The sequence below is a fragment of the Strongylocentrotus purpuratus genome, unplaced genomic scaffold (assembly GCF_000002235.5).
Source record: "Strongylocentrotus purpuratus isolate Spur 01 unplaced genomic scaffold, Spur_5.0 spur5_scaffold_18, whole genome shotgun sequence".
Classification (NCBI taxonomy): Eukaryota; Metazoa; Echinodermata; class Echinoidea; order Camarodonta; family Strongylocentrotidae; genus Strongylocentrotus; species Strongylocentrotus purpuratus.
In genome coordinates, this window is record NW_022145603.1 from 4,177,727 (window position 1) to 4,299,622 (window position 121,896).

The 121,896-nt window shown below is 35.1% G+C and overlaps 2 protein-coding genes across 2 annotated transcripts; both read left to right on the forward strand.

The window, feature by feature from the left end:
• The first annotated feature begins 27,022 nt into the window (after window positions 1-27,022).
• LOC105440309 lies at window positions 27,023-114,955 on the forward strand. Its single transcript, XM_030989397.1, has 70 exons — window positions 27,023-27,038; window positions 28,108-28,244; window positions 28,960-29,136; window positions 29,664-29,828; window positions 30,299-30,523; window positions 31,116-31,365; window positions 31,951-32,139; window positions 33,126-33,242; window positions 35,390-35,595; window positions 36,137-36,221; window positions 37,797-38,003; window positions 45,537-45,650; window positions 46,758-47,006; window positions 48,569-48,760; window positions 49,058-49,242; window positions 49,816-49,999; window positions 50,497-50,622; window positions 53,375-53,470; window positions 54,002-54,130; window positions 56,734-56,862; window positions 57,646-57,758; window positions 58,223-58,442; window positions 59,725-59,847; window positions 62,909-63,028; window positions 67,063-67,176; window positions 68,381-68,494; window positions 69,935-70,048; window positions 75,819-75,878; window positions 76,808-76,867; window positions 77,510-77,569; window positions 78,211-78,270; window positions 78,917-78,976; window positions 79,625-79,684; window positions 80,327-80,386; window positions 81,318-81,377; window positions 82,017-82,076; window positions 82,716-82,775; window positions 83,415-83,474; window positions 84,114-84,173; window positions 84,815-84,874; window positions 85,514-85,573; window positions 86,213-86,272; window positions 86,911-86,970; window positions 87,610-87,669; window positions 88,309-88,368; window positions 89,008-89,067; window positions 89,709-89,768; window positions 90,408-90,467; window positions 91,107-91,166; window positions 91,805-91,864; window positions 92,504-92,563; window positions 93,203-93,262; window positions 93,902-93,961; window positions 94,601-94,660; window positions 95,299-95,358; window positions 95,998-96,057; window positions 96,697-96,756; window positions 97,396-97,455; window positions 98,095-98,154; window positions 99,498-99,557; window positions 100,487-100,546; window positions 101,187-101,246; window positions 102,149-102,265; window positions 106,177-106,322; window positions 107,057-107,285; window positions 108,138-108,239; window positions 108,548-108,686; window positions 109,503-109,650; window positions 111,205-111,258; window positions 112,661-114,955. Exons 1-70 carry the CDS (start codon window positions 27,023-27,025, stop codon window positions 112,694-112,696), a joined length of 7,167 nt encoding a protein of 2,388 aa, XP_030845257.1. The 3' UTR covers window positions 112,697-114,955.
• Window positions 102,727-104,926, forward strand: LOC115925376. The gene is made up of 2 exons (XM_030989072.1): window positions 102,727-103,639; window positions 103,971-104,926. Exons 1-2 carry the CDS (start codon window positions 103,580-103,582, stop codon window positions 104,211-104,213), a joined length of 303 nt encoding a protein of 100 aa, XP_030844932.1. The 5' UTR covers window positions 102,727-103,579; the 3' UTR covers window positions 104,214-104,926.
• Window positions 114,956-121,896: the final 6,941 nt, after the last annotated feature.

Below are 121,896 nucleotides of genomic sequence, written 5' to 3' on the forward strand. Positions count from 1 at the left end.
ACCATGTACATGTACTCTTGCATCCATTATCACATTGGTTTCAGCAGAAATTGAAAAATCACTTGCTTTCTGATCTTTTTCATCGGTCAGGTGCCCATTAATATTGATGAGTTAATGATATTTTTCAAGAAATTAGTTTCTTTCATAGGCCACGATTTTGGAAAAGATTCAAACATTACAAGAGTTTTTCAGTCCCTTTTACTTTGATAGATTTATTTATCAATAGTTTTACAAATGAAGTAACTCTATCCTTCATTGTCATTAATCTAATTTAAGTTACCAGTTTTGACTAGATCGACCTGTTATCTGTGAAATAAATATAAATATGTCAACATGGAGATTAGTTTTATCATCGTTTTAATACGACTCCTTGTCTTTTGAACTCGATTTGCACAGATATCGACGATTGTACTACCACTTCTTGCGCGAGTACAGGAACTTGTATTGATGGAGTTGACACCTTTACGTGCCAATGTGATGCTGGCTACGAAGGGACTACCTGTGAAACAAGTAAGCTTTAAATTCTAAACAGATTACATACCTACATATATGCACTGATGATGTAAAACAAAATCCAATGAAATTCTTACTCGTTGCTCATCGAGAATATTTAGGTACAGAGCAAACAAGGAAACATAAAGAAAGAAATTTCTAGTGACTGTTAAGGAAAATGTTGATGTTTCTCTTACTTGAGAGTCACCAGACGTGAAAGTACAGAGATCTCTATTAATAAAGAACTGTTTTAGGATACGTTTAGACTGACATATTTCATTGAGATCATAGCGAATCCACTCTTGGCGCCAAGGTGTATTGAGACGCATACCATGTACATGTACTCTTGCATCCATTATCACATTGGTTTCAGCAGAAATTGAAAAATCACTTGCTTTCTGATCTTTTTCATCGGTCAGGTGCCCATTAATATTGATGAGTTAATGATATTTTTCAAGAAATTAGTTTCTTTCATAGGCCACGATTTTGGAAAAGATTCAAACATTACAAGAGTTTTTCAGTCCCTTTTACTTTGATAGATTTATTTATCAATAGTTTTACAAATGAAGTAACTCTATCCTTCATTGTCATTAATCTAATTTAAGTTACCAGTTTTGACTAGATCGACCTGTTATCTGTGAAATAAATATAAATATGTCAACATGGAGATTAGTTTTATCATCGTTTTAATACGACTCCTTGTCTTTTGAACTCGATTTGCACAGATATCGACGATTGTACTACCACTTCTTGCGCGAGTACAGGAACTTGTATTGATGGAGTTGACACCTTTACGTGCCAATGTGATGCTGGCTACGAAGGGACTACCTGTGAAACAAGTAAGCTTTAAATTACAGATTACCTACATATATGCACTGATGATGTAAAACAAAATCCAATGAAATTCTTACTCGTTGCTCATCGAGAATATTTAGGTACAGAGCAAACAAGGAAACATAAAGAAAGAAATTTCTAGTGACTGTTAAGGAAAATGTTGATGTTTCTCTTACTTGAGAGTCACCAGACGTGAAAGTACAGAGATATCTATTAATAAAGAACTGTTTTAGGATACGTTTAGACTGACATATTTCATTGAGATCATAGCGAATCCACTCTTGGCGCCAAGGTGTATTGAGACGCATACCATGTACATGTACTCTTGCATCCATTATCACATTGGTTTCAGCAGAAATTGAAAAATCACTTGCTTTCTGATCTTTTTCATCGGTCAGGTGCCCATTAATATTGATGAGTTAATGATATTTTTCAAGAAATTAGTTTCTTTCATAGGCCACGATTTTGGAAAAGATTCAAACATTACAAGAGTTTTTCAGTCCCTTTTACTTTGATAGATTTATTTATCAATAGTTTTACAAATGAAGTAACTCTATCCTTCATTGTCATTAATCTAATTTAAGTTACCAGTTTTGACTAGATCGACCTGTTATCTGTGAAATAAATATAAATATGTCAACATGGAGATTAGTTTTATCATCGTTTTAATACGACTCCTTGTCTTTTGAACTCGATTTGCACAGATATCGACGATTGTACTACCACTTCTTGCGCGAGTACAGGAACTTGTATTGATGGAGTTGACACCTTTACGTGCCAATGTGATGCTGGCTACGAAGGGACTACCTGTGAAACAAGTAAGCTTTAAATTCTAAACAGATTACATACCTACATATATGCACTGATGATGTAAAACAAAATCCAATGAAATTCTTACTCGTTGCTCATCGAGAATATTTAGGTACAGAGCAAACAAGGAAACATAAAGAAAGAAATTTCTAGTGACTGTTAAGGAAAATGTTGATGTTTCTCTTACTTGAGAGTCACCAGACGTGAAAGTACAGAGATCTCTATTAATAAAGAACTGTTTTAGGATACGTTTAGACTGACATATTTCATTGAGATCATAGCGAATCCACTCTTGGCGCCAAGGTGTATTGAGACGCATACCATGTACATGTACTCTTGCATCCATTATCACATTGGTTTCAGCAGAAATTGAAAAATCACTTGCTTTCTGATCTTTTTCATCGGTCAGGTGCCCATTAATATTGATGAGTTAATGATATTTTTCAAGAAATTAGTTTCTTTCATAGGCCACGATTTTGGAAAAGATTCAAACATTACAAGAGTTTTTCAGTCCCTTTTACTTTGATAGATTTATTTATCAATAGTTTTACAAATGAAGTAACTCTATCCTTCATTGTCATTAATCTAATTTAAGTTACCAGTTTTGACTAGATCGACCTGTTATCTGTGAAATAAATATAAATATGTCAACATGGAGATTAGTTTTATCATCGTTTTAATACGACTCCTTGTCTTTTGAACTCGATTTGCACAGATATCGACGATTGTACTACCACTTCTTGCGCGAGTACAGGAACTTGTATTGATGGAGTTGACACCTTTACGTGCCAATGTGATGCTGGCTACGAAGGGACTACCTGTGAAACAAGTAAGCTTTAAATTACATACCTACATATATGCACTGATGATGTAAAACAAAATCCAATGAAATTCTTACTCGTTGCTCATCGAGAATATTTAGGTACAGAGCAAACAAGGAAACATAAAGAAAGAAATTTCTAGTGACTGTTAAGGAAAATGTTGATGTTTCTCTTACTTGAGAGTCACCAGACGTGAAAGTACAGAGATCTCTATTAATAAAGAACTGTTTTAAGATACGTTTAGACTGACATATTTCATTGAGATCATAGCGAATCCACTCTTGGCGCCAAGGTGTATTGAGACGCATACCATGTACATGTACTCTTGCATCCATTATCACATTGGTTTCAGCAGAAATTGAAAAATCACTTGCTTTCTGATCTTTTTCATCGGTCAGGTGCCCATTAATATTGATGAGTTAATGATATTTTTCAAGAAATTAGTTTCTTTCATAGGCCACGATTTTGGAAAAGATTCAAACATTACAAGAGTTTTTCAGTCCCTTTTACTTTGATAGATTTATTTATCAATAGTTTTACAAATGAAGTAACTCTATCCTTCATTGTCATTAATCTAATTTAAGTTACCAGTTTTGACTAGATCGACCTGTTATCTGTGAAATAAATATAAATATGTCAACATGGAGATTAGTTTTATCATCGTTTTAATACGACTCCTTGTCTTTTGAACTCGATTTGCACAGATATCGACGATTGTACTACCACTTCTTGCGCGAGTACAGGAACTTGTATTGATGGAGTTGACACCTTTACGTGCCAATGTGATGCTGGCTACGAAGGGACTACCTGTGAAACAAGTAAGCTTTAAATTCTAAACAGATTACATACCTACATATATGCACTGATGATGTAAAACAAAATCCAATGAAATTCTTACTCGTTGCTCATCGAGAATATTTAGGTACAGAGCAAACAAGGAAACATAAAGAAAGAAATTTCTAGTGACTGTTAAGGAAAATGTTGATGTTTCTCTTACTTGAGAGTCACCAGACGTGAAAGTACAGAGATCTCTATTAATAAAGAACTGTTTTAGGATACGTTTAGACTGACATATTTCATTGAGATCATAGCGAATCCACTCTTGGCGCCAAGGTGTATTGAGACGCATACCATGTACATGTACTCTTGCATCCATTATCACATTGGTTTCAGCAGAAATTGAAAAATCACTTGCTTTCTGATCTTTTTCATCGGTCAGGTGCCCATTAATATTGATGAGTTAATGATATTTTTCAAGAAATTAGTTTCTTTCATAGGCCACGATTTTGGAAAAGATTCAAACATTACAAGAGTTTTTCAGTCCCTTTTACTTTGATAGATTTATTTATCAATAGTTTTACAAATGAAGTAACTCTATCCTTCATTGTCATTAATCTAATTTAAGTTTCAAGTTTTGACTAGATCGACCTGTTATCTGTGAAATAAATATAAATATGTCAACATGGAGATTAGTTTTATCATCGTTTTAATACGACTCCTTGTCTTTTGAACTCGATTTGCACAGATATCGACGATTGTACTACCACTTCTTGCGCGAGTACAGGAACTTGTATTGATGGAGTTGACACCTTTACGTGCCAATGTGATGCTGGCTACGAAGGGACTACCTGTGAAACAAGTAAGCTTTAAATTCTAAACAGATTACATACCTACATATATGCACTGATGATGTAAAACAAAATCCAATGAAATTCTTACTCGTTGCTCATCGAGAATATTTAGGTACAGAGCAAACAAGGAAACATAAAGAAAGAAATTTCTAGTGACTGTTAAGGAAAATGTTGATGTTTCTCTTACTTGAGAGTCACCAGACGTGAAAGTACAGAGATCTCTATTAATAAAGAACTGTTTTAGGATACGTTTAGACTGACATATTTCATTGAGATCATAGCGAATCCACTCTTGGCGCCAAGGTGTATTGAGACGCATACCATGTACATGTACTCTTGCATCCATTATCACATTGGTTTCAGCAGAAATTGAAAAATCACTTGCTTTCTGATCTTTTTCATCGGTCAGGTGCCCATTAATATTGATGAGTTAATGATATTTTTCAAGAAATTAGTTTCTTTCATAGGCCACGATTTTGGAAAAGATTCAAACATTACAAGAGTTTTTCAGTCCCTTTTACTTTGATAGATTTATTTATCAATAGTTTTACAAATGAAGTAACTCTATCCTTCATTGTCATTAATCTAATTTAAGTTTCAAGTTTTGACTAGATCGACCTGTTATCTGTGAAATAAATATAAATATGTCAACATGGAGATTAGTTTTATCATCGTTTTAATACGACTCCTTGTCTTTTGAACTCGATTTGCACAGATATCGACGATTGTACTACCACTTCTTGCGCGAGTACAGGAACTTGTATTGATGGAGTTGACACCTTTACGTGCCAATGTGATGCTGGCTACGAAGGGACTACCTGTGAAACAAGTAAGCTTTAAATTCTAAACAGATTACATACCTACATATATGCACTGATGATGTAAAACAAAATCCAATGAAATTCTTACTCGTTGCTCATCGAGAATATTTAGGTACAGAGCAAACAAGGAAACATAAAGAAAGAAATTTCTAGTGACTGTTAAGGAAAATGTTGATGTTTCTCTTACTTGAGAGTCACCAGACGTGAAAGTACAGAGATCTCTATTAATAAAGAACTGTTTTAGGATACGTTTAGACTGACATATTTCATTGAGATCATAGCGAATCCACTCTTGGCGCCAAGGTGTATTGAGACGCATACCATGTACATGTACTCTTGCATCCATTATCACATTGGTTTCAGCAGAAATTGAAAAATCACTTGCTTTCTGATCTTTTTCATCGGTCAGGTGCCCATTAATATTGATGAGTTAATGATATTTTTCAAGAAATTAGTTTCTTTCATAGGCCACGATTTTGGAAAAGATTCAAACATTACAAGAGTTTTTCAGTCCCTTTTACTTTGATAGATTTATTTATCAATAGTTTTACAAATGAAGTAACTCTATCCTTCATTGTCATTAATCTAATTTAAGTTTCAAGTTTTGACTAGATCGACCTGTTATCTGTGAAATAAATATAAATATGTCAACATGGAGATTAGTTTTATCATCGTTTTAATACGACTCCTTGTCTTTTGAACTCGATTTGCACAGATATCGACGATTGTACTACCACTTCTTGCGCGAGTACAGGAACTTGTATTGATGGAGTTGACACCTTTACGTGCCAATGTGATGCTGGCTACGAAGGGACTACCTGTGAAACAAGTAAGCTTTAAATTACATACCTACATATATGCACTGATGATGTAAAACAAAATCCAATGAAATTCTTACTCGTTGCTCATCGAGAATATTTAGGTACAGAGCAAACAAGGAAACATAAAGAAAGAAATTTCTAGTGACTGTTAAGGAAAATGTTGATGTTTCTCTTACTTGAGAGTCACCAGACGTGAAAGTACAGAGATCTCTATTAATAAAGAACTGTTTTAGGATACGTTTAGACTGACATATTTCATTGAGATCATAGCGAATCCACTCTTGGCGCCAAGGTGTATTGAGACGCATACCATGTACATGTACTCTTGCATCCATTATCACATTGGTTTCAGCAGAAATTGAAAAATCACTTGCTTTCTGATCTTTTTCATCGGTCAGGTGCCCATTAATATTGATGAGTTAATGATATTTTTCAAGAAATTAGTTTCTTTCATAGGCCACGATTTTGGAAAAGATTCAAACATTACAAGAGTTTTTCAGTCCCTTTTACTTTGATAGATTTATTTATCAATAGTTTTACAAATGAAGTAACTCTATCCTTCATTGTCATTAATCTAATTTAAGTTACCAGTTTTGACTAGATCGACCTGTTATCTGTGAAATAAATATAAATATGTCAACATGGAGATTAGTTTTATCATCGTTTTAATACGACTCCTTGTCTTTTGAACTCGATTTGCACAGATATCGACGATTGTACTACCACTTCTTGCGCGAGTACAGGAACTTGTATTGATGGAGTTGACACCTTTACGTGCCAATGTGATGCTGGCTACGAAGGGACTACCTGTGAAACAAGTAAGCTTTAAATTCTAAACAGATTACATACCTACATATATGCACTGATGATGTAAAACAAAATCCAATGAAATTCTTACTCGTTGCTCATCGAGAATATTTAGGTACAGAGCAAACAAGGAAACATAAAGAAAGAAATTTCTAGTGACTGTTAAGGAAAATGTTGATGTTTCTCTTACTTGAGAGTCACCAGACGTGAAAGTACAGAGATCTCTATTAATAAAGAACTGTTTTAGGATACGTTTAGACTGACATATTTCATTGAGATCATAGCGAATCCACTCTTGGCGCCAAGGTGTATTGAGACGCATACCATGTACATGTACTCTTGCATCCATTATCACATTGGTTTCAGCAGAAATTGAAAAATCACTTGCTTTCTGATCTTTTTCATCGGTCAGGTGCCCATTAATATTGATGAGTTAATGATATTTTTCAAGAAATTAGTTTCTTTCATAGGCCACGATTTTGGAAAAGATTCAAACATTACAAGAGTTTTTCAGTCCCTTTTACTTTGATAGATTTATTTATCAATAGTTTTACAAATGAAGTAACTCTATCCTTCATTGTCATTAATCTAATTTAAGTTTCAAGTTTTGACTAGATCGACCTGTTATCTGTGAAATAAATATAAATATGTCAACATGGAGATTAGTTTTATCATCGTTTTAATACGACTCCTTGTCTTTTGAACTCGATTTGCACAGATATCGACGATTGTACTACCACTTCTTGCGCGAGTACAGGAACTTGTATTGATGGAGTTGACACCTTTACGTGCCAATGTGATGCTGGCTACGAAGGGACTACCTGTGAAACAAGTAAGCTTTAAATTCTAAACAGATTACATACCTACATATATGCACTGATGATGTAAAACAAAATCCAATGAAATTCTTACTCGTTGCTCATCGAGAATATTTAGGTACAGAGCAAACAAGGAAACATAAAGAAAGAAATTTCTAGTGACTGTTAAGGAAAATGTTGATGTTTCTCTTACTTGAGAGTCACCAGACGTGAAAGTACAGAGATCTCTATTAATAAAGAACTGTTTTAGGATACGTTTAGACTGACATATTTCATTGAGATCATAGCGAATCCACTCTTGGCGCCAAGGTGTATTGAGACGCATACCATGTACATGTACTCTTGCATCCATTATCACATTGGTTTCAGCAGAAATTGAAAAATCACTTGCTTTCTGATCTTTTTCATCGGTCAGGTGCCCATTAATATTGATGAGTTAATGATATTTTTCAAGAAATTAGTTTCTTTCATAGGCCACGATTTTGGAAAAGATTCAAACATTACAAGAGTTTTTCAGTCCCTTTTACTTTGATAGATTTATTTATCAATAGTTTTACAAATGAAGTAACTCTATCCTTCATTGTCATTAATCTAATTTAAGTTACCAGTTTTGACTAGATCGACCTGTTATCTGTGAAATAAATATAAATATGTCAACATGGAGATTAGTTTTATCATCGTTTTAATACGACTCCTTGTCTTTTGAACTCGATTTGCACAGATATCGACGATTGTACTACCACTTCTTGCGCGAGTACAGGAACTTGTATTGATGGAGTTGACACCTTTACGTGCCAATGTGATGCTGGCTACGAAGGGACTACCTGTGAAACAAGTAAGCTTTAAATTCTAAACAGATTACATACCTACATATATGCACTGATGATGTAAAACAAAATCCAATGAAATTCTTACTCGTTGCTCATCGAGAATATTTAGGTACAGAGCAAACAAGGAAACATAAAGAAAGAAATTTCTAGTGACTGTTAAGGAAAATGTTGATGTTTCTCTTACTTGAGAGTCACCAGACGTGAAAGTACAGAGATCTCTATTAATAAAGAACTGTTTTAGGATACGTTTAGACTGACATATTTCATTGAGATCATAGCGAATCCACTCTTGGCGCCAAGGTGTATTGAGACGCATACCATGTACATGTACTCTTGCATCCATTATCACATTGGTTTCAGCAGAAATTGAAAAATCACTTGCTTTCTGATCTTTTTCATCGGTCAGGTGCCCATTAATATTGATGAGTTAATGATATTTTTCAAGAAATTAGTTTCTTTCATAGGCCACGATTTTGGAAAAGATTCAAACATTACAAGAGTTTTTCAGTCCCTTTTACTTTGATAGATTTATTTATCAATAGTTTTACAAATGAAGTAACTCTATCCTTCATTGTCATTAATCTAATTTAAGTTTCAAGTTTTGACTAGATCGACCTGTTATCTGTGAAATAAATATAAATATGTCAACATGGAGATTAGTTTTATCATCGTTTTAATACGACTCCTTGTCTTTTGAACTCGATTTGCACAGATATCGACGATTGTACTACCACTTCTTGCGCGAGTACAGGAACTTGTATTGATGGAGTTGACACCTTTACGTGCCAATGTGATGCTGGCTACGAAGGGACTACCTGTGAAACAAGTAAGCTTTAAATTATAAACAGATTACATACCTACATATATGCACTGATGATGTAAAACAAAATCCAATGAAATTCTTACTCGTTGCTCATCGAGAATATTTAGGTACAGAGCAAACAAGGAAACATAAAGAAAGAAATTTCTAGTGACTGTTAAGGAAAATGTTGATGTTTCTCTTACTTGAGAGTCACCAGACGTGAAAGTACAGAGATCTCTATTAATAAAGAACTGTTTTAGGATACGTTTAGACTGACATATTTCATTGAGATCATAGCGAATCCACTCTTGGCGCCAAGGTGTATTGAGACGCATACCATGTACATGTACTCTTGCATCCATTATCACATTGGTTTCAGCAGAAATTGAAAAATCACTTGCTTTCTGATCTTTTTCATCGGTCAGGTGCCCATTAATATTGATGAGTTAATGATATTTTTCAAGAAATTAGTTTCTTTCATAGGCCACGATTTTGGAAAAGATTCAAACATTACAAGAGTTTTTCAGTCCCTTTTACTTTGATAGATTTATTTATCAATAGTTTTACAAATGAAGTAACTCTATCCTTCATTGTCATTAATCTAATTTAAGTTTCAAGTTTTGACTAGATCGACCTGTTATCTGTGAAATAAATATAAATATGTCAACATGGAGATTAGTTTTATCATCGTTTTAATACGACTCCTTGTCTTTTGAACTCGATTTGCACAGATATCGACGATTGTACTACCACTTCTTGCGCGAGTACAGGAACTTGTATTGATGGAGTTGACACCTTTACGTGCCAATGTGATGCTGGCTACGAAGGGACTACCTGTGAAACAAGTAAGCTTTAAATTCTAAACAGATTACATACCTACATATATGCACTGATGATGTAAAACAAAATCCAATGAAATTCTTACTCGTTGCTCATCGAGAATATTTAGGTACAGAGCAAACAAGGAAACATAAAGAAAGAAATTTCTAGTGACTGTTAAGGAAAATGTTGATGTTTCTCTTACTTGAGAGTCACCAGACGTGAAAGTACAGAGATCTCTATTAATAAAGAACTGTTTTAGGATACGTTTAGACTGACATATTTCATTGAGATCATAGCGAATCCACTCTTGGCGCCAAGGTGTATTGAGACGCATACCATGTACATGTACTCTTGCATCCATTATCACATTGGTTTCAGCAGAAATTGAAAAATCACTTGCTTTCTGATCTTTTTCATCGGTCAGGTGCCCATTAATATTGATGAGTTAATGATATTTTTCAAGAAATTAGTTTCTTTCATAGGCCACGATTTTGGAAAAGATTCAAACATTACAAGAGTTTTTCAGTCCCTTTTACTTTGATAGATTTATTTATCAATAGTTTTACAAATGAAGTAACTCTATCCTTCATTGTCATTAATCTAATTTAAGTTTCAAGTTTTGACTAGATCGACCTGTTATCTGTGAAATAAATATAAATATGTCAACATGGAGATTAGTTTTATCATCGTTTTAATACGACTCCTTGTCTTTTGAACTCGATTTGCACAGATATCGACGATTGTACTACCACTTCTTGCGCGAGTACAGGAACTTGTATTGATGGAGTTGACACCTTTACGTGCCAATGTGATGCTGGCTACGAAGGGACTACCTGTGAAACAAGTAAGCTTTAAATTCTAAACAGATTACATACCTACATATATGCACTGATGATGTAAAACAAAATCCAATGAAATTCTTACTCGTTGCTCATCGAGAATATTTAGGTACAGAGCAAACAAGGAAACATAAAGAAAGAAATTTCTAGTGACTGTTAAGGAAAATGTTGATGTTTCTCTTACTTGAGAGTCACCAGACGTGAAAGTACAGAGATCTCTATTAATAAAGAACTGTTTTAGGATACGTTTAGACTGACATATTTCATTGAGATCATAGCGAATCCACTCTTGGCGCCAAGGTGTATTGAGACGCATACCATGTACATGTACTCTTGCATCCATTATCACATTGGTTTCAGCAGAAATTGAAAAATCACTTGCTTTCTGATCTTTTTCATCGGTCAGGTGCCCATTAATATTGATGAGTTAATGATATTTTTCAAGAAATTAGTTTCTTTCATAGGCCACGATTTTGGAAAAGATTCAAACATTACAAGAGTTTTTCAGTCCCTTTTACTTTGATAGATTTATTTATCAATAGTTTTACAAATGAAGTAACTCTATCCTTCATTGTCATTAATCTAATTTAAGTTTCAAGTTTTGACTAGATCGACCTGTTATCTGTGAAATAAATATAAATATGTCAACATGGAGATTAGTTTTATCATCGTTTTAATACGACTCCTTGTCTTTTGAACTCGATTTGCACAGATATCGACGATTGTACTACCACTTCTTGCGCGAGTACAGGAACTTGTATTGATGGAGTTGACACCTTTACGTGCCAATGTGATGCTGGCTACGAAGGGACTACCTGTGAAACAAGTAAGCTTTAAATTCTAAACAGATTACATACCTACATATATGCACTGATGATGTAAAACAAAATCCAATGAAATTCTTACTCGTTGCTCATCGAGAATATTTAGGTACAGAGCAAACAAGGAAACATAAAGAAAGAAATTTCTAGTGACTGTTAAGGAAAATGTTGATGTTTCTCTTACTTGAGAGTCACCAGACGTGAAAGTACAGAGATCTCTATTATAATAAAGAACTGTTTTAGGATACGTTTAGACTGACATATTTCATTGAGATCATAGCGAATCCACTCTTGGCGCCAAGGTGTATTGAGACGCATACCATGTACATGTACTCTTGCATCCATTATCACATTGGTTTCAGCAGAAATTGAAAAATCACTTGCTTTCTGATCTTTTTCATCGGTCAGGTGCCCATTAATATTGATGAGTTAATGATATTTTTCAAGAAATTAGTTTCTTTCATAGGCCACGATTTTGGAAAAGATTCAAACATTACAAGAGTTTTTCAGTCCCTTTTACTTTGATAGATTTATTTATCAATAGTTTTACAAATGAAGTAACTCTATCCTTCATTGTCATTAATCTAATTTAAGTTTCAAGTTTTGACTAGATCGACCTGTTATCTGTGAAATAAATATAAATATGTCAACATGGAGATTAGTTTTATCATCGTTTTAATACGACTCCTTGTCTTTTGAACTCGATTTGCACAGATATCGACGATTGTACTACCACTTCTTGCGCGAGTACAGGAACTTGTATTGATGGAGTTGACACCTTTACGTGCCAATGTGATGCTGGCTACGAAGGGACTACCTGTGAAACAAGTAAGCTTTAAATTCTAAACAGATTACATACCTACATATATGCACTGATGATGTAAAACAAAATCCAATGAAATTCTTACTCGTTGCTCATCGAGAATATTTAGGTACAGAGCAAACAAGGAAACATAAAGAAAGAAATTTCTAGTGACTGTTAAGGAAAATGTTGATGTTTCTCTTACTTGAGAGTCACCAGACGTGAAAGTACAGAGATCTCTATTAATAAAGAACTGTTTTAGGATACGTTTAGACTGACATATTTCATTGAGATCATAGCGAATCCACTCTTGGCGCCAAGGTGTATTGAGACGCATACCATGTACATGTACTCTTGCATCCATTATCACATTGGTTTCAGCAGAAATTGAAAAATCACTTGCTTTCTGATCTTTTTCATCGGTCAGGTGCCCATTAATATTGATGAGTTAATGATATTTTTCAAGAAATTAGTTTCTTTCATAGGCCACGATTTTGGAAAAGATTCAAACATTACAAGAGTTTTTCAGTCCCTTTTACTTTGATAGATTTATTTATCAATAGTTTTACAAATGAAGTAACTCTATCCTTCATTGTCATTAATCTAATTTAAGTTTCAAGTTTTGACTAGATCGACCTGTTATCTGTGAAATAAATATAAATATGTCAACATGGAGATTAGTTTTATCATCGTTTTAATACGACTCCTTGTCTTTTGAACTCGATTTGCACAGATATCGACGATTGTACTACCACTTCTTGCGCGAGTACAGGAACTTGTATTGATGGAGTTGACACCTTTACGTGCCAATGTGATGCTGGCTACGAAGGGACTACCTGTGAAACAAGTAAGCTTTAAATTCTAAACAGATTACATACCTACATATATGCACTGATGATGTAAAACAAAATCCAATGAAATTCTTACTCGTTGCTCATCGAGAATATTTAGGTACAGAGCAAACAAGGAAACATAAAGAAAGAAATTTCTAGTGACTGTTAAGGAAAATGTTGATGTTTCTCTTACTTGAGAGTCACCAGACGTGAAAGTACAGAGATCTCTATTAATAAAGAACTGTTTTAGGATACGTTTAGACTGACATATTTCATTGAGATCATAGCGAATCCACTCTTGGCGCCAAGGTGTATTGAGACGCATACCATGTACATGTACTCTTGCATCCATTATCACATTGGTTTCAGCAGAAATTGAAAAATCACTTGCTTTCTGATCTTTTTCATCGGTCAGGTGCCCATTAATATTGATGAGTTAATGATATTTTTCAAGAAATTAGTTTCTTTCATAGGCCACGATTTTGGAAAAGATTCAAACATTACAAGAGTTTTTCAGTCCCTTTTACTTTGATAGATTTATTTATCAATAGTTTTACAAATGAAGTAACTCTATCCTTCATTGTCATTAATCTAATTTAAGTTACAGTTTTGACTAGATCGACCTGTTATCTGTGAAATAAATATAAATATGTCAACATGGAGATTAGTTTTATCATCGTTTTAATACGACTCCTTGTCTTTTGAACTCGATTTGCACAGATATCGACGATTGTACTACCACTTCTTGCGCGAGTACAGGAACTTGTATTGATGGAGTTGACACCTTTACGTGCCAATGTGATGCTGGCTACGAAGGGACTACCTGTGAAACAAGTAAGCTTTAAATTCTAAACAGATTACATACCTACATATATGCACTGATGATGTAAAACAAAATCCAATGAAATTCTTACTCGTTGCTCATCGAGAATATTTAGGTACAGAGCAAACAAGGAAACATAAAGAAAGAAATTTCTAGTGACTGTTAAGGAAAATGTTGATGTTTCTCTTACTTGAGAGTCACCAGACGTGAAAGTACAGAGATCTCTATTATATAAAGAACTGTTTTAGGATACGTTTAGACTGACATATTTCATTGAGATCATAGCGAATCCACTCTTGGCGCCAAGGTGTATTGAGACGCATACCATGTACATGTACTCTTGCATCCATTATCACATTGGTTTCAGCAGAAATTGAAAAATCACTTGCTTTCTGATCTTTTTCATCGGTCAGGTGCCCATTAATATTGATGAGTTAATGATATTTTTCAAGAAATTAGTTTCTTTCATAGGCCACGATTTTGGAAAAGATTCAAACATTACAAGAGTTTTTCAGTCCCTTTTACTTTGATAGATTTATTTATCAATAGTTTTACAAATGAAGTAACTCTATCCTTCATTGTCATTAATCTAATTTAAGTTTCAAGTTTTGACTAGATCGACCTGTTATCTGTGAAATAAATATAAATATGTCAACATGGAGATTAGTTTTATCATCGTTTTAATACGACTCCTTGTCTTTTGAACTCGATTTGCACAGATATCGACGATTGTACTACCACTTCTTGCGCGAGTACAGGAACTTGTATTGATGGAGTTGACACCTTTACGTGCCAATGTGATGCTGGCTACGAAGGGACTACCTGTGAAACAAGTAAGCTTTAAATTCTAAACAGATTACATACCTACATATATGCACTGATGATGTAAAACAAAATCCAATGAAATTCTTACTCGTTGCTCATCGAGAATATTTAGGTACAGAGCAAACAAGGAAACATAAAGAAAGAAATTTCTAGTGACTGTTAAGGAAAATGTTGATGTTTCTCTTACTTGAGAGTCACCAGACGTGAAAGTACAGAGATCTCTATTTATAATAAAGAACTGTTTTAGGATACGTTTAGACTGACATATTTCATTGAGATCATAGCGAATCCACTCTTGGCGCCAAGGTGTATTGAGACGCATACCATGTACATGTACTCTTGCATCCATTATCACATTGGTTTCAGCAGAAATTGAAAAATCACTTGCTTTCTGATCTTTTTCATCGGTCAGGTGCCCATTAATATTGATGAGTTAATGATATTTTTCAAGAAATTAGTTTCTTTCATAGGCCACGATTTTGGAAAAGATTCAAACATTACAAGAGTTTTTCAGTCCCTTTTACTTTGATAGATTTATTTATCAATAGTTTTACAAATGAAGTAACTCTATCCTTCATTGTCATTAATCTAATTTAAGTTACCAGTTTTGACTAGATCGACCTGTTATCTGTGAAATAAATATAAATATGTCAACATGGAGATTAGTTTTATCATCGTTTTAATACGACTCCTTGTCTTTTGAACTCGATTTGCACAGATATCGACGATTGTACTACCACTTCTTGCGCGAGTACAGGAACTTGTATTGATGGAGTTGACACCTTTACGTGCCAATGTGATGCTGGCTACGAAGGGACTACCTGTGAAACAAGTAAGCTTTAAATTCTAAACAGATTACATACCTACATATATGCACTGATGATGTAAAACAAAATCCAATGAAATTCTTACTCGTTGCTCATCGAGAATATTTAGGTACAGAGCAAACAAGGAAACATAAAGAAAGAAATTTCTAGTGACTGTTAAGGAAAATGTTGATGTTTCTCTTACTTGAGAGTCACCAGACGTGAAAGTACAGAGATCTCTATTATAATAAAGAACTGTTTTAGGATACGTTTAGACTGACATATTTCATTGAGATCATAGCGAATCCACTCTTGGCGCCAAGGTGTATTGAGACGCATACCATGTACATGTACTCTTGCATCCATTATCACATTGGTTTCAGCAGAAATTGAAAAATCACTTGCTTTCTGATCTTTTTCATCGGTCAGGTGCCCATTAATATTGATGAGTTAATGATATTTTTCAAGAAATTAGTTTCTTTCATAGGCCACGATTTTGGAAAAGATTCAAACATTACAAGAGTTTTTCAGTCCCTTTTACTTTGATAGATTTATTTATCAATAGTTTTACAAATGAAGTAACTCTATCCTTCATTGTCATTAATCTAATTTAAGTTACCAGTTTTGACTAGATCGACCTGTTATCTGTGAAATAAATATAAATATGTCAACATGGAGATTAGTTTTATCATCGTTTTAATACGACTCCTTGTCTTTTGAACTCGATTTGCACAGATATCGACGATTGTACTACCACTTCTTGCGCGAGTACAGGAACTTGTATTGATGGAGTTGACACCTTTACGTGCCAATGTGATGCTGGCTACGAAGGGACTACCTGTGAAACAAGTAAGCTTTAAATTCTAAACAGATTACATACCTACATATATGCACTGATGATGTAAAACAAAATCCAATGAAATTCTTACTCGTTGCTCATCGAGAATATTTAGGTACAGAGCAAACAAGGAAACATAAAGAAAGAAATTTCTAGTGACTGTTAAGGAAAATGTTGATGTTTCTCTTACTTGAGAGTCACCAGACGTGAAAGTACAGAGATCTCTATTTATAATAAAGAACTGTTTTAGGATACGTTTAGACTGACATATTTCATTGAGATCATAGCGAATCCACTCTTGGCGCCAAGGTGTATTGAGACGCATACCATGTACATGTACTCTTGCATCCATTATCACATTGGTTTCAGCAGAAATTGAAAAATCACTTGCTTTCTGATCTTTTTCATCGGTCAGGTGCCCATTAATATTGATGAGTTAATGATATTTTTCAAGAAATTAGTTTCTTTCATAGGCCACGATTTTGGAAAAGATTCAAACATTACAAGAGTTTTTCAGTCCCTTTTACTTTGATAGATTTATTTATCAATAGTTTTACAAATGAAGTAACTCTATCCTTCATTGTCATTAATCTAATTTAAGTTACCAGTTTTGACTAGATCGACCTGTTATCTGTGAAATAAATATAAATATGTCAACATGGAGATTAGTTTTATCATCGTTTTAATACGACTCCTTGTCTTTTGAACTCGATTTGCACAGATATCGACGATTGTACTACCACTTCTTGCGCGAGTACAGGAACTTGTATTGATGGAGTTGACACCTTTACGTGCCAATGTGATGCTGGCTACGAAGGGACTACCTGTGAAACAAGTAAGCTTTAAATTCTAAACAGATTACATACCTACATATATGCACTGATGATGTAAAACAAAATCCAATGAAATTCTTACTCGTTGCTCATCGAGAATATTTAGGTACAGAGCAAACAAGGAAACATAAAGAAAGAAATTTCTAGTGACTGTTAAGGAAAATGTTGATGTTTCTCTTACTTGAGAGTCACCAGACGTGAAAGTACAGAGATCTCTATTATAATAAAGAACTGTTTTAGGATACGTTTAGACTGACATATTTCATTGAGATCATAGCGAATCCACTCTTGGCGCCAAGGTGTATTGAGACGCATACCATGTACATGTACTCTTGCATCCATTATCACATTGGTTTCAGCAGAAATTGAAAAATCACTTGCTTTCTGATCTTTTTCATCGGTCAGGTGCCCATTAATATTGATGAGTTAATGATATTTTTCAAGAAATTAGTTTCTTTCATAGGCCACGATTTTGGAAAAGATTCAAACATTACAAGAGTTTTTCAGTCCCTTTTACTTTGATAGATTTATTTATCAATAGTTTTACAAATGAAGTAACTCTATCCTTCATTGTCATTAATCTAATTTAAGTTACCAGTTTTGACTAGATCGACCTGTTATCTGTGAAATAAATATAAATATGTCAACATGGAGATTAGTTTTATCATCGTTTTAATACGACTCCTTGTCTTTTGAACTCGATTTGCACAGATATCGACGATTGTACTACCACTTCTTGCGCGAGTACAGGAACTTGTATTGATGGAGTTGACACCTTTACGTGCCAATGTGATGCTGGCTACGAAGGGACTACCTGTGAAACAAGTAAGCTTTAAATTCTAAACAGATTACATACCTACATATATGCACTGATGATGTAAAACAAAATCCAATGAAATTCTTACTCGTTGCTCATCGAGAATATTTAGGTACAGAGCAAACAAGGAAACATAAAGAAAGAAATTTCTAGTGACTGTTAAGGAAAATGTTGATGTTTCTCTTACTTGAGAGTCACCAGACGTGAAAGTACAGAGATCTCTATTTATATAAAGAACTGTTTTAGGATACGTTTAGACTGACATATTTCATTGAGATCATAGCGAATCCACTCTTGGCGCCAAGGTGTATTGAGACGCATACCATGTACATGTACTCTTGCATCCATTATCACATTGGTTTCAGCAGAAATTGAAAAATCACTTGCTTTCTGATCTTTTTCATCGGTCAGGTGCCCATTAATATTGATGAGTTAATGATATTTTTCAAGAAATTAGTTTCTTTCATAGGCCACGATTTTGGAAAAGATTCAAACATTACAAGAGTTTTTCAGTCCCTTTTACTTTGATAGATTTATTTATCAATAGTTTTACAAATGAAGTAACTCTATCCTTCATTGTCATTAATCTAATTTAAGTTACCAGTTTTGACTAGATCGACCTGTTATCTGTGAAATAAATATAAATATGTCAACATGGAGATTAGTTTTATCATCGTTTTAATACGACTCCTTGTCTTTTGAACTCGATTTGCACAGATATCGACGATTGTACTACCACTTCTTGCGCGAGTACAGGAACTTGTATTGATGGAGTTGACACCTTTACGTGCCAATGTGATGCTGGCTACGAAGGGACTACCTGTGAAACAAGTAAGCTTTAAATTCTAAACAGATTACATACCTACATATATGCACTGATGATGTAAAACAAAATCCAATGAAATTCTTACTCGTTGCTCATCGAGAATATTTAGGTACAGAGCAAACAAGGAAACATAAAGAAAGAAATTTCTAGTGACTGTTAAGGAAAATGTTGATGTTTCTCTTACTTGAGAGTCACCAGACGTGAAAGTACAGAGATCTCTATTTATAATAAAGAACTGTTTTAGGATACGTTTAGACTGACATATTTCATTGAGATCATAGCGAATCCACTCTTGGCGCCAAGGTGTATTGAGACGCATACCATGTACATGTACTCTTGCATCCATTATCACATTGGTTTCAGCAGAAATTGAAAAATCACTTGCTTTCTGATCTTTTTCATCGGTCAGGTGCCCATTAATATTGATGAGTTAATGATATTTTTCAAGAAATTAGTTTCTTTCATAGGCCACGATTTTGGAAAAGATTCAAACATTACAAGAGTTTTTCAGTCCCTTTTACTTTGATAGATTTATTTATCAATAGTTTTACAAATGAAGTAACTCTATCCTTCATTGTCATTAATCTAATTTAAGTTACCAGTTTTGACTAGATCGACCTGTTATCTGTGAAATAAATATAAATATGTCAACATGGAGATTAGTTTTATCATCGTTTTAATACGACTCCTTGTCTTTTGAACTCGATTTGCACAGATATCGACGATTGTACTACCACTTCTTGCGCGAGTACAGGAACTTGTATTGATGGAGTTGACACCTTTACGTGCCAATGTGATGCTGGCTACGAAGGGACTACCTGTGAAACAAGTAAGCTTTAAATTCTAAACAGATTACATACCTACATATATGCACTGATGATGTAAAACAAAATCCAATGAAATTCTTACTCGTTGCTCATCGAGAATATTTAGGTACAGAGCAAACAAGGAAACATAAAGAAAGAAATTTCTAGTGACTGTTAAGGAAAATGTTGATGTTTCTCTTACTTGAGAGTCACCAGACGTGAAAGTACAGAGATCTCTATTAATAAAGAACTGTTTTAGGATACGTTTAGACTGACATATTTCATTGAGATCATAGCGAATCCACTCTTGGCGCCAAGGTGTATTGAGACGCATACCATGTACATGTACTCTTGCATCCATTATCACATTGGTTTCAGCAGAAATTGAAAAATCACTTGCTTTCTGATCTTTTTCATCGGTCAGGTGCCCATTAATATTGATGAGTTAATGATATTTTTCAAGAAATTAGTTTCTTTCATAGGCCACGATTTTGGAAAAGATTCAAACATTACAAGAGTTTTTCAGTCCCTTTTACTTTGATAGATTTATTTATCAATAGTTTTACAAATGAAGTAACTCTATCCTTCATTGTCATTAATCTAATTTAAGTTTCAAGTTTTGACTAGATCGACCTGTTATCTGTGAAATAAATATAAATATGTCAACATGGAGATTAGTTTTATCATCGTTTTAATACGACTCCTTGTCTTTTGAACTCGATTTGCACAGATATCGACGATTGTACTACCACTTCTTGCGCGAGTACAGGAACTTGTATTGATGGAGTTGACACCTTTACGTGCCAATGTGATGCTGGCTACGAAGGGACTACCTGTGAAACAAGTAAGCTTTAAATTACAGATACATACCTACATATATGCACTGATGATGTAAAACAAAATCCAATGAAATTCTTACTCGTTGCTCATCGAGAATATTTAGGTACAGAGCAAACAAGGAAACATAAAGAAAGAAATTTCTAGTGACTGTTAAGGAAAATTTGATGTTTCTCTTACTTGAGAGTCACCAGACGTGAAAGTACAGAGATCTCTATTAATAAAGAACTGTTTTAGGATACGTTTAGACTGACATATTTCATTGAGATCATAGCGAATCCACTCTTGGCGCCAAGGTGTATTGAGACGCATACCATGTACATGTACTCTTGCATCCATTATCACATTGGTTTCAGCAGAAATTGAAAAATCACTTGCTTTCTGATCTTTTTCATCGGTCAGGTGCCCATTAATATTGATGAGTTAATGATATTTTTCAAGAAATTAGTTTCTTTCATAGGCCACGATTTTGGAAAAGATTCAAACATTACAAGAGTTTTTCAGTCCCTTTTACTTTGATAGATTTATTTATCAATAGTTTTACAAATGAAGTAACTCTATCCTTCATTGTCATTAATCTAATTTAAGTTACCAGTTTTGACTAGATCGACCTGTTATCTGTGAAATAAATATAAATATGTCAACATGGAGATTAGTTTTATCATCGTTTTAATACGACTCCTTGTCTTTTGAACTCGATTTGCACAGATATCGACGATTGTACTACCACTTCTTGCGCGAGTACAGGAACTTGTATTGATGGAGTTGACACCTTTACGTGCCAATGTGATGCTGGCTACGAAGGGACTACCTGTGAAACAAGTAAGCTTTAAATTCTAAACAGATTACATACCTACATATATGCACTGATGATGTAAAACAAAATCCAATGAAATTCTTACTCGTTGCTCATCGAGAATATTTAGGTACAGAGCAAACAAGGAAACATAAAGAAAGAAATTTCTAGTGACTGTTAAGGAAATTGTTGATGTTTCTCTTACTTGAGAGTCACCAGACGTGAAAGTACAGAGATATCTATTAATAAAGAACTGTTTTAAGATACGTTTAGACTGACATATTTCATTGAGATCATAGCGAATCCACTCTTGGCGCCAAGGTGTATTGAGACGCATACCATGTACATGTACTCTTGCATCCATTATCACATTGGTTTCAGCAGAAATTGAAAAATCACTTGCTTTCTGATCTTTTTCATCGGTCAGGTGCCCATTAATATTGATGAGTTAATGATATTTTTCAAGAAATTAGTTTCTTTCATAGGCCACGATTTTGGAAAAGATTCAAACATTACAAGAGTTTTTCAGTCCCTTTTACTTTGATAGATTTATTTATCAATAGTTTTACAAATGAAGTAACTCTATCCTTCATTGTCATTAATCTAATTTAAGTTACCAGTTTTGACTAGATCGACCTGTTATCTGTGAAATAAATATAAATATGTCAACATGGAGATTAGTTTTATCATCGTTTCAATACGACTCCTTGTCTTTTGAACTCGATTTGCACAGATATCGACGATTGTACTACCACTTCTTGCGCGAGTACAGGAACTTGTATTGATGGAGTTGACACCTTTACGTGCCAATGTGATGCTGGCTACGAAGGGACTACCTGTGAAACAAGTAAGCTTTAAATTCTAAACAGATTACATACCTACATATATGCACTGATGATGTAAAACAAAATCCAATGAAATTCTTACTCGTTGCTCATCGAGAATATTTAGGTACAGAGCAAACAAGGAAACATAAAGAAAGAAATTTCTAGTGACTGTTAAGGAAAATGTTGATGTTTCTCTTACTTGAGAGTCACCAGACGTGAAAGTACAGAGATCTCTATTAATAAAGAACTGTTTTAGGATACGTTTAGACTGACATATTTCATTGAGATCATAGCGAATCCACTCTTGGCGCCAAGGTGTATTGAGACGCATACCATGTACATGTACTCTTGCATCCATTATCACATTGGTTTCAGCAGAAATTGAAAAATCACTTGCTTTCTGATCTTTTTCATCGGTCAGGTGCCCATTAATATTGATGAGTTAATGATATTTTTCAAGAAATTAGTTTCTTTCATAGGCCACGATTTTGGAAAAGATTCAAACATTACAAGAGTTTTTCAGTCCCTTTTACTTTGATAGATTTATTTATCAATAGTTTTACAAATGAAGTAACTCTATCCTTCATTGTCATTAATCTAATTTAAGTTACCAGTTTTGACTAGATCGACCTGTTATCTGTGAAATAAATATAAATATGTCAACATGGAGATTAGTTTTATCATCGTTTTAATACGACTCCTTGTCTTTTGAACTCGATTTGCACAGATATCGACGATTGTACTACCACTTCTTGCGCGAGTACAGGAACTTGTATTGATGGAGTTGACACCTTTACGTGCCAATGTGATGCTGGCTACGAAGGGACTACCTGTGAAACAAGTAAGCTTTAAATTCTAAACAGATTACATACCTACATATATGCACTGATGATGTAAAACAAAATCCAATGAAATTCTTACTCGTTGCTCATCGAGAATATTTAGGTACAGAGCAAACAAGGAAACATAAAGAAAGAAATTTCTAGTGACTGTTAAGGAAAATGTTGATGTTTCTCTTACTTGAGAGTCACCAGACGTGAAAGTACAGAGATCTCTATTAATAAAGAACTGTTTTAGGATACGTTTAGACTGACATATTTCATTGAGATCATAGCGAATCCACTCTTGGCGCCAAGGTGTATTGAGACGCATACCATGTACATGTACTCTTGCATCCATTATCACATTGGTTTCAGCAGAAATTGAAAAATCACTTGCTTTCTGATCTTTTTCATCGGTCAGGTGCCCATTAATATTGATGAGTTAATGATATTTTTCAAGAAATTGTTTCTTTCATAGGCCACGATTTTGGAAAAGATTCAAACATTACAAGAGTTTTTCAGTCCCTTTTACTTTGATAGATTTATTTATCAATAGTTTTACAAATGAAGTAACTCTATCCTTCATTGTCATTAATCTAATTTAAGTTTCAAGTTTTGACTAGATCGACCTGTTATCTGTGAAATAAATATAAATATGTCAACATGGAGATTAGTTTTATCATCGTTTTAATACGACTCCTTGTCTTTTGAACTCGATTTGCACAGATATCGACGATTGTACTACCACTTCTTGCGCGAGTACAGGAACTTGTATTGATGGAGTTGACACCTTTACGTGCCAATGTGATGCTGGCTACGAAGGGACTACCTGTGAAACAAGTAAGCTTTAAATTACATACCTACATATTTGCACTGATGATGTAAAACAAAATCCAATGAAATTCTTACTCGTTGCTCATCGAGAATATTTAGGTACAGAGCAAACAAGGAAACATAAAGAAAGACATTTCTAGTGACTGTTAAGGAAATTTTTGATGTTTCTCTTACTTGAGAGTCACCAGACGTGAAAGTACAGAGATATCTATTAATAAAGAACTGTTTTAAGGATACGTTTAGACTGACATATTTCATTGAGATCATAGCGAATCCACTCTTGGCGCCAAGTGTATTGAGACGCATACCATGTACATGTACTCTTGCATCCATTATCACATTGGTTTCAGCAGAAATTGAAAAATCACTTGCTTTCTGATCTTTTTCATCGGTCAGGTGCCCATTAATATTGATGAGTTAATGATATTTTTCAAGAAATTAGTTTCTTTCATAGGCCACGATTTTGGAAAAGATTCAAACATTACAAGAGTTTTTCAGTCCCTTTTACTTTGATAGATTTATTTATCAATAGTTTTACAAATGAAGTAACTCTATCCTTCATTGTCATTAATCTAATTTAAGTTTCAAGTTTTGACTAGATCGACCTGTTATCTGTGAAATAAATATAAATATGTCAACATGGAGACTAGTTTTTCATCTGATTTTAATACCTATCTCAACTTCATTTTAGTTTATTTACTTTATTTAAGTATGTTTTGACAGTTTACAGATATCATTCCTTACTGATTTATTACCACTTCTTGTTCTGCGATAAACCTGTCAAATGGAAATTAATTTCATCCATTGTCTGAAACTCAATTTGCACCAACGAATGTGATCCAGTCTAGTGGAGGTGTACTGATGAAGTGAACAATAGTACTGCCTTTAGATTGCTAAACATTACAAACCTACATATATTTGGCATTAATCAATTGTCAAAGAAATTATAATGAAATTCTTATTCGTTACTCATCGTTTAGGAAACTATTTGAGTTAAATTCAGAGTCAACAAGTAAACAGACAAGAAATGCAATGATGTTTTCATCCTTTTCGGTTAAGAGAAAAAATCTCCTTTTGATTTCGAGTAGAAACGTACTAGAGGGCATGGTACCTCCAAGAGCAGATTTGATATCGTGATTACCACAGAAATCTCCATTAATCATGAATTGTTTTAGGAATGGTAAGACTGTTATAATTCATCCTTACCGTAGCCGTTTAACTTTTAGCGCCAAGATGTCTTGAAATTCAGACGATGTTTAGGCAATCTGTGCGTCCCTTTCGACTTTCATTTCACCTCAAAATGAAAAAATTTGCTTTAATGACCGTTTTGTTGTAGCAGGGGCACAACAATTGTGAGAAATGAATTTGTTCAAGATATATTTTCTTGAAGGTGCTTGTTCTTGGAGAAGAGTGAAACTGATGGAGTTTTTGTATACCTTTACAGGTAATTTATTTATCAATAGATTACAAATCTAGTAACATCTACCTTCAATTGTCGTTTCTCTTTAAGTTTCCATTTTGACTAGATGGACTTGTTATCTGTGAATAAATATAAATCTGTCAACATGAGAGATTAGTTTTTTTTTTTTTTAATTCATTCATTGTCTTTGAATCCATTTGCACAGATATCACGATTGTAATAAATTCATTGGAGAAAAAAGTCCCTGTTTTGATTGAGTTGAAACCTACAAAAAATGTGAATCCATGGTACCAAGAGTACAGATTTGAACATGTATACCTTTAAATTCCAAATCAGATTACAAACCTACATAGGTAAGACACTGATCATTCATCCTTATAGCCAATTAAATTTTAATAAGTAAGTCTATCTTGAAAATTTAGACAGAGTCAACAAGGTCCCAGACAAGACTTTCATTTTTCACCTTTTCGGTTATGAGAAATCTCCTTTTGATTTCGAGTAGAAACGTACAAAAAAAGGAGGGCAGGTACATCCAAGAGCAGATTTGATATCGTGATTACCACAGATCTCCATTAATCATGAATTGTTTTAGGTAATGGTAAGACTGTTATAATTCATCCTTACCGTAGCCGTTTAACTTTTAACACTAAGAGGTCTTGAAATTCAGACGATGTTTAGGCAATTTGTGCGTCCCTTTCGACTTTCATTTCACCTCAAATTAAAAAATTTGCTTTAATGACCGTATTGTTGTAGCAGGGGCACAACAAATTAAGTGAGACGATGAGATTTGTTCAAAAATATTAAGATTCTTGCTTAGTTTAGATTATAAAACTTTGATTGAAACAAATTTTAAGTAGTCGATTGGTTTTTACCTTTTTTCGTTTCAGTGATATTGTAATCAATACAAAGTATACATCTAGATGTAATCTTGTTGCTTTCCATTGTCGATTTATCTAAAATTCCACAATTTCCAGACTAGAATGGAGTTTTTACACCTGACGAATGAACATTAATATTCCTATCTCAACAAAGAAAATGCATTTCATCGATATTTAGTTTATTTACTTTATTTAAGTAATGTTTTGACAGTTTACCAAAGGATGTTTATCATTCCTTAACTGTCATTTATCTAAAATGCCAGTTTTTACTTAATTGTTCTGTTAGGGCGAAAAAATAGATAAACCTGTCAAATGGAGAATTAAGTCCCTTTTGTTCCATTCATTGTCTTTGAAACTCAATTTGCACAGATATCAACGAATGTGAATCCAGTCCGTGTTCTAGTGGAGAAGAGTGTACTGATGGAGTGAACATGTATGCCTGTACAGGTAAGCAAAATGGTCCAATCAGATTACAAACCTACATAGGTACACATTTGACATTAATCAATTGCTCGTTTCTCTTTAAGAAATCATATATAAAGAGCCAAAAAGTAATCATGAATAAGTATACAATCTGTCATTGATGAGAAAACCATTTAGTTTTTTTAATTCAGAGTCAACAAGGGTGTTACTACAGACAAGAGATGCAACAATGTTTTCATCCTTTTCGGTTCATTCATTATGAGAAAAAATTCTCTTTTTGATTTCGAGTATAAACGTACAAAAAAGGAGGGCATGGTACATTCAGACAATTCAGACGATGTATAGGCAATTTTTGCGTCCCTCTCGACTTTCATTTCACCTCCAAATGAAAGGTATTTGCTTTAAGCCATTACAGCATTAAGTTTGAGACGATGAGATTTGTTCAAAAATATTTTGCTTGCTAATTATCTTTTTCATCGGTCAGGGGCCCATTAATATTGATGAGTTAATGATATTTTTCAAGAAATTAGTTTCTTTCATAGGCCACGACTTTGGAAAAGATCCAAACATTAATAGAGATTTTTAGTTCCTTTTACTTTGATAGATTTAATTATCAATAGTTTTACAAATGAAGTAACTCTATCCTTCATTGTCATTTATCTAATTTAAGTTTCCAGTTACAGTGATTGTTGAGGAAACTCTTTGAGTTTTTTGTTACTTGACAGTTAACAGAAGTAAAAGTACAGACATACAGATTTGAACTTTGAAAGAAATATTCAGTCCATGTACTTGGTTTAATTTATTGACTTATAGTTTTACAAATGAGGTAACTCTTTCCCTGACCATTGTTAATCAAATTGAAGATACCACTTTTGACTTAATTTTTCTGTAATTCATCAAGTAAAGATGAATCTGTCAAAATGGGTGTGTTTTTTTTTTCGTTATCTTTATCAAAATCATTGACTTCTGAAATCAATTTTCACATGTTTAGGCGTTTGTATTGCCGATTCATGTATGTTCATCAATTAATCGATGAACAGTTCATATATTTAGATAAATATTCAAATTTGTATTTTTTTAATGCATTGTTTAGAGCGTATCTACATTGACTACGGCTCTTACCCCGACCGGTCACTGAGTTACTTTCAATACAACGTTCTTGCTTGGTACACTATAAGACTTGATACGGGGTTTCCTATCAGCTCCGGCCGGCTATACAACTACATCACTGTAAGTTTTACATTCAGCATTCAATATCGATGTGTCCTGGTATAGTGGTTCATTCACTTGACTCTGAAATCCAAGGGTTGAGGGTTCGAATCCAATCCCGGCACTAGCATCCTCTGGCAAGACATTTAATCATACTTGCAGGGCCCTAATAAATATTAGCATCGATGCTTATGAGGTTTTCATATTTTTATCATCAACCTCTTTCATTATTATTTCAGCTATTCAATGCTGCTTCATTCTTTAATTTTGTATTTCTATGTTCTTAGTAACACTATTATGTAAAGCACTACATTTACATAACCATCTCATTCAAAAAGATAATTGTAGGGTCTTTTTTTTAGAGATTAAGATAGGACATTTAGCCATGGGCTTCCTTTCAGTAAGGCCTTTGTTGCAGAGAGCTTTGATAGTAAAGTGCGGTTAATCCCACAACTCAGTACTCATTCATACCTCAGTCAACAGACCGAACAAAATATTGCATTGCCATTAATGGCCAAAAAACAATCGGTTCGGAGTCGATACGGGATCGGTTTAATGGTGTGACCAAGGTAATATGCATAACCGTTATCATCGAAAGAAAAGAAGTTTTCTTTTTTTCTGAGCATTTTCACCTCCTCTTTGTGTGCATCTTCTTTGATGTAGTTAATAAAGAGCATAATCTTGATGTCACCCACTCTAATATAAGATATATTTTCTCTTTGCCTTACTCGTACAGTTCACATCGACAGGAATGATCCATTTTTCGACCTACTCTCCACGCAGTTATACACTTTCCAAATACATCAACCCGTCTACGTTCAGTTTCTTCGATCAGCTCTATGCAGACCCTGCCATTGCGGTATTTGGTGCCCCGGTTGACCTCTACAGGGGTAACCCTAAGATCTACTACCAGGTGAGCATTCGTATACTTTCGTCCCACCTCCAAACCGACTGTATACCGATTGTTTATTTCCCATTCGAGGTAATGTAATGTCTTGTTCGGACTATAGTCGGCCTGGTGCTGGCCTCCTATAGGTGTGACTAAGGTATTAGCAAGTCCGTAACTACAATCTGCGCATATAGGCAGATAAGGGTAATTTGAACCAACTTTTTAAAACCCATCGAGTACGTTTGTACGCATTCTCTGATACACAGATGTAAATATTATACTCAAGAGGACAAACAAAAATATATTCATGAAGCACATCGATCACTTTCGCAGTGATTATTCTAAAATGCACAAAGTGGGACGTCTCCATGTGTAAAAAATCCAGGATTAATATGAGGTATTAATATTGTTATTAAAGGTTTTTATTATTATTATTAGTATTGTTGTTTTAATTCATTACTATTATCATTGTTATCAAACATACTTCTTGTTATTATTGTTATTATTGTCTGCATCGTCATTATAACTATTATGATGTTTTGTTTTACTAGTATGGAAACTCTGCTGCTCTGCTTGCAGCAGTGAAAGAAAGACTGTATGGAGCTCCGTCACTTCCGGCAGGATTAGAGTCCTCCCAGTTCATCAATGGAATCAACTTCATTCTTAAGGTCACGTGGGTTGATGTGCAGAATCCAGGATCAATCGCAGGACAGGAGGTGAATTTCACATCTAACACGTCGGCGTATCCAACATAGAGGGCAGATTTGAATTACTCCCTCTCCTTTCTGTCTTATAACCCCTACCCCCTCCCTCGTCACCTCCTCCCCCATGTCCTCCTATCTGTGTACTTATTTTATCACGTATCATGATTATACAATACTTGGTGAAGTCACTGCTTTTGTGTTGATGATCCACTACAATCTGTTCCAAGTTTCTTTCCTCTTTGGAGCATCGTGGTATATTAAAATAATTTTAGATTCATACGAGATGTCCCGGGTTCAATAATTGCATAGGTTGCTCTTTTCTTACATCCTCAGATAATTAAGGTGTTTTGAACGCATTTGTATCCTTCTTTCCACTTGTCTTTAATTTTTATCTGACAATGCTGGGGGAATAATAATTGCAGGACCCGCAGGAAGAGCAGTATTAATACTTACAACCTTATGTACACTCTTCCCTCCTTCAGACCAATACCTACCAAGCAATTCTCTTTACTGACGGCAGAAGAAGCGGTGTCTTGACGATGTATGAACAAGGAAGCTTTCAGTGGGATCCGTACTCTAAGGTTATACCTGCTAGGATTGGTTACAACATCAAACATGATAGACTGAATATCTACCAGGGAAACAATCCTGCTATACGGTACACAAGCTATCGCCCTGATCTCAGGATTGGCAACACCGGTCTCATGGTAAGGACTGTTTCCTTGAATATACTTGTAGTTAAGAATATCGTCATGTCAGGACGGCTGTCACGTCCCTTACATACATGTAACAACAGAAATCATGAGTAATTAGACAGTAAAGATTTGTACAATAAGAACAGCCTTGCTTTACGACACGCAATCAATTGTTAAGCAAACTGTAAGGACTATTAACTTGAATAAGTTAGTAATATCGTTATGTTTGGACGGTAATTATGTCTCTTACCTAAAATGATGAGATATGAATAAACAATATTAGGTAGAAAGTAGAATCACTATACTATGCGCTATATACGTCAGCTATTGCTCTGATCTTAGAATTACACTGGTCTCATAGTAAGTAACATTTCCCTGAATATAATTAGGAATGTCGTTATTTTAGGGTAGCTATTACGTCATTCCCCCCCCCCACCTTAAAAGTGAAATAAATCATAACAAATTATTGAAGCTTATTACAAATTACAAGAGCCCTGCTATATTATACAACCAAGATAATAATCATGATAATTATAATGATAATAATAATAATAATTACATGGATCACACCGTAGTTCAAACCATGTTTTGCTCATACGTACAGGGGAGAGACATCTATCGTCTTGACGCAAATCCTGACTGGTACGTCAACCCCCGCCGTTACTGTCAAGATTGGTACCTGGATGATCTCTCAAAGATATCATATGCACGGTGGGCACAGCCATGTCCTTGCACCCGCTGGCAGGCCAGGATCGATCGAAGGTTTACTCGATGCAACTATCCCTCCTACGGATATGGTTACGGATACGGGTTTAATTATGGCTACAGCTATGGGCTGCAGAGTTATAACTACGGTGAGCAGCATTGTTTTAATGTCACTTCATAATAATCATAACGGCCCCTGTAATTATAATTACATCAGCATTGCCAGGTATGTCCATTTACACATGTGCCGAGAGGGACAAATGTCGATAAAAATCCTTGTACACGGATGTAAACACCATACAATGAAGGATCAAAACCCAGGACCGTCTATCCAAAGGACGTTAGTGCCGGGCAAATTTCTGAATGGAAAATGAAATACCTAATTTAAATTTTCATTTCTATTTCAATTCCTTTTCATTCAGATCATTCCAATACCTCAACGTATCATTATGTCAACTACACAATCAAACTTTTCAATTGTTTCCTTCATACAGTTTCTTTCCTAATTTAGTCACATGACCAGTACCCGACTTCTTTTAACTACTATCGTAGCCAAAACTTCTGAACGGTGTGTGTGGGGGGGGGGGGGGGTGTTGACACCCAAACACCTTGGATTGGATAGGTCCAAGTTACGTGGATAATCTTCTATTTTTAGCAGATGATCAGGAGGGGCGGGGAGCATAGACCACTGTGCATTTCATTAACCATGTTTCCTCTCTGCATTCTGTTAACAGATGGAAGAGGAACGATCTGTTACCAGCCTAGATGGCCCTCATTTGGTGGTGGTGGATACCGTTGTACTTACGATCAGTCTGCTTTGAGCAGGGGTTATAGGGCCAGTCACTACCAAGCAGTCATGCCCTCCAATCGTCGATTCTTCTCTTATTACTATTATTCCCTTGATTACTATTATTCTTGGATTGGTGAGTACACCTAAATTCCTGTGATTCCAATTCACTAACGTTACATTGAAAGGCGTTGCAGGTAGGCCCATACGCGGGGGGTGGGGGTTAAACCCCACATCCCCTTTGAGATTGTTTATTTGTGTATTTTAGAGACCCCCCCCCCTTTTTTTTTTTTACCTAAAAAGGTGACCTTACCCCCCCCCCCCCCCCCCCCCTTGAAAAAATCCTGCGTACGCTACTGGTTGCAGGGATATGCAAGGTGAACATCTCAAAATGGTGTAAAAATCATAACCCAAAACTTTCCTTATAATAAAGTGGCAAAATGTTCATTATTCGCAAAAAGACAGTCATTTTTATTTTCAAGTTTGCATTTTTCAACTGGCAGTGTTTAATTCAACCCCATTTGTTGTGTACAAATTGGGCCTTCATTCTTTAATCATAGAAAATAAACCACAGAGTCATCTTAGATTGTGTACATACTTTCATAAACTCATCTTGCTCTTACAGTTTAATTTTGAGATAATTTATTGAAGGCTTGCTAATCTGTGACGTGGGCTTTTAAATGGAAACAATTTCTACAAGGGTGACGTCTGGTTCTCTGTCTTTTATGTTTCCATGTGTGTTAGATGTGTTATGATAATCAATTCATTTGAAACATCCCCTAAAAGCATTTACTTATTTAATGCCAATAGTAATAAAACGTAAAATTAAAATTTAGATATTTCCTTGTTTTTTTCTTCTGAGCGTTTGTTTTAGTAATAAAACGTAATTGGACAACTGTACAAAACAAACTCTGGGACATTCGGCCACTATTAAATTTGCTAATTGTTATCTCACATGCACGCCCCTCTCTTTCTGTCCCTCCCCCCCCCCCCCTCCATCTCTCTTTTTCTCTTTTGTCTCTTTCTCCCTCTCTCGCTCTCTTCTTTCTCTGTCTTCTTTCTCAATCTCTTTTTGCCCTTTCTTAATGATCTCCTTTTCTAAACTCGTTTTCATTTATTCAGAGAGGGACGTCCTACCCCGTTTCTTCTGCTGTGGTCTGGCTGGAGGGAATTTCTGTAACCTTTACGAAAGTCGTCGTCCAAGATCTCACTGCTCGGGATATAGACGACCATGGTTCGGTAAGATTATGTCTAGGGTATTTCTACACGAATAATTAATAATCATAATCTAATTATCTTACAGTTGTACTCATATATATGCACATCATTGTTTTGTTTGGTTTGATATCCATATACATATATATTTGTTTTCAACTCCTAGCATTATTATATCAAATTGATAATTAGATAGGCCAATATGTTTTGATAAGGTGCATATACAGACACAATGCACATAGAAATTAAGGCTGTGCATTACCGTGTAATGAGGTATCGAGTACACTCCCAGGCATGTTTGTTTGTTTTTGAATTCGTGAATGTTTGTGTTTTTTCTGATTTTTTTTGTTTTTGTTGGTTGCCACCACCATACTACGTGAGATATGTATCTAATGGGGTGTTGCAAGAAAGTTGCGATTGATTGCAAGTTGCGCTTAACTGCAAGTTGCAAAATTTGCAACAGATATTTGCAATCGATTGCAACTCAAAGCTTGCAACGCCCCACTAGTCTCCTAAATTTCCTGGGATTTCGTTAGGATTTAATCTTGAAAAATTAAATTAATTTAACTAGATCTAGCTTTTGTTCATCCCCCCTCTCTCTCTCTCTCTCTCTCTCTCTCCCTCTCTTACTAATGGGACGTTGCAAGAAAGTTGAGTTGCGATCAATTGCAAATTTGCAATTAATCGCAAGAATTGCGCTTGATTTGGGTTATTTGCAATTGATTGCAACTTTCTTGCAACACCCCATAAGTCCGTCTCCGAAAACTCAAGCGATTAAACTTCGAGTTGCAGTTGAAGGCGCCGATTTAATCATAATAATAATAGTAAACAATGCTGTTTTTAAAACCGAAGATGACAGAAAAATCCATTTTCCTCCAAGTCCAAACAGAAATCCGGACATTTGGTCCCAGTTTCTGAGTGGTGAGTTGACAGTGATTGAGCTGGGAAACATTTTTACCCACGGTACAGTATTTTTTTTTTTACACGGCAGCGAGGGGAATTTTTAGATTAATTCCAATGAAACCGCTCGCGAAGAGTCTAGACTAGAACAAATTGGAGTACTAACAGTGCAGTGTATTAGAAAGGGAATTGTACTTAACATGTAGATCTAGAGAAGGAAACGATGAAAGACATCCAAAGGAAAACAAGAAAACAAAATAGATGTCTTATGCAATAAACAGTGACGGCAGTATAATATTATATGCGACACCATGGCGCAGAGAGCGTGAACATAATATACATGCCCTCGGCCACATACCAACAACACAGAGTACGGTACATGGACAACACAAGTCATAATCAGTACAGGCACTACAGACTAGACTCTCCGCGAGCGTTTTCATTGGAATTAATCGAGCTTTTCCCCTCGCTGCCGTGTAAATAAAAAATACGCGGCCTGGACAGTGCCAGACGCTGACAAAAAAAAAAGGCGGCGGAGTATTCTAGTACGAGAAATCGTACTCCAGTAGGCCTTGGGCACTTGTTCAGAAACCTATCCAAAATTTGACCCGTAACTCCGGCGTGGAGATACCCAAGACCTACTAGAGTCTAGACTAGACCCTATACCCAAAATACAGTAAATATTCATTAAATGTCCAAATAAAGATCATGAGTTAAAAATCGTTATGACTGTTTATTATTTGTTTCGTGTCAATTTTCTTGGTTTTTTTTGGAGTATTTTTCAGTTAAACATTGATAAGGTCTATTAGTAAACACCTTTTTACAGGTTTCACGGCAAACCGCTGCACAATTGGTTGCGGGCGGGCACGCGCCTGTGTGAGTTATCTACCATGTCTCAGATCCGGAGTTACGGGTCAAATTTTGAATACGTTTCTGAACAAGCGCCCTGAAATGGCCCCAGTAAGAAGGCTGGTAGGGGTTACATCATTCTGACAAAGATCTTGAATCAAATACCAATGCAAAATGAAATAAAAACAGTACATTATCTAATTATTTTATTAAGTCAAGTGACGAGACCCCAAAACATTGTGTTTCCTAATTAGAGCGCAGTTGCGTTTACCGGTAGGCTACCTCTGTTTGATTATTGGAGGAATTGCTTTGAAAAAAAAAATCATGTTGGGTTTGGTGATCCCATAGTATGCAGTTGCTTCTGCTTTGTTCTAAATGCAATAAGAAGTTTGATCGCGCCATCTCGATTCTTAACATTTCAGGATGGTTTTGGGGCGACCCGCACGTCAATACCCTTGACGGTAGGAAGTACACCTTCAATGGTCTTGGGGAATACACCACGATGTCTTACAGTCATGGTGACCCGTTCATACTGCAATCCAGAACTGGTAAGGCGTTTAACAACAGCATGCCTGTGGAACATGGGACAGTCTTCACAGGGTTCGCTGCAACACAAGACATCACTAAGGTAGGTGGTTCTGCCGGTGTCGCAGGCGATTTGTACTTAATCCCGGCAGAATGAATCTCCTAGCTGGAACTGATGGCATGTACCACCAGCGATAGCCCATCGGTCAGGTGATTCTGTTCTTGCGACAAGTACTTCAGATTTGTTTTCATCAAAGGTGCAGAGTTGTAGTAAGGGTGCAGTGTGCGATTTAGGGTCTAAACTAGGATTTTGGTTACTCTAGGAAATTCTACAGAGCTGCAACAGTCACATGTTGGTAAATCCTTCAGTAACTAAATTTACCAGAATATACATAATTCCTTATAACCTTAAACCAAATCCTAAAGCCTGTTGCACACAGATGACAAAACTCATGCCATCCGCTACTATCTCATTGTCTCCTCTCACCCTTCTCTCCCCTCTCCTTCTACATACATATTTTGTTTAAAGATTGGGTCATTTACTTTGCAAAATGCATACAATACAGCTCTTAGGTCACCATTTGAATTTGTGATAAATACTGTTTAATTTCAATTCAATGTTTGTTTTGCCATATTTGTGATAGGTCGAATTTCAGCTGAATTATAACAGGACAGAAATGAGTATTCTAATTAATGGTACTACCATCAATATGACGGAATTCCTAGAGGGTAAGTTTACATAATTGACTTTTAGATTTAATATAACATCTACAAAAACTTAACCCTATCTAGTCCAGAGGGGGGGGGGGGCTTTAGAATTTTTCGCGATAATTTTTTAACGCAAAAAAATCTTGCACTGATATTTTGTGACTCTTTTCTTTCGAGTCTTGCACATGTTTTGAAAGAAATTTCTCGAAAATCGGACCTACCATTACAAAGTCACGTGTCCTTTTGTCTTTGCATGTCAGCCCGAAAATCGCTCATTTTTGTGATTTGTGTACAAAACATATGGAAATATCATTTTTCAAATAAAGAGATAAAACATTGGTTATTTGGTCTTGTTTATAGTTTAGGTGTTTATTTTGGGGTCAAAATAGTTGAATTATAGTTGGAAATGAAATAAAACAACCAAAACTATGAAATACATAAGTTAAAGAAACAAAGAAATACATGAGAAATTATCAAAACAATAGATAACATAAGGAATAACCCTGCTTTTTCATTTTTTTGTGTTGTATTATTATTCCTAATGGTCTAAAAAATATATGTAGTGAGAAAGAATGCTTAAATATGAATAATGTCTGATTTATGGGCAAAAATGTGAATTTGATGACCTTATTTGCATACATTACCATAAATATGCAAATGAGTGAATTTTTCAAAAAATTAAAATTACCATAGTATTATATACACTTCACTTGACATGTATGCAAATTTTGGCGACGATCGGTCGTTTCACGGCCGAGATCGTAGGGGAGGGTTCTAAAAGCCCCCCCCCCCCCCCCCCGACTATGCAGTTTCAAAATAGCCCGGGCTAAATAGGGTTAAACGAGCAGTGGAGAGGCGATTTGTTTAACTCGTCAAGGCACCATGTTAAAGACAATGTTAAAGTCAATGGAGAAAGCGAGTTGTCAAAAGTCGCCAAATCGCCTTGTTTAAGCCGAGAAGGCAGCTGGTGAGAACTCACCAAGTTGCCTCCTTGCCTTCTCGATTCAAACAAGGTGCCGTGTCAGTTTTAAATACTCGCATTCTCGTCTTAAACATATATCGCCTTGGTGAGTTTTGACAACGTCCCTTCTCGCGATCTAATCCTTAACACATCGCCTTGGCGAGTTAAACAGATCGCCTCATCTATGTTCTGGATGTTCTTAGCGAGGATGTGACAGTCGTTCATTCTTTGAAGCTGTTCCATCGCTGGTACGGAAATGAACATCTCCTAACTGATATCATTATCAACCCAGATTGGTATTTAGAACCCAAATGTATTTTGTTAATGAAATGTAAATGTATTTGTTCACATACAGTACATGAAATTATGGATTTTATTTAATAGTTGATACGGCATTCATCCTATCCGGCTTTGAGCATTTAGGATTAAATTAAAAACAAGTCAAATGGATCCAAAAATGCAGATGCATTCGATCTGGATTATTCAGTTTTCATCCCATCCTCTATCTAAAACATAAATCAAACTACTCTTTCATCTCACATTCAGAGCACTTTTGCTCATTTAATTCAAATTCCATCCTATCCATCTTGGGACTTTGAACTAAATACCAAATGCATCCATTCTCAAAAATATAGATGGTATCGACTCACCGGATTCAACCTTCATCCTATCCGCGGAGAACGACACTGTCTCTGAAGGTGAGATTAAGGTCACAGCGCTGTTCCAACCAGAAGGCTATCCCAGTTCGTCCTTCACCGTGACCTTCAAGAACGGCCTCTTAGATCTGGGTGTCATGGTCCCTTCTGAGTATGCGCAGAACGGAACCGGGAGGGGTCTGCTCGGTAAGGCATTTTTTTTATTTCATCAGATTTTCTTTCTTTATTTCTTTATTATTATTATTCCTATATTTGTTAGGTGGTCTGTCATCGACAGACCACCTATTGATTTTGTCAGAATTTTCTTTGTTTTTTTATTTATTAGGTGGTATGTCATATTCGACAGATCACCTATTGATTTCATCAGAATTGTCTTCTATTTATTTTTATTTATTTCTCCGCATTTGCTTGAACAGTCATAGGTCATTGTCATAAGATGTGTCTCCAACATTTTCAAGTTCATCAGGTCATTGTGACGTCTACCAGGCGCCATTTTGTGAAATTTTCAGAAAATCAAGTCATGACCATATCTTCATTACGGAAAGTCATTTCTCAAACATATTTATCATGATCAAGGTAAATTTCTGTCCGGTCAATTTAAGGTCAATAAACGCCCGCGTCAGTGCTGGACTGCTTGCGAAATGTTGAAATGCTCAAAATCACTTTTTAATCAAATGAATTACGTTTCAGGCAATTTTAAGCATTTCAAAATTTTGCACGCGAGCATCATCATTCGTCATGGCCGTTTGCAACATAGAATCAATTTTTATGCCTCCGCTACGAAGTAGCCGGAGGCATTATGTTTTCTGGTTGTCCATCCGTCCGTACGTCCCGTTCTTGTGATCGCGTTATCTCAAGAACCGATTGATGAATTACCGCCAAACTTGGGTCATGTATGTATCTTGCAGAGCTAATGAAGTGATAAGATTAAGGGGTACGAGGTCAAAGGTCAAAGATCACAGGGTTCATTATGTATGCAAAAATAGTTTGTGATCGCGTTCTCACAAGAACCGATTAATGGATTACCGCCAAACATGGGTCATGTATTTATCTTGCAGAGCCAATGAACTGATAAGATTTTACTGTCATGAGGTCAAAGTTCAAAGGGTCATACACGTATATGAAAATAGCTTTTATTCACAATATTCTGAGAATGGATTACACTCAAATTTGAATTTTTAAACTAGCTTCTGTTTTTGTTTGTAAAATCGCTCTTTGCCGGAGGCATCATTTTGACTGCTTGCAGTCGAACATCCATAGGGTTCTTCATATTTGAATAGAGTATGAGTCAGCAATATAATTTCATGTCTAATTTCGCTATTAAGTATATCATGACATAATATTGGCCTTGGAACTCAAAATATGAATTTGCATATTATGATGTCAGCATATTTATGGAAAATTGATTATATTGATTGGGATCATGTCGAAATGTTTAATTGAAAGTTGAAATTGCGACTATGCCAAGGCCGTTTGTCAGCTTTGCATGTAAAGTATATGGGAAATATTTTGGTCTATTTGTTAAAACACTTGCCTCCCGTTCTGGCGACCCACGTTCAATTTCCAGTGGCTCAATTTTCCCTTTTAATTTTGTTGCTGTCATTTCATATTTGATTTTATCACCTTCTTCAACAATTATAACATATCATATACAATCACCAAAAATATGATAAAATGCCTAATTTGGCGTGTTATATTTATCGGAGAGGAATGTCAATAGTTTGCGTACATGGGAAATCTGATTCCTTGTAGTGTATTAAACCTATATAGGGTTAATCTTAAAGTCTGCTACAATATCAAATAGTCTTATTTCTATGATGCTAGCCTCCTTCCCAGACGTTTTTTATTTTCCATTTATTCAGCCTTCAGGTATATATTTTATTTATGCTGGAAATATTGAATGCCTTATTCTCAATGCATCTCTCTCTCTCAGTGGCGGATCCAGGGGGGGGGGGGGGCCCGGGCCCCCCCCCCCCCCTTGAGAAAAAAATCATGTTAAATCACGTGATTTTTACCTTTTTGGGGGTTGGGGCCCCCCCCCCCCCTGACGCTCAAGGGGGGGGGGTGCAAATCGAATTTTTTTTGAGGATCAAAAAAAAAAAAATGTGCTCACTGTAATATGTGATCTTATACATTGACTCAATGCTACATGCTATACACACATACACACAGTTAATGTACACTGTGGTGTATGGGCTCTTCTATACACAATATAACCAGTCATGCTGGATTGCAACTTCACTCTGATGTTTCTCTATGTGTCTTCATTTGAGTACTAACCATACAGCTAAACAACCCCACATTATATGGTGGCAGCGATATAGAACCTACTTGACAATATTTGTGAACTTTGCGTCATTTTGGAGAGATTTTGGAGGCCATCTTACTGACACACTGTCATGGGATCAACAGGTGCTCCTTTCTACAGTCCCATATGGTGGTTTTACTGTAAGTAAAATGTGCATTGATATTTGCATTGCTATTGGAGTTTGAGTAGCTGGTATGAACTATGAATGAATCATTTACACCCCGCATGAATTGGGAGGACCCCGACAGAGCCAATGCTGTTAAGATTTTTCATCAGCAGTGTGACTTATACTTCTCAGTCAAGAATGTTGCGATTGCTAAGCAAGTGGATCATGTTCTTTTGTTCACTGGTGCCACGGGTATCAAGCTTTACAACTCGTGGGGTCTGGAAGGTGAAGATAAGAAGAATCCAACTGTTGTTTGGGAGAAGTTCGAGACACAACTGCGGCCAAGGGCAAATTTCCGTGTAGCCAGGCTATACCTTCAGAAATATGTGCAGAAGGAGAGGGAAAGTGCAGATGATTATATCTCGCGCCTGAAGCTGCAGGCATATGACTGTGAATTTCGTGATGACACTGAGCTCCAAGAACGCATCATTGAGCAGTTCATCACAGGCACTAGATATCCTGAGCTCCAGAAAGATCTTCTAGGGAAGAACAAGTCCCTCACTCTTACACAGATGCTTGAGCTGAGTAGAACATTTGAAGCATCGCAGATGCACATGGCTCAACTAGCGCAAGTACAGACACATATTCAGCCTGCATCGATTGATGTAGTTCGTCGGAAGACTAACACTAGTAACAAGTGTCCTAATTGTGGTGGTAATCATGCTCGCAGTCCACGGGAAGCATGTCCGGCTTATGGCACCAAGTGTAACAGCTGTGGCAAGCTGAATCACTGGAGGAGTGTTTGTCGGTCTCCAGCTCCAAGTACACAGTGGTCTGGGAGATCTCCAGCTTCAAGTACCCAGAAGTGGAAGTCAGACGGGATGAGAGAACCATAATGAAACTGCGTTCGAAGGTTGACTCCGGTGCGGAGGGCAACACACTTCCTCTTCGGATGTTTCGTGGGATGTATCCTGGCCATCTCACTAAGGATGGAGTTCCTCACCCTCAATCAGTGCATAATTCAAGTGCACGGTTGTTTGCTTACAACGAAACACCAGTGATGCACTTCGGTTCGGTTCGGCTGCCCTGTCGTTTCAACAACTCAACTTGGCTTTATGCTACATTCTACATCGTTGAGTCCAGGGGTCCAGCGATTATCGGATGTGACACAGGCTTGAAACTGAAGCTGCTTACTCTACACACACGCATCAACGAGATCAAGCATTCAGCACAGATAAGCTCTACTGATGACCTAGTAAGGCAGTATCCAGACCAGTTTGACAAAATTGGCAACTTCCCAGGAGAATATCATATTGTTCTTGATCCAGACGTTCAGCCTGTTGTCCATGCTCCTAGACGGTGCCCAATCCACCTACGAGATGAACTGAAGCGTGAGTTTGATGACATGGAAGGTAATGGCGTGATCACTAAAGTCATTGAGCCTTCAGCATGGGTCAGCAGCATCGCTGTTTCAAGGAAGTCGAATGGCAAACTCCGTGTCTGCTTGGATCCCAAGGATCTCAACCGAGCTATTCGACGTTGCCATTATCGCACTATCACGACAGATGAAGTGATACACAAGCTATCAGGTGCTCGACACTTCAGCAAACTCGATGCCAAGAACAGTTATTGGTCTATCAAGCTCGACCATGACAGTTCACTTCTGACTACCTTCAACAGTCCCTTTGGACGGTACAGATATCTCAGGATGCCTTTCGGTCTAGCAATGTCTCAGGATGTATTCCAGCAGCGAATGGACGAAATCCTCGAAGGTTGCCCCGGCACAATAGGGATCGCTGACGATATTGTTGTGTTCGGCAAGAGTGAAGCAGAGCACGATCAGAATCTGCACCACCTCATGTCCAAAGCTGTGAAGTACGGTCTGCAGTTCAACAGTGGCAAGTGCAGCATCAAGGTCAACCAGATTTCCTTCTTCGGTATGATCTACGATGCAGATGGCGTCCATCCGGATCCTCACAAGGTCGAGGCAATCAAGTCAATGTCTCCACCTGAGAACAAGAGCCAGCTTCGTGAGTTCCTTGGTATGATAACCTACCTTAGCCCATTCATACCAAATCTTTCAGCCCAGACTGCAAGCCTACGTGGTCTTTTGAAGCAGGACGCTGAATTCCAATGGACTCCAACGCACCAGTCTGCCTTCAATGATTTACGTGACAAGGTATGTCACGATGCAACTCGGGCGTATTTCGATGTTAACAAGCCTACGGTACTGCAGGTAGATGCTTCTCTGCAGGGCTTGGGAGCGACTCTACTGCAGGATGGAAGGGTATCGCGTTTGCATCAAAGGCCCTCAGTGATGCAGAGACGAGGTACGCCAACATAGAGCGAGAGCTGCTTGCAGTGGTCTTCGGCTGTGAACGATTCCACATCTTCCTGTACGGGAAAAGTTTCATAGTTGAGACGGACCACAAGCCCCTGGAGATGATCCAGCATAAGCACCTGGCAGCGGCTCCACCTAGACTCCAGCGTATGCTCCTTCGTCTACAGCCATACAAGCTGACAATTGTCTACAAGCCTGGTAAGGATGTACCAGTAGCTGACTGCCTATCCAGACGTCCTCTTGGTCCTCCAGAACACATCCACCTTGACCTGCAAATCAACTTTGTACAGTTTGCTCCAGACCGTTTGAGTCAGTTGAAGGAGGAAACAGCCAAGAATGCAGAGTTTGCAGCACTACAGACGGTGATTGTGAAAGGGTGGCCAGAGAAGAGACGTGAGCTACCACGGCAGCTGCAGAGATACTGGGCCTTTCGAGATCAACTTGCAGTTGAGGATGGACTGATCCTGAATGGTGAACGAATCCTTATTCCACACTCCATGAGGGAGTACATACTGAGCAAGCTCCACGAAGGTCATCAAGGTATCGAGAAGACACGACTTCGGGCTAAGGCTTCTGTGTACTGGGAATCAATCAATGACGATATCGAGGTCCTGGTGAAAGGCTGCTCAGTCTGCCAAGAGTACAAGCCCTCGCAGCCCCATGAGACTCTTCTCCAGCACGAGATACCTACACGATCCTGGCAAGTCTTAGGTACAGACTTATTTCACTTTGAAGGGAACAATTATCTCATCATTGCAGATTACTTCTCGAAATTCCCTTTCATCCGGAAAATGCCTCAAGAGTGTACCAGTGCTGCAGTAGTCAATGCGACCCGTCAGGTGTTCGCAGAACAAGGAGTTCCAGAAAGAATCGTTAGCGACAACGGAAGACATTTTGACTCCTCAACATACAGAGACTTTGCTACACAGTGGGGATTCAGCCATGTTACATCCTCTCCCCACTACCCCAGGTCAAATGGCTTCATTGAGCGAATGATTCAAACTGTCAAGAATACGCTCAAGAAAGCTAAAGTGAGTGGTATCGACCCCAACATGGCTCTACTATGTATCCGTGCCACTCCAATTGACAGCCGCATACCAAGCCCAGCTGAGCTTCTTTACGGGAGGAAGATGAAGGACAACTTACCAACTCGAATCCGCAACAACTCCCCTGGTCGTGATGATGTTAACAATCGTATGCAGCTTCGACAGCAGAGCCAGAAGTATCATCACGACAAATCAGCCCATGACCTAGCACCACTCTCACCTGGGCAGCTTGTGAGAGTCCAAGACCAGACATCACGTCACTGGATAACAGCTACTGTTCGTGAGCAATGCCATGAGCCTAGGTCATATCTCGTCGAGACGCCTAATGGAAGGGTGCTACGCAGAAACCGGCAACACCTCGCTGATATTGAGCCCAGGCGTATCCATCATGATGAGGAGGTAACCAAGACACCCGATCCTCATACACGCGAAGAGATGACGCTTGATCCAACGCCCGACATCAGAGGTTCTTCTGCCCCAAACCCTGCCCCAAACCCTGTCCCAATCCCCAACCACCAGCAGACCACCCGCAGTGGCCGGGTAATCAAGAAGCCAGAAAAATTGACTTATTGATAGGACTTAATCTTTGGATACTTCAAGTTTGGACATTATGGACTCAGTTTATTGTTCTGTAAGGGGGATGTAATATGTGATCTTATACATTGACTCAATGCTACATGCTATACACACATACACACAGTTAATGTACACTGTGGTGTATGGGCTCTTCTATACACAATATAACCAGTCATGCTGGATTGCAACTTCACTCTGATGTTTCTCTATGTGTCTTCATTTGAGTACTAACCATACAGCTAAACAACCCCACATTATACTCACTACCCCCCCCCCCCCCCCCCCCCCCACTGAACGAATTTTTGGCCGGCGCGTTTTTCAAATTTCCGGGAGCAAAAAAAAAATAAAAAAATAAAAATAAAAATTGTGCTCTGTACCCCCCCCCCCCCCCCCCCCCCCCCCCCCCCCCCCCCCCCACTGAACGAATTTTTGGCCGGCGCGTTTTTCAAATTTTCGGGAGCAAAAAAAAAAAAAGTTGGGCCCCCTCCCCTTAGAAATCCTGGATCCGCGCCTGCTCTCTCTCTCTATCTCCCTCTCTCTGTCACCCTCTCCCTCTCTCTGTCACCCTCTCCCTCTCTTGCTCTGCCCCCTCTTCTCTTGCTCTCTCTCTCTCTCCCTCTGTCTCTGCCTCTTTTTCTCTCTCCATCTCTCCGTTAACAACAAAGATCCTTTGAAAAAAACAGGCAGACCACCTCATTCGTCTTCAAGGGACAAATTCTGATATCATTTATATTGCTTCTCTCCACCCAGGCGCGATGGCTCTGTGGTAGAGCAGTGGTCTCGTAAAGGGCAGGGCCGCGATTCGAAACCAATTGATGCGCTATAGTGCCGTTTAGTATGGCATTAATCTTCATTACCTCACTGTAGGTCCCTCAGGTAGGACTAATAGCCATTGATACCCTGGATGCTTGCAAGCGTACACTTGCTTTCTTAGCATGGGTACCCGGTATGATTAGAAAGTCATCGCTGTTGACTCAGCATTGTGAACGTCTGTAAAATACGACCTCAATCGTTATATCTTTCAAGCGCTTTCGTTAGGTATATGTAAAGGGCGTCTCTATATTTTTATAGGGAAAAATTGCAGAGAAATCTACTTCACAAGTAACTCTAAGCCTTTCCCTAATCTCATACCCTAACATTGTACTGCTTCTAACATTGCCTCTAACCCTAATCCGAAAGTCCATTTATCTGTTTTTCAATATGGGTGTCAGAAAACTTTGCTGTACGTTTTCAACATGCAATACCAAAAGGTCCTCAGAATGATTTCAGTTTTAAGGTTTTACAAATTGAAACAATGAAAAAAAAAAAAAATGTGATACTTTTTTTCTTTGTGTTGAAACAGGTAATGTAAATGGGAACAAATCAGATGATTTTCTGCTCAGAAATGGAACATTATTAATGGATCTGCCTGAGAGAAATTTAACAGACAGAGACATATTTCAGTTTGGACAGTCATGTAAGTATTCAAAAGAGTTTTATTGCCATACCATGTCTTAATGTTTATTGAGATCAATCCTAAATGTATTCAATATTATAAACTCAGTGTTTGTTGTGTGTTTTTTATTGTTGAGTAACAATTTGAGGCAGCATTTTGTCAGCGTGCCTTTTATCATTTGTATTTCTTTATCCTATTGTAGTATACAATTTATAAAGAGTACAGTGTGCTTTTTTAATGATTTTGTTTCACTATAAATGCTAAAATATATGTAGGACAGACTTCTCACACTTGTGGGCATGGTCTAGTGTATAGGGTGTAATGTATAAATCTCTCTCTTACAGTAATGAATTCATATTAACAGGGAATCAAAAGTAAAATAATTCAGGAGTATTTACGTAGAAAGCTCATTGTGTTGGCGTGAGCTGTTTCTTTTAAATAATGAATTTACCTCTAAACCTTTTTGCCCCCCCCCCCCCTCCAATTTTAAAATTATTTCATACATGTATTGTAGGTTTTTTGTCTTTATATTGTGTTTATCGCTGTATTTTATGATATCTTTAACTGATATATACTCAGTAATATAAATAATATAAATTATAATATTCGGGGAACTCTTTATTCAAGGCCACCATGGGCTTTTCCTTTGTTCTTCTATTTTATTTGAAGCTATTGTATTAACTGCACATTCTTTGTATATATACTTTTATGTTTATTTGCATTTGCTGTGTTTTTCATGAAAATTAAATGAATAAACGAACTCAAACTCAAACTCGAATAACACTATTTTGGGGGGATTCGTATCCAGTAGGACTTTAAATTGTGCATGATATTCTCCATCTAACTGATTAGATGGGCAGTAAAGAGAAAGGAAAACGAAAGGAACACCAAGGAAGAGGTTGATAGATTTTCTTTAGGAAGACGGTAGAGAAATTCATCTGATGATGATTGTGATGATCATGATGATGATGATGATGATGATTGTGATAATGATGATGATAATGATAATAATGATGATGATGTTAATGATGATGGTGATGATGTAGATTCTCCAGTCATGTAAGGAATACTGTATCTTCACTAATCTCCCATGAACTATTTGTTAACATTGATTTTGTTACTTCTCAGGGATGATCAGTGAAAACGAATCGCTGTTTGAATACGACGATGGGAATTGGAGTTACTACAATCCTAGCGACTACAAACCAATGTTCTTAGACGAGCTGCTCGCTCTCGACAACGACCGAACCGAGGCGGCAAGAGAGGCTTGCGGGGAGGACGAGGCGTGCCTGTTCGACTACCTCGCCGTGAGTCCTGAGATGGGTCAACAAACTATGACCACAGGGAACCAACTCGACAATGACCTCCTAAACCTTGGTGAGATGTGGCAATAGGCTGCACCGTTTTGATACTTTTGGGGGAGATCAGGAGATGTTTCGTAATCAACCCTGTTAGAATGCATGAAATTGTCACAATGGCTCAGTGGTAGAGCAGTGGTCTCGTAGCCGGGAGGTCCGGGGTTTGAAACCAAGTCGATGGCGCTAGTGCCCTTTGGTAAGGCATTAACCCTCATTACTAGGTCCACCTGAGAGGATTTAAAGCTGTTGGTCCCCTGATTGCTTACTAACAAGCATACACATGCTTTCGGCTTAGCAGTCATGTAAAACAAACAAACAAATGAGCAATTATCTCATAGAATATGAGACCAAGTCAGTGTGTTTAGAACACCGTGGCCAACCTTTTAAAGCTCGCGGGCCACAGTTAACGATCGACATAACCTGGCGGGCCGCAGGTAGTCTCCCCACCCCACCCCCCCCCCCCCCCTCTCAGGGTACTCAGATTTGGGTTGGACGGGGGTGTGCCGCTCAAGCCCCGAAACCCCTACCCATTCTTAGGAGTCATTAGTCTCGAAAAAATACAAATTTTTCACAATTTTCAGGTATTTTTCGGAATGTTTAAGGGCAAACACCCGAAAATTTTGAAAAAGGGACCCATTTTTAATGGTATTTTTGTTAAAAGGATTTTTTGTGAAAAAGTAACACGTTAGAGCGGCACGCCCCCGTATGTCCTCATGTGTGAGTACCCCCCCCCCCCCCAACACACACACACACACACACTCGCTCATGCAATATGTGTACACACACCTGCAATTTTCCAATAACAAACAAGCAAACAACAAAATCAGTGGGGAAAAAATCAGGCTTACTTTTTTAGTTTGATTTCGTGGTGACAAGTGAGCTAAAGTAGTTAACCTTTCTCTTCCTTGAAGAAATACTTCAGAGACCAATATGATTTAAAATTTCTGCCTTCATCAAAGACTTTCCTTTTCTTCGCAGGTCGATACCATTTTTGGTTGTTATTTCAAATAAAATCAAGGACACAGCGTAAAGAATATCCTAACTTTATTATTTGAACACTGTACATCTCATTGTACGCGGTGTATAGGGGAGGGGACTATCCAGTTTACTATTAAGATTCATGAGAAAATTCAACGGCGGGAGAAAAGGGTTGTAAGTTTCAAAACAAGTATGGCATTTCAAACATATTTCTTGATTCACAACATTTGTATATTTACAAACGTTACTGCATGCAAAAATTACAAACTTAAATAAACACGCGAGTGAAGTAAATGTCGTTATTGTAATGAAATGAGAGGGAATTTGAGGAGTTTTGTATCAACCACGTAACGAGTCAATATAACATCTTGTGAATGATGAAAACAAATTAAGAAAATAGAGATAGCTGTGTGTAAATGTTTTACCCTATTTCATCGCTGCTATGCAGCCCGCATTTCTTTTATGAACTATTTTTTTATAATTACTTTCTCAATGCTTCGCGGGCCTTTTGCCCCGAGTTATTCTTTTTTTCCCTTCTTAATCGTGACATATTAATTGATTAAAATATGGCTGCATTTTTGTTATACTTTTTAAATCCTATAGATAATTTTCCTCCGAACGTAACCAACGTGGTAGAGACTAGCGAGACAGATGCTTTACAAGAAGGGGAGGTTCTCTTCATGCAAGTGGGCGTGACCGTTACCTTGGAGATTTCTGCACATGACCCTAACGAAGATGATGAGGTATTCTTTACTTTCAACGATACAGCACCAGATGGCGCCAATATCAGCTCAGGTATGAACAAAAGAATTGCTTATGAACTTGTTTTTAAAATATCATAACAAATTATACTCTTTAAGATGATAGATCAGACTGATTATTTGTCAAACGATGAATCGCAATGCTAAATATGCAGATTGATCTTTTGATGAGTGCACCTTATACTGATCTCTCCTTTCCCTTTCCCCCTTCCGTCTCCTTATCTTTCTGATGCCTTCTCTCCTTAATTCACTTTCTTTGTGACTCCTCTCTGCCTCTCTCCTCCCTCTCATCCCACTCACTGTTTCCCCTCTCTCTGTTTCCCTCATAAAGATGGTATCTTGACCTGGACACCACCTGACCTGAATGTATCATCCATCGAAATCATTGTGATGGACAACCGAGGAGCAGAGACATCGCTGGCATACAGGGTCTTGATCTGCCGATGTGAGAACGAAGGCGTGTGTGACTTCGACAACCAAGCTGAGGGGCAGGATCTAAATGCCAACGGATTTGCGGTGAGTATATTGGTATAGCCTTTAGTTATACAACACATGCTCTGATTATTATGGAAGAAATATATTATCACTATATTTAATTACGTGTGGTAAATTCCCTATTAAACCCACTCCCCTCCCTTCTGAGCAAATCTACAAGTTGTTATGGCGTGAGGGGTTCAAATGAACTATCTGACCACTAAAACATAAACTCAGGTTATTGTGAAAATGAGGTAAAAAGGTACTGCACTTATAAATCCACGACCTGGACTATTTCCAAGTCACACCCCAATCACCTGACAAAATAACACACCCTCAACACTATAACAGGGACAATCCTAATTGCTTTTCGTGTTTCAACGGGTGAATTTCGCACAATCAGTGTGGGATGCGTGTAATGGAGGAGGAAAAAGATGATTGAAAAATACAAATATATAAAAATGGACAAAATCTGGACTAGACTTATACCATGCTTGGCTGTTTTGATCAATTTCCCCTTCACCGAATCTGGCTCCGTTTTCATATACATATACATATACATTCATTTACATATACATGATAAGCATGAATGTACTCATAACAATGTATTTACAGGTGGTCATGTGCAACTGTTCTGGTGGTTGGTCGGGTGATCATTGTGATGTAGACTATGATTCATGTGAGGGTATGCCCTGCTACGAGGGGGTTATCTGCTTCGATGAGCCCCCGTCTTCAGACGAAGAGTACACATGCGGCCCTTGTCCACCCGAGCTCTCAGGCGATGGTACCACTTGCTTTGGTGAGCTTGTTTTAAAGGGGCCAATCATACATATTCTTCTTTCTCCCCCTTTCTTTTCTTGCTGTGAATGTTGTGTTTTATGGGTATACTATATTTAAAAGTTTGGCTTTCAACACTACCTTTGTAAAGAGATATTACAAATAAAATGTTCTCATAGTGAAGGTACACAAGCAACTTGTGAGTAGACTGCTCGACCCAAATGCTAATATTTCACTGTAATCTTAATAGAAGCCACTAAACTGTAGAAGAATGCATTTAGAAGACATTTTAATAGTAAGTTAGTTTAAATAAATTTGATTTAAATTCAATCATACTCAGTAAAAATTATTGTGTTGGTTTCTTTTTCACGAGTTTAGCAGCGAATGTTGGACATTATCTCCTTCTGTCAAATGCAAAGGCATTGTATGATACGGATTATTCAAGTAGGGGATAAGCCATTTTCATATCAATTGTCCTTAAGTCTGGTTCATCTCATCTTTTACCATGTCTCTTTTTAGATTTCAATGAATGTGCTGATAACGATACGAATGACTGTGAACAGAATTGTGAAAACAATCTAGGTTCTTACACGTGTTCGTGTAACACCGGTTATATGCTTGCCATCGATCAACGTTCCTGTGACGGTAAGTAAACAAACAACTGCAAAATAATGATACTTAAGGGTGGCAGTGGGGTAATATATCGTGTTATCACGCACCCTATATTGATTAAGAATATCTTGTCAAACATAGAAGCTACCCCCTATAAACTATATACTGTTTGAAAGCTTTTACTCTGAAGAATAAGATAACAACCACAAAGCCATTCAACTTAGGCGAGGCGTCAAAAATATCGATACCAGCAGGCTGCCGCCTCACGTATTGGCGCATCGAGGCTGCAATTACGGCCGAAGCCTGGCTGGGGCAATTATTTTTCACTTATTAGCCCAGCCGGCTTGCGCCAGGCTGGGATCTGAGGCTCGGTTTCCATTCGAAAGGCGGTAGCCGGCGCATGCTTTTGAATGCCATTTCCTACCGCCAGCGGTAGCCGGCTGAGCTGATTTAAAAAATGCAGCCAGAACGCACAAGTGCAGTTAGCTGCCGCTGGCTGGTATATTTATTTTTGACGCCTCGCCTTATAATAAAAGTGGAATGAGAGATTTCCAAACAAAACAATTAGAGATTTTTCAGAAATAAAAACTGCAACCACTACTACTCAGAAGTGTACAGGTATATCACTTGTTGGATTTAAAGGTAGATAGTATGTTTATATAACTTGAATTTAATGATGGCTTTTTGAAAAAATTCTGCTGTTTTTACAGTGAGATAAAAGTGATTTGAAAAATCAGAAAACCTCATGAAAAATCAGAAAACCTCATGAAAAACAGAAATATTTTTGTTTACCATATAGGTACTCTTAAAAACTATCAACACATTTTTCTCCTTGAAATAAACATTTCCTCCAAATTTGAACAAAATTGAATGAATAGTTTTTAAGTTATAGCATTTTAAATTTGAAAATGATAAATGTTGGCGTTAAAATGTATGAAGAATATCAGTAGGTGTGCACTAAATATTCCATGGAAAAGAAAATTTGTTGCTTCTCCTAAATGATGACTGGAGAAGAAAGTGAAGCAGAAGTTAATATGTTTAGGAATTAAATGCTCACTTGATGCCTGTTTCAAAGATATTAGATGATAATGAATTAGTCATTGTACATTCCGGATCCATAACCACATCCATATTTGAGTAAATATTTCAACTTCCGGTTGATATAGTGCTTGACATCAATTACTTAATCCTTAATTAGACAAAGAAATACCTGTATACCTGTATCCCATAACATTGGTATTTTGAAAGCTTCCACTTCATACTAAACCAGGAAATGTAAAACTCTTTTTTTTTCTCATTTAATACCCCACTGCCTCCCTTAACCAGTATTTTGGACCATGTAAAGAGAGAAACAAACATAAAAATAATTCCTGACAAACAATCTCTGAAAAGTAAATAATTATAAGAGAAACAAGGCTGATGGTAAGGGTGTGGGCCCGTGTGTGTGTATGCGTGCGTGTATATGATATTTACCTGTTGTCCTAGGATTTTTTGGAACAGTCGCTCTCATAAAAACAAGTTTCTTAAATTTAAAAAAGTTGTCTTCCGGACAAAGGTTTATAATAGCATGTTTAAAGGGAAAGTTTACCCTGATATTAAGTTGGTTTTAATATAAGCAGAACAATGAAAGATATTCGTAAGTGAAAGTTTGAGCCAATAACCGGCAACTCTGTGACGTATCTTGCAAGGTCCCCTCCCATTCGCCATATGCTAAACAACTTCAATAAATTATATTTCCCTGAAGTAAATTTTTGATCATACATTCAGCCTAAATGTAATTCTGATTTTAATAAAAACTAACTTAATTTCAAGGTGGACTTCCCAACTCCATTTGTCAGAGGGAAGTAAGCATACGACCTAATTGATAATTCATCATTTCTTGTAACATTAACCGTAATCCTAATCTTTACCCAAATCTTAACTGTAAACCTACCCCTAACTTATCAATAGTCAAAACATTTTTGAACCACAACTTGAATACAAATCAACATAAACATATCATGGATTAACATTTACTGAATATATCATAAAGAAATTTCTCCATTGATTGACTGATTAAATGATTGGTTCATTTTTTAAAATTATAAGTGTGTTTACTTTATGGAATATGTGAGAGAGAGAGAGGATAACCCATTAAAGGTGATAATTGGTTTATTTCCAATAACCATTAGTATTGCATATGTTAGGAGAAATTTTAATGGAGCTTTAACATAAAAGTTTTTCTTCATGACATTTTTATATTTCAATACCAAAATTTTGTTTCATCTTATCACAGAGATAAGTGAATGTGATGAGGCCCTGATGGATTCCACTGCATTGAATTTAATGATGGCTTTTTGAAAAATTCTGCTGTTTTTACAGTGAGATAAAAGTGATTTGAAAAATCAGAAAACCTCATGAAAAATCAGAAAACCTCATGAAAAACAGAAATATTTTTGTTTACCGTATAGGTACTCTTAAAAACTATCAACACATTTTTCTCCTTGAAATAAACATTTCCTCCAAATTTGAACAAAATTGAATGAATAGTTTTTAAGTTATAGCATTTTAAATTTGATTGACTGATTAAATGATTGGTTCATTTTTTAAAATTATAAGTGTGTTTACTTTATGGAATATGTGAGAGAGAGAGAGGATAACCCATTAAAGGTGATAATTGGTTTATTTCCAATAACCATTAGTATTGCATATGTTAGGAGAAATTTTAATGGAGCTTTAACATAAAAGTTTTTCTTCATGACATTTTTATATTTCAATACCAAAATTTTGTTTCATCTTATCACAGAGATAAGTGAATGTGATGAGGCCCTGATGGATTCCACTGCATCTGTCAACTGCACATGCGAGCCTGGTTTTCAACTTGAAAATGGAACGTGTTCAGGTATGTTAGACAGGCCGTACCAGGATTCCAAGGGGAGCAACATGAGGTCAAGGATTATTTTTATAAATGGGGGTGGAGGTCCATAACAGATATGTGTCATGTTTTACCAGCCCTTCTAAACCTGGGTGAGGACAGACAAAAAAAAATATTTTGACTATGGTAGTTATAATTGTTATAACTGGCCATTAAAACAAGGAAGAGTGATGATTATAATCTGTAATCTTGTACTGACATGCAAACGAAACAAATTTCCAATCATTGGACAATAAATTTTGAATTGAATTGAATTGAGAGGCGGAGAGAGAGAGAGAGAGAGAGGGAGAGAGAATTTTAACAATGTGATAGAGCATTACAAATAAAAAGATTCTCCTTACAATATCCTTGAATTTAACAAATGATAAGTTCTCATTAAACCCAGTTCTATGACAACGACTTGTTAATATCAGATCTGCTTTCAACTGTTATGCCATTTTTATTTATAATTTTGACTTCAATTCTGTTATTTGACAAAGATTTCTTGTTACTCATCAGATTTTGATGAATGTGCATCTGATGTGGACCTATGCCCGCGTGATATATCAATCTGTTTCAACCTGCCTGGAGACTACAACTGCACCTGTCATTCAGGATACGACAATTCATCCCCTAAAGAGTGTCAAGGTATGAACTAGTAGCAGCTCAGTGGGGGAGGGGGGGTTCAGTTCCCTCTACAAAAATGCTTCAAGGCCCCTATTCTTGAATACTTTTGAATCTAAGCGATGCAATCAAAGCAAGATCCTCAAGACCCCAAGCCCCCAACCTCTAATAATATGTTTATTTACAATTCAATTTAATTGTAATTTAATACCACAAAAAAAACATACATACATAGCACTATAATTGTTAATAGATTACACAAAATAGAATACATGTCGGCCTGTCTACATTGGTACAACAATATAAAAGTTGCTTAGCAGATAGCGTGACCCTAATAAGTGGCCGGCCTAAAGATTATAATTAAAAGATAATTATCAGTACCAAGGATATGACAAAATACAACAACACAGGTTCAAAATATATATAACACAGTGCCTGGCATTTAATATTCCAGATAAATGGGAAGCGAATTCCAAATGATAGGTGCTTGGTACATAAAAGATTTTTGAGAAAAATGAATACACATATGTATAATTATAATAGCCGTGCCTGGTATTAACTTAATTAAAAACTCAGATTTTAAGTAATAAATAAGCCCAAGACAAAACATTTTTATTTATCACACCGCTTGTAAGTGAGCGTTTTAGTGAGGGAGAGACAATAGAGTAGAAGGTGAAAGAGAGAGTGAGACTGTGAGAATGAGATGGAGAGTCACAGAGAGAAAGAGAGGGAAGGATAAGGTGGGGGAGAAAATGTAGGTCACACATTGTGGTATGTGATCAGGTAGCAGAATGACACGAGAGGTTCACAGATTGTAACATTGCCAGATATGTGTGAGCATGGTGGAATATGTCAGAGCGTGAAAATAAAAAAGGAAAAAAACAGAAAAGATAAAAAAAAAAGGGAATAGTCATTGAATTTTCCATACAGGTTATAGGTTCATTTTAAAATAATTGATAGCTACCTTAATCCCTTAAACAAACTTTTCCTTTCATGTTAAAGCTGATATTCTAAGCAAATAAATGTCCCTTTATTTGGTACTTACGGCAAGCATATGTTATTTATAAGTTTTTCAATTACATAGTATATCACTAACAAATTCTGGCTACTCGAAATCCTTAATTGAAATGTCGGAAATATCCGCCTCTCTTTGCATAGAAAATCAGTCGCAGCGCTGGTATACTATATATATATATATATGACATCACGTCCGGAAAAAGAGTATATTCACGTACCCGGATGTGCCATAGAAAGCATGTGCAGAGACTCAGAGAGATACGATTTTCTGCTTTATTTTGTTTCAAAGGCTGAAAAGTCTAATAAATCATAATTCTATGTACAATTCTTTACCTTCCCTTAATATTTCATAGTATTAATATCAATTCCCCTTTTAAAAATTATTACATATACATGCCAACGATGTGCTATATTAGTCGATATTTTCACCATGTAATTTTTGTTTTGGTGTTGATTGTTGAAATCGGCCCAGGCACGGAGTGAACTGTAGCGCTGTCTGGTAAGTGGACTGATGCACAGTTCATTACCATACAGCGATATCCCGATGGTTTCTCCTTCCCTTTTCCCATGTCTTTCGCCTTCCTTGGCCCTGAAAATCCTTCATCTTCTTCCATGCTGTGCATTGTGCGATCTACCAATTATGACACCCTTAGTCACTGAGGAGCAGGTCTTTGTTAGTTGTTTTTCTTAGATGGTAACGTCGCTTTCATTCTCTTGCAATTGATGATAAACATAACTAGCGCACGTACGTTCCATCACAAGCAAGCCGCTCCTAGAGCAGCGGCCTGGTCTTACCTCCCGATTCTGCTCGCTTCACGAACGTTCGTGCAAGAGCCGCATCACTCGCGGATGACTATCGTTCGATCATTAGACGTTGTCAAAATATTATAGAGGAAGCGCGCTTGCATGATCTCGTTCAAGTTTGATATTTACAACATAAAATGTTTAACTGGTACTGTATCCTTTTTTGAGGCAGTCACACACATCTATGATAAGTACTATCATAGTTCTAGGCCTATTCGTTTTACAAAACTGCTCCTGTACCCTATCTGATGACAAGATAATGCATCCGCCTTTTCATACGTGCATGATTTACCTTATTTCCCAAGCAGTAAACTCGTCTGAAATCTCTATAAAAGGTGAATATGAGGATATAAAAAGAAATCAGCGACTGGAAAATGATGCTTCGTTATTCTTCATTCATCGGTCAAATGAAAACAGAAAATCCATCAAATATACCGGTACTCATTAACAACAACAAATCTAAGCTCTGACAGGATAGCATTTACGTAGATATATTATTGCCATTCACTCTCACTGAGCCCATGAGTCCTGTTCGTGACGTCACGGATAGAGGCCCGACTCTACATGCACTTCCGGGTTTCAGACTTAGATAGTTTGGTAGAGTTTACTCGCATAAAGTCACCATTCTAAACTTGTTTTTGTCAGTTGGACACCATTTAGTGTTATTCTGGAGGTTAAAAGCTTTCTATTGATGTAATTATCTTAATATTTGCGATTGTCTAATATCAACTTTAATGCTTCCTGTAACATGTCATCTCTCTCGTTCAATATACAACCTTGTTCTCCCTTTGTGCCCTTTTAAACAGATATCGATGAATGTGAATCGCGCACGGATGACTGCGAGTCCAGCCTACATCGTGTTTGCAGGAACACACCCGGTAACTTCTCGTGCGTGTGCAGTGAGAACACAGCAGAAATCAATGGAACCTGCCAAAGTATGAATCTATTTAGTTTGTTTTCTCAATGACCGGCTGGTACGAAATTACTGTGAAATATGTTTCGTATTTGGCAACATTTTGTATGCCCTGTATTCGGACTGAAAATTTTGATTCCCAATTTAGAGGGCAGATCCAAAATTAAAAAAATTATAACTCCCGTATAAGGCAACATAATTCGATGGGAACTGTCAAAGTATGAATCCCTTTTGTATTTGTTTTCCTCTCAGTTAAATCAAGCAATTTAAAATATTTGGGCTTATTCTCAAACTTAAATGTACTTTGTTAACCTTTTTTGTTTCATAGATACTTATAAGTATTTTGTTACTATTATAATTGATTTGTTCTATTATATATTGTAATAGTGTATGGTTTATACTTTTTTTTGGATGTTTGAGTGGAAAAAAGATTCAAATCAAATCAAATATATTTTCTAATCCAATTCAAAATAACCTGTCAATCACTTGTTGATTTAGCAACATATCTATGCCATGTTCTCCTAATGAAGACTTTAAGAGAAATTCAACTATAGGGCGGATCTGCATAGGGAGGGGGGAGGGTCAAAAATTGTGTTCATGTGCTTCGCTCGCCAGCAAGATGTGGAAACTTGAAAGATGATTTTCGAGGAAGAACTGTCTCCATCCCCTTAGATGAAAATGTATACAAACGACCTTTATTTTAAAGAAAGTAGTCTGATTAAAGATTAGATCATTATCCTACTAATTTAGCATAAGATTCCAATAACAGTGTATTTCTTGTGTTTTTAATTCTGTAATGGAATAGACGCGCTGTCGTTATCACTCAACGTTCGTCTTACATTCATCACTGGATTAAGCGTTGAATCTTATCCTTCTGTGGTCGAATCGCAAGAGAACCAGCGTCAGTTGGCCCAAGATGTAAGTTAATTTGGAGAAGTTCCAGAGAAATACAATTTAATCTGTCAATAAAGGTTCACTTATGAATCAAGAATCTTTTGTTTCTTAAACGTGAAAGTTAGTTGTTCACTACCTTTTTCTAAATCTGATAAATAACAATCATATAGAGTCAACTCAGATATGATTTTTTTTTTCTCAAACTGAATACACTTTAACTTAATAATACATTGATAGGATAACAGGCTATTCTGTGCAAATAAAGTTTCGCAAAACAAAAACAAATTCAACTAACGTGTGAATAAAATCTTCTTTTTTTAAAAGAGATTTTGAAGACGTTCTTCTTTTGAAACAAACAAAATTATTGTAAAAAGCATTTTTTGGGCTCATTTCAAACTCATCTAAAACTTTAGTCTTGTCAGAGCAAAATTCCCATTAAAGTTTAAATAATGAATTCATGGAATTGTGATTTATAAATCTTTTTGAAGGTTTGGCGTTACCTCAATACATCATCAGAATTGGGTGACGACATACTTCAGGCTGTGTCTGTGAAGAACTATACTGTGACCGGAACTTATGTTCTGGTGTCCTTCCGGGTCGACGTAAAACATGGTGCATCTTTGGATGATACCAGCCTAGAGCGGATTTTCATGGAATTGCTTCCTGGGTCACGACTTATTGCCCCAGATCATCAAGTCATGCAGGAGGGTAAGACGATACACTTATCTTAAACCTTAATAGCGCGGGGGTACTTTTTCTTTGACATCTCGCTCATACTTTAAGTCCCCTATTTGCAAAAATCGGGGGTACGGTTGCAGAGATATAGTACATATTCCTGACCAACGTCGCCAAAAAATGGCGGTTTCCATTGATCTTGTGTGTACAATGTATGGGTTTTACAAGAAGTGTTGTCCAAAAAATGCATTTTCTTTTTTCCTCAGATAACATCCCTTTTGACCATCATCAACTATTCTAGATAACAAAACAATGAAAAACTAAAGATTTGAAAACAAAGAAATACATAAAAATTCAGAAACAATCAGAGAAAAAGAAAAATTATCAATCTAAAAAAATGTTAGTGGACAAATAATTTCACATTTTTGATATTATTTAATTGTTCTAAATTTACAAAAATTAAGTAAAAAAGATTTCTGCCCTGACGTAATCAAAATAAGAAAATTCAGAATATTAGCATAATTAATGACAATTATAAATATGGAATTACAATACATGTCATTAATTTGACTAAGTTATCTCTTAGAATTTATGACAAGCTACAAACATGCCAAATTTGATTGCATTTTCTGCATAAATAGGGGGGGGGGCGGACTGGAAAAAATGAGAATTCCTTGAAAAGAATAACAATAGATATCATAAATGTGACTACCAGTATACAGTCTTGTAAAATACATGATGGGACACAGACACGCGAAGTTTGGTCAAAATCTGTCGATAAATATGTCGATAAAAACAAAAAAAATATAAAAAATTTAAATGTTAATACAAAAAAAAAATCATGAAAAAAAATAATGAAAAAAAAAAAATGACCCTCGGTAATGGTGTAATGTGTATAATTGGTGACATACAGTCCTCAAGAGGGCGACATGCATTGATCAAAAATATATTCATTTCACCAGCTGGTAAAATATAACCGGCCAGGAAAAAATTGATATCACGTGACAAGCTCTGGACCAATCACATCTCGGTATCTGTCTAAGCTATCTAATATATACATTTACAACACTCTGAAAATGGAAATTTAAGAAAAATGTGTCCCTTCAAGTTGAAGATTCGCCCTTCATACTCTTTTTCTTGAAACAATTTAAACTTTATTAATGAAAACCAGAATATTTTTTGTTCAGCTTTTCAATGATCATGTTTAATTATATAACTCATTGACGGAACCCCATGCAATGACACTAAGGTCTATTGGTTAATAATTATTTAATGCATGTGGAATATTTTAAATGTCCCCCTTTTCCTTTTGTAGATATCAACGAATGTGGTCTATCTTCAGATGTTTGCCGTAACGGAAACTGTACAAACACTGATGGAAGCTACTACTGCACTTGTAATGAGGGTTTCGAAGGAACAGGAAACGATTCTTGCTCAGGTAATTACTATTATACCATTAGTATAGTAGTAGTAGTAGTAGTAGTAGTAGTAGTATTAATAACAGTAGTTGCAGTCGTAGTATTGGTAGTCGTTGCTGTTGTTGTAAGTTATAATAGTAGTAGTAATATTAGTAGTAGTAGTAGTAATAGTTGTAGTAGTAGTAGTAGTAGTAGAAGTAGTCAGGGGCGTCAATGCATTTTATATTTAGGGGGCACTGAAATATGATTGTCTAAGTAGAGCAAGCAGAGCGTTAAACTCACTTCGCTCGCTCGCAAATAAATATTCAGCCCAACTGCAAAAGAATCATGTTTAGTATCTTGGACCATGTAAAGAGAGAAACAAACATTGAAATCATCCCTGATAATGTTATTAGAATGTAGGGTAGGGTATACACCAATGTCTAAAAAATATATATTTTCGCTTTTATGATTTCCCTTTGTAGGTGCCCCCTTTTTCCAGAAAATGTCCTTTTTGGTGCGCTTCCCTCCCCCACTTTGAAATACGCTCCGCCGCATCTGCCTCGACCTCATGCCGTTTAACGCTCTGCTTGCTTCGCTCTTGGGTTCTCAGACCTTAAAACGCATAGATTTTCTTCCATTTGTCAAACCAGTGTTGTTTCAGTGATACATAATTATACCCTACTTTACCTTGACGTTTTTTTTGATAGCCAGGCTTGCTAGCCTTTTACAATAGGCCTTTATTGAAATACTATTATTCTTATCAGGTGAATGAAATAATTTGTATTGAGGCACTTCACAAAGACTTATGCATTAAATTGGGTTACAGTACGAAAATGGTCCATTGTACGGCGATACAACTCTTCCGTCGAGTTTAGGGAACAAACGCTATTATGGCTGAGAACGGTCGTGAAAATCAACAAGACGGAGAAAATTCTGGTTAGCACATGCGCACATTGATTATTTTGCTCGGTTACCCTCGTATTTGCCTTCCGTCGTGTTTGCGGAAGTGCTGTATATACAGGTTACAAATGCAGACGGGAGCATAGTACAGGACAATCTCAGTTGAGTGAATTCTCCCATCTTTGCCTTCCGTCGCGTTGCTAAGGCGCCCTAGAATACACAGAATACTGATACTAGTGGTACTTCATTGGGAGCAGCGTAATCTGCGCTCGCCCATACTTTACCCTTGGCCACGTTCATTGTTCCGTTTACGTAACTTAGCTGTAGGTGGGCCTAAGACATAACTCTGTTCGTATATTCTATATACATGTAGGTCTAAAATACGTTGAAATATGTCTGTGTCATTTTTGTTTGTATATACCTTGTCAATACTAACAAACTAAAATTGTCAACATTTGCCAATAATCACAAGCTATTTATTGTGTTTCCCTTATCATCTTCCGCTCTAGAATCCTATCTTTTTTTCTTTTTTTGAGTGTCCTTTTCATATCTTTTACTTGTCTCCCTCTTCAAGATTTCTTTTGTTTTTGTAGGGTATTTATGCTATTTATTTTTTGTATGAATAAAAGAGAAAGTTTTATTCTCTCTCTTATAATATTGTTCACCTTCTTCTAGATAACCCTTTTGTGCTAAAGTATAATGTCCGATGTATATTATTTCTGTCAATAACGTATCATTTTATTTCCATGCAACATAGATTTACATTCAAATTCAAAACTTTTACCTTCTATAATTTTTGTACAGTAATATTCTTCTCATTTTGACATTATCAGCCGCTCGTTCTCTTTTTTCGTTCCCTATAATAAATATAAGGTAAAATGTGTACATCATCAGGGATATGTTATAATAATTTATCTCAAGGAGGGAATGATGTCGGCACATAACCAAATGGCGGAATAGAAAACAACATGAAAGATGAAGATGGAAAACGACATTGGCAGAAAGACAGAGAGAGAGAGAGAGAGACATACATACAGATAGACAGAGGGAGAGAGAGAGAGAGAGAGAAATAATAATTTCTCATGTCATTTTTTTGTCTGTGACATTTTACTAAATCTCATGTTTATTGTTCCTTTATCTTTCCATGATTGTTATATATTTGAATGAATGTTTCAGATAGGGTCATATTTGGTTCTGCGTTATAATTATGATCAGCTATTTTTGTTTAGGAGTATGTCAAAATGCGATCTCATTACAAATCTCGGAAGAGAAAACACTATGAGAGATGAAGATGGAAAACGACATTGAGCAAACGAGATTACCGGGGGTTAATGTTCAAGATTGTACATCATGCGCATAAACAAACATCAAGGAAAGGGTATTGTCGTTGGAGGTGGAACGTGCGTATCTCATTTAGGGTATCAAAAACATGAACATTTTTTAAGAAGAAAAATTGTTTAAATCGCACATCGCGTACGTTAAAGGGTACATTATTCATAAATCATGCTCACAAGATGTCGAGAATGAAATGAGCCCTATTTGAATGTTAAACCAGCATGCCGATAACACTGTTCAATTATTTGTTTGGAAAAATGCCATAATCGCGTGCAGAAAATTGCGGAAATCGAAATAGTAGTTCAGGGTATAGAAATTTTCTGAAATTAATGATAAATGACATAATTGTTTAGGGTAGGAAAACCTCCCAGAAATACTTGCTCAGGGTGTGATTTGGGGCTTCGATAAAATATTTGAAAGTCTGTGTATGTGCATGATGTGCACACTGTTGCAAAACGTGATGCACACTTGAAAGTTTGTCAAAGTGAGGCAAGGAATCTCACGATATGACCATTATCAGCTGCCGGGAATGAGGGGAACAAAATCAAACACTCAACCACTGTTGTGATTAATACGGTATACAAAATGCAAGGCTTCTAAAATGTGGGGGACATACCCTATTGTGTCCCTCTGCCTCCCCCCCCCCCCCCCCTGATTGACGCTAATAGTAGTAGTAGTAGTACAATAAACATATATACAATATCAAAGGAAAAAGCTGGGTCGCTCATATAATGCCATGCCAAGCCCGTCACGGCTGGTTTTCAATAGGATCCTTTTAATAAAAGAAATTACGAAGGTAAACATGATAATAATCAGTAGTTATATTAAATAATCTTTTTTCCTGTATTTCTTATTTTCTTTTAGATATCAATGAATGTCTCGGAGCTCACAATTGCAATCAGACATGCCTCAACTCAGCTGGAAACTTCTCGTGTTCTTGTCGTCCTGGGTTTGAGCTTCATGATGATGGGTTCACATGCAATGGTAAGTTTCTTTTACTTTTTTTTATTCAGAAAGCAAGAAATAAGTGAGGACAACAAAACAAGACAATGCAGAAGTTTCAACAAATGCTATATGAGCTATTAAATCTGAAATAAAAACCAATCAAAATAATTGCCAAGCTTTTCTTTTTAAGGCAATATTATACTCGGTCTTCTGCTTCATCATTTGATTGTTCCTGTTACAAACCATGATTAAAGCTATTCGCGTTGATAAAATCATGATTAAAGCTATTCGCGTTGATAAAATCATTTATCATGTTCCTGGCAATTAAATGCGAAAAGAAATTGTGAAACTTCTACACCCTTTTCAGTCTGTACCAACTAAAATATGTTGCGTGTAATGTAAACAAAGGAGGATGACTTTGAAATACTTTGCCCGAAGTTAAAATCAGTAGTCTGCGCATCTAGTGGACCCTTTCTACCATGTCTGCCAAGGCGATTTATGTGTTAGAGAATATTTCTTCCCACATTCATATGATACAAATGTGATAAAAAATATACAAGTTGTATGTAATCTTCCTAAACCCTCTCTATACTATGCTGTCACAAAAGAAAAGAAGACTTTATTTCAATTGACAGACTGCCAAGTAAAATTCAAAGATGGGAGGGTGTTCAATATTTGTGTGCAGTTCTGAGAGAAACTACACTCTTGATTTTGAGTTGACACATGGAAAATGGGAGTGTTCATCTAAAGGCTGGCTCACACTATGACGAATAGGAGGGTACCACAAGCTACGTTAAGCTGCGAATTGCAATTTTGAATTTCCTGCCAATCATCGTGTGTTGCCTTCAATTGTCGCTGACGAATCCGCTAGCGACCGCAGACCGCCGGAATTACCAGTCGCGTCCGTCTGCAAATATATCAAGTTAAAAATTTTGTGGCAGCAAAAAAATTGTTGTGATTCCATTCAGATTTCGTTGGAGACCTCAACCCTCATTTCCTTAACCCTATTTAGCCCGGGCTAGTTTGAAACTGCATATAATAACCAATGTTTTATCTCTTTATTTGAAAAATGAGATTTCCATATGGTTTGTACACAAATCACAAAAATGAGCGATTTTCGGGCTGACATGCAAAGACAAAAGGACACGTGACTTTGTAATGGTAGGTCCGATTTTCGAAAAATTTCTTTCAAAAGATGCGCAAGACTCGAAAGAAAAAAGCCACAAAATTTCAGTGCAAAATTTTCTTGCGTTAGCAAATGATTGCGGAAAATGTCGAGGGGGGGGGGGCTAAATAGGGTTAACCCTATTTAGCCCGGGCTATTTGGAAACTGCATAGCCAGACCCCCCCCCCCCCCCCTATGATCTCGGTCGTGAAACGGCCGATCGCCGCCAAAATTTGCATGCATGTCAAGTGAAGTGTATAAAATGCTATGGTAATTTCATTTTTTTTTGAAAAATTCACTCATTTGTATATTTATGGTAATTTATGCAAATATGGTAATAACATTCACATTTTTATCCATAAATCATATATTCTTCATATTTAAACATTTATTTTCCCTACATATATTATTAAGACCATTTGCGATAATAATACAGCCTAAAAAATTGGAAGAGCCAGGTTATTCCTTATGTTATCTATTGTTTTGATAATTTCTTATGTATTTCTTTGTTTTTTTAACTCATGTATTTTATTGTTTTTGTTGTTTTATTTCATTTCCAACTATAATTCAACTATTTTGACCCCAAAATAAACACCTAAACTATAAACAAGACCAAATAACCAATGTTTTATCTCTTTATTTGAAAAATGAGATTTCCATATGTTTTGTACACAAATCACAAAAATGGGCGATTTTCGGGCTGACATGCAAAGACAAAAGGACACGTGACTTTGTAATGGTAGGTCCGATTTTCGAAAAATTTCTTTCAAAAGATGCGCAAGACTCCAAAGAAAAAAGTCACAAAATGTCAGTGCAAGATTTGTTTGCGTTAACAAATTATCGCGAAAAATGTCGAGGGGGGGGGGGCTAGATAGGGTTAAAGTGGAAATTCAAAGAAACTCAAAAATATGTCAACTAATGTATCCCTTGAAACTGGTAAGCTAACAGATGGCCGTCGGACAAGTTTTAGGTCAACTACATATCGGGTGATTTATAAAATTACAAATACAACCACCTCCATAGCAGCTGGGATATATGAGAGATTCGCCAGAAACATAACAATGTTTTAATGACGTCACAATGTGGACCAATACTGCCCAAGCAGACGACATCCCGTAAAGAGTGAACATAATTGCAAAGCTATTATTTGTCAAATTATAGTGAGTTTAGTGTATATAAATGTGATGGCATTTCAAACTATTCAAAAGGGTATATGAAACCGATTCTGATAACTAAAATATTTTGATTGTAAATACACAGGATAGGGGTTAATTAACAATCAAAGAAAACCAGACTTTCAAGTTGAAAAAACCCTTTGTTCCCTCTTGAAACGCCGAACAACAGAAGCTAAATATACAATGGGGACTTATTTTGTTTACAAGCGACAGATTCCTTTATTTTTGTATCGCTGCATTTGTCATCAAAATAAAACCTTGCGCGGGTTTAGAGTGACGCAATAGATTATACATTTAGCCTGACGGTAGTGAAGTAAGAGAAAGAACTCAAGAGAAGATGAAAAAACAGGCACTGAAAATGTGTGAGATGTCATGGGACATCGTCTGCTTGTGCAAATCATGTCTATAATGTTATCTCACACATCTCAGCAGCGTTCGGAGAGCTCTTCAGGTTGCTATGCCGGAGCTGTATTTCAGCGTTTTTTTAATTTATAATAATCTTTACTTCGAATGTTTCCAAGCATTTTATTTTGATAACCTTGTCGGATCAAAGTTTCAACTGTGCAGTAATGAAAATAAAGTTAGTTTTTAAAATCAATGAATATCTACTTTAACGTTTCTATGCTGTGCGATTCCATCTTTAGTCATTTTGAGGTCGTCACAATTTTGTTGGTAGTCGTTGTTAACGACGGCAAGTGACGTCACATCTCGAACCCTGAAGACACATTGCGGCAAGTAACGAAAGTGTAACGACCTTGGCGTGACGATGGATTGCAATTTTCGGCCGAAGGGTGACGACTGTTGATGGCGGGTCGTTTCCAAGTACCTGCAACACTGCAACGGTGGTCTGCGATGGGTTATGATTTTGCAACGAAAGTCCACGATTTTTAAATTGTAGTGCGACTCTCCACGTTTTGTTACGTTAGTTAATTTCAATAGACTGTCCGGCTCGATGCAATTTTGAAGTTCATTTAAAAAGAAACTGTCAAAGCTGTTTCATCATCATGGAGGACGGAGCTAGGGTCAGGCTACAATATGCCTCGCCGCAACCTAGCGTCAACCGCCGTTCCTTTGCCACCAGCTAATCCGCTGCCAGCCGTCTGACCTCGTTCCTTGTTGCCGAGCTTCGTCGAGACATCGTCACTCGCCTCCATGACAACGTTTGACTTTGGTCGCTAGATTCCCTTCCCTGCCGCAGCCATTCGTCCCTTGCCTTCGTGTTGTCGCTGAAGGTCGTTTCTACCCGTTCTTGGTTTTCCCCTTTTGCCGTCGCTTTGCCGCCTAAATTTTGTGATTTTCATATCCGTCGCCTTGTGCGGGGTCTTTGCCGCTACTATGTGAGCCAGCATTTTAAGAGCAGAGTTGATATTGTAATTCCTTCAATAAATGACTTTATTTCACACATTGATACCATGACACGGACATTTCTGCGTCCATTTTACCCCTAAATGACACAGCATCCACTTTACTTACCCTCTTTTATAGCAGAGACACATCAAGGTTGTCAGACAATCAGATTTTGTTCGTAAAATTATTTCTTTCCAAGGCCTCAATGTTGAAATGATTCAAACATTAATAGAGATATTTGGTTATTTACTTCATTTTATTTATATATTGATAGTTTTTCAAATGAAGTAATTCATACCCCAAGTGTCATTGATTTGCATTATACCAGTTTTTACTTGATTTCCCTGTATCCACCTGTATCTGTCTTTTTAACTCAATTTACTCAGATATCGACGATTGTTCTACCACACCTTGTATGAATGGAGGGACTTGTGTTGATGGAGTAAACACCTTTACTTGTTCCTGTGTTGATGGCTATAACGGGAGTATGTGTGAAACAGGTATTAAAGCTGTTATGTCAAATCGGATTACTTACCTACATACATACACGTTTTCTATGTAGAGCAATTGATCCTTGCTTATAGAGAATAAAGGGAAATTAATGAACAAGCAAGTAAAAAGAAAAAACATTTAATCATTAGAGAGAAAATTTGTATACAGTTTTTCTTAATTCAATGTCAACAGAAGTGCAAGCACAGACACAAGACAGAGCGTGTTTCATATTTTGGTGCAGTTAAAGGGACCGTATCAGCAGTTTCCATGTGCAGAAGGCCATATTTCGCTGACACCAGACTTGGTGGATATACCATTAATGGGAGTACAAATCTACACACAGCAAAACCGTTGGCCAGTCAAGAATGCTCCCCTAATCTCTCGGATAATACTCGAGAGTTTTCGGGTAACGGGGGAAAGCAAAGCATTACATGAGGTCTAATGGTCATAAAACACAAGGCTAACCCGGGTGATTGACAACACCTGTTTTGGGCCGAACACCCGAACGGTGTCGAATTCCCCATGAGAGCTGACTACTGAGTGTCTTTAAGAGGGAATTTACACTCCTCTTGATTTTGAGTAGACACATGGGAAATGGGAGTGCATGGTCATTAAACCCTCAATGGCTCCGAGGGGGGGGGGGGGGACTAAATTAATCTTGCGCTGAAAATTCATGACTTTTTCTTTTACATCTGGTGCACATTTTAGGAAGGTCGTTTCTACGTGTTCTTGGTTTTCCCCTTTTGCCGTCGCTTTGCCGCCTAAATTTTGTGATTTTCATATCCGTCGCCTTTTGCGGAGTCTTTGCCGCTACTATGTGAGCCAGCATTTTAAGAGCAGAGTTGATATTGTAATTCCTTCAATAAATGACTTTATTTCACACATTGATACCATGACACGGACATTTCTGCGTCCATTTTACCCCTAAATGAAACAGCATTCACTTTACTTACCCTCTTTTATAGCCGAGACACATCAAGGTTGTCAGACAATCAGATTTTTTTCGTAAAATAATTTCTTTCCAAGGCCTCAATGTTGAAATGATTCAAACATTAATAGAGATATTTGGTTATTTACTTCATTTCATTTATATATTGATAGCTTTTCAAATGAAGTAATTCATACCCCAAGTGTCATTGATTTGCATATACCAGTTTTTACTTGATTTCCCTGTATCCACCTGTATCTGTCTTTTTAACTCAATTTACTCAGATATCGACGATTGTTCTACCACACCTTGTATGAATGGAGGGACTTGTGCTGATGGAGTAAACACCTTTACTTGTTCCTGTGTTGATGGCTATAACGGGAGTATGTGTGAAACAGGTATTAAAGCTGTTATGTCAAATCGGATTACTTACCTACATACATACACGTTTTCTATGTAGAGCAATTGATCCTTGCTTATAGAGAAAAAAAAGGTAAATTAATTAACAAGCAAGTAAAAAGAAAAAACATTTAATCATTAGAGAGAAAATTTGTATACAGTTTTTCTTAATTCAATGTCAACAGAAGTGCAAGCACAGACACAAGACAGAGCGTGTTTCATATTTTGGTGCAATTAAAGGGACCGTATCGGCAGTTTCCATGTGCAGAAGGCCATATTTCGCTGACACCAGACTTGGTGGATATACCATTAATGGGAGTACAAATCTGCACACAGCAAAACCGTTGGCCAGTCAAGAATTCTCCCCTAATATCTCGGATAATACTCGAGAGTTTTTGGGTAACGGGGGAAAGCAAAGCATTACATAAGGTCAAATGGTCATAAGACACAAGGCTAACCCTGATGATTGACAACACCTGTTTTGGGGTAAACACCCGAACGGTGTCGAAATCCCCATGAGAGCTGACTAGTGAGTGTCTTTAAGAGGGAATTTACACTCCTCTTGATTTTGAGTAGACACATGGGAAATGGGAGCGCATGGTCATTTAACCCTCAATGGCTCCGGGGGGGGGGGGGGACTTAATTAATCTTGCGCTGAAAATTCATGACTTTTTCTTTTACATCTGGTGCACATTTTAGGAAGGTCGTTTCTACCCGTTCTTGGTTTTCCCCTTTTGCCGTCGCTTTGCCGCCTAAATTTTGTGATTTTCATATCCGTCGCCTTTTGCGGGGTCTTTGCCGCTACTATGTGAGCCAGCATTTTAAGAGCAGAGTTGATATTGTAATTCCTTCAATAAATGACTTTGAGGCTGTTCACACCGCAATGAGATAGCGCGGTCTATCGAAAGCACCCCCTTTTTTCTAGCGCGCGCTAGACCGCGCTCTCTCTCGTGGACCACCCCCAAGAGGTGCTCCAATGGCACGCCGTTTTGGCTCGCCGTAGCTCGCTGTTGGGCGGACCGAAACGACGTTGTACCTTCCAAACCGCAGAGATAGCGCGGTCTAGCGCGCGCTTTCTCTGCCGGTGTGAACAGCCTCTTTACTTCACACATTGATACCATGACACGGACATTTTTGCGTCCATTTTACCCCTAAATGAAACAGCATTCACTTTACTTACCCTCTTTTATAGCCGAGACACATCAAGGTTGTCAGACAATCAGATTTTTTTCGTAAAATAATTTCTTTCCAAGGCCTCAAAGTTGAAATGATTCAAAGATTAATAGAGATATTTGGTTATTTACTTCATTTTATTTATATATTGACAGTTTTTCAAATGAAGTAATTCATACCCCAAGTGTCATTGATTTGCATATACCAGTTTTTACTTGATTTCCCTGTATCCACCTGTATCTGTCTTTTTAACTCAATTTACTCAGATATCGACGATTGTTCTACCACACCTTGTATGAATGGAGGGACTTGTGTTGATGGAGTAAACACCTTTACTTGTTCCTGTGTTGATGGCTATAACGGGAGTATGTGTGAAACAGGTATTAAAGCTGTTATGTCAAATCGGATTACTTACCTACATACATACACGTTTTCTATGTAGAGCAATTGATCCTTGCTTATAGAGAAAAAAAGGTAAATTAATGAACAAGCAAGTAAAAAGAAAAAACATTTAATCATTAGAGAGAAAATTTGTATACAGTTTTTCTTAATTCAATGTCAACAGAAGTGCAAGCACAGACACAAGACAAAGCGTGTTTCATATTTTGGTGCAGTTAAAGGGACCGTATCGGCAGTTTCCATGTGCAAAAGGCCATATTTCGCTTACACCAGACTTGGTGGATATACCATTAATGGGAGTACAAATCTGCACACAGCAAAACCGTTGGCCAGTCAAGAATTCTCCTCTAATCTCTCGGATAATACTCGAGAGTTTTCGGGTAACGGGGGAAAGCAAAGCATTACATAAGGTCTAATGGTCATAAAACACAAGGCTAACCCGGGTGATTGACAACACCTGTTTTGGGGTAAACACCTGAACGGTGTCGAATTCCCCATGAGAGCTGACTACTGAGTGTCTTTAAGAGGGAATTTACACTCCTCTTGATTTTGAGTAGACACATGGGAAATGGGAGTGCATGGTCATTTAACCCTCGATGGCTCCGGGGGGGGGGGACTAAATTAATCTTGCCTTGAAAATTCATGACTTTTTCTTTTACATCTGGTGCACATTTTAGGACCCTATTTACCAAAATTCGGATACGTTTGTAAAGATATAAAATATCATTAGTACCAAAATGTAGGCCCAGTGGCATTAATTTATTGTCTTTGGAACTCGCTCTCTGTACGCTTCGGGTATAAGTTCGTAAACTTTTAGAAACCTTGATTGTACTCTATCATCATCTGACACATCGGTCATTGACATCACTATTAATGTAGGCATCCCTAGCCTTACCGCTAAGCTTACTAGTATTCAGGTGAGCCCGTATTTCTGGATGCCACCCCATGCTTTGAGCTAATTTCTCAGTGTGGAAAGTACTTTTCCACTCCTTCCTCCTCGAATGGAAGGACCATTCTGACATTTTTTGCAATGTCAAAATGCCTATTAGCATTTCTCTTTTTTTTCTGTTCACGACAACCATTTTCTCTCTCTCCAACTCTAGCTCTTTTTTTCTCACTTCATCCGATACTAAAGACCTAGCCTAAGAATCTAATTCATTCATTTTTCATTTCATTTCATTTATTTAACCAGTATAAAAACAATTTACAATAAAAATACAATATACAATATACAATATAATGGTTAGGACCCCTAAGAAGCAGAAATCTGCTTGTAATCGGGGCCCTGCAAACAAACAATAACAAGATAATGCACATAAATTAACAATACAAAGTAAAGGACTTAAATAATACAAGTACGCACCCGTACATCAACACACACGCACGTTCATAAAGGTTACAGAGAAAGAATAGAAGGAAGCGAAAATAGGGCAGAAAGAGATAAAAGTAGAAAAAAGATGGGAAAGAGAAGTACTTACTCAAGCATGGATTGAAAAATACTTTTTTTATACATTGATTTAAATCTGGTAATTGTAGAACTGGATCTTAGGTCATAATTCAAGGAATTCCACTCCCGTACCCCAACAAATGATATAGAATTATACATTAAAGTTGAACGACAGAGTGGGTGATGTAAATTTAGACGTTGACGAGTGGGGTAATTGTGAACAGAAGAATTTGTTTGGAACATATTATTAAAAACAGATGGTAACAGGTTTTTATGAAATTTAAACATAAATATACATGTATTAAGTTTGATCAAATCATATACAGGAATAATTTTCAGTTTAATAAATAATGGTAAACTTGGAGACATATAATGACTATTTGTTATTAACCGAGCTGCACGTTTCTGTAACATATAAATCTTGAACAGTTTTGTTTTGTAAGTATTACCCCAAATGATATTGCAATAATTTAAGTGGGGAAGAAGTGTTGCATTGTAAATATTCATTAATATGTTCCTTGGGAGAAAATTCTTTAGTCTAGATAAAACACCAATACTTCTAGAAATTTTAGAACAAACATAATCAATATGACATTTCCAATCTAGAGTTTCTTCAATATTAGTACCTAAAAAAATAACACTTAGTTCTCGTTCAATATTTACATTCGCTATTTTAACAGGATTGGTGACATTTGGAACTTTCTTTTTCTTTGTGTGAAAAATTACATATTTTGTTTTTTCATAATTCAAAAATAATTTATTACATTTAAACCAATCATTCAATTTTATTAACTCTTCATTTAAATTAGAAACTAAGCATGCTACATTAGAATGAGAATAATATACAACCGTATCATCAGCAAATAATGAAAACATAAGTAATTTGGATGAACTGATTATATCGTTAATATATATGATAAATAAAAGTGGTCCGAGAACCGATCCTTGCGGAACTCCAGTATTTACATCCATATAATCAGATTCGACACCATCGACCATCACATATTGTTTTCTATTAAACAAATAATCAGAAAACCACTGATGAGGTATACCGCGTATACCGTAATGGTACAGTTTTTTAAGTAAAATATGGTGGTCGATGGTGTCAAATGCCTTAGATAGATCCATAAACAATCCATAACAAAACATTCCATTATTAATTTCATGCAGAATATTTTTAGTAAAATTCACAATACTCAGATCAGTGCTATGGTTTTTACGAAAACCAAACTGTTCTGAAATAAGAACATTATATTTCAGTAAATAATCATATAACCTTTTATGCATTACTTTTTCCAACAGTTTTGCAAAAACAGAAAGCAAGGCTATGGGTCTATAATTTTCTATATTTTTAACATCATTTTTTTTGTATAAGGGTACAATTTTGGCAACTTTTAATTTATCTGGGACGATTCCACTATTTAAAGATTTATTAAATATGTCACACAATGGATTAACAAAAAAATGAATACAATTTTTAACAACTTTAGGTGAAATGCAGTCAGGTCCACTTGACTTATCTATTTTTAACAGAGAAGACAGTTTGATAATTTCATGAATACTTGTTGATTTAACATAAAATGAATTTAAATTTGGGTTAACAAGGTATTTATCATAAGAGTAATTAGGTGTTTGAATCGATTTTGATAGTTGTTTACCTATGTCAATAAAAAATGTATTAAACTCTTTTGCAATATCTTTCCTACTACTCATTTTTATATTTCCGTGATACATATTTTGAGGTAGTTTATTCTGTTTCTTTTTGCCAAGTATCATATTGATCTGCGACCATGTTTTTTTCATATCATTCTTTAAGTTATAAAACAAAGACTCGTAATATTTCCTCTTTGACGCTCTTATGATATTTGTTAATTTATTTTTATAATCTAAATATTTTCTTTTATGATTGACACTAGGTCTTTTTAAGCTATTTTCATATAATCTATGTTTACGTTTCACTGAATTCAATATTACTTGCGTAATCCAAGGTTTCCGTAAATTACCATTGAGTTGTTTGACTAATTAAATAGGAAAACAGTTATTATAATTGGAATAGAATTTTGTAAAGAAGATATCATAAGAGTCATTTGCACTTTCACAAGTATAGACCTCTGACCAGTCAATGGATGATAAACTTTCTTTAAACATTGACATTGATGAATCATTAATAATGCGTCTTTTTATGTATTTGTTACCATTCTTTACAATTCTTTCACTTGCAATTGAAAATACTGGAAAATGATCTGATAGATCACTATAAATGAGTCCTGTATATTTTTCTTCCTGTATGGTATTTGAAAATATGTTATCTATCAAGGATGCCTTATTTTCAGTAATGCGAGTTGGCTTTGTTATTAAGGGAAGTAGATTAAAAGAAAGCATCATATCTAAAAAGTCATTTGTTTTATTATGGATACCATAATTAAGCAAGTTTACGTTAAAGTCCCCTAAAATATATAAGTCTTTCTTCTCACTTTCCAGTATTTCAAGAACACTTTGTATTTTCTCATTGAAACGAGATATGTCAGAATCTGGTGGACGATAAACGCAACCAACAACTATAGGTTTAGGTTTCTTACTTATTTCAACAAATATAGTTTCATAATTGCATTCAGAATAAGTAAATTCGGGTAGTACTTTGTAATTGAGATTATTTTTCAAATATAGTGCAACTCCGCCACCAGATTTTGAGGGTCTACACTTAGAAACAAGAAAATATCCGTCTAGGTTATACATATTAATATTTGTAGAAGAATTGAACCAAGTTTCAGTTATGGCAATGATATCAAATTCAAATTGAAGAGATGACAGAACAATCTGTAATTCATCAAAATGTTTCTTTAGGCTTCTAGCATTCAAATGGAGAAGTGACAGTTTAGAATTCAATTTACTAAATTTTAGACTAAATTCTTCACAAAATGTGTATTGACATGAATTTTTAAGTTCAAGTTCTAAATCAAAAAGGCTATGCACATCATATTTATTCATACAAAATGGGTTTAATTTCAATTGTAATAACTTGTCAATATCAATTCTCCTATTTAAATGGAAAAAGTCGTACATAGTCCAATAAAATTCATTATCATCATCTATATGGTTGAATGGAAAAATATTAGAAATACATTGAGTGCATAACCATGACTGAGTTGGAAAGAAGGAAGAAGAGATACCACAATGAACACATACACTCATTCGCACATTCACAAATTAACTTTCAATAAGTAGTTAATAATACATAAATACAGTAAAAATAACGAAGATAATTACAAAAAGATCTGTAATTAATCAAAGGGCATAGGCATAGAATATGAAAAATATCATATTTGCATGTAGTCAGTTTAATGTATATCAGTTTTCACATTAAACTGACATACATTAAACTGACTACATGCAAATATGATATTTTTCATATTTCTGGGAACCGAACAAATCTCCTCTGCCACCAGAAACTTGACAACGTTGTCCAAAAAAATCTGACTTCAGCATGTAGCGTTTGATACCTACAATCTCATGAGTTGCTACAACCAACAATTCATCTTTTGTTAACGAGTGTAATCATTCCATAGACGGATCCCTATTAAACAAACTCTCCCAACGAGAACTCGCTAGCCATCATGCAAAAACCAAGTTTTGTATTATGTAGAAAATTGTATTTCCTTTGTCCCTTTTCCAGTTTCATGCAGCCTGAAACAATACCTAGTGCCACCTTACAATTTTAAAGAAACAAATTCACAAAAATTGTTTTCTTGACCAATAAGTACCCAAAAATGAATTAAGCAAGGATGACATTAATTGCGTTGGTATTTACAGGATATAATGAATTTGAATTGATTTACAGAGATTGCAGAACTAAACAAAATAAATTATTACAATATTTTTTTATTTTTTAATATTTTTGGTCTCTTAAAATCTGTTGTGCCTTGCAATAATAGCATAGGGTTTTAACTTTTGCTCTGTCGATGTGATATATATGAGAGCCTATTAATATTTTTGTTTTTCTCTCATTTTTTGGGTAAGCTTTGACTAAACGTTTAATTTGCCAGTTTTCGCAAAACTCAAATTGGCAATTTGGTCTGTTGATTGAAATGTATTTACTATTTACATTCAACTGCAAAGAGAAATTGTCATTTTTAGGGAAAGAGTGTGTTCTGACAAAACACTGTTGCTTCAAAAGTCAACTTACATGTGTTTTTAGAAATGTATTTAGCGCGGAATGCAATACTGTGAAATTCAGATGTTGATCAGGTTGATATATATAGTTTTGTATTATGCAGAAAATTGTACTTTCTTTGTCTCTTTTCCAGTTCCATCAAGTGCCACAACCGTGCAGCCTACAGCAACACCTAGTGAAACTTCACAACTTGGTAAAAAATAGGTTTAATGAAACAAATTCACAAATATTAATGTCTTGACTGATTTGTTGAAAAAATAAGCAAGGATTGCAATATATGCAACAGTAGAGATGTAATGAATTTAAATTGATTTTATAGAAATAGTAGAAGAGATCAAACAAGTTGTTTTCACACAGTTTACTATTTCTGCGTTTAGTAAAATAAAGAAATAAAATGTGTGTTTTTTAAGGTCTCGAAGAAATATCAAAGGATATGTATATTGCTCAGCCTATGTCATATATAACAGAGCCTAGTTATATCCATTGTTTATGTTTTGTATCTTATATTTTCTTGATAAATTTTGTCTCAGCCAACAATATGTGATTGGAATAATTTTTTGAGATAGCAAACTTAGGTCACACGCAAGCTATGGTAACACCACCATTCATGAGTTTATCTAGGAAGCATTGTTTGTGTCTTAGTAAGATCTTGAAATTCATTAAAAACCCGTTGCACAGCAAAAGTTAAAGAGGCAATTTGACGACTGGACTTTATATTATTTGTGTGAAAGCATTGGACACATATTAAGAAAATTGTAAGTGTTTGAAATATGAGATCACCAAGTCTATGCAAACCTCAAATTGGCAATTTAGTTGGTGGATTGTGATGTTTTCACTATTTACCACCTACCTGGCTTCCACTGTCAGTTGCTGACAATTTGCGACCACATATCTGCACATCTTCATGTTTTCCTTCTCTATTTACAATCAACTTCAAAGAGCTTTGATATTTTCAAGGAAGGGGCTTGTCCTGACAAATAATCTTGCTTCAAAAGTGAACTTCCATGTATTATAGAAATGTATTTATCGTGGATCACAATACTGCAATATTCAGATGTTGATCAGGTTTATATATAGTTTTGTATTATGCAGAAAATGTTACTTTCTTTGTCTTTTTACCAGTTCCATCAAGTGCCACAACCATGCAGCCTACAGCAACATCTAGTGAATCCTCACAACTTGGTAAAGAAATAGGTTTAATGAAACAAATTCCCAAATATTGTTGTGTTGACCGATTAGTTAAACAAAAATGAATTAAGCAAGGATGGCATTACTTGATTTTGGTAAGGATATAATGAATTTGAATTGAGTTACAGAGATTGTAGAAGAGGTCAAATAAGCTGTCTCCACACAGCTTACCATTTATGTGTTGAAAAAAAATTATTACAATAGTTTTTTATTTTTAAATATTTTTTTGTCTCTTAAAATCTGTTGTGCCTTGCAATAATAGCATAGGGTTTTAACTTTTGCTCTGTCGATGTGATATATATGAGAGCCTATTAATATTTTTGTTTTAATCTCATCTTGTTTTTGGTAAGCTTTGACTAAACGTTTAATTTGCCAGTTTTCGCAAAACTCAAATTGGCAATTTGGTCTGGTGATTGAAATGTATTTACTATTTACATTCAACTGCAAAGAGAGTTTGTCATTTTTAGGGAAAGAGTGTGTTCTGACAAAACACTGTTGCTTCAAAAGTCAACTTACATGTGTTTTAGAAATGTATTCATCGTGGAATGCAATACTGCAATATTCAAATGTTGATCAGGTTGATATAAATAGTTTTGTATTATGCAGAAAATGTTACTTTCTTTGTCTCTTTACCAGTTCCATCAAGTGCCACAACCATGCAGCCTACAGCAACATCTAATGAAACCTCACAACTTGGTAAAGAAATAGGTTTAATGAAACAAATTTCCAAATATTGTTGTCTTGACCGATTAGTTAAACAAAAATGAATTAAGCAAGGATGGCATTACTTGATTTTGGTAAGGAAATAATGAATTTGAATTGAGTTACAGAGATTGTAGAAGAGGTCAAATAAGCTGTCTCCACACAGCTTACCATTTATGTGTTGAAAAAAAAATTATTACAATAGTTTTTTATTTTTAAATATGTTTTTGTCTCTTAAAATCTGTTGTGCCTTGCAATAATAGCATAGGGTTTTAACTTTTGCTCTGTCGATGTGATATATATGAGAGCCTATTAATATTTTTGTTTTAATCTCATCTTGTTTTTGGTAAGCTTTGACTAAACGTTTAATTTGCCAGTTTTCACAAAACTCAAATTGGCAAATTTGGTCTGTTGATTGAAATGTTTTACTATTTACAATCAACTGCAAAGAGAGTTTGTCATTTTAAGGGAAAGAGTGTGTTCTGACAAAACACTGTTGCTTCAAAAGTCAACTTACATGTGTTTTAGAAATGTATTTATCGTGGAATGCAATACTGCAACATTCAGATGTTGATCAGGTTTATATATAGTTTTGTATTATGCAGAAAATGTTACTTTCTTTGTCTTTTTACCAGTTCCATCAAGTGCCACAACCATGCAGCCTACAGCAACATCTAGTGAATCCTCACAACTTGGTAAAGAAATAGGTTTAATGAAACAAATTCCCAAATATTGTTGTGTTGACCGATTAGTTAAACAAAAATGAATTAAGCAAGGATGGCATTACTTGATTTTGGTAAGGATATAATGAATTTGAATTGAGTTACAGAGATTGTAGAAGAGGTCAAATAAGCTGTCTCCACACAGCTTACCATTTATGTGTTGAAAAAAAATTATTACAATAGTTTTTTATTTTTAAATATTTTTTTGTCTCTTAAAATCTGTTGTGCCTTGCAATAATAGCATAGGGTTTTAACTTTTGCTCTGTCGATGTGATATATATGAGAGCCTATTAATATTTTTGTTTTAATCTCATCTTGTTTTTGGTAAGCTTTGACTAAACGTTTAATTTGCCAGTTTTCGCAAAACTCAAATTGGCAATTTGGTCTGTTGATTGAAATGTATTTACTATTTACATTCAACTGCAAAGAGAGTTTGTCATTTTTAGGGAAAGAGTGTGTTCTGACAAAACACTGTTGCTTCAAAAGTCAACTTACATGTGTTTTAGAAATGTATTTAGCGCGAAATGCAATACTGTGAAATTCAGATGTTGATCAGGTTGATATATATATATAGTTTTGTATTATGCAGAAAATGTTACTTTCTTTGTCTCTTTTCCAGTTCCATCAAGTGCCACAACCATGCAGCCTACAGCAACATCTAGTGAAACCTCACAACTTGGTAAAGAAATAGGTTTAATGAAACAAATTCCCAAATATTGTTGTCTTGACCGATTAGTTAAACAAAAATGAATTAAGCAAGGATGGCATTACTTGATTTTGGTAAGGATATAATGAATTTGAATTGAGTTACAGAGATTGTAGAAGAGGTCAAACAAGCTGTCTCCACACAGCTTACCATTTATGCGTTGACAAAAAAAAATTATTACAATATTTTTTTATTTTTAAATATTTTTTTGTCTCTTAAAATCTGTTGTGCCTTGCTATAATAGCATAGGGTTTTAACTTTTGCTCTTTCGATGTGATATATATGAGAGCCTATTAATATTTTTGTTTTTCTCTCATTTTTTTGGTAAGCTTTGACTAAACGTTTAATTTGCCAGTTTTCGCAAAACTCAAATTGGCAATTTGGTCTGTTGATTGAAATGTATTTACTATTTACAATCAACTGCAAAGAGAGTTTGTCATTTTTAGGGAAAAAGTGTGTTCTGACAAAACACTGTTGCTTCAAAAGTCAACTTACATGTGTTTTAGAAATGTATTTAGCGCGAAATGCAATACTGTGAAATTCAGATGTTGATCAGGTTTATATATATATATATAGTTTTGTATTATGCAGAAAATGTTACTTTCTTTGTCTCCTTTCCAGTTCCATCAAGTGCCACAACCATGCAGCCTACAGCAACATCTAGTGAAACCTCACAACTTGGTAAAGAAATAGGTTTAATGAAACAAATTCCCAAATATTGTTGTCTTGACCGATTAGTTAAACAAAAATGAATTAAGCAAGGATGGCATTACTTGATTTTGGTAATGATATAACGAATTTGAATTGAGTTACAGAGATTGTAGAAGAGGTCAAACAAGCTGTCTCCACACAGCTTACCATTTATGCGTTGACAAAAAAAAATTATTACAATATTTTTTTATTTTTAAATATTTTTTTGTCTCTTAAAATCTGTTGTGCCTTGCTATAATAGCATAGGGTTTTAACTTTTGCTCTTTCGATCTGATATATATGAGAGCCTATTAATATTTTTGTTTTTCTCTCATTTTTTTGGTAAGCTTTGACTAAACGTTTAATTTGCCAGTTTTCGCAAAACTCAAATTGGCAATTTGGTCTGTTGATTGAAATGTATTTACTATTTACAATCAACTGCAAAGAGAGTTTGTCATTTTTAGGGAAAGAGTGTGTTCTGACAAAACACTGTTGCTTCAAAAGTCAACTTACATGTGTTTTAGAAATGTATTTAGCGCGGAATGCAATACTGTGAAATTCAGATGTTGATCAGGTTGATACATATAGTTTTGTATTATGCAGAAAATGTTACTTTCTTTGTCTCTTTTCCAGTTCCATCAAGTGCCACAACCATGCAGCCTACAGCAACACCTAGTGAAACCTCACAACTTGGTAAAGAATAGGTTTAATGAAACAAATTCACAAATATTAATGTCTTGACTGATTTGTTAAAAAAATAAGCAAGGATTGCAATATATGCAACAGTAAAGATGTAATGAATTTAAATTGATTTCATAGAAATAGTAGAAGAGATCAAACAAGTTGTTTCCACACAGTTTACCATTTCCGCGTTTAGTAAAATAAAGAAATAAAATGTGTGTTTTTTTAAGGTCTCGAAGAAATATCAAAGGATATGTATATTGCTCAGACTATGTCATATATAACAGAGCCTAGTTATATCCATTGTTTATGTTTTGTATCTTATATTTTCTTGATAAATTTTGTCTCAGCCAACGATATGTGATTGGAATAATTTTTTGAGATAGCAAACTTAGGTCACACGCAAGCTATGGTAACACCACCATTCATGAGTGTATCTAGGAAGCATTGTTTGTGTCTTAGTAAGATCTTGAAATTCATTAAAAACCCGTTGCACAGCAAAAGTTAAAGAGGCAATTTGACGACTGGACTTTATATTATTTGTGTGAAAGCATTGGACAAATATTAAGAAAATTGTAAGTGTTTGAAATATGAGATCACCAAGTCTATGCAAACCTCAAAGTGGCAATTTAGTTGGTGGATTGTGATGTTTTCACTATTTACCCACCTACCTGGCTTCCACTGTCAGTTGCTGACAATTTGCGACCACATATCTGCACATCTTCATGTTTTCCTTCTCTATTTACAATCAACTTCAAAGAGCTTTGATATTTTCAAGGAAGGGGCTTGTCCTGACAAATAATCTTGCTTCAAAAGTGAACTTCCATGTATTATAGAAATGTATTTATCGTGGATCACAATACTGCAACATTCAGATGTTGATCAGGTTTATATATAGTTTTGTATTATGCAGAAAATGTTACTTTCTTTGTCTTTTTACCAGTTCCATCAAGTGCCACAACCATGCAGCCTACAGCAACATCTAGTGAATCCTCACAACTTGGTAAAGAAATAGGTTTAATGAAACAAATTCCCAAATATTGTTGTCTTGACCGATTAGTTAAACAAAAATGAATTAAGCAAGGATGGCATTACATGATTTTGGTAAGGATATAATGAATTTGAATTGAGTTACAGAGATTGTAGAAGAGGTCAAATAAGCTGTCTCCACACAGCTTACCATTTATGTGTTGAAAACAAAATTATTACAATAGTTTTTTATTTTTTAATATTTTTGGTCTCTTAAAATCTGTTGTGCCTTGCAATAATAGCATAGGGTTTTAACTTTTGCTCTGTCGATGTGATATATATATGAGTGCCTATTAATATTTTTGTTTTTCTCTCATTTTTTGGGTAAGCTTTGACTAAACGTTTAATTTGCCAGTTTTCGCAAACCTCAAATTGGCAATTTGGTCTGTTGATTGAAATGTATTTACTATTTACAATCAACTGCAAAGAGAGTTTGTCATTTTTAGGGAAAGAGTGTGTTCTGACAAAACACTGTTGCTTCAAAAGTCAACTTACATGTGTTTTAGAAATGTATTTATCGTGGATTGCAATACTGCAATATTCAGATGTTGATCAGGTTTATATATAGTTTTGTATTATGCAGAAAATGTTACTTTCTTTGTCTTTTTACCAGTTCCATCAAGTGCCACAACCATGCAGCCTACAGCAACATCTAGTGAATCCTCACAACTTGGTAAAGAAATAGGTTTAATGAAACAAATTCCCAAATATTGTTGTCTTGACCGATTAGTTAAACAAAAATGAATTAAGCAAGGATGGCATTACATGATTTTGGTAAGGATATAATGAATTTGAATTGAGTTACAGAGATTGTAGAAGAGGTCAAATAAGCTGTCTCCACACAGCTTACCATTTATGTGTTGAAAACAAAATTATTACAATAGTTTTTTATTTTTTAATATTTTTGGTCTCTTAAAATCTGTTGTGCCTTGCAATAATAGCATAGGGTTTTAACTTTTGCTCTGTCGATGTGATATATATATGAGAGCCTATTAATATTTTTGTTTTTCTCTCATTTTTTGGGTAAGCTTTGACTAAACGTTTAATTTGCCAGTTTTCGCAAAACTCAAATTGGCAATTTGGTCTGTTGATTGAAATGTATTTACTATTTACAATCAACTGCAAAGAGAGTTTGTCATTTTTAGGGAAAGAGTGTGTTCTGACAAAACACTGTTGCTTCAAAAGTCAACTTACATGTGTTTTAGAAATGTATTTATCGTGGATTGCAATACTGCAACATTCAGATGTTGATCAGGTTTATATATAGTTTTGTATTATGCAGAAAATGTTACTTTCTTTGTCTTTTTACCAGTTCCATCAAGTGCCACAACCATGCAGCCTACAGCAACTTCTAGTGAATCCTCACAACTTGGTAAAGAAATAGGTTTAATGAAACAAATTCCCAAATATTGTTGTCTTGACCGATTAGTTAAACAAAAATGAATTAAGCAAGGATGGCATTACATGATTTTGGTAAGGATATAATGAATTTGAATTGAGTTACAGAGATTGTAGAAGAGGTCAAATAAGCTGTCTCCACACAGCTTACCATTTATGTGTTGAAAACAAAATTATTACAATAGTTTTTTATTTTTTAATATTTTTGGTCTCTTAAAATCTGTTGTGCCTTGCAATAATAGCATAGGGTTTTAACTTTTGCTCTGTCGATGTGATATATATATGAGAGCCTATTAATATTTTTGTTTTTCTCTCATTTTTTGGGTAAGCTTTGACTAAACGTTTAATTTGCCAGTTTTCGCAAAACTCAAATTGGCAATTTGGTCTGTTGATTGAAATGTATTTACTATTTACAATCAACTGCAAAGAGAGTTTGTCATTTTTAGGGAAAGAGTGTGTTCTGACAAAACACTGTTGCTTCAAAAGTCAACTTACATGTGTTTTAGAAATGTATTTATCGTGGATTGCAATACTGCGACATTCAGATGTTGATCAGGTTTATATATAGTTTTGTATTATGCAGAAAATGTTACTTTCTTTGTCTTTTTACCAGTTCCATCAAGTGCCACAACCATGCAGCCTACAGCAACATCTAGTGAATCCTCACAACTTGGTAAAGAAATAGGTTTAATGAAACAAATTCCCAAATATTGTTGTCTTGACCGATTAGTTAAACAAAAATGAATTAAGCAAGGATGGCATTACATGATTTTGGTAAGGATATAATGAATTTGAATTGAGTTACAGAGATTGTAGAAGAGGTCAAATAAGCTGTCTCCACACAGCTTACCATTTATGTGTTGAAAACAAAATTATTACAATAGTTTTTTATTTTTTAATATTTTTGGTCTCTTAAAATCTGTTGTGCCTTGCAATAATAGCATAGGGTTTTAACTTTTGCTCTGTCGATGTGATATATATATGAGAGCCTATTAATATTTTTGTTTTTCTCTCATTTTTTGGGTAAGCTTTGACTAAACGTTTAATTTGCCAGTTTTCGCAAAACTCAAATTGGCAATTTGGTCTGTTGATTGAAATGTATTTACTATTTACAATCAACTGCAAAGAGAGTTTGTCATTTTTAGGGGAAGAGTGTGTTCTGACAAAACACTGTTGCTTCAAAAGTCAACTTACATGTGTTTTAGAAATGTATTTATCGTGGATTGCAATACTGCAACATTCAGATGTTGATCAGGTTTATATATAGTTTTGTATTATGCAGAAAATGTTACTTTCTTTGTCTTTTTACCAGTTCCATCAAGTGCCACAACCATGCAGCCTACAGCAACATCTAGTGAATCCTCACAACTTGGTAAAGAAATAGGTTTAATGAAACAAATTCCCAAATATTGTTGTCTTGACCGATTAGTTAAACAAAAATGAATTAAGCAAGGATGGCATTACTTGATTTTGGTAAGGATATAATGAATTTGAATTGAGTTACAGAGATTGTAGAAGAGGTCAAATAAGCTGTCTCCACACAGCTTACCATTTATGTGTTGAAAAAAAAATTATTACAATAGTTTTTTATTTTTAAATATGTTTTTGTCTCTTAAAATCTGTTGTGCCTTGCAATAATAGCATAGGGTTTTAACTTTTGCTTTGTCGATGTGATATATATGAGAGCCTATTAATATTTTTGTTTTAATCTCATCTTGTTTTTGGTAAGCTTTGACTAAACGTTTAATTTGCCAGTTTTCGCAAAACTCAAATTGGCAATTTGGTCTGTTGATTGAAATGTATTTACTATTTACAATCAACTGCAAAGAGAATTTGTCATTTTTAGGGAAAGAGTGTGTTCTGACAAAACACTGTTGCTTCAAAAGTCAACTTACATGTGTTTTAGAAATGTATTTATCGTGGATTGCAATACTGCAACATTCAGATGTTGATCAGGTTTATATATAGTTTTGTATTATGCAGAAAATGTTACTTTCTTTGTCTTTTTACCAGTTCCATCAAGTGCCACAACCATGCAGCCTACAGCAACATCTAGTGAATCCTCACAACTTGGTAAAGAAATAGGTTTAATGAAACAAATTCCCAAATATTGTTGTCTTGACCGATTAGTTAAACAAAAATGAATTAAGCAAGGATGGCATTACATGATTTTGGTAAGGATATAATGAATTTGAATTGAGTTACAGAGATTGTAGAAGAGGTCAAATAAGCTGTCTCCACACAGCTTACCATTTATGTGTTGAAAACAAAATTATTACAATAGTTTTCTATTTTTTAATATTTTTGGTCTCTTAAAATCTGTTGTGCCTTGCAATAATAGCATAGGGTTTTAACTTTTGCTCTGTCGATGTGATATATATATGAGAGCCTATTAATATTTTTGTTTTTCTCTCATTTTTGGGGTAAGCTTTGACTAAACGTTTAATTTGCCAGTTTTCGCAAAACTCAAATTGGCAATTTGGTCTGTTAATTGAAATGTATTTACTATTTACAATCAACTGCAAAGAGAGTTTGTCATTTTTAGGGAAAGAGTGTGTTCTGACAAAACACTGTTGCTTCAAAAGTCAACTTACATGTGTTTTAGAAATGTATTTATCGTGGATTGCAATACTGCAACATTCAGATGTTGATCAGGTTTATATATAGTTTTGTATTATGCAGAAAATGTTACTTTCTTTGTCTTTTTACCAGTTCCATCAAGTGCCACAACCATGCAGCCTACAGCAACATCTAGTGAATCCTCACAACTTGGTAAAGAAATAGGTTTAATGAAACAAATTCCCAAATATTGTTGTCTTGACCGATTAGTTAAACAAAAATGAATTAAGCAAGGATGGCATTACATGATTTTGGTAAGGATATAATGAATTTGAATTGAGTTACAGAGATTGTAGAAGAGGTCAAATAAGCTGTCTCCACACAGCTTACCATTTATGTGTTGAAAACAAAATTATTACAATAGTTTTTTATTTTTTAATATTTTTGGTCTCTTAAAATCTGTTGTGCCTTGCAATAATAGCATAGGGTTTTAACTTTTGCTCTGTCGATGTGATATATATATGAGAGCCTATTAATATTTTTGTTTTTCTCTCATTTTTTGGGTAAGCTTTGACTAAACGTTTAATTTGCCAGTTTTCGCAAAACTCAAATTGGCAATTTGGTCTGTTGATTGAAATGTATTTACTATTTACAATCAACTGCAAAGAGAGTTTGTCATTTTTAGGGAAAGAGTGTGTTCTGACAAAACACTGTTGCTTCAAAAGTCAACTTACATGTGTTTTAGAAATGTATTTATCGTGGATTGCAATACTGCGACATTCAGATGTTGATCAGGTTTATATATAGTTTTGTATTATGCAGAAAATGTTACTTTCTTTGTCTTTTTACCAGTTCCATCAAGTGCCACAACCATGCAGCCTACAGCAACATCTAGTGAATCCTCACAACTTGGTAAAGAAATAGGTTTAATGAAACAAATTCCCAAATATTGTTGTCTTGACCGATTAGTTAAACAAAAATGAATTAAGCAAGGATGGCATTACATGATTTTGGTAAGGATATAATGAATTTGAATTGAGTTACAGAGATTGTAGAAGAGGTCAAATAAGCTGTCTCCACACAGCTTACCATTTATGTGTTGAAAACAAAATTATTACAATAGTTTTTTATTTTTTAATATTTTTGGTCTCTTAAAATCTGTTGTGCCTTGCAATAATAGCATAGGGTTTTAACTTTTGCTCTGTCGATGTGATATATATATGAGAGCCTATTAATATTTTTGTTTTTCTCTCATTTTTTGGGTAAGCTTTGACTAAACGTTTAATTTGCCAGTTTTCGCAAAACTCAAATTGGCAATTTGGTCTGTTGATTGAAATGTATTTACTATTTACAATCAACTGCAAAGAGAGTTTGTCATTTTTAGGGAAAGAGTGTGTTCTGACAAAACACTGTTGCTCCAAAGTCAACTTACATGTGTTTTAGAAATGTATTTATCGTGGATTGCAATACTGCAACATTCAGATGTTGATCAGGTTTATATATAGTTTTGTATTATGCAGAAAATGTTACTTTCTTTGTCTTTTTACCAGTTCCATCAAGTGCCACAACCATGCAGCCTACAGCAACATCTAGTGAATCCTCACAACTTGGTAAAGAAATAGGTTTAATGAAACAAATTCCCAAATATTGTTGTCTTGACCGATTAGTTAAACAAAAATGAATTAAGCAAGGATGGCATTACATGATTTTGGTAAGGATATAATGAATTTGAATTGAGTTACAGAGATTGTAGAAGAGGTCAAATAAGCTGTCTCCACACAGCTTACCATTTATGTGTTGAAAACAAAATTATTACAATAGTTTTTTATTTTTTAATATTTTTGGTCTCTTAAAATCTGTTGTGCCTTGCAATAATAGCATAGGGTTTTAACTTTTGCTCTGTCGATGTGATATATATATGAGAGCCTATTAATATTTTTGTTTTTCTCTCATTTTTTGGGTAAGCTTTGACTAAACGTTTAATTTGCCAGTTTTCGCAAAACTCAAATTGGCAATTTGGTCTGTTGATTGAAATGTATTTACTATTTACAATCAACTGCAAAGAGAGTTTGTCATTTTTAGGGAAAGAGTGTGTTCTGACAAAACACTGTTGCTTCAAAAGTCAACTTACATGTGTTTTAGAAATGTATTTATCGTGGATTGCAATACTGCAACATTCAGATGTTGATCAGGTTTATATATAGTTTTGTATTATGCAGAAAATGTTACTTTCTTTGTCTTTTTACCAGTTCCATCAAGTGCCACAACCATGCAGCCTACAGCAACATCTAGTGAATCCTCACAACTTGGTAAAGAAATAGGTTTAATGAAACAAATTCCCAAATATTGTTGTCTTGACCGATTAGTTAAACAAAAATGAATTAAGCAAGGATGGCATTACATGATTTTGGTAAGGATATAATGAATTTGAATTGAGTTACAGAGATTGTAGAAGAGGTCAAATAAGCTGTCTCCACACAGCTTACCATTTATGTGTTGAAAACAAAATTATTACAATAGTTTTTTATTTTTTAATATTTTTGGTCTCTTAAAATCTGTTGTGCCTTGCAATAATAGCATAGGGTTTTAACTTTTGCTCTGTCGATGTGATATATATATGAGAGCCTATTAATATTTTTGTTTTTCTCTCATTTTTTGGGTAAGCTTTGACTAAACGTTTAATTTGCCAGTTTTCGCAAAACTCAAATTGGCAATTTGGTCTGTTGATTGAAATGTATTTACTATTTACAATCAACTGCAAAGAGAGTTTGTCATTTTTAGGGAAAGAGTGTGTTCTGACAAAACACTGTTGCTTCAAAAGTCAACTTACATGTGTTTTAGAAATGTATTTATCGTGGATTGCAATACTGCGACATTCAGATGTTGATCAGGTTTATATATAGTTTTGTATTATGCAGAAAATGTTACTTTCTTTGTCTTTTTACCAGTTCCATCAAGTGCCACAACCATGCAGCCTACAGCAACATCTAGTGAATCCTCACAACTTGGTAAAGAAATAGGTTTAATGAAACAAATTCCCAAATATTGTTGTCTTGACCGATTAGTTAAACAAAAATGAATTAAGCAAGGATGGCATTACATGATTTTGGTAAGGATATAATGAATTTGAATTGAGTTACAGAGATTGTAGAAGAGGTCAAATAAGCTGTCTCCACACAGCTTACCATTTATGTGTTGAAAACAAAATTATTACAATAGTTTTTTATTTTTTAATATTTTTGGTCTCTTAAAATCTGTTGTGCCTTGCAATAATAGCATAGGGTTTTAACTTTTGCTCTGTCGATGTGATATATATATGAGAGCCTATTAATATTTTTGTTTTTCTCTCATTTTTTGGGTAAGCTTTGACTAAACGTTTAATTTGCCAGTTTTCGCAAAACTCAAATTGGCAATTTGGTCTGTTGATTGAAATGTATTTACTATTTACAATCAACTGCAAAGAGAGTTTGTCATTTTTAGGGGAAGAGTGTGTTCTGACAAAACACTGTTGCTTCAAAAGTCAACTTACATGTGTTTTAGAAATGTATTTATCGTGGATTGCAATACTGCAACATTCAGATGTTGATCAGGTTTATATATAGTTTTGTATTATGCAGAAAATGTTACTTTCTTTGTCTTTTTACCAGTTCCATCAAGTGCCACAACCATGCAGCCTACAGCAACATCTAGTGAATCCTCACAACTTGGTAAAGAAATAGGTTTAATGAAACAAATTCCCAAATATTGTTGTCTTGACCGATTAGTTAAACAAAAATGAATTAAGCAAGGATGGCATTACTTGATTTTGGTAAGGATATAATGAATTTGAATTGAGTTACAGAGATTGTAGAAGAGGTCAAATAAGCTGTCTCCACACAGCTTACCATTTATGTGTTGAAAAAAAAATTATTACAATAGTTTTTTATTTTTAAATATGTTTTTGTCTCTTAAAATCTGTTGTGCCTTGCAATAATAGCATAGGGTTTTAACTTTTGCTTTGTCGATGTGATATATATGAGAGCCTATTAATATTTTTGTTTTAATCTCATCTTGTTTTTGGTAAGCTTTGACTAAACGTTTAATTTGCCAGTTTTCGCAAAACTCAAATTGGCAATTTGGTCTGTTGATTGAAATGTATTTACTATTTACAATCAACTGCAAAGAGAATTTGTCATTTTTAGGGAAAGAGTGTGTTCTGACAAAACACTGTTGCTTCAAAAGTCAACTTACATGTGTTTTAGAAATGTATTTATCGTGGATTGCAATACTGCAACATTCAGATGTTGATCAGGTTTATATATAGTTTTGTATTATGCAGAAAATGTTACTTTCTTTGTCTTTTTACCAGTTCCATCAAGTGCCACAACCATGCAGCCTACAGCAACATCTAGTGAATCCTCACAACTTGGTAAAGAAATAGGTTTAATGAAACAAATTCCCAAATATTGTTGTCTTGACCGATTAGTTAAACAAAAATGAATTAAGCAAGGATGGCATTACATGATTTTGGTAAGGATATAATGAATTTGAATTGAGTTACAGAGATTGTAGAAGAGGTCAAATAAGCTGTCTCCACACAGCTTACCATTTATGTGTTGAAAACAAAATTATTACAATAGTTTTCTATTTTTTAATATTTTTGGTCTCTTAAAATCTGTTGTGCCTTGCAATAATAGCATAGGGTTTTAACTTTTGCTCTGTCGATGTGATATATATATGAGAGCCTATTAATATTTTTGTTTTTCTCTCATTTTTGGGGTAAGCTTTGACTAAACGTTTAATTTGCCAGTTTTCGCAAAACTCAAATTGGCAATTTGGTCTGTTAATTGAAATGTATTTACTATTTACAATCAACTGCAAAGAGAGTTTGTCATTTTTAGGGAAAGAGTGTGTTCTGACAAAACACTGTTGCTTCAAAAGTCAACTTACATGTGTTTTAGAAATGTATTTATCGTGGATTGCAATACTGCAACATTCAGATGTTGATCAGGTTTATATATAGTTTTGTATTATGCAGAAAATGTTACTTTCTTTGTCTTTTTACCAGTTCCATCAAGTGCCACAACCATGCAGCCTACAGCAACATCTAGTGAATCCTCACAACTTGGTAAAGAAATAGGTTTAATGAAACAAATTCCCAAATATTGTTGTCTTGACCGATTAGTTAAACAAAAATGAATTAAGCAAGGATGGCATTACATGATTTTGGTAAGGATATAATGAATTTGAATTGAGTTACAGAGATTGTAGAAGAGGTCAAATAAGCTGTCTCCACACAGCTTACCATTTATGTGTTGAAAACAAAATTATTACAATAGTTTTTTATTTTTTAATATTTTTGGTCTCTTAAAATCTGTTGTGCCTTGCAATAATAGCATAGGGTTTTAACTTTTGCTCTGTCGATGTGATATATATATGAGAGCCTATTAATATTTTTGTTTTTCTCTCATTTTTTGGGTAAGCTTTGACTAAACGTTTAATTTGCCAGTTTTCGCAAAACTCAAATTGGCAATTTGGTCTGTTGATTGAAATGTATTTACTATTTACAATCAACTGCAAAGAGAGTTTGTCATTTTTAGGGAAAGAGTGTGTTCTGACAAAACACTGTTGCTTCAAAAGTCAACTTACATGTGTTTTAGAAATGTATTTATCGTGGATTGCAATACTGCGACATTCAGATGTTGATCAGGTTTATATATAGTTTTGTATTATGCAGAAAATGTTACTTTCTTTGTCTTTTTACCAGTTCCATCAAGTGCCACAACCATGCAGCCTACAGCAACATCTAGTGAATCCTCACAACTTGGTAAAGAAATAGGTTTAATGAAACAAATTCCCAAATATTGTTGTCTTGACCGATTAGTTAAACAAAAATGAATTAAGCAAGGATGGCATTACATGATTTTGGTAAGGATATAATGAATTTGAATTGAGTTACAGAGATTGTAGAAGAGGTCAAATAAGCTGTCTCCACACAGCTTACCATTTATGTGTTGAAAACAAAATTATTACAATAGTTTTTTATTTTTTAATATTTTTGGTCTCTTAAAATCTGTTGTGCCTTGCAATAATAGCATAGGGTTTTAACTTTTGCTCTGTCGATGTGATATATATATGAGAGCCTATTAATATTTTTGTTTTTCTCTCATTTTTTGGGTAAGCTTTGACTAAACGTTTAATTTGCCAGTTTTCGCAAAACTCAAATTGGCAATTTGGTCTGTTGATTGAAATGTATTTACTATTTACAATCAACTGCAAAGAGAGTTTGTCATTTTTAGGGAAAGAGTGTGTTCTGACAAAACACTGTTGCTCCAAAGTCAACTTACATGTGTTTTAGAAATGTATTTATCGTGGATTGCAATACTGCAACATTCAGATGTTGATCAGGTTTATATATAGTTTTGTATTATGCAGAAAATGTTACTTTCTTTGTCTTTTTACCAGTTCCATCAAGTGCCACAACCATGCAGCCTACAGCAACATCTAGTGAATCCTCACAACTTGGTAAAGAAATAGGTTTAATGAAACAAATTCCCAAATATTGTTGTCTTGACCGATTAGTTAAACAAAAATGAATTAAGCAAGGATGGCATTACATGATTTTGGTAAGGATATAATGAATTTGAATTGAGTTACAGAGATTGTAGAAGAGGTCAAATAAGCTGTCTCCACACAGCTTACCATTTATGTGTTGAAAACAAAATTATTACAATAGTTTTTTATTTTTTAATATTTTTGGTCTCTTAAAATCTGTTGTGCCTTGCAATAATAGCATAGGGTTTTAACTTTTGCTCTGTCGATGTGATATATATATGAGAGCCTATTAATATTTTTGTTTTTCTCTCATTTTTTGGGTAAGCTTTGACTAAACGTTTAATTTGCCAGTTTTCGCAAAACTCAAATTGGCAATTTGGTCTGTTGATTGAAATGTATTTACTATTTACAATCAACTGCAAAGAGAGTTTGTCATTTTTAGGGAAAGAGTGTGTTCTGACAAAACACTGTTGCTTCAAAAGTCAACTTACATGTGTTTTAGAAATGTATTTATCGTGGATTGCAATACTGCAACATTCAGATGTTGATCAGGTTTATATATAGTTTTGTATTATGCAGAAAATGTTACTTTCTTTGTCTTTTTACCAGTTCCATCAAGTGCCACAACCATGCAGCCTACAGCAACATCTAGTGAATCCTCACAACTTGGTAAAGAAATAGGTTTAATGAAACAAATTCCCAAATATTGTTGTCTTGACCGATTAGTTAAACAAAAATGAATTAAGCAAGGATGGCATTACATGATTTTGGTAAGGATATAATGAATTTGAATTGAGTTACAGAGATTGTAGAAGAGGTCAAATAAGCTGTCTCCACACAGCTTACCATTTATGTGTTGAAAACAAAATTATTACAATAGTTTTCTATTTTTTAATATTTTTGGTCTCTTAAAATCTGTTGTGCCTTGCAATAATAGCATAGGGTTTTAACTTTTGCTCTGTCGATGTGATATATATATGAGAGCCTATTAATATTTTTGTTTTTCTCTCATTTTTTGGGTAAGCTTTGACTAAACGTTTAATTTGCCAGTTTTCGCAAAACTCAAATTTGCAATTTGGTCTGTTAATTGAAATGTATTTACTATTTACAATCAACTGCAAAGAGAGTTTGTCATTTTTAGGGAAAGAGTGTGTTCTGACAAAACACTGTTGCTTCAAAAGTCAACTTACATGTGTTTTAGAAATGTATTTATCGTGGATTGCAATACTGCAACATTCAGATGTTGATCAGGTTTATATATAGTTTTGTATTATGCAGAAAATGTTACTTTCTTTGTCTTTTTACCAGTTCCATCAAGTGCCACAACCATGCAGCCTACAGCAACATCTAGTGAATCCTCACAACTTGGTAAAGAAATAGGTTTAATGAAACAAATTCCCAAATATTGTTGTCTTGACCGATTAGTTAAACAAAAATGAATTAAGCAAGGATGGCATTACATGATTTTGGTAAGGATATAATGAATTTGAATTGAGTTACAGAGATTGTAGAAGAGGTCAAATAAGTTGTCTCCACACAGCTTACCATTTATGTGTTGAAAACAAAATTATTACAATAGTTTTCTATTTTTTAATATTTTTGGTCTCTTAAAATCTGTTGTGCCTTGCAATAATAGCATAGGGTTTTAACTTTTGCTCTCTCGATGTGATATATATATGAGAGCCTATTAATATTTTTGTTTTTCTCTCATTTTTTGGGTAAGCTTTGACTAAACGTTTAATTTGCCAGTTTTCGCAAAACTCAAATTGGCAATTTGGTCTGTTAATTGAAATGTATTTACTATTTACAATCAACTGCAAAGAGAGTTTGTCATTTTTAGGGAAAGAGTGTGTTCTGACAAAACACTGTTGCTTCAAAAGTCAACTTACATGTGTTTTAGAAATGTATTTATCGTGGATTGCAATACTGCAACATTCAGATGTTGATCAGGTTTATATATAGTTTTGTATTATGCAGAAAATGTTACTTTCTTTGTCTTTTTACCAGTTCCATCAAGTGCCACAACCATGCAGCCTACAGCAACATCTAGTGAATCCTCACAACTTGGTAAAGAAATAGGTTTAATGAAACAAATTCCCAAATATTGTTGTCTTGACCGATTAGTTAAACAAAAATGAATTAAGCAAGGATGGCATTACATGATTTTGGTAAGGATATAATGAATTTGAATTGAGTTACAGAGATTGTAGAAGAGGTCAAATAAGCTGTCTCCACACAGCTTACCATTTATGTGTTGAAAACAAAATTATTACAATAGTTTTTTATTTTTTAATATTTTTGGTCTCTTAAAATCTGTTGTGCCTTGCAATAATAGCATAGGGTTTTAACTTTTGCTCTGTCGATGTGATATATATATGAGAGCCTATTAATATTTTTGTTTTTCTCTCATTTTTTGGGTAAGCTTTGACTAAACGTTTAATTTGCCAGTTTTCGCAAAACTCAAATTGGCAATTTGGTCTGTTGATTGAAATGTATTTACTATTTACAATCAACTGCAAAGAGAGTTTGTCATTTTTAGGGAAAGAGTGTGTTCTGACAAAACACTGTTGCTTCAAAAGTCAACTTACATGTGTTTTAGAAATGTATTTATCGTGGATTGCAATACTGCAACATTCAGATGTTGATCAGGTTTATATATAGTTTTGTATTATGCAGAAAATGTTACTTTCTTTGTCTTTTTACCAGTTCCATCAAGTGCCACAACCATGCAGCCTACAGCAACATCTAGTGAATCCTCACAACTTGGTAAAGAAATAGGTTTAATGAAACAAATTCCCAAATATTGTTGTCTTGACCGATTAGTTAAACAAAAATGAATTAAGCAAGGATGGCATTACATGATTTTGGTAAGGATATAATGAATTTGAATTGAGTTACAGAGATTGTAGAAGAGGTCAAATAAGCTGTCTCCACACAGCTTACCATTTATGTGTTGAAAACAAAATTATTACAATAGTTTTCTATTTTTTAATATTTTTGGTCTCTTAAAATCTGTTGTGCCTTGCAATAATAGCATAGGGTTTTAACTTTTGCTCTGTCGATGTGATATATATATGAGAGCCTATTAATATTTTTGTTTTTCTCTCATTTTTGGGGTAAGCTTTGACTAAACGTTTAATTTGCCAGTTTTCGCAAAACTCAAATTGGCAATTTGGTCTGTTGATTGAAATGTATTTACTATTTACAATCAACTGCAAAGAGAGTTTGTCATTTTTAGGGAAAGAGTGTGTTCTGACAAAACACTGTTGCTCCAAAGTCAACTTACATGTGTTTTAGAAATGTATTTATCGTGGATTGCAATACTGCAACATTCAGATGTTGATCAGGTTTATATATAGTTTTGTATTATGCAGAAAATGTTACTTTCTTTGTCTTTTTACCAGTTCCATCAAGTGCCACAACCATGCAGCCTACAGCAACATCTAGTGAATCCTCACAACTTGGTAAAGAAATAGGTTTAATGAAACAAATTCCCAAATATTGTTGTCTTGACCGATTAGTTAAACAAAAATGAATTAAGCAAGGATGGCATTACATGATTTTGGTAAGGATATAATGAATTTGAATTGAGTTACAGAGATTGTAGAAGAGGTCAAATAAGCTGTCTCCACACAGCTTACCATTTATGTGTTGAAAACAAAATTATTACAATAGTTTTTTATTTTTTAATATTTTTGGTCTCTTAAAATCTGTTGTGCCTTGCAATAATAGCATAGGGTTTTAACTTTTGCTCTGTCGATGTGATATATATATGAGAGCCTATTAATATTTTTGTTTTTCTCTCATTTTTTGGGTAAGCTTTGACTAAACGTTTAATTTGCCAGTTTTCGCAAAACTCAAATTGGCAATTTGGTCTGTTGATTGAAATGTATTTACTATTTACAATCAACTGCAAAGAGAGTTTGTCATTTTTAGGGAAAGAGTGTGTTCTGACAAAACACTGTTGCTTCAAAAGTCAACTTACATGTGTTTTAGAAATGTATTTATCGTGGATTGCAATACTGCAACATTCAGATGTTGATCAGGTTTATATATAGTTTTGTATTATGCAGAAAATGTTACTTTCTTTGTCTTTTTACCAGTTCCATCAAGTGCCACAACCATGCAGCCTACAGCAACATCTAGTGAATCCTCACAACTTGGTAAAGAAATAGGTTTAATGAAACAAATTCCCAAATATTGTTGTCTTGACCGATTAGTTAAACAAAAATGAATTAAGCAAGGATGGCATTACATGATTTTGGTAAGGATATAATGAATTTGAATTGAGTTACAGAGATTGTAGAAGAGGTCAAATAAGCTGTCTCCACACAGCTTACCATTTATGTGTTGAAAACAAAATTATTACAATAGTTTTCTATTTTTTAATATTTTTGGTCTCTTAAAATCTGTTGTGCCTTGCAATAATAGCATAGGGTTTTAACTTTTGCTCTGTCGATGTGATATATATATGAGAGCCTATTAATATTTTTGTTTTTCTCTCATTTTTTGGGTAAGCTTTGACTAAACGTTTAATTTGCCAGTTTTCGCAAAACTCAAATTTGCAATTTGGTCTGTTAATTGAAATGTATTTACTATTTACAATCAACTGCAAAGAGAGTTTGTCATTTTTAGGGAAAGAGTGTGTTCTGACAAAACACTGTTGCTTCAAAAGTCAACTTACATGTGTTTTAGAAATGTATTTATCGTGGATTGCAATACTGCAACATTCAGATGTTGATCAGGTTTATATATAGTTTTGTATTATGCAGAAAATGTTACTTTCTTTGTCTTTTTACCAGTTCCATCAAGTGCCACAACCATGCAGCCTACAGCAACATCTAGTGAATCCTCACAACTTGGTAAAGAAATAGGTTTAATGAAACAAATTCCCAAATATTGTTGTCTTGACCGATTAGTTAAACAAAAATGAATTAAGCAAGGATGGCATTACATGATTTTGGTAAGGATATAATGAATTTGAATTGAGTTACAGAGATTGTAGAAGAGGTCAAATAAGTTGTCTCCACACAGCTTACCATTTATGTGTTGAAAACAAAATTATTACAATAGTTTTCTATTTTTTAATATTTTTGGTCTCTTAAAATCTGTTGTGCCTTGCAATAATAGCATAGGGTTTTAACTTTTGCTCTCTCGATGTGATATATATATGAGAGCCTATTAATATTTTTGTTTTTCTCTCATTTTTTGGGTAAGCTTTGACTAAACGTTTAATTTGCCAGTTTTCGCAAAACTCAAATTGGCAATTTGGTCTGTTAATTGAAATGTATTTACTATTTACAATCAACTGCAAAGAGAGTTTGTCATTTTTAGGGAAAGAGTGTGTTCTGACAAAACACTGTTGCTTCAAAAGTCAACTTACATGTGTTTTAGAAATGTATTTATCGTGGATTGCAATACTGCAACATTCAGATGTTGATCAGGTTTATATATAGTTTTGTATTATGCAGAAAATGTTACTTTCTTTGTCTTTTTACCAGTTCCATCAAGTGCCACAACCATGCAGCCTACAGCAACATCTAGTGAATCCTCACAACTTGGTAAAGAAATAGGTTTAATGAAACAAATTCCCAAATATTGTTGTCTTGACCGATTAGTTAAACAAAAATGAATTAAGCAAGGATGGCATTACATGATTTTGGTAAGGATATAATGAATTTGAATTGAGTTACAGAGATTGTAGAAGAGGTCAAATAAGCTGTCTCCACACAGCTTACCATTTATGTGTTGAAAACAAAATTATTACAATAGTTTTTTATTTTTTAATATTTTTGGTCTCTTAAAATCTGTTGTGCCTTGCAATAATAGCATAGGGTTTTAACTTTTGCTCTGTCGATGTGATATATATATGAGAGCCTATTAATATTTTTGTTTTTCTCTCATTTTTTGGGTAAGCTTTGACTAAACGTTTAATTTGCCAGTTTTCGCAAAACTCAAATTGGCAATTTGGTCTGTTGATTGAAATGTATTTACTATTTACAATCAACTGCAAAGAGAGTTTGTCATTTTTAGGGAAAGAGTGTGTTCTGACAAAACACTGTTGCTTCAAAAGTCAACTTACATGTGTTTTAGAAATGTATTTATCGTGGATTGCAATACTGCAACATTCAGATGTTGATCAGGTTTATATATAGTTTTGTATTATGCAGAAAATGTTACTTTCTTTGTCTTTTTACCAGTTCCATCAAGTGCCACAACCATGCAGCCTACAGCAACATCTAGTGAATCCTCACAACTTGGTAAAGAAATAGGTTTAATGAAACAAATTCCCAAATATTGTTGTCTTGACCGATTAGTTAAACAAAAATGAATTAAGCAAGGATGGCATTACATGATTTTGGTAAGGATATAATGAATTTGAATTGAGTTACAGAGATTGTAGAAGAGGTCAAATAAGCTGTCTCCACACAGCTTACCATTTATGTGTTGAAAACAAAATTATTACAATAGTTTTCTATTTTTTAATATTTTTGGTCTCTTAAAATCTGTTGTGCCTTGCAATAATAGCATAGGGTTTTAACTTTTGCTCTGTCGATGTGATATATATATGAGAGCCTATTAATATTTTTGTTTTTCTCTCATTTTTGGGGTAAGCTTTGACTAAACGTTTAATTTGCCAGTTTTCGCAAAACTCAAATTGGCAATTTGGTCTGTTAATTGAAATGTATTTACTATTTACAATCAACTGCAAAGAGAGTTTGTCATTTTTAGGGAAAGAGTGTGTTCTGACAAAACACTGTTGCTTCAAAAGTCAACTTACATGTGTTTTAGAAATGTATTTATCGTGGATTGCAATACTGCAACATTCAGATGTTGATCAGGTTTATATATAGTTTTGTATTATGCAGAAAATGTTACTTTCTTTGTCTTTTTACCAGTTCCATCAAGTGCCACAACCATGCAGCCTACAGCAACATCTAGTGAATCCTCACAACTTAGTAAAGAAATAGGTTTAATGAAACAAATTCCCAAATATTGTTGTCTTGACCGATAAGTTAAACAAAAATGAATTAAGCAAGGATGGCATTACTTGATTTTGGTAAGGATATAATGAATTTGAATTGATTTACAGAGATTGTAGAAGAGGTCAAACAAGCTGTCTCCACACAGCTTACCATTTATGCGTTGACAAAAAAAAATTATTCAACATTTTTTTATTTTTAAATATTTTTTTGTCTCTTAAAATCTGTTGTGGCTTGCAATAATAGCATAGGGTTTTAACTTTTGCTCTGTCGATGTGATGTATATGAGAGCCTATTAATATTTTTGTTTTAATCTCATCTTGTTTTTGGTAAGCTTTGACTAAACGTTTAATTTGCCAGTTTCGCAAAACTCAAATTGGCAATTTGGTCTGTTGATTGAAATGTATTTACTATTTACAATCAACTGCAAAGAGAGTTTGTCATTTTTAGGGAAAGAGTGTGTTCTGACAAAACACTGTTGCTACAAAAGTCAACTTACATGTGTTTTTAGAAATGTATTTAGCGCGGAATGCAATACTGTGAAATTCAGATGTTGATCAGGTTGATATATATAGTTTTGTATTATGCAGAAAATTGTACTTTCTTTGTCTCTTTTCCAGTTCCATCAAGTGCCACAACCATGCAGCCTACAGCAACACCTAGTGAAACCTCACAACTTGGTAAAGAATAGATTTAATGAAACAAATTCACAAATTTTAATGTCTTGACTGATTTGTAAACAAAATAAGCAAGGATTGCAATATATGCAACAGTAAAGATGAAATGAATTTAAATTGATTTTATAGAGATAGTAGAAGAGGTCAAACAAGTTGTCTCCACACAGTTTACTATTTCCGCGTTTCGAAAAAAAAGAAATAAAATGTGTGTTTTTTTAAGGTCTCGAAGAAATATCAAATGATATGTATATTGCTCAGCCTATGTCATATATAAGAGAGCCTAGTTTTATCCATTGTTTATGTTTTGTATCATATATTTTCTTGGTAAATTTTGTCTCAGCCAACAATATGTGATTGGAATAATTTTTTGAGATAGCAAACTTAGGTCACACGCAAGCTATGGTAACACCACCATTCATGAGTTTATCTAAGAAGCATTGTTTGTGTCTTAGTAAGATCTTGAAATTCATTAAAAACCCTTTGCACAGCAAAAGTAAGAGAGCAATTTGACGTCTGGACTTTATATTATTTGTGTGAAAGCATTGGACAAATATTAAGAAAATTGTAAGTGTTTGAAATATGAGATCACCAAGTCTATGCAAACCTCAAATTGGCAATTTAGTTGGTGGATTGTGATGTATTCACTATTTGCCCACCTACCTGGCTTCCACTGTCAGTTGCTGACAATTTGCGACCACATATCTGCACATCTTCATGTTTTCCTTCTCTATTTACAATCAACTTCAAAGAGCTTTCATATTTTCAAGGAAGGGGCTTGTCCTGACAAATAATCTTGCTTCAAAAGTGAACTTCCATGTATTATAGAAATGTATTTATCGTGGATCACAATACTGCAACATTCAGATGTTGATCAGGTTTGTATATAGTTTTGTATTATGCAGAAAATGTTACTTTCTTTGTCTCTTTTCTAGTTCCATCAAGTGCCACAACCATGCAGCCTACAGCAACATCTAGTGAAACCTCACAACTTGGTAAAGAAATAGGTTTAATGAAACACATTCCCAAATATTGTTGTCTTGACCGATTAGTTAAACAAAAATGAATTAAGCAAGGATGGCATTACTTGATTTTGGTAAGGATATAATGAATTTGAATTGAGTTACAGAGATTGTAGAAGAGGTCAAACAAGCTGTCTCCACACAGCTTACCATTTATGCGTTGACAAAAAAAATTATTACAATATTTTTTTATTTTTAAATATTTTTTTGTCTCTTAAAATCGGTTGTGCCTTGCAATAATAGCATAGGGTTTTAACTTTTGCTCTGTCGATGTGATATATATGAGAGCCTATTAATATTTTTGTTTTAATCTCATTTTTTTTTGGTAAGCTTTGACTAAACGTTTAATTTGCCAGTTTTCGCAAAACTCAAATTGGCAATTTGGTCTGTAGATTGAAATGTATTTACTATTTACAATCAACTGCAAAGAGAGTTTGTCATTTTTAGGGAAAGAGTGTGTTTTGACAAAACACAGTTGCTTCAAAAGTCAACTTACATGTGTTTTAGAAATGTATTTAGCGTGGAATGCAATACTGTGAAATTTAGATGTTGATCAGGTTTATATATAGTTTTGTATTATACAGAAAATTGTACTTTCTTTGTCTTTTTTCAGTTCCATCAAGTGCCACAACCATGCAGCCTACAGCAAAACCTAGTGCAACCTCACAATTAGGTAAAGAGATAGGTTTAATAAAACAAATTCATAAATATTGTTGTCTTGACCGATTAGTTAAACAAAAATGAATTAAGCAAGGATGGCATTACTTGATTTTGGTAAGGATATAATGAATTTGAATTGATTTACAGAGATTGTAGAAGAGGTCGAACAAGCTGTCTCCACACAGCTTGACATTTTGGAACTTGTAAATATATATATATATATGCTTAAATGTGAAATTCAAAGGAAATCCCAAAATGTGAACTAATGTATTACTAGAAACTGGTAAGCTAACAGATGGCCATAGTACAAGTTTTAGGTCAACTACATATTGGATGATTTATAAAAATACAAATACAACCACCTCCATAGCAGCAGGGATATACGAGAGATTCGCCGGAAAAATAAACAATGTTTTTCTGACGTCACTATATGGACTAATACTGCCCAAGCAGACGACATCCCATAAAGAATGAACATAATTGCAAAGCTATTATTTGTCAAATGATTATGAGTTTAGTGTATATAAATGTAAGGGCATGTTAAACCATTCAAAAGGCGATATGACCCGATTCTGATAACTAAAATCTTTTGCTTGTAAATACATCTGATAGGGGTTAATTAACATTCAACATTCATTTTTTGTAATATTCTCATGTAATCTAACACTGCGATCTCAAAGACTTCAAAAATGTAATCAACCTTTTCCCGATCAATAGCAGATTTCTGCACAATGCAATCTCATGTCCAGAACTCAACCATTGAAGTAAGCAATTGCAAATGACCATCAATATCAGCATCATTATTTATTATTATTATTTTCATTATTAATATCATTATTATCATTGTTAATAGTATAACCATTTTTATTAAAGTAAGATTGTATTCACATTTTTTATTTTAACACTTTTCCATAGATGAGTGTGCGACAAATACAAGTCTCTGTAATAATGGAAGATGTGTCAACTTGGATGGATCATACACTTGTGTCTGCAACGATGGGTTCACATTAGTCAATGCAAATTCTTGCAATGGTATGTGTAAATACAAATTTTCCTTTTTCGATGGCATACGGAATAATGTAGGTTCTATAACCAACTTTGTAAAATAGAAAAAACAGAAAGATAGAAACAAACAAAGTAATATCAAGTTCATTCATGCAGAAATGAATGAAGGCATGATTTATTATCCAAATAAAATTTGTTTTAGCTTTGGTGCAAGTGATTTCATACTTACATACTTCAAACGTGTGTAACCACTTTTCAAATTAAACCAACAAAATATGGGGAGCATTCAAATTCGTGCCAGACAGAATGTGGTAGTAATTTGGCCATTTAGTCTGGTGAACAGGCATGCATTTGTGAAATATGTTCAATATATTTCATCTAATGTTAATTGGTCAAACATAATATAAACAGTTATAGCCCAGTCATACCAAGACGTTTTAGAGAAAATTATAGCTAGCGTATGAAATTTCATGAAATAATGTCAAAACGTCGGCGTATGCCCCGTAAAACATTGAAAATTCTGCAGAATGAATAATTTGGGCGTATGCATAACGTAATTGAACGTATACATATCGTATGTCTAACCTATTAGTAACCTATCACTAACTTATGACAGTGTATGACAGCGAATCACAGCGTATGGTCAGGTCATGTCTAGCATTCTCGACCTACTATGCCCAACGTATGAGTAGCTTATGAGAAAACTATGCGCAGCGCTCGGCGTGTTGCCGAAGATCATGTGACGTTCTGCATAAATATGGCGCCGATTTCTACAGTACCGCATTTATACAGTAGTCGGCGAGCTATCAACATCAAAATGGCACCCAAGAAATCGCAAAAGACAGCAACCAAGAAGTCTGTCAGTAGCCGAGGTAGAGGCAAGAAGAACCCATCTATGCCATCATCCTCACCTTCATCCTCACCGCCATCGTCTAAAGCAGCCGATTCACTTCCTCATGATATCCCTGCTGTGCCCCATACCGGCCGCTCGCAATCACCATGCTCTCCATCTCGTCCTTCCGATGATGGTTTCCGTGCCTCCCGTGCCTCTTCTGTTGACTCAGTTGCTGCATCTGTTGCCTGAAGCTCTTTGCTCCCTGTCAGTAAAGATGAGGAGCTCATGCTTGAATTCCTCCAAGACAATCCTGTCCTCTGGAACATGAAGTTGACGAACTACAGGAGGACTGACAAGACAAACAAGATATGGGATGACCAGGCACAGCAGATGGGCAAGAACTCCTCAGGGGATGGTTTAAGTCACTCAGAGACAACCACACACGCCTTGACAGGAAGAAGAGTGGAGATGGTGCCCCTGAGCTCACTGAGAGGGAAGAGTGGATCATGGCAAAGTTTGGATTCCTGAAAACCGTCATCCGACACCGTCCTGAGCCTTGCAAAAGTGTAAGTATAAACAAGTTTACTATTTGGGAGGCCTTGTTCTTTTAAAGGCGATTCAATTTGCATATATTTTTCGTACCACCTACAGCTTCCATACTTGCACAAGATGATTATGACTAGCTTGCCTACTTGTTCAGCTTCATCGACTTAGCCAATTCCACCGCTAAGTTTTCGTATTTAATTGTTTATGTCCTCGTTCCGGGGATAGCTGCCACACTCTGATGGCTATTGTTTCGTATTTGTCTTTGCAGGTGAAGGCCACTATTGTTTATGTCCTCGGTCAGGGGATAGCTGCCACACTCTGATGGCTATTGTTTCGTATTTGTCTTTGCAGGTGAAGGCCACTATTGACTCACTTGTCGGAGACCTAGGTGCTGCTGAGGCTGCCTGTGCCGAGCGGCAAATTGGTCCAAAGGAGGCTGACATCATCCATACCATCCCTTCAGCCTCACGGCGCAAGCGGGATGACAACGGCGCTGTCCTGGAATCCCTCCAGAAGAGAGTGCAGGAGTCTGGTGAGATCCTCAAAGGCCTCAGCGATGCACACCAGCAGCCACCTACGTCCGTGAAAGCTTGATCAGCATGTCCAAGCCCAAGTTCAGGAAGCCAAGATCAGCTATCAACAAGATACTGTCGCGGTCGATGGAGGAGGACAGTGATGATGACATCCCAAGTTTCATGGGAGGCCCCGCCATGCCTGAACCACTACCTCACAGCTCGACACCATCCTCGTATTCTGTCTCATCACCATCCTGAGATGTATCAACCACCTCCCCCACATGTGGAGACACAAGGCACCACCTGCTTCAGTCTGGGGTTCACAGACACATGAACACATGCAGCAAACAATGCAGTATCAGCAGCGTTTTGCTCCGAAAATGATGCCCCCTCCTCCCTCTACCTGCAAACCAGCAGCAGCAACAATAGCATCATCAGCACACTTCCACCTCGGTGTCTGCGGCTTTGGGATCGGCTGACCAGAGCTCAACCCCCCTTCAAGACAGCCCTAACCTTTCGACCATGTCCAACCTTTCTGGATTGAGTGGATTACTCGTGGTGTGGAGTTGGAGGATGTGGATATGAAAACACCACCACCAGCAAAGAAATAACCATCAGTGACTGTACCGACTGTTGTGCCATCCTAGAGATGAGCAGTGACTGTGTTTTATATGATGTTCCATTATTACCCTCATTACCATGATTATCATATGCCAATCTTATTGATCAGTTGATCATTTCAATAAAAGTTTAATAAGTTCTAAGTTTCAAGTTTTATTTATCTTTCTTTCATAAGACACATTACAAATATGACATGAATATAATAATTTGACAGAATATGGCGTTACAATATAAACTATTTATATACTAATCAATAATTATGAATATACAATATTCGGAAAATAGTATCAATTCTTCAAAGTTCATAAAAGATTTTTGTGAAATGCATGGGGGAAATCATGTTTTGGGGGATAAAAAGGCAAATTAATGGGATTAAACTATATAAAGCAATTGATAAATAGTGAGGACATGACGTCACAAACTGATAACCAAATTGGTAATTTGTGTTGTAATTTCCATTGTTCCATAGTTTTACATCCTTTTTCAAAAATTCATAACTTTCTTTTTAGTTCTCTGATTTTGCTCAAAACTTTTTTTCATCGGTTTGTCTGATTTTTCTGCTTCTATTGAAAGTAAGTTATTTTTGTAGTGGACTTGTACTTTAAGTCATGTATGTATATTGCAGAGCCAATGAACATATGAGATGTTGGGCTTACAAGGTCAAGGGTCAAATGTCACATGACTCGTTATGTATGCAAAAATAGCTTGTGATCGCGTTTTCTCAAGAACAAATTAATGGATTACCGCCACACTTGGGTCATGTATGTATCTTGCAGATCCAATGAACTGATAAGATGTTGGGGTCACGATGTCAAAGTTTATCTTGCAGAGCCCATGACCTGATAAGATTTTAGGGTAATGAGGTCAGAGGTCAAATATCAAAGGGTCATACATGTATATGGAAAATGGCTTGTAATCACCATATTCTGAGAACGTGTTAATGGATTACAATCAAGCTTGAATTTTCAAAATTGCTTCTATTTTGGTTTGTAAAATCGCTCTATGGCGGAGGCATCATTTTCGACTGCGCGTAGTTGAAGATCCATCTAGATGTTCATGTGTTTTCTCGAACTCAAAAATGTAAACTTTTAAGGTGTCATTTCCCTCAGAAATGTAAATCGGGCCAAAAAAAAAAATTATGTATTTATCAACATATAAAACTTGGTATTTAAGGGTATGAATAATTTAGATCTTAACTGTACAAGTACATGAATGAAAATTAATTGATACAACTCCTTATGAATCATCCGACTAGGCTGGTCTTGCAAATATTTTACACATTCCATGCGTATTATGAAAATCTTGTTTGATGTAAGTACGCAAACGAGTGTATTAATTATTTTTGTTCATGGACGAAACACATTAAAATATCCATACATATTTTGACTTCATGCCATTTTTTTCTTTCTCTGTATATCCAGCTCTCTCAAGCAGTCTGTTCACTAGTCGAGTGACTGTGCAGATTACAGGACAAAGTCTGAATGGTCAAGCCCTAACGTATACACCAGAATTAACCAATAGGTCATCGGCCAAATTCATGGAATATGAAGTTGCATTCTGTTACATTGTAAGTATATCTTTCTTCACCAGTAAATGCTAGAAAATTGATGACAATTTTGTAGACGTAAATATGTAAAAGTGGGTGCCTCTTCAGCTTGTAAATCCAACAATCTACATACACACCATCGCATTAAGATGTTTGTACATATGTCAGAAAGTACAGTGGTCTTCTGGAACTTTGTAATAAAGTGATGGTTCCTTCTGAAAAGTGCTACATGTAGATCCATTACAAACAAGAGAGAATATACTTGTAGTCCTTTGTTTGGCCTCGGTCACTGAGGGTGTTGCGGAAGGCATTGTTGTATCGACTTGCCCGTACGTCTAACAAATGACAAATGTGTACACGAAAATAGTGATAAATGATTAGTTGCAATTAAATAGCTTTAATTTGAGAATGGCATATTGTACTGCATGAGAGTCAACTTTTTGTGGAAGATTTTTGCTCATGTATAATGTGTACTACCTAGCATTCTGGATCTAAAGATAAAACAAAAATGTCTCTAAGAGGAGACGCTGTACTACTATGGCTTAATAATGATCATTTTAATGATTCCAGAACCTCACAGTGTGCCTTAATTTCTCTGAACTACATAATCAATCTTTCTCTATTAATTAGTTTAATTAATTTGTCAGTGCATGACTGGAACTGTACTTTTATCTATGAAAACAATAAAAGTATGAACTACATTATGTATCTTAGCTCATTCTGATTGTTGTTTTCTCTACTTTCTCATTTAACAGTTCAGCCAATATGTAAGGGTACAGTTAGGTTCTCAACTTGTCGGTGATAATTGCATAGTGCTGTCATTCCGCCAAGGTAGTGTAGTCGGTGACCTGCAAATGGAACTTGCGGCTGACAGCCAAAGTGTAGCAGATGGGCTTGCTGTGACTTTATCTGCCTTATCTACCAACATTGATCAAAACTTATCAGCTAATGGTCAAACTCTGGTAGTATCTATATCGGCAAATGGTAAGTGTAAAAGACAGCCTTTTGTCACCTGCCATTCTTCTCTTAAGGCACCTTTACAACAGGATATTGTATTACAAAATATACTTTTTTAGTTGTCAAAACAAATGATTTTGTTGTTTGTGACTGGTTATCTTGAAATGAGTATCTTTCAGTTGTCTGCAATGTATAAAAAGCTATTTTCACAAAAGACATAATCGACAAGTCAATTTCAGATACGTTTTCAATTAGAAAATAGTATAGCCTTGCAACTGTGAATAAATAGTTTGTGAATTTAAATTGATGGTTCTAAATTATTTGCAATATTAGTAATCAACAAGTGACATATTGGTATGTTGTTTTCAAGAAACAAACAATAAATAGTGTTTGTTCACAAATTTGTTTGTGACAAATAATTTAAGCCTTCAAATTATGATATCTTGGAGTGACTTGCATTTTAATCGATGGGTATGTTATCATTCAATATCAAATTAGAGATGGTTATGTATCAATACCAAGGCAAGAAAATGCATGAAGTTTGCGCACATGGAGTTTGACATTCTGTGCAGTCAACCATGAAAAGTTGTACCAATAGAAGCAGGAGGAATGACTCTAGTGCTATATGTTTTATCACAATATTTTATACTCATATTTCAATAACTTAGGCAATTTAATTTTGTTTCACATATAGCTGTCGTAGCACATGAAGTATTAAGACAACTGTTTAATCATTATTATCATTTTGTTCATATTAAAGCAGTTATAGAGCTCTTGTCCTTCTACTGTCTAAACTTTATAAATAAAAAATAACGAAAAAATAAGTTGCTCAGTTATCAGAAGAAAATTAAATCATTCGTATATCTTTGAAATGAACAGTTCAGTGCGATCAAACAAACTGCCAGAACGGTGGGACATGTACTTCTTCTGGACAGCCTTGCAATTGCCCAACTGGTTTTACAGGAGATCTTTGCCAGAATGGTAAGTTCAATGTTGATCCTCACATAATGTCGGTTCAGACTATGGTTCTATGTTTATAATTATTATGACAAACTTTTAATCAAATAGATTGTGTTATTCTGTTTTTGTGTGTGTTTGTATTCTCCCTCTCACTCACTCTTCCTGGGCATATATATTTATTAATATATATATATATACGGTATAACAAGAAATAGATGTTAGGGTACTCTCTTTTCTTTGCACAGTCACAACTGATTTCGCGTACATGTCCACATATATTTCATCTGGTCTTGTTTTTCATAATCTCATATTTGATCCATTTTTTCCAGCTTCTCAAGGATTGTCGAATGGAGCCATCATTGGTATTGCTCTCGGAGTATTTGGTTCTGTTCTCGTCCTCGTAACCTGTGTCTGCTGCGTTTTCATGCAAGGTGTCAGACGAAATCAAGCAACAAAAATGATGCTCGCGTGAGTATTACAATAAACTTACAAATCAGCAAGTTCCAAGCTATTATTTCCCATACGTTACCCACTACATCTATGATTTCAGTACATCTGACTGTAGCAAGATGGTAGGTTTACTAGAGCTTGAATCAGACAAAACAAAAAATTAAAATGTATGTTAATGTTGAAAATTACATGATGACGATGCCATAATACACTCCAATAATACTTAGTAAAGTATGGGACCTATATGTATTTTGAACTTGCCTTAGATGTATCTAGAGGTGCCTTGCTAAGTGGTATAACTCTTATTGACATGTGTATGCATGATAATTAGAAATTATCTACCTATCCATCTATCTATCAATCTGTCTACTTATATGTAGATACCTCTATCAACCTGTCTACATTTATTTATATAATTATAAACCTTTATCCACCTTTCTATTCATCTGCCTACCTGTCTATCTATCTATCAATCTATCCGACTCTGTGTGACCACAGATCCCTCTCGATTCTCTTTGAGATGCAGTGAACCACTGGATTGGACCATCACAGTTCTCAGTGATGGTCTTCTGTCTCTGCATATTTTGTAAATTTTGTGATGCTATTACTCACAATGTTAACACTGGCAGGAATTGATTCCTTGAAATGCTAGAGTGACGTATGGCATCATACTCGGGAGCGCCAGGAGTGTCACGTATGACAGACATGAGCGCTATACAAGAACCCACTATTATTATTATTATTATTATTATTATTATTATTTATTTTTATTTTTTTATTATTTTTACTTATAACAAAAATATATAACAATGTTTTGTTTTATTTTGTTTTCAGTGAAGAACGGTATGTCGATTCGAGCAGACAAAATAGAAGCTTCTACGGAAACGAATCTTTCAATGGTTCTGAGGAGTACGATTCCCTTGAAGGACGCCGGTATGCAGTTGGTCAAGCATTGGATCGACTACGCAGAACTGATGCGCCGGTATAAACAGTTTCCTTGTCCATATGTTTAAAGGGATATTTGAGTTCTGTTTTCAGACAGCAAATGCCTTTAAAGTGCATGGTTATTGCTCTAATTCTTATCTATGACATTTGTAGTGTCCTTTTAGAACCTAAAATTGCTATGAAGATAATTTTAGATCCCAAAATGTGTGAAATTTAGCCAATACGATCGTACCAATTTACATGAGCCGGCTAATTGTGGGTAATATAAGCAACACGAAAATGCCAACAAAAAACCAACATCGGCATTGGCTGAAATATGACATAAAAGGCGTTATTTCGTTTTTTCCACGTTTTTTTCAAATTTTTCAAAATATCTAATATGTGTGGTGGTACACAAGTATTAGAAATCGTTATATTTCAGCTGTCTCTGAACCGATTTTGATCAAACAAAGATGATTTTGTCATTTAAATATTATGTTCTTTTAAATTTGACACTCAGTTTTTAATTATCTTACAAACAATATTTTGTGTAGCGCCCTCTGCAACAGAACTCAACTATCCCTTTAACGCTATATATACCACACAAATAATCTCCCTCTTCAACATATATTTATCATGTAATAAATATACCAAAGGCTTTTCATAATTTACAAAATAGCTGAACATTGTAGTTTTCACACACCTGCATATACATCGCTTGTATAGGAAATGTATTACCATCCTTACAACACCATACTTGCCTCCTTTAAACGATGTCATGCATGATATTTATCGAGAAATGAAAATGTGTTTCAATTTAGTTTTTTTACATTTACATTCCTCATTTGTTTACTACTGTTTCATATTCATAGAGAGAAGCCAGAAGTGTTCCTATACAAAATATGCAATTTTCTCAAAACAATTATAGTAATTGCTTAATGTTTATAATGCATGATGGTGGGGCAATGTGTGCTTGAAATTAAATGATTCTTTATGCAACATATAAAATGAATTTGACCCCGACACAGCAAGGGTTATCAACATGAAAATAAATAGTGAAAACAAAACAACCAAGAAAATCATCAAGGCGTGGATGGTGAATGTGCACCACTCCCCCCCCCCCCCCCCCCCCCATCCCGTACTTATAACCTCCAGGACATATACCACTGCTTGAAATACCCACGTAGATATCAAAATCTGAATATCAGTAGGGAATTATATTCAGCTTGACAATGAATGATCACATTGAATAGACCATTTTACTAACTCTTTCAATTTATACACGTTTCTTCTCCCCATTACCAGCCATTCCGTTCACCTGCTAATAATTGCATCTCTATGAATGGGATACACTTTGCTTACATTATTTCGTGCTATGTTGGTAAATCCATGGGCAAGTTTTTGAGTAGTCAAGAAAAACATTGTTTAAAAAGTATGCATAAACAGGTCTAGTGAATTTTTTTTTATTTATTTTTTTTTAATTCAAGATACAACTAGATTCTTCATTATCTGTTTTTAATCAGTATACTTTTCGATTTAATGATTTTATAGATTATGTTTTGAAAGAAAAAGAAATTATCAAGTCTTTTATTATTGTTTGTCTTCCCAACAGCATCATGAAGATCGCAATTTCAGGACTCCCTATGTGGTAGATGGGAGTGAAACGGTATGTAGAAGATTATTTGCATTTGACAATGCTCTGCATTCGTAGTGTCATTTATCAGGAGAGTTTGGCCAACCATATTTGAGTTGGGCGAACCATTTATGAGTTTGGCAAAGCATTGCAAATACTGCTATGATGGGCAGACACTGAACAAAAATACACTATGTTCTGACCAACTGAAATCAAGTTGATCAAACTATTGTATATATGGCTCTGAGTTCTTGTAATATGGTATGCCACCTATCAGATGTCATGGGCCAATTTATGACTTCTGGGCTCGACATAAAACTTTTCACCCACTGTTTGTGGACATTTGATGCATACAGAGTCATCGAATGAAGAACCTTGGAACGTGTCAACTCCTTTCTCCCAAGAACTATACAAGATTGGCATAAGTTACCCCTTTAAATTGGTGGGAAAGTTAATCTGCCTTTTCAAAATTCTTTATGTATTTTGTAGTGTTAATTTAAGTAATGATAACGATCTTGGTTTGTAATAGGGCTTGATACATTGGCAATGTCTCTAAGCACTTTATTGTTATAGTATTACCATTGGTCATTGGATTTAGGCTTGCCTGCACCCAATGCATGCAAATGTAGGCACATTCTCCTGAGGTGCCAACAGCCCAGCCAAGTGCCATTTTACAGAAAACCACAATGCTAAGCAAATTGCAGTGACTTTCGCATCATGCCTGGTACCCATTTAATACCTGAGTAGAGATTAGTAAATGTGGATTAATTCCAGTCAAAGGACATTATTGCTTGGCTTGGATTCGAACCCTCAACCCTTGGATTAAAATTCAATTGAATGGACCACTATACCACGACACCTCCACTTTGACCGTCTTAGGAAAATGACCCATTCCCAGTCTTAATATACTGGAATTACTTTTAATTAATTAATATGTTATTTTACAATGCTTGTCATGTCACATTTGTGTCCTTTCTCTAACCCCTCATTTATTATTTCTATTTAAGAGTGCTCTGATCACCAGAAAATAGATTATTTTATATGTTACTAGTTCCATGTTGTATCACTTGATTCCAAATATGAGTTTTAGAGATATTACTTTAAATATTTTAACTTAAATTATTATAACACTCTCAATTCATATACAAGAAATTTGTGAGTACACTATGGAGTATGCAGTGCACCCTCAGCACTCGCTTCTAATAGGGCTCACACGGAACCAAAGTCCAACTTGGGTTCCACATGCACTGTTTTATATCCTTACCTTTTAACCGTGAATCCATTAGATGCCTGGTTAAATGTTGAAGTTTGATTTATTAATTTTAGCAATACATAACTTATTTGTGTTAAGTGATTGGTACACTTTAATACCAAAGGATATGTATTTTCTTTCAAACTTTGATTTTCTGTTTTGTTCTACTCTTCTTTATTACAGTACAACGGTGTGGAGCGAAATCCAATGCATGATTGATCACCAAGAAACTTACCTTCGGACAAAGAACGAATATGACAACGGAAAAGAATTTAGTGAATTAGTTACGTCTTATGGATAGATGGGTTCTCTTCTGGATAGGCTAAATATCAAAGTGTATACAATCATATTATTAGATTAAGTAAGGGCTTACTTGCATTTTACAGATTGACTGATTTAATTGATGTAATCATTCCAAGTCTCTGTTTAAACAACCATACTATTTTATCAATTAACGGCTTACTTGCATTTGACCGATTGGCTAATTGAATCGATGTAATCATGTTAAACTCACATCATTTTAAAAAGACTGTTTTTCAGCAAGTCTGTGTTACAAACATAAAACTGATGTTATATAGATCAAATCGGATATATGTACATGAATTAATTTAATGTAATTTACTGTATCTGTGAATATATAAGGGCTTCATTGTTAATCTAGAAATGGTTTGATATCATATCTTTATTGATCAAGTAATTTATATTCACGTTACAACATATTATAAATGTGGTAAAACATGATTTCACCCAAACTGTTATCTAAAGAGCCGATTCCTATCACATGCTTTTAACGTGTACCAATTTTAAGTATTTAAATAGTACAAATTTTCTATAGTTTTATTTCAATTGCTTATGGTAGCGGGAGTATAATACATTCTTTAGCATTCTGATTTTGTATGAATAGATTAAATGCATATGATGTAGAAAAGAGAGCTATCAAGTAAACAGAATAGTATGATCATATGGGATCAATCCATGGCGCTAAAACAGTACGAACAGTAATTTTGGATCTTTCCTTTATGAATATAAATAACAATATTTACCTGTGACATTTTTGCCAGGCAACAAAGTAACCCCCTTGATAGGCTAAATATCAAAGTGTATACAATCATACTATTATATTAATTAAGGGCTTACGGTATTTGCATTTAACCGATTGACTGAATAAATTGATGTAATCATGCTTAGTCTCTGTTACAAACGATCATACTATTATACTAATTAAGGTTTACTCAAATCAGTCTAAAAATACTGCTTGTCAGCAAGTCTTTGTTGAAAACATAAAACTAATGATATAGAAATATTTGAAGGTAAATATAAAAATGAATTGAATACGATTTTCTGTATCTGTGATTGTATAAGGGCTGCATTGTTAATCAGGACGGGTTTGATATCATATATGTATTGATCAAGTAATTTATGTTTATCTCACAAAATATCATGAATGTGGTAACATATGCTTTTTCCTTAACTGTTATTTAAATAGCTGATTCCTATCTCTTGCTTTTAATGCGGATCAATTTTAAGACTTTAAATAGTACAGTTTTTCTATATTTTTAGTTCAAATGCTTATGTTAGCGGGGAGTATACCATCCCCCTCTTTTTCTCTCTTTATATATATATATATATATATATATTAAATAAATACTCTTTTTAATTGATATGGTTTTGTATGAATAGATTTAATTGCAAATTATGTAGAAAAGGGCTATCAAGTACCCAGAATAATGTGATCATATAGGGTAAATACATAGCACTAAAACAATACGAACAGTAACTTTAAATATTTCCTTCATGAATAAAAAAAACAATATTGTTTACCTCTTGCACTTGTACTTGTAATATTTTTGTCACGTACCAAATTAATCCACATCCCCCCCCCCCCCCCCCCCCCCACTACCAGGAATAGTTTTGATCCCACTTGCTTGACTTGCAATTCAAGGATTGTGTATTAAACAAGGACTTGTTTGTTTAGTTAATTAATTAAAAGGTTATGCTGATTATATGAAGATTAAGGGAAGTGTAACCAAAACTTTCACGTAGGTCCTTTCTCTTGGTTAGGAACATGTCGCTTCAATAATGATGTGGAAATGAATTGGGTTGGGAAAAAAAGACATGAATGTACGTACGATGTATTGAAACAAAGCAGACCTGCAATGGATGCGTCATGAAGAACAATGACAAGTAAATTTATTATGCACACATACTTTCTTTTGTCTCATTGCCATGGGAAAATATGAATTATTATTTTCTAAACATGTAATATATATTTTGTTTAATGTCTATATTCATGTTCCTGCAAAGCAATTCATCATACAGTACTAGAGTTATACCCCTTATAAGTCTTTCATGTTTCAAGGATGTATGTTTTTTTTATATATTTTTGTTCGTATGATATATTTTTGTATTGATATGTATTTTTCATTAGAGATCACTAGTAATTGTAATAAAAGTTCCAATAGGGAAGACTGCTGAATAGTTATTTGAGTCCATGTGTGATTCATACGGTATATGTTTTCAATACAGACAATTTAAGACGTGTGTGTATACTATTATTATCATCATCATCATTTTCATTTTTAATTATTATCAACATTCATCATCATTAATATCAGGATTGTTGTTATCAAAATTATCACTATTTATTATTATCAACATTCACGGCTGATAAATGAGGAAACGACAAACTGTTCGAATTATGTACTTTCCGTGGCTTTATTTAACATTGGTTACTGACAAGTTTACATGTATCATTTAACCATGGCGGTACATGAATTCACACCAATATTAGATTTGAAAATCCAATTAACCCATACACAAGGCGTTTTGGCGTGCGCCTGTAATCCAGCTAAAAGTGGAAGTTACAAACTGATTCAGACGAGGACGCAGGTTCGAAACTGTCCTTCGGATGGTGACGTTTAAAGGTCGGTCCTTAAGCGTAAATAATCATATCTGATTGATACACGTCTGTAAAACCCAACAAACATAGACACACACACACACACACACAGAGCTAGTGCTGGAATATCTATGCTGAAAATGAGGAAAATCTGCACCCCATACCAGGCGGCTCAGGGGTTTTAAATTATCGTCAGATGAGCATATTTTATACCTTATTTGTGACACTGGCAGGTCACGAATTGGCGTGGGTCCAGGGGGCAGAGCCCCCCGTAGCTCAGGGGTTTTGGGCAATAAATTACTGTCAGATGAGCATGATTTTATACCTTATTTGTGACACTGGCAGGTCACGAATTGGCGTGGGGTCCAGGGGGCGGGTCCCCCGAAGCTCAGGGGTTTTGGGGCAATAAATTACTGTCAGATGAGCATGATTTTATACCTTATTTGTGACACTGGCAGGTCACGAATTGGCATGTGGTACAGGGGGTGGAGCCCCCGGAAGCTCAGGGGTTTGGGGCAATAAATAACAATCAGATGAGCATATTTTTATGTCTATTTGTGACACTGGCAGGACAGAAATTGGTGTTGGGTCCAGAGGGGGGAACCCCAAGAAGCCCAGGGGTTTTATACATTAAAATATCGTCAGATGAGCATGATTTTATACCTTATTTGTGACACTGGCAGGTCACGAATTGGCATGTGGTCCAGGGGGCGGAGCCCCCGGAAGCTCAGGGGTTTAGGGCAATAAATAACGGTCAGATGAGCATATTTTTATACCTTATCTGTGACACTGGCAAGACACAAATTGGTGTAGGGTCCAGGGGGCTCGTGGCAAGTCAGACGAAAATCCAATTGAAACCAATTGAACACCAATTGAATTTTCAATTGGTTTCAATTGGTTCCAATTGGTTCTAATTGGTTTCAATTGGTCTCAATAGGTTTTAACAGGTTTCAATGGGACTTTAATAGGACTTCAGATGGTTTCAATTGGTCCAGATTGTCCCTATTGGACCAATTGGACCCATTGGCCTAGGCCCCATTAGACTTTATTGGGGCTCCAATTGGTTTCAATTGGACCAATTGGCCTGAAGTTGGACTTCAATTGGTCCAATTGAAACCAATTGAAAACCTTTTAAGGTCTAGTGGGGCCGATTGGTCTAATTAAAACCCCATTAAAGTCTAATAGGGCCAATTGAAACCAATTGAAACCAATAGGACCAATGTTAAATAGAAACCAATTGGACAAATAATAGAAACCAATTGGGGTAACCAAAAGATTATTTTGTCTGATCATGTTACAATTACATTCACGTTTTAGCAATAAATATATTGACTATAATTATGATTACTAACCAAGAAACAATATACATATTTATGTGAACGAGCCTGTGTAACTTTAAATGTTACTCTTGAATACACTTCAAATGATCCATGTGATGAAGTTAATACAATTGAGAATAGAAAATACCTTTTGGTGGACAGTTGCCAATATCGATTATGAAGTATCAGTTTATCACTGATTCTTCTAACTGGATCGATTCACCAATTGAATCCCTTACATGTATCAGTTTCTTTCCCAGATGACGGGGTTTCGTTCTTGCTTTTCGTGGGGTCCTTTAAGGTGGGGGATTGGCTCTGGGACTGGGTTAAATTTTCTTGTGTGTGATAGGTTATGGATGTTCTGATTAATTGTAAATTGTTCTCCCTCAACGTGAAAGGGATCAGGGACAGAGATAAAAGGGAACGCATATTTTTCTGGTGTAAAGATAAAGGGGCGGACATTGTTTTCCTACAAGAAACATTTAGTACTAGCGATTGTGAGGACAAGTGGGCTTCAATGTGGGAGGGTTCTACTTATTTTAGTCATGGTTCTAATCACAGTAAAGGAGTTCTCGTTTTGATTGCGCCGAGGATAGATATTGAGATATTGCAAGTCTTAAAAGACAGTGAGGGTAGATATATTTTTATAGACTGTAAGTTTCAAGGTGTTAGGTTGATTTTAGGCAATGTGTATTTTCCAACAAGAAATTTTGAGAGTGATCAATTGCAATTTCTTCGAAAATTACGCAATAATCTGGCTAAGTTAAATAAAGATAACTACCCGGTTATAATAGGTGGTGATTTTAACATGATTAGGGACATTGAATTTGATTATAACGGGAAATCTTTAAACAGGATTTCGAAAAGATTTAATCGAGAATTTGAAAAATTCATGGAAGATTTGCAGCTTTTGGATATTTGGAGATGTAGGCATTCTTTAAAAAGGCAATTCACTTATATGCAAAACAATCCCTTTATGCAAAGTAGACTAGATTACTGGATAATATCAGAATGTCTATAGGAAATGGTTATGAAGTGCGATATAATTCCATCTGTTGCCCCTGATCATCATTCAATATTTTTACGTTTATTTGACAAAACAGTCAATAAAACGAATGGAAGAAAAGGGTCATATTGGAAATTCAATAATAGTTTATGTGAAAATGAAGATTATGTTAGAGAGTTAAAAAAGAAAATTTGTCAATTAAAAAACGAATTGCAAACTAAAATAAAAGACAAAAGGTTGTTATGGGATTTTTTAAAAATGAAAATTCGGAGCTTTACACAAAAATTTTCAAAAAAATTGGCTGATCAAAGAAGAACAATAAGAACAGATTTAGAAAAAGAAATACAATGTTTAGAACAACAATTGACGGAAAGCACTAATGCAGATACTTTAGAAAAATTGGAAAATACAAAAAAGAAATTAAAGGAAGTTTATAGCTATGTAAATGAAGGAATTAGGATTCGATCACGAGCCTCGTGGTACGAAAGCGGAGAAAGGGATTCGCGTTATTTCAATCAATTAATGCAAAATAACAAAAGAAAGAGTACTATTAAAAAATTAAAACCTCAGATGGTGCTATTTGCTGCGATGAAAAAAGGATAACTGAAGAAATCCGGAAGTTTTACAGCATGTTGTACAGTAAAGTAGAGTACGAGTGCTCGGATAATTGTTATAATAGTTTCTTTCAAGGTTTACCGAAATTGACTGAAAAATCTCGAGAATACTGTGAAGGATCTATAAGTAATAAAGAATGCCTAGAAATCTTAAAAGAATTAAAACAGAACAAATCACCTGGAAATGACGGTTTTTCTTCAGAATTTTATCGTACCTTTTGGCCGAATATTGGAGATTTAGTTAAAGATGCCTTGAATGAAGCATATAGATTAGGAGAATTAGCATCGTCTCAAAAACAAGCTGTAATTACGTTAATCGCTAAAGATGGGAAAGATCCCTTTTCACTGAAAAATTATAGACCCATTTCCCTTCTTAATGTCGATTATAAAATCTTAACAAAAATTTTGGCTAAGCGAATCAAGAAAGTATTAAATGAGATCATTATGGGAGATCAGGTGGGCTACATGAAAGGGAGGAATATTGGTGAGGCCATTCGCATTATAGATGATATTATTTTTCATACATCCCGTTACAATTTATCTGGTTTTTTGTTAGCTGTAGACTTCGAAAAAGCTTTTGACTCAATTTCACATCAATTTCTTCAAAAAGTTCTGTCGTCATTTGGTTTCGGTCCGTCCTTTCAAAAGTGGGTTAAAGTTTTATACATGAACACTCTAAGTTGTGTATTAAATGAAGGAGGGTCCACTGGTTATTTCAAAGTAGAAAGGGGAGTAAGACAGGGAGACCCTCTTTCTCCGTACCTCTTTATCTTGTGTATTGAAGTAATGGCACACAAATTACGAATAGATAAATTGGTGGACGGAATTAATTTTGGAGATAAGGAAACTAAACTAGTACTTTATGCGGATGATATGACAATTTTTGTTCGCAATAAAAAATCAATTAATAGGTTAAAAGTATTATTTGCAGATTTCGAAAAAATTTCTGGACTGAAAATAAACAACGACAAGACTAAAATATTAAGGTTAGGTTCATGTCAACGTTTAGATTGTGATTTTGCTTTTGGCGAAATAGTTGACTTTCTTAAGGTTTTAGGGATTTTCTTTTCCCTCGATGAACACAAGAAAGAAGATCTAAATTATAAAGAAATCTTAAGTAAAATAAAAACACTTTTAAATTTTTGGAAGCAAAGGGATTTAACACTTATGGGTAAGATTCAACTATTGAAAGTGCACATTTATTCTAAAGTTCTTTATCGGGCGTCACTTACTCCTGTTCCAAAATGGGTTTATGATTCACTGGATGAATTAACTTTTGATTTCATATGGAAAGGAAAAACAGATAAAATCAATAGAAACACCATGTTCTTAGACTATAACCAAGGGGGGTTAAAGATGTTAAATTTTTCTGCACAAGTTAAATCGCAGCGAATTATGTGGATTCAAAAACTTCTAAACAAAGATGAAGACATGAAATGGAAACAATATTTGAACTTTGTCACTGAACACGTGGGTGGAGATTTGATATTTTCATGTGACTATATACCAAGTTTATTAAAAGTGACAGCTCCACAATTTTATAAGGATTTATTAGAAGATTGGGTGAATACGATACATATAAGGAGTATAGACATTGGTGATGTGGTAATTTTTAATAATAAACTTATTCGATATAAAGGAAGTTGTATATACGATAAGAGGTTGTATGACAAAGGAATTTACAAATTAAAACATATTCTGGAAAACGATGGTAAACTAAAAAGTGACAGGCATTTTATCGATTTAGGTGTTGAAGTAAATGAAATTGAAAAGATCAAGCACTTTTATACCTGTTTACCAGTTTGTTGGAAAAATAATTTTAGAAAGGGAGAAGAAAAAAATAATTCTGGAACTGATTTCACTTTGGGGAAGAAAACAACTAATATAGCTGATTTAAAATCAAAACAAATTTATGTACAATTAATAAAGAAAGATGATTTTAAACCTTTGGTTTTTGAGAGAATTGGAAGGAACTATGGTTTTTCCTGTAAGGAAATAGAAAACATATTTTTAAGACTAAGACAGTGTACACTTAACAGTCGATTAAGAGAGTTTCAGTTCAAACTTATACATAATATATTATATACAAACCATCACCTCTTCCGTTTTGGTCTTGTCTCGACTAACTTATGCTCATTTTGCGAAAAAGATGAAGAAACATATAAACATTTATTCTATACTTGTGAATTTGCACAATCAGTGTGGGAAATGTGCACGAGATTTTTAGACTTTGAAATACATAACTGTAGTTTGGAGGAAATTCTGTATGGGAAAGAGGAGAGAAATAAAGGAAAATATCAATTAATGAATCATGTTTTAATTCTTGTTAAATATCTGATTTATAGAAATAGAGAACTTAAAAAACCACCCTCTTTTAATGAAATAAAGAATAGTATAATAGGGGATAAAGTAGAAGAAAGGAAATTGGCAGCAATGAGGGGAACTCTCACTATTCATTTTTCTAAATGGGAAAACCTGAGTATTAGACAAACAATTGGAACCCAGAGCCAGTCGTCCACCGGTTAAGAGGGGGGGGGGGAATGGGGATAAGGGAGAGGTCGGGTAGGGTAGGGTTAACAAAAAGAGAAAACTTTTCTCTCAGGACAACAGTATAAAAAGAAGTATAAGTTGCTACATTGTTAAAACAAAAAAAAAATTGGATTATACAACTGCATATGTTTTCTTTGAAAATATGAATTTTTGTTTCAAATATGATGTATAGGAACTAACTATGTAAGTTTCTTTTGAAGCCGTTTGTAAGACAAAAATTTATACTGATTTATAATGTCATCACATTTGCAGTGAGAGTTATGATGATTGTAATTTGTACTATGATTATAATTTGTTTCAAGAGAGAAAAGAATAAAAACTGACCATAAAAAAAAAAAAAAATCCCCATTGAATCCCAATTGAATACCAATTGGCAATTTGGAGTACATGGAAAGTGAAACAATGGGTTCCTATTGGAACCAATTGGCAATTAGTCCCCATTCAAACCAATTGCCAAAGTGTTCCCAACCGGACCCCATCACTTCCCTCCAGGTATACCTCCCCGCATTTTAAATCGAGCGAGGCTCCTGGAATTGCTTGTCTTACGAATGGTCGCTGGCGTACTGTTCGTGATATAACATGATTTTCAACAAAATGCGCGTTTCTCCATTTCTGTTGCAAACTGAGACATTACCAAATGGCCAGGAAAAGCATATGGGCCTAATTACTGGCCACTAACAGTAACCAGGCGCGTACGTACGCAGGGGGGGGGGGGGTTGGGGTTAGACCCCCCTTGAGTTTTTTGTATGTGTATGTAGTGACCAAACTTTTACCATTTCAAAACTTGGTTTTTTATTTAAGAACACCGTATAGCATATTGGGTTTGTCTAATTTAAAACATACGTGTCAGACCCGAAGCCTTATTACTTTAATGGTCACGTGGGTCTGTGTACTTACGCTAAGGACAAAGTAGTCCCTTGATTATTTATCTATAAATTGTTTGTAGGTAAAGTTAAATGGACCGTAATGAAATTATGATATTTTCTCATGTATGTTTTATTGTTCCACCCTAAACTTGATTATTATACTTA

Excerpts from the sequence above, each read along its gene's own strand:
- LOC115925376 (XM_030989072.1), top strand. The coding sequence starts at position 103,580 with ATGGCAAAGTTTGGATTCCTGAAAACCGTCATCCGACACCGTCCTGAG. Across the intron at positions 103,640-103,970 it reads GTCCTGAGCCTTGCAAAAGT|GTGAAGGCCACTATTGACTC; the intron begins GTAAGTATAAAC and ends TTGTCTTTGCAG.
- LOC105440309 (XM_030989397.1), top strand. Across the intron at positions 76,868-77,509 it reads TAGTGAATCCTCACAACTTG|TTCCATCAAGTGCCACAACC; the intron begins GTAAAGAAATAG and ends TCTCTTTACCAG. Across the intron at positions 107,286-108,137 it reads AGTATCTATATCGGCAAATG|TTCAGTGCGATCAAACAAAC; the intron begins GTAAGTGTAAAA and ends TGAAATGAACAG.